The sequence below is a fragment of the Lithobates pipiens genome, unplaced genomic scaffold (assembly GCF_037356315.1).
Source record: "Lithobates pipiens isolate NorthernLeopardFrog02 unplaced genomic scaffold, aLitPip1_a1.2 Scaffold_22, whole genome shotgun sequence".
In the NCBI taxonomy this organism is placed as follows: Eukaryota; Metazoa; Chordata; class Amphibia; order Anura; family Ranidae; genus Lithobates; species Lithobates pipiens.
The window spans coordinates 120268004-120412182 of record NW_027507784.1 but is presented as its reverse complement, the minus strand read 5'-3'; the positions used below and the strand labels follow the sequence as shown (position 1 = coordinate 120412182).

At 42.3% G+C, this 144179-nt stretch overlaps 1 protein-coding gene and 1 pseudogene across 1 annotated transcript; both read right to left on the bottom strand.

The window, feature by feature from the left end:
* Window positions 1-66845: 66845 nt before the first annotated feature.
* On the bottom strand, window positions 66846-143545 carry COL6A1 (collagen type VI alpha 1 chain). Its single transcript, XM_077448158.1, has 35 exons — window positions 143265-143545; window positions 132278-132407; window positions 120132-120332; window positions 119834-119993; window positions 119626-119748; window positions 118873-118893; window positions 118755-118775; window positions 118624-118668; window positions 118488-118541; window positions 117887-117931; window positions 117772-117798; window positions 117549-117575; window positions 115209-115253; window positions 114663-114716; window positions 112815-112877; window positions 112105-112167; window positions 108107-108160; window positions 107984-108019; window positions 103410-103472; window positions 102980-103042; window positions 96500-96562; window positions 91392-91454; window positions 89402-89452; window positions 89089-89124; window positions 88933-88995; window positions 88407-88472; window positions 87088-87123; window positions 86688-86724; window positions 75598-75606; window positions 74613-74746; window positions 74236-74345; window positions 71329-71512; window positions 71075-71249; window positions 70916-70945; window positions 66846-69938 (listed from the first exon to the last, which is right to left on the bottom strand). Exons 1-35 carry the CDS (start codon window positions 143437-143439, stop codon window positions 69331-69333), a joined length of 3135 nt encoding a protein of 1044 aa, XP_077304284.1. The 5' UTR covers window positions 143440-143545; the 3' UTR covers window positions 66846-69330.
* LOC143925437 (protein cornichon homolog 1-like) lies at window positions 124064-124485 on the bottom strand (annotated as a pseudogene).
* Window positions 143546-144179: the final 634 nt, after the last annotated feature.

Sequence of the window (144179 nt, the reverse complement as noted above, 5' to 3'; positions counted from 1 at the left end):
GGACCTATGCCACTGACTTTATTAAGATTCGTGCTTCCATCAACCTGCTCACTGGACAATGCAAAACATGGGCTCATCGGCTTTTACAGGAAAGGAGTCCAGTCTTGGATAGCTGGGAGGCATTCATGTTTGCTCTGGATTCTTACATTCGTGTTTCTAAGACCAGAGTTCCCAAGTCTACTCTTTGCTCACGTGGCCTGCGGGAATCCAAGGACAGAAGTACCCGGTACAGATACGACTCCATGCCATCACAGTATGTTCCAAGTCATGAAGCTGAAGTCCTTACCCCACAAAGCCTAGACGCTCCTAAGGTCACACGCACACCTTCCCTGGGAGACGTAGAACCCATGGAGATAGGGGCCATCCAGCTCAAGCTATCCCAAGGTGAAAGAGAGCGGAGGAGAGACTGTGGTCTTTGTTTTTACTGTGGGGGAAGAGGGCATCTTATATCTCTCTGTCCAATTCGCCCACCTCGGTCTAAGGTTCTCCAAGTGGGTACTTCTAGGATCCTTCCTGCTGTCCCTGAATCTCTGCCTGCTATCCACCTCGAAGTGTCGGTGCCTGTTTCCCCAGTTGAAGTGCCGGTGTCCCCGCTTGAAGTTCCTGTGCCGGTGTCCCCGCTTGAAGTTCCTGTGCCGGTGTCCCCGCTTGAAGTTCCTGTGTCGGTGTCCCCGCTTGAAGTTCCTGTGTCGGTGTCCCCGCTTGAAGTTCCTGTGTCGGTGTCCCCGCTTGAAGTTCCTGTGTCGGTGTCCCCGCTTGAAGTTCCTGTGTCGGTGTCCCCGCTTGAAGTTCCTGTGCCGGTGTCCCCGCTTGAAGTTCCTGTGCCGGTGTCCCCGCTTGAAGTTCCTGTGCCGGTGTCCCCGCTTGAAGTTCCTGTGCCGGTGTCCCCGCTTGAAGTTCCTGTGCCGGTGTCCCCGCTTGAAGTTCCTGTGCCGGTGATCCCGCTATCTCCTGACTGTACGTATGCCTCAAATGGCACCATAGTCCGTAAGCAGGACCTGAAGACTTTCGAAAGAGCCTTGCGAGCGACGAAAGCCTACCCAACTGTAACTTCTAAAACTAAAAAAGCCCAAAAGAAATAGGATGTTCCATGCTCTGAGGGCATTCCTAAGGGGAGGGAACTGTCACGGTCCCTACCGTGTATTTTGGACAGCCAGGTGTAGTCACGCCTCAAGTGGCTCTGGGTGGTATTGAACTCATGACTGCCAGTAGTTGTTCCCGTTACCTTACCTCTGAGCCACACCTCAGTTCTATTCTGCCTGCTTTCCAGCCATGTCTAGTTTTGCATAAGTACTGTGGGCAATTCTGTTTGTACCTGTCACTCTTGGATCAGCTGTGGCAGGTTACCTAATCAGCTGGGTATAAAACACTGCCTCACTCTGAGGGCTTTGTCAGTTCATTGTCTCTTGTTGCCAAAGGTTCCTGAGTTCCTGAGTTCCAAGACTGACCCCGGCTACCGACCCTGGCTTGTATATCGTTTATTCTGTCTTCTGGAATCCCTGACTACGGCTTTACCTGGACAATCCTTTGGCAAATTCCTGTCAAGCCCCCGTGCACAGATTCACAGCCCAGGTAGCTTATCTGTTTGTTACTGTGGGCTGTGTTTATTTGCAAGGGTGAGCCTACATCTCTGCAACATGGACTCCAATCTAGGTAAGCCCTTACACTAAGTTTCCCCTTAGTGCCAGTCATATATCTCTACATTTGTGTTTTTTTGGCATAGGATGGCAGATAGGCACAGTTGCTGGGACAGCAGTGGCTGGATAATGCATATGCTGACTCTTTGACTTGATGTGTTATACCAATGTGGCCTGACATTGATTTGGAGTGCATTTGCAAACTCCTCTAGGCCATTGCAACAGATCACATCATTGTTAATGAGCCCCCAATGGGGTACCCTAGCCACACCATATTCAAAGGCAGTAAAAGTTTTAATGGCTTTTTTTGTGCTATCCAACAGCTAGGGTAAGCTGGTGACTTGAACCAGATAGTTTGAACTACATTAGATAAATGGTAAATTGTAAGGCCTATCTAAAATAATGATACACTTGTAAAGACTCCCCTTTTGAATTGCCAGATGGAAAATGCTCTAGTTATTGCCTTTTTGTGAATCAGGACATGATTAAAGCTTCATAGTTTGATTATATATGGACCCTTATAAAATATATTTACAATTACACATCTGCGACCAGTAAGGAAAAAAAGAGAAAATTGTATGGAATTAAAAATGTGTGGGCTACAGGATTAAAGGCAGCTCTAACCCTGTACTTTTGTTTCACACATTTTTCATCACATTGGAGTTTTTTTATTTTTATTTTTATATAATCAGTGTGTTTTTTCCATAGCGCGACTTTACTCACTTATTTACAGGATTAATATTGACATTACCTTTGAATTAACATTGTAGTTGAATCTGGAAAGCTTTCTGTGCAAACACTAAATAATAAACAGATTTCAACAGCTAAAATATCCTGTTTAACAAGAATTTTAAAAGAATAAGACATTTTTCCAGATGTTCCCCCAAAAGAATTCAATCCCTCTGGCAAGACAATAGACTTTACCATATCCCCATATGTAAGCCCTGAATCGTTAATATCGCAATTCAGCCTTATATGTTTTTCAAACCATTGGACAAACTGTCATTGCTCTTATTCACAACATTTTGGATGTTAGTTTGTAGTACTGATGATCATTTCATTAGAAATGTAATATGGAGGGCCTTGAAGATCCAACAGGAAACTTGTATTTCTTGCTGTCTGACAATATAGGTTTTCACATAGAGCCTTGATTGGTAATTTTCTATGCACTGATGCCCCATAACTAGTGATGAGCCGGAGGTAAAAGAACTGGGTTTAAACAGGGTTTGGCAAACATGACTAAAGTTCAGGTGACGAATCTGAACCCCAGCTGAATGCTGAAAAACAATTCTGCCAATTTTCTGGGCTAATAGCCAAGGGATTGTCAAAAATGACATGGGGGGGCTAGGCACTGCCCTGTGGGACATGTACCAAGGCAATACATTTTTTTTTTTTAAATAATGTTGGAAAAAGAGCAATGATTTTTGTAATGCTTAAAATGAAACAGTAAAAATTCAAAATGCTGGTGCAGTGCCTTGCAAAAATATGGCTTATTGTCATTCTATGTACAGATACTCCAGTCTCTGCTGTGGAACTCTGCAGCTCCTCCAGCGTACCTTAGGTTTACGTGCTGCCTCTCTGATTAATGCCCTCCTTGCCCAGTCTGTGAGTTTTGGTGTGCGGCCGTCTCGTGGCAGGTTTGCTGTTGTGCCATGTTCTTTTCATTTGGTTATGATAGATTTGATGGTGCTCCTAGGGATCATCAAAGATTTGGATATTTTTTTACAGCCTAACCCTGACTTGTACTTCTCAAAAAAATTGTCCCTTACTTGTTTGGAGAGTTCCTTGGTCTTCATGGCAGTGTTTGGTTAATGCCTCTTGCTAGGTGTTGCAGCCTCTGGGGCCTTTCAAAAAGGTGTGTAATGACAGATCATGTGACACTTATGCCGCGTACACACGGGCAGACTGTATGGCCTACTTAGTCCGTCGAAACACATTTCAGCAGACAGTCCGCTCGTGTGTGGGCTTTAGCGGACTTTTTCAGCGTGCAGTCTGGCGTACTAAGTATTTCGGAATTTTCGAAATTCTGTCCGTCATACTTTGGTTTCAGCGGACAATCCGCTCGTCAGTAGGCTAGTTCGACGGACTAAGAATGGCGCATGCTCAGAAAGGATTTACACGGCGAAAGGTTGCATTGCTGTGTATTCGACTTCCTATTTCTAGTCCCGTCGTACGTGCTGTACACGTCATCGCGCAAGCTTTCGACGGACTGTTTGGCTATCCGTGTGTGGTCAAGTCCGTTAATTCGAAAGTAGGACGGACTGTCCGTCGGATTGTATGACGGACTAAGTAGGCCATACAGTCCGCCCGTGTGTACGCGGCTTTAGATTGCACACAGGTGGACATCATTTTACTAATTATGTGACTTCTGAAGGTAATTTGTTGTACTAGAGCTTTTTATGGGCTTCATAAAAAGGGATGAATACATACGCACATGCCAATTATCAGTTTTTTATTTCTGAAAAAATTGTTTTATATATATATTTTTCTAATTTTACTTCACCAACTTAGACTATTGTGTTCTGATTTGTCACATATAATTCAGATTAAAAAAACATTGAACTAAAGGCTGTCATGTAACAAAATAGGTAAAAAGCCAAGGGGGTGAATACTTTTGCAAGGCACTGTAAATAACATGCCTGGGAAATGCCCTGATCCAGCCTGTGAAGTGGCACATCTTTGTGATGTATACAACTTACTTACACTGACATTTAAGAATGAAAAATTGTGTTTAACCACTTAACAACCGGCCCATAGCCGAATGACGGCTACAGGGCGGTTGTTTAACTCTGGGAGGCCGTCATATGACGTCCTCCCAGAATTCCGCTCTCGCACGCCCCCTGGGGCGCGCACTCGAGAGCATCCGTGACTGCCGGGTCATCGCGGCCGTTTACCACGTGATCGCTCCGATCGGCACAGCGGAGGGGGAAGAGATCGGTGTCAGCAGCGCTGTGGGCTGCATCTGCAGTGCCCACATCGCTGCTCACCGAAATTTAACCCCTCAATTCCCTGCCATTACTCTGCAATACCCTGCCATTACTCTGCAGTACCATGCCATTACTCTGCAGTACCAGCAAATACTCTGCAACACCCCCCAATACTCTGCAGTACCAGCAAATACTCTGCAATACCCGCAAATACTCTGCAACGCCCACAAATACTCTGCAACACCAGCCAATACTCTGCAAAACCCACAAATACACTGCAACAACCGCCAATACTCTGCAGTACCTGCCAATACTCTGCAATACCCTGCCATAAATTGCCATACCCAGCCATACTCGGAGATACCCTGCATTACCCAGCCATAGTCGGTGATACCCTGCAATGCCCAGCCATAGACATCCCCCCCCTCCCGCCACCCTCCGGTGCTTCTACTGACTCGCCAATACGATCAAAGCCAGAATCTTTATTTTTTATTTTTTATTTCAGGCTTCCCAGCTTAGAGTCTTATTGACCCCATATCTCACTGTAAAGAGGACCTGTCATAGTTTCATAGTTAGTAAGGTTGAATAAAGACACCAGTCCATCCAGTTCAACCTGAGCGACTACAATTGTCCCTATCCCTGTACATTACACACTCACATTGGTCCCTACCCTCAAGGAGCCCACAATCCAAGGTCCCCATTCATATACTAGGGCCAATTTTGGACAGAAGCCAATTAACCTACCTGCATGTCTTTGGTTTGTGGGAGGAAACCGGAGTACCCGGCGGAAACCCACGCAGGCACAGGGAGAATATGCAAACTCCAGGCAGGTAGAGTCGTGGTTGGGATTTGAACCAATGACCCTTCTTACTGCTAGGCGAGAGTGCTAACCACTACACCACTGTGCCGCCCACTGTCATGCCATATTCCTATTACAAGGGATGTTTACATTCCTTGTAATAGAAATAAAAGTGATTAAAAAAATTATTTTTGGGGAAAAAAATGTCAAACTAAAATAAATAAAGTAAAATGAACAATATATATATATATATTTAAAGCGCCCCTGTCCCCATGTGCTCGCATGCAGAAGCGAACACATACGTAAGTCCCGCCCACATATGAAAACAGTGTTCAAACCACACATGTGAGGTATCGCTGCGAACATTAGAGCGAGAGCAATAATTCTAGCCCTAGACCTCCTCTGTTACTCAAAACATATAACCAGTAAAAAAAATTAAAGCATCGCCTATGGGGATTTTTAAGTAGCGACGTTTGCCGCCATTCCACGAGCGTGTGCAATTTTGAAGAGTGACATTTTAGGTATCTATTTACTCAGTGTAACTTCATCTTTCACATTATGCAAAAATTGGGCTAACTTTACTGTTTTTTTTTTTAAGCACAAAACTGTTTTTTTTCCAAAAAAAAAGCATTCGAAAAATTGCTGCGCAAAGATAAAAAGTTGCAATGACCACCATTGTATTCTCCAGGGTGTTTGCTAAAAAAACATATACAATGTTTTGGAATTATATGTAATTTTATAGCAAATAAATGATGATTTTTACATGTAGGAGAGAAATGTCAGAATTGTCCTGGGTGCTCCAGAACGCCTGATGGTGCTCCCTGCATTTTGGGCCTCTGTATGTGGCCACACTGTGTAAAAGTCTCACACATGTGGGATCGCCGTACTCGGGAGTAATAGCAGAATGTGTTTTGGGGTGTAATTTGTGGTATGCATATGCTGTGTGTGAGAAATAAACTGATAATATGACAATTTTGTGAAAAAAAAAAAAAGTTAAAAAATCTTGATTTTGCAAAGAATTGTGGGAAAAAATGACAACTTCAAAAAACTCATCATGCCTCTTACTAAATACCTTGGAATGTCTTCTTTCCAAAAAGGGGTCATTTGGGGGGTATTTGTACTTTTCTGGCATGTTAGGGTCTCAAGAATTGAAATAGGCCGTCAGTCCTTCAGGTGTGATCAATTTTCAGATATTGGCACCATAGCTTGTGGACTCTATAACTTTCACAAAGACCAAATAATATCCACCAATTTGTACTTATTTTTACCAAAGATATGTAGTAGTATAAATTTTGGGCAAAAAATTACTAATCTGCTAAATTTTATAACAGAAACAAAGAAAAAATTATTTTTTTACAGAATTTTTGGTATTTTTTCTTTTATAGCACGAAAAATAAAAAACCGAGTGGTGATTAACCCTTTCCCGCCGAGCGTACGCAGATCTGCGTACTCGGCTTCCGGGGGGTATACCGGGATGATGCCCGCACCTGCAGGCATCATTCCGGTACCGTTTTCTTCAGCAGGCGATTGGCTTTCCAGCCATAACAACCGATGCGGCTAAAAGCCGCTCGGCTGTTATGCTGGAGGAGCGGGAGTGGACGTCCCCCCTCCCGCCGCCTCCCGCCGCTGTTACCGGTGCTCCCGTTCGATCGGGAGCACCGATTCAAGTTGCGCTGCCTCCGGCCTCTGGGGAGGAACTGGAACAAAGCCGTAATCGGCTTCGTTCCAGTCTCCTCATAGTAAACACGGAAGCGACGTCATGACGTCACTTCTTGTTTACTCGGCTGCCAATGGCGCCGGTTTAAAAAAAAATATCCGGTATTCAGAATCGCCGTTTTCGGCGATCTGAATACATTGAAGTGTAAAGGAGGGGTGGGGGGTCTTTTAGACCCCCGATCCCTCCATAAAGAGTACCTGTCACCACCTATTACTGTCACAAGGGATGTTTACATTCCTTGTGACAGCAATAAAAGTGATCAAATTTTTTTTTTTTTTTTTAAACTATTTAGTCATTTAAAAAAAAAAAAATAAAAAAAATGTTTTAAAGCGCCCGCCGTCCCCGCGAGCTCGCGAAGCAAAGAAAACGCATACGGAGGTCACTCCCGCGTATGTAAACGGTGTTCAAATCACACATGGGAGGTATCACCGCGATCGTCAGAGCGAGAGCGATAATTCTAGCACTAGACCTCCTCTGTAACGCTAACCTGGTAACCGTAAACATTTTTTAAAGTATCGCCTATTGAGATTTTTAGGTACCGTACTTTGTCGTCAATCCACAAGTGCGTGCGATTATAAAGTGTGACATGTTTGGTATCTATTTACTCGGCGTAACATTATCTTTCACATTATGCAAAAAAATTGGGCTAATTTTACTGTTTTTTTTTTTTTAATTCATGAAAGTGTCCCTTTTCCCAAAAAGTTGCGTTTAAAACACTGCTGCGCAAATACCGTGTGACATAAAATATTGCAACAATCGCCGTTTTATTCTCTAGAGTCTCTGCTAAAAAAATATATATAATGTTTGGGGGTTCCAAGTAATTTTCTAGCAAAAAATATGGATTTTAACTTAAACACCAAATGCCGAAAATAGGCTTAGTCATGAAAGGGTTAAATACCACCAAAGGAAAGCTCCATTTGTGTGAAAAAAAGGACAAAAATTTCATATAGGTCCAGTGTTGCATGACTGAGTAATTGTCATTCAAAATGTGAGCGCACCGAAAGCTGAAAATTGGTCTGGTTATTAAGGGTGTTTAAGTGCCCAGTGGTCAAGTGGTTAAAATGGCTGGCAAAATTTACAGCTCCTGGCTACTTTGTTCATTCTGTAAACAAAGCAGGCATTCATCTATATCAAAGCCTTATCCTAGATGAGGGTCTCATATAGATGTTAGTGGGTGGGGGGGGGGGGTGAAGTGCCCCCATGGTGAGCAGCTTGCTATGGGGCACTCGGCACTCGGCAAGAGGGAGGCTCCCAGAGGGCAAGCGGGGGACCTGAGAAGAGGAGGATTGGACTGCTCTGTGCAAAACCATTGCAAAGAGCAAGTAAGTATGACATGTTTTCTATTTTGTTTAAATAAAAAAAATGTTTACAATCATTTTAAAGTACAAAAGAATCCTTCACCTAGAGGAATATGTAGAATATTAGAAACTGGTAATTGTCTGGCTGCCTCTGGTTTCAGCATTTTCTCTCTTTTGCAGGTAAGACAGCTCCCAACATATCAATTTGAATCCTGTATTTTTTTTAAATCAATAAAATTTTTATTGAAAATCCCAAAAAAATAAGATCACAACAAAATGTGCTTATATGTACAGTCATTAACAAAAAGTGTAAGTACCATTTACACACTGGGGTTTATATTCTAAAGCTGGAGAGTGCAAAAACAGGCTTCTGCATAGAAACAAATCTGCGTTTCCCTACAGTTTTCCCCCACAGCATTTCCCCACATCCAATTTGCATAGCAGGAGAATATGACTGGCTCTCTATGGAGGAGTAAGGGGGGGCTGCGGAGCGCACTGCACAGAAACGCTCTACGTCTTTGCCTCTGTTTCAGGGCTCAATTCAGGCAAAGATTCTGCCCTGATTTGTCCCTGAAACAGAGAACAGGGACAGACAATGTTGCTGTGCGATCTGTGGCCGATTTAGGTGTGAGCCTAAGTGAACAAGCTGAGATTAGAATCTGGCTACCATGCGCAGCAGCACCAGATTCTGAATGCAACAGTAATCCAATAAACAGAGATCAACATCATTACAGACTGAAAAGCACTCAGATAGCATTAAGTAGTTACAATGAGCATTTTGTGAACAACATAAAAGAAAACTAAACAAACTAAAGACACATGCCAGTGGAAGAAATTACATTTTAACCTTAAAAGGTTGATCTTGGCACCAATAACTAAGCAAGACACCATCAGTTACCACATAAGTGTCAGTATAACATTACACCTGTAGCAGTTTATCCAATATCAACTGAGGCAGGGCCACGCCATGTGGTGTCCAACCAATTTTTCCATATGGAATAGAATTTCCATGAGGCATTCCTATTCTATGTTAATTTTTAATGTATAAGGATACAATTCACTTGATCAACCCATTGTTTTTTAGTAGCAAAGAGACATCCAATATCCAGCAATTAGTTTACGAGCAGTATAGAGCAGTCAAAGAATTGCTACATGCGCTTGGGCGGTGAGTGTTTCCTCATCAAGAGCCCCCTATAGACAAATAATCAAATAATGGGATCCCATGGAAGTTTAAATAAATATACAAGGGAGATTGTCTCTATGATATCGGTCCAATAGTGGAACAATGTGGGGCATCTCCAAAACATGTCACCAACACCCCTTTTCACATTTAGGACATAAAGGAGAGCCCCTCCTCCCCCCCCAATCAATGTATTAGTGCCAGAGTTCAATAAGCTCTATGTAGTAGAAATAAATTGGAGAGCTTCTGAGAGGCAGCTACTGAAACAAGAGAATTGGGGGTCAAACAAAATTCCCAACTATCTCCCCCAGAGGCCCCCAGATCCCTCTTCCATCCTTTCCTGCAAGGCAATTTAGAGTGGTTGTGGGAAGCATTCAAAAGAATAGAGTAAATGCATGAGGTCATGCCCTCCCTGTCCTTCCATAAGGACATCTTCAACTCATTGATGGTCTACGAACCTATGGCTAGAATGACATGTTTGAGTCTGGACAGCGTGATTCAGTTGCAAGTATATGAAAAACTGTCTCAGAGGGAGTACAAATTCCTCCTGTGGCTCAATAAATAATTTAAACACCAAGCCAGCATAAAGATGAGTTAAATATCTGATGCCCGCCCTCTCCCATTCCTGAAAACCAGATAGTTTATGTAATTCCATGTAAGTGGGATTAGGCCTAACAGGGGTAAATTTTAAAAAGACCTCCATCCCCAGAGGGGACTCAGCCTGGATTCACACAAATGAGTGCCAAAATCGCAATGTGAATTAGACATACATTTCTTTGTGAATACAATTACAGTTTTGAGCTTACCATTGACTTCAAAAGCTGGATAAAACTTCTCTGACTGCAAAAAAAAGGCCACAAATAGGGTCGGATTGGTCCAAGTTGTCCCAAACCCCCCATATGCTGTAATTGGGAATATCGTTTGTTGCACTGTTAGCACCTATAACCAATGAGTGTATATCTGGAAGTTTTTATGGTAATAAATAATTTAAAAAGATAAAGCACTATGTTTGCCTTTCCTTAAAGTGGTAGTAAAGGCAGAAGGTTTTTTTATCTTTATGCATTCTATGCATTAAGATAAAAAGCTTTCTGTGTTCAGCAGCCCCCCTAACAATTACCTGAGGTTCCTCTCTGTCCAATGATGTCCACGAGTGCCTCTGCCATCTGGCGGGGCTGGGTCTGGGCTCCATGTTTGAATGGACACAGGGAGCTGTAGCTCGGCTCGGGTGCCCCCATAGAAAACTGCTTGCTGTGTGGGCACTGAACAAGAGGGAGGGGCCAGGATCACAGAAGGGGGACCCGAGAAGAGGAGGATCTGGGCTGCTCTGTGCAAAACTACTGCACAGAGCAGGTAAGTATGACATGTTTGTTATTTTTATAGGAAAAAGAACAAGACTTTACGATCACTTAAAGTGCAGCTAATTGGAAACACCCAGAGATTATGCAGTAGCATATGAAGCATATGTGGAATCCAACAATCTGGAGCTCTTTTAGTCCACTGAGAGGGACGCTAGCCTAAATAGACCATATTTAATTGTACTGTCATATATCCCAGGTGAGAGTACATCTGGTGGAGGAAGCACAAGTCACCAATTTGTTTTTGGGCACTATTTTGTGGAATTATTAAGCAATCACTTAAAGAGATATACTTTATTTGAACAATTTTTCATGTACTATGGCTCTCAATTTTATGTGATATAATGGCATCTTGATATAATATGAGCATGACATAGAACATTTTTAAAACATTTATTTGGTGAATTTGGCTTTATATACACTGGCTTAATGTGTTAATATTCATGGTATTAGTGAAGCGTGACACAGATCATTATTTATTTTTGAGTATAGCACATGCATATGAGAGTGTGTAGTGTGTGAGTGATTCACGTTATTATTGTTTTGATTTATATTTTAATCATGACAGCTCACAAGGGTTTATTTACTATTTTATAGGTAAAAAGACCTAGCATGAGGAACCGCCAGACCACCCTGTTCCTTCCCAAGTAGTAAAGAGGATAATTTAATTTTAGCCAATTTCATACGCCAAAATAAGTCTTGAAACAGAAAATTGTTGTGGCAAACCACTTACAAGGAATCCAAATAGGGGAATTATGAAAAATATGCAAGAGTTGGGGGAACCACACCATTTTAATTAGAATACTTTACCAATAACCGACAGAGGAAGTTTACACCAGGCCGAGCATTTATCTAGAAATCTATGCAGCAGAGGCACCAAAAATAAAGTCTATATATTGTTTAGGGTCCACAGTAACATGTATTCTCAAATATTTGATGGAGTAGACTACCTGAACAGAGCAGGCGCAGTCAGGCAGTGGAGCAGACAATGCATCTAAAGACATAAGGGCTGAGATATTCAGATTAATAGAAAACCTGGACAGGGCACTAAAGGTCTCGATGAGAATCATGGCATTTTGAAGGGACTTCTGAGTATCACCCAGATACAGTAGTATGTCATCAGCCTATAAAAATGCAATGGGGTTGATTTACTAAAGGCAAATAAACTGTGCACTATAAGTGCACTTGGAAGTACAGTCACTGTAGATCTAAAGAGAAGATCTGAAATGAGGGGAAGCTCTGTTGATTTCTATCATCATGAACAAGCAATCATGTGCAAGCAAAAATTGTGTTTTTTATTGTCCTTACATGTCCCCCTCAGATCTACAGCGACTGCACTTCTAAGTACACTTGCAGTGCAAAGTGGATTTGCCTTTAGCAAATAACCCCCAATGTCGTTTTGCGTACCCCTCCAAAACCCAGTGATGTCCCAGGACGCCCTGATATGGGTAGCCAGAGGCATCAGGGCGAGGAAAAACTGCAGGGGAGACAATGGACACCCCTGCCAGGTACCCCTGTACAGTGCACAGGAGTCCGAAAGGTCCCCGTTAATCCTAAATCCAGCAGAGGGAGTCGACGATAAGTTGATAAAGTTACCTCCCAGTCCAAATCTCTCCAAAACCTCCCATAGATAACTCCACTCATTGCTGTCAAACCTTTGGATTGTCAACCATTATTATATTTTTTATAAAAAGTTATCTAAGATTTAAAGCTGTAGACCTAGAGGGTATAAACCCAGATTAGTCTCTGTGGACAAACTTATCACTTTTGCCAGTCTTCTCACCAATAACCTGGCTAGAAGCTTAACATCAGATGTTAAATGGGAAATGGGCCTATATGAATCAGGCAGGTATTGTAAGTATCTATGAGAGTGGGCAATAAAGTTTCCGCACATAGTTTGTACACCTCAGATGGAAGCCCATCTGCCACAGTCAACTTCCCAGTAGGAGACTGTGCCAGAGCTTTAAGGAATTCATCCACCATCAATAGGGTGCTGAATGGTGTATTTAGCATTTTGACTTTGCACGTTAAGTCAAAGCTGAACTAGCACTTTTGATCTACATACATATAATGCCCCGTACAGACGATCAGAATTTCCGACAACAAAATGTTCGATGTGAGCTTGTTGTCAGAAATTCCGACCGTGTTTAGGCTCCATCGGACATTTGCTGTTGGAATTTCTGACAGCAGATGTTTGAAAGCTGGATTTCAAATTTTCCGATAAGAAAATTTGTTGTCGGAAATTCCGAGCGTGTGTAGACAATTCCGACACACAAAATTCCACGCATGCTCTGAATCAAGTATGAGATAGAAGCGCTCTGTCTGGTAAAACTAGCGTTCATAATGGAGATAGCACATTTGTCACGTTGCAAATTTTTAAATTTTTTAATGCAATGTATTCTCTTCTTCTTTATAATGCTAGAATAATTAAGTTGTTTTGCTGCTAATATTCACACAGAGTTCTGACAAACTGATTTCTTTATTATTTCTCGTGATCGCCTGAATAATCTTTATTTTTTTTTCACCAGATCTCCAGAATAATTTTTTTTCGATTTTTTTTTTTTTCTTATAGTGATCTCCTTTATTTTTTTTATCAAGATCTCCTGATTTTTTTTGTTCTAGTGATCTCCATAATATTTTTTGTCATTTTTGTGTGTCAAGTTACCACAACACCATTATTATCTTATATTTTTTAACCTCAAGGAGATTGGTTGGTGTTGGTGTCTCTTGTTAATTTGACATTGTATTTTTGAAATGTACCTGTTTACTCACAAACAAACTGTCCTTTTTGAAGTAAAGCACATAGCCAAGTATATGTGAAAAAAATATACATTTATTTAGGGGTCATAACAAAATAAAGAGGAAGGCAACGCTGGATAAACTGTTAAAATTGGTGAAGCTTTTGTACCCCAGGGCAGACATCAATTATTTGATAGGCAAAACTGGTAGCATGAGGTGTCCATTTAATAGGGAGCACAATCTGGTCCAGGACTCCAAGAGGTCGGGAGCAGCAGCAGATGACATGTATGTCCCGAGGCTGTGGTCTTACAGCAGACTACGTCTTTTGCCAGACCAGACCAAAACCAGGCCATCACTCTCAAGATTTCCTTGCACGCTTCCTTCCATACTGTGGCTGTGGTGTTGGAGTTGTGGCAGGAGGTGGAGTAGGACTATGGTCCAACTCACATACGTGACTTTTTTTGTGAGTTTGCCCATCACCCCCTTATTTAAGACCTGATAGATGACTTCCTCACAAATGAGACATTGGCCCACCTCCATTTCCTGCATTTTGCTGGCTGCTATGCAGGCATGGGCCTCTTGAAGATTTGGGGTGGTTCTGAGGGCCGCAGTAGCCTGCCAAATCAAAGAAAGTGCTGACTCCCCCCCAGTTTCCTCCCCTTCCTGGGCCTTTTTGTTGGAAGGTGGAGGGAAGGAACCTGGGATTCAGTCAGGCTACTGGGCCGGCCACCTCCTGGCTGCCACTTACCCCGTCACCTTCTGGCTGCCACTTTTCCCCGCCACCTTCTGGCTGCCACTTTCCACAGCCTCCTCCTGTCTGAGACTTTCCTGTGCAGGAAAATGGGACATAGTTTTAGTTTTTTGGTCATCAATCACACACAATTTTGAGCTTGTGACTGTTGCAAATTGAATGCTACCAAAGGCTATCATTCTGACCCCAGCATTTTTCATTCTTGTCCCAAACATTTTTGGCTACTACTGTCTATTGATATGTAAACCACTTTGTTAAATCAGAAATTGGCGATCAATAATAACATCTAGTTAACATCTTTCATTTTTTGACAGGAAATATGTTGAACAATGCTATACCTGGCTCAAGCTGGGCTCCTCCACATCTTCCTGGGTGCAAGGCCCAGGTTGGATGTCAGAAGCCTCTGCTGAGGTGGAAGGAAGAGTGAAAGGAAGGGTTGAGAGTGATGGCTTAATTTCAGTCTGGTCTGACAAAAACTGCAGTCTGTTGTAGTACCCCAGCCTGGGTACATAAACGTCACCTGCTGCTGCTCCCGATCTCTGGGAATCCTGGACCTTCTTGCTCTCCCTATTATATGTGCCCCTAAGGCCACCAATATTGCACTTCAAATAGGGGATGGTTGCCGTGGGAATAACCGGCTTCACCAGTTGATCCAGCAATGCCTTCCTCACCTGCCACAAACAGGGCAGCTCTCTGTATTTATCAATGAAGCTAGGGAGGAAGTCGTAATCGTGGAATCTATCTATTTTATCTGCAAGACATAGCACAAGACAAACCCTAATGTCAGGCTAAACTCTCATAATCTTGTCTCAATATAGACCTCAATCTCTGAGCAGTATAGGCCACTGATGCCCCAAGTTAAAATTGTACCTTCATTAGCACGATCAGTGCTTTCGCTACTCCTTCCTCCGCTCACAGATAGTACGTACGACGCACACGTGTTAAGCTTTATATACACTGCGCATGCGTGAAACTCTGCCTGCCCCTGACCTTCTTTATAGTATATTCCCTGCCCCTTCTCTTTCAACGCAGTGGGAGAGCACATGGCGGAGACAGCGCAGGTGTATGATACCAGCAGCAATGACAAAAGCCCAGAGCCAGAAACATCCCGACCAGGAGAAGATTTAAGGCATCAAATATGGCCTTTGTAGAAATGGTGGAGATTGTGGACATCTTGAGGGCTGTCTATGATGGGAAGTATGGACCGTACCCAAACACAAATGTGAGAAAGGCCAAGATCATGACTAAAGTTGTGAGAAGTCTGCACAGGAATTTTGGGGTACGACGATCTAAGGATCAATTGAGGAAACGCTGGTCAGACCTAAAATTTAGGGAGCATGATCAGTACAGAAGGATCAGGAAAGTGCCGCAAAAAAGTAAGTATTTGTCGTGTGTTCCTATTATTATTATTACTTTCCTGCTGCTCCATGTGCTTTTCTTTACTGTTGGACAATTTAAAAGGGCAAGTTTCAAGTTTCCTGGGCACAGTAATCATTCATGGTAAACATTGTTTGTTCGCTCACTAATATGATGTTTTTTTGGCAGATACAGGTTAACTACATTTGTTCTGGCCGATTTGTATTAAAATAAGTTTATTACATTGTTGTCTAGATGTGTTTGTAACTAGAATGAAATGCAAACTTGATTCAGTGTAAGGAGAGGACACTCAGCAGCTGTTTACACATCTGGAGCACTAGTGTGGAACACCAGAACACCCTTTTTAGGGTGTCCCACACAGGTGCTCCAGTGGATACTAGGGGTGTCTCCATGTGGGAAACTTTACCAAAAAAGGTAACTATGCCAGCTTGAATAAAGGGGAAAACATCATGTCTTCAGCTTGGAACTCTGGCAAAACAGACAATTGTATGACACTTCAAGCAATGTTTCATTATACTATTTCTTGCCTCAAATATCTGTGTGCTAAGTATACCTTTTTTTTATTCAGATAGGGGAGAAAAGACTCAGGACCTCTGAGGACACCAGGAACACCACACCTCCTAAAGAAGGGGTAATCCCCACACGACAGCCTAAGGATGTGGATTCTAATGGTGTGCAATCGGGATTTAGAGATGATAAAGGAAAACATCAACATCAAAACACAAAATGAAGAACATCATTGATGTTTTAGGCAGAATCTAAAACACACAAAAATTGTACCTTTTATCAAGTTTTAAAGTATTATAAAAGCCAAATTTTGAACATGCACACAGTGGGGGTTATTTACGAAAGGCAAATCCACTTTGCACTGCAAGTGCAAAGTGCACTTGGAATTGCACTGAAAGTGCACTTGGAAGTGCAGTCGCTGTAAATCTGAGAGGTAGATCTGAAAGTAGGGGAAGCTCTGCTGATTATATTATCCAATCATGTGCAAGCTAAAATGCTGTTTTTTTATTATCCTTGCATGCCCCCCTCGGATCTACAGCGACTGCACTTGCAAGTGCACTTTCACTTGTAGTTTGCACTTGTAGTGCAAAGTGGATTTGTCTTTGGTAAATAACCCCCAGTGTGTCAACATGTGCTATCTGCTATCACAGGATAAAGATGTACACGTTTTGTGGGTACAACCCCTTCCTTGCAACTCAAGTAAGTGAGAGGAAGGGGTTGCACCCCCGAAACACGTCCATTGTACCCCCATGATGGGAGATAGCACATGTTGACATTAGGCATGGGATAAGGAGGGAAATCCACATTTTGACTCCTAATTTGTGTGCATCTTCAAAATGTGGCTTTTACAGGGGTGACATCACCCCATCTGATGAAGTCAAGATCAACACAGTTTTTACATATTAATGTCTGATATGGCCTTTACTTTATCAAAGTGGAACTTTGTAAGTTCCTGACTTGTGTATGTTATGGTTTGAAACATGCCTGTTTAACCCCCAAAATTATATTTCTAATGTCAAACATAAAAATGTTATACACCAACGATGTTGGTTTGTTCAAAAACCCTTCTCTAACACACATGTGAATGTGCAAGGAGTAAAATGTTTTATACTCAACAATGTGTGGTTTCTTCTTTCAATGCTCAATACCAGTTTTTGGAGTAAGTTGGTGTTTACTGTGACAATGGGGGTATTTACTAAAGGCAACTCCACTTTGCACTACAAGTGCATTGTCAGTGTAGTTTCAGTGCACTTTCAAGTGTACCTGCAGTGCACTTGTAGTGCAAAATGTATTTTCCTTTAGTAAATAACCCACACAGTGCTCTGAAATTGGCCCCAATCAGGCCATTTCAGGGACTCAAAACAATTAATTCATGGTGCTGAAAAGGATGATTATTTTTATCATTAATGCATTACATACATTAACAACAAAAGCAATGTGTGTGTGTGTAGCAGACCCACAACACAATAGTTAGCTGAAGAAGAGATTGTCACCTCCTATATCAAATAAATTACGTTTGCACTATTGAAGAAAATAGCCAAAAAGAAAAGCTCATTGGAGAACCTAGGAGACAGCTAAAAGAAACACAAGCAGTAAATCAAATTAAATATTAGTTCATTTAAAAAAAAAAAAAACATTTAAAAAATGTTTCACACATTTGCTGGCATATCAATGGTCCCCCTACCAGCAAAGTATTCCAGATATTTTTATTTGACTTCATCGGCACTTTGGGGGCCAAGCCAGGATGGCCAGCTTCAAGTGCCATCAAAGTTGATTAATCAGGAAATCCGGCCTCAGGCCCAGCTGAGGCCACATAGTTTATAGCATTTTTACGTATTGTGCATAATGCAGCAGGCAAGCACAATATGGTTGAGTTTATATTCCGCCATGTCAGGAATAGGTGGAATCGGCTGGCCATTATGCCAAAAGCATTCTCCAGCACTCTTCTGGCTCTGGCCAGCTGGTAGTTAAAAACCCTCTGGTCCGGGGTGAGGGTCCTAATGGAAATGGCCTTATCAGATATTCTCCTAGCCCAAACACTTCATCAGTGACGAAAACAAATGGAAGACCAGCCACGTTGTCTTCCGCAGATGGCAAGCCCAAGCTGCCATTCAGGATCCATCTGTAAAACTCTGTCTGAGCGATGACTCCACTATCTGACATCCAGCCATTCTTCCCCACGTCCACGTACAAAAACTTGTATGTCGCCGACACCACCGCCAACATCACAATACTATTAAACCCCTTGTGATTCTAATAGTATGACCCCGAGTTGGGGGGTGGGATGATGTGGACGTGTTTCCCATCGTTTGCCCCTCCGCAGTTAGGAAAGTCTCACAGCTGGGAAAACTGGGAGGCCACAGTCTGCCATTCCTGTGGGGTTGAAGGAAACTGTGGAGTCAAACAAGAAAATAAATTTAGTACTTTTGCACATAAACATTGCAAGCAGATTAGACACAAACATTCTTGGCCAACATCAGTATAACATTTATTTTAAGGAGTATTTAAAGACAAAAGTATAAGGTCCACTTATCAGATTCCTCACACCCTCTGATGCCCCACTTTAAACATTTTGGGGGGGGGGATGTTTTGGAAAGGTAACCCTCTCCGCTTCATTGAGAGCTGAATGCATACATAATGTGTATTACTTTGGCCAGCCCCTCCTTACTTACACTATTGGCAGCCTACCGTACAGGTAAGAAGTGTCATAATACAATAATATGAATACACGCTGTCCAAATTGAAGCACATTTTTACATTCTGAAATTACCTATCAAGATAATAGGAGAACAAAACTTTAAACAGTACCATTTTAGGCAGGCCCTTGCACTACATGCTTTTGTGAATTCATCCAGAAATATGACCACAAAAGAGGTAGGTATAGTGTGTATGGGTTTGGCAAAGTCAGCAGATAGAGGATTGGTATTGTTTGACTTGGCGGTTGGGGGGAGGGAGGGTTCCAAATGAGTTTGGGACACAACAAAAAAAAGCTTCTTGCAGACTGCATGAATTTAAGGACAAAAATAATATTTGTACACATTTTATGGGGTGTTTAGTGTAAAACACTACTATGGAGCTGACAAAATACATTGTTATGTTACTTAGCTAAGTGTGTATGGGCCCAGGATAGCATGCTGGGGAGGTTAGGGCAAATATGCATGAAGGACAAAAAAGGAACTTTAATAACTTCCAGCATGCATGAGGACATTCACAGCATATTACAATCATGGTAATTAGGGAATGGTGACAGAAATACAATACATTAGCAAACATTAAATACATAGAATGTGATGTCAAAGGAGAAAACGTACCTTAATATTGTCCTTCTGCAGGACCTGAATGATAGCAGAACAGGTCTCTGGAATAATGATCCCCAGAGCATGGGGGGAGATTCCTGTGGAGAACTTGGTGTCCTGCAGACTTCTCCCTGATCGCCAAGTACCGCAAGGTGGTGACTAGCCTTTGTTCTGGAGTGATGGCTTACCGCATTCTTCATCCATGAACTCCTCCCGCTCTGTTCATGGACTGGGCTTGGGCCAGAGTAAGAACCCCAACACCAAGCCCCTGCACAGCACAAACTTTACGATGAGTATATTATATACCCACAACATGGCTAGAAAACGGTCGGCTGGTCATAACGAACTATCAGAATGTACTAAAAATCAGAAAGGCGAAGAGCGAGCTGAAACTCAGAAACAAATGGAGAAGAACGCACTGAAAAACAGATACGAACTGACTACATGTACTGAAAAACCGATACGAATCCACAAGCACAAACTGGAGAGCAGTAACGAACTGAAAAGCACAAGGCTGAAAAGCACGAGGCTGAAAAGAGCAAATTGTCTCTCGCCAAACTTCTACTAACATGAGATAAACACGAGATTAGCAGAAGGAGCCCAAAGGGTGGCGCACTTGGTATTGGACTTCCCTTTTATAGTGCCGTCGTACGTGTTGTACATCAGCGTGTTCTTGGCGATCGGAATTTCTGACAATATTTGTGTGACTGCGTGTATGCAAGACAAGTTTGAGCCAACATCCGTCGGAAATAAATCCACGGTTTTGTTGTCAGAATGTCCGATCGTGTGTATGCGGCATAATGCCCTGTACACACGGTCAGAAATTCAGACGGAAAAGGTCTGATCGGATTATGTTGTCGGAAAATCAGACGGAAAAAGTTTGAGAGTTGGATCTCAAATTTCCCGACAACAAAATCCGATTGGACATTTTACGATCGTTTGTAGAGAATTCCGATGGACAAAGTGCCACCCATGCTCAGATTAAATTAGGAGACCAAAGCTATTGGCTACTAGCTTCTGCATAGTCCCGTCGTACGCAACGAATGTTACCTCGTTCCGAACTATCGGATTTTCTGACAACTTTGTCCGACCGTGTGTATGCAACACAATTTTCGGCCAAAATCCGTTGTAAAAAATCAGATGGATTTTGTAGTCGGAATGTCCGACCGTGCGTACAGGGCATAAGAGTACAACAAAAACTTCTGAATAGCAGCCTATACAAGTCCCAAATCCAGTTACAATGGGATGCTCAAGTCTCATAAAGTAAACAAAAAACATCCTTTACCTTCTCTGAATGAGCCAGATCCTATTTTATTTGTGCTTTACATGCTTTCCTTCTCAGACACTGCTAAAGTGGAAGGATTTCAACAACAGAGACAGTGCTGTCAATCCAAAAAGCAGCGGACAGAATTTGGTGTGGCCAAGTGCTGATTGACATGCTACCGGAAATCAGCAGCGACAATGCTTATAGCCACAGACTCTGAAGTACTTCTTATCCCATTTAAGTGCAAGTGGGCACACCCTACACAAAAGTGACAACTCTTCTCTGAATTCAGGAGCAGTGTAGCATTGTTGCCACACAGTCACAGGAAGCTGCATTTAGATGGGCTCAATGAGTATTTTGGGACCCTGTAGTTTATGATGAATCGTGTAATTTACAACCACACTAAATACGCAGGTACACAGTGTACAGCCCTGTGATTTGTCTTTTACTGATTTATCATTTATTTTCTCAGCTGAGGTCATCTGCAGCTGTTTCTTCTGAAATTAATTAGGGAGTAGTTTCTTAGGGATTTGCATTGGAAATATAGGATATTGAAAAAAATGCCAGGAAATCAACAAACCATTAAAGAATGCCTAAAAAGGAAAGGAGAGTTCTGTTATTTTTTTTCAGTTTTCCAAGTAATACATACTGTAGTTACATCAGGTGTCCAACTTCTGTGCTGAGACTAACAGAACTGAAATGTTCAGTGCTAAATTAAAAGCATATTGATCAGCTGAAATGCTGAAGACAGGGGCGGACTGACAACTCATGGGGCCCCCAGGCAATAGGAGATTATGGGGCCCCCAGGCAATCAGAGATTTTGGGGCCACACAGTAGACACAAACAGACATGTTTCTATTGGCTGAGAAGGTACTGGAGAGGTGGGGCAGCTATAATCTCAGGATTTTTAGACCAAAAGGATGTCGGTAAGGGACATTTCAGGGACAGGTGTAAAAAAAAACACACATTTTTACATATTGTCCCTGATTTTACTGAGGCTGGCAACCCTGATGGGGCCCCCTAGTGGCATGGGGCCTTCGGGGAGTGCCCGAGTGGCCCAATGGTCAGGAGGATTTCTCCTCCTGAAAAATAAGCCCCTAAACACAAATATACAAGTATTGTACCTGACAAAAGATAAGTTTATTCAGCTACACTTCTTATTTGAAAACCTCTGTAATACTGCAAAGACCAGAAGATCCCCTGCTAATTATAAAGAGTTGATTAGGATCATTCATTGTCTAATGAATATGCTGAGGGCAAGGAGATGTCATAGGTAGCTGTGAAACCTGGAAGTGTGCCACCTACCCTGGTTGTGCAGTGAGGCATTTGTGGTTAAATCACAAGAATGGCTGTCCAAAATGAAAATGTAAAAAAAAAATGTAAGAGAAAACAAACATTCTTGGAGTTTGTGCTAAAGATTAAAACAAATCTTAAAGCAGAGTTCTGCCAATTTTTTTACAATTTTTTTTAAAGTCACGAGCTACAAATACTGCATCTGCTGACTTTTAAAATATGCACATTTACCTGTCCAGGGCACCCACGATGTTGCCACCCGAAGCCGATCTGTCCCTCAGCTCTCGGGTGTTGCCGTCGCCATCTTTAGTAAGGGAATCAGGAAGTGAAGCCTTGCGTCTTCACTTCCTGGTTCCCTACTGCACATGCGTGACTCGTGCTACGCATTCCCACTGGTCCCTGCTGTCTCCTAGGATCTGTGTGTCTCTCAGAAGACATCGGGGGGAAGTGGCGTAGATACCTGCGGGTGGCTTGGGTATCTATGCCCGGAAGTGGGAGCAAAATATCCATATTATACAGGTATCTGCTCTCCCCTGAAAGGTACCAAATGTGACACCAGAGGTGGGGAGGATTCTGAAAAGCGGAAGTTCCATTTTTGGGTGGAACTCTGCTTTAATGTCTTAGCACAATTTTGCAACTTTAACGTGTTAGTAAAACCGTACAAATTATCACAACTACTTTGTGCATTCAGGTGAATTATACCTAGTTTTTTTCAGGACAAATTGGGCTTTCAGTTGGTGGTAAATTGTAATAGATATCTCCTCATTTTCTTTTATTATAAAAGGAAAACTGGCCTAAAATAATTAAAAAAATATATATTTTTAAAATGTAGCTGTATAATTCTGGCTACTACTATAACCTGCCACCACCTTACGTTTGCAGCGATACCACATATGTGTATGTTATTTGTTGCTTGCACCCGTAGTATGGCCCAGAAACAATAGTGTGGAGTAGAGTGGCCTTGATCATTGTCTTCTGGGGTCCCCCAATGGTGCTCGCAGCTCCTCCCTGCATCGGTAAACCCCCTAGGAGAAGCACTCTCCCCGTGGGTTACCGTGCGGGAGCGCTCCCAAGTCCAGCATTTGCTCCCATAGACATAGAATGCCAGACTTGGCCCAGCCCCCTGGCACCCACGTCATTGGATTTGACTGACAACAGGGGAAGCCAATGGCTGCACTGCTATCAATCTATCAAATCAAGAGCCGAGAACCCCCGGTCAGAGAGGTAGATCGCATCTCCGGCAGGGGAAAGAAGGGGCTTACGTGAGTAAAACGGGGGGGGGGGGCTACTCAGTGACAGAAGTTTTTTCACCTTAATGCATAGGATGCATGGTAACGCATAGGATGCAAGGTGAAAAAACACAAGGGTTTACAACCCCTTTAAGAAAAAAAGGACTTAGTTAGTCAGATAAAATTGAAACATACTGCAGAATTACAGAGGCATCACAAGACCTTCACAGATGGCAGAAGATGACTCCTTGAACGGGACATTAAATATTCCATGCTCTACCCAATTCATCTGCAGGCTCAACATGGCGGATTAGTGAAGTTTTTTGAATCCCCTGACAAGGCTGACACCTGGCTACTAACCGTGGGGTAATTCTCGTGCCTAATCTCCAGTTTGTGCTCATGGCTGCTGTTATTGTTCCATGGTACTTTCTTTTCATGTTTCAAGGCTGCTGAACTATTCATCCTGTTACAAGGTGTGTAGTACCATTCTTCTGTAATGGTGGCATACAGATTTCTTCAACCTGATGCCTGACATCGTTCTTCATCCTAGTGGCCACCTTGTGGGACTGCTCGAATGTCCTCTATACATGCCTGTGAGACATGTAGACTTCCCTCCATATGCTGGATTTGAGCAAGGTTAGGCATCCTGTTTCAGCGCATTCTTCCTTATATCTGGGAGGTCCTCAGCACTGGTAGGTGAAATCTACAACTAGAACTTGCCACCCGTTCTGTACGGAATTGTTGAGAGTTGTACTCCCCCTCCCCTCCTTTTGTCTGCTGTCCCAGTTTGGATATAACCTGGGCCATGGACCCCAGAACTCTGTAACTCAGTAGATAATTCTGTTGACTTTTTGGTTAGGGATTGAAAATGCCTTGTCTAGTTGTTGGGGAATGCCAAGCAGTAGGGAGTTATTTTTTCAGTTTTTGTTGACCTTACACCAGTTCAGCATCTACAATCTGCTTATCCTCCTGATCTGCTCATTTCCTCCTAGTTACTGGTTCATTTTCAGGTGGCCACATGTTGGTCCTATGTCACTCTTTACCTCTATATTACTGGAGTTTACCCTATGTGGCTTCCTCCTGGAGCTTCTTGTTCTGTTACAATGACTATGGACATAAAGCTGCTTTCCTGGAACATACTCGGCCTAAATGACAAGGTAAAGTGGGCCCTGCTTTTTAAACACCTGCCGTTCCATAAACCACATGTTTTATTCTTGCAAGAGACTCATTTAAACGGGCAGTGGAGCAAGTCATTACGGGTAGATAGCTAATTTTTACATTTGCAATTGTATGCACAGAGATGGCCATTGGTTAATGTGTATGTCCCCCCCCCCCCCCCATTTTATTTCACCATCCCCTACACGCTTTATACCAAGCTAGCTCCTTTCCAACATCTAATCCTGGGTAGGGATTTTAATGCTATCTTGGATAATACTTTGGACACATCCAACCCATTCAGAGCTGTCCCTCTGGATCTGGCTGTCTGGGCGGATGTTCTCAACCTGCAAGAAATTTGGTGGTGGAAACATCCAGGGGTCAAGTTTTACTCTCATGTTTCGAGTGCCAATAAATCAGATTCTCACATAGACTTAAAGTTTGGATCTGCCTCGGCTCTCTCCAGTGTTCGGGTAGCCTCCTATATTCCGGCAGGTCTTTCAGACCATTCTCCTCTCATAATCTTGCCACCCACCCTGGGTGGGAGCCCAGGATGTTTGAGACCAGTGCCACATTGAATCGGTGTCCCCCAAGGTTCAGGAAAATTGTCTGAATTTTGGCAGATTAATGAAGATTTCACCTACCTTGTTGTGGTGTGGGAGGCGTGCATAGAGGTGAATATATTTCCTCCAACAAGGCCTTGCTCTCTGACTTTGCCTCGCAGGCCGCACAACTGGAGCAGCGTGAGTCAGAGGCTTCTGTAGCTTTTGCAAAGGATCCAACTCCTGAATAATAATCTAGCCTGTTGCAAATTAGGATAGAGCTAAAGCTCCAATACTCCTCATTGGTATAGTCTGATGCACAATGTCGGGCTGCCAAATTGTTTGAATCAGGTGACAAAAATGGAAAATTGTTAGCCAATCTAGTGACAGAACCTTCCTCTCAAATTGTAATTCCTGGAATATAGTCTCCCGTTGGGAGCTATGTTACAGACCCAGAGGGCATCCTAAGGGAGTTTTATCAATTCTATAATATGCTGTATCAGGATTCCCCTCTGGACCCGAGTAGGTTGCTGCTGGGTTTCCTGGGAGACGTGAAATTGCCGAGGACAGTCAGGAACTTGATAAACCCCTGTCACTTCTGGAGATAGAGGCTGCTGTCCAATCTTTCCCTAATCACAAGTCCCCAGGGCCAGATGGTTTGCTAGGAGAATGGTATAAAGAACATATGGCCTTATTGGGCCCTAGGTTACAAAAGCTTTTCACCCACTGCTTAGAGCTTGGAAAGCTACCAGATAGTATGTATAAGGCACATATTGGGCTATTTCCCAATCCTGGTAAAGATTTGACGCACTGCTCTTCCTAAAGGCCTATATTGCTACTGAACTATAAAGATCCTCACCAAAGCCCTGGCCAATAGGATAATAAAAGTGTTACCATCAATTATCAGCATTGACTAAACTGGCTTTATGCCTGCCAAATCCACTGATTTCAATATCCATAGCATTTTCACTCATCTCCAACTTCAGCCTGACGAGATTGCCTCAAGAGTCTTGGTAGCCTTTGATATCGAAAAGGCTTTTGACACAGTCTATTGTGAGTACTTTATGCAGGTGTTAGAGCTCTTTGGTTTTGGTCTGGCTTGGTCTGCCCAGACTTTTATACTTACTATTTGGCAGCCATGCTCACCCATGCTCACAATTGCCTTATCTCTTCTGACACAAATGCCTCCATAGCATTGGAAGCTGCGCACACACAGGATCTTATGAGACCATCCGTAATCTCCTTTACAGGGGTCAAAGAGTCTCTCACACACTCTTGCTGCTATGAGATTAGTTATTAAGGCCTGGCATGTTGTCATTATTAAACCCAATGCAGTACGGGGTAAACGGTCCCCATCAACGTCGCTTTGGTTTAATCCCATGTTACCAGAATTCTATTCCCTACCGAACCCTTCACTATGGGCTGCTAAAGGAGTTAAATACCTTTCAGATATTTGTGATGGGAGTGCACTATACACATGTGACAGGTTGAGAAACAAATTTACACTACCTAATGCGTTCTTTTTCCGATTCCTGCAACTCCGACAGGCCTATGCGACCCAATTTGAATGCTCTCCATTTAGATTGGAGCAGGATGATTTGGAATTTCCAAATCACATCTGTGATCTACAAGTCACAACTACCTTCCGTTCATGAGGGCCTGGATGCCCTGCTTACTCTGTGGCTTTCGGAGGAACAGGACTTGGACAATAGCCCATTTCAAGCATTAATATTGACTAAAGACCGGTTGATCTATTTTAAAATAGTGCACAGAATTTATTTTACACCCAAAGACTACATTGTATCTATCCTAGTTCCTCCTCTTCTTGTTGGAGGTGCCCTAGAGACCCTGCAGGATTTGCCCATATCTTTTAGGAGTGCCCCCCAGATTCGTAGATATTGGCAGGACGTGACCCAGTTTATTTCTACTCTGACTACTATTCATGTCCCTGTAAAGGTTGGCGTTTGCCTTCTGGGATCACTTGACCCTTTGGCTGTTAATACGGCGATGTGCACTCTACCGGGTCTCCTATTATTTAATGCCAGGAAGGTAATAGTGCTCAAGTGGAAGTCAGCTACAGCCCCTAATTTGCCCTTTTGGAAGCGTCTAATCCATAGGGTTGTACCTCCTATACAAAGCTATGTATTTGTCTCGAGGTTGCCCTAAAACATTTGAGAATGTCTGGCACTTGTGGACAGACTCTGAACATACAGCTGATGATCAAGAGCCCGTAGAATGAATCCATTCGCTCGTGATAACGCTTAGCCTAAGATATATGTGGATTCACTTCTCTACAGTAACTCATGTTACATTTGTTCAGATGTGAATCCAACTATGAGTTCCTGTTCCCCTGCCATATCATCCTGAATGTTGAGAGGGAACAGGAATCTCCTTATATTCCATTAATCCTTGCATTGAATTTATATGAGAACAACTGAGCCAAGTGTATGGAATGTTGTGGTTTTGTTATTAGATAAGATGGCAGTTAGTACTGTTATGTTCTATGTGCTTGCTAGCTGGGGAATTCCCAAAGGCTATGTTTTGCATCTATACACTTTAAACCTTTAATGAAAAGAAATAAAAAATAAAATAAAAAAACAAACATTTATTTTGAACATAGTGTAGCGAAATTCTGTGACAAACTTTTGTAATGTGAGCTGTGCAATATATATATGTAGGTGGGGCTTGAGTGTGGGCAGGGACAAAGGGGGCTCCATGATCTCCTCTTGCCCAGGGGCCCCATGAGTTGTCAGTCCACCCCTGGCTCATAAATGCGATTTCAGAAACTGGGTCTTGCCAGAGGGTGTATCAAGGCTCTAGACCTGGAAAGCGCTCTGCAGCTGACACAGTACACAAAGATCTGAAAAATGCCCCAAGCAGAGGGCAGTGCCCAAAGGCAGTGGTATAGCGTGGGTTGTCAGCACAAGGCAACAATTTGCGCCTCCTAACCAGTGGACTTTTAGCATTCCCCAAGTCCTTTCCCTTCCTAAAACAGTACTGACCAGCCTGATTCCTACACTGACCACTACACTAACCTACATGATTCCTACACTGACCACTACACTAACCTACATGATTCCTACACTGACCACTACACTAACCTACATGATTCCTACACTGACCACTACACTGACCTACCTGATTCCTACACTGACCACTACACTAACCTACCTGATTCCTACACTGACCACTACACTAACCTACATGATTCCTACACTGACCACTACACTAACCTACATGATTCCTACACTGACCACTACACTAACCTACATGATTCCTACACTGACCACTACACTAACCTACCTGATTCCTACACTGACCACTACACTAACCTACCTGATTCCTACACTGACCACTACACTAACCTACATGATTCCTACACTGACCACTACACTAACCTACCTGATTCCTACACTGACCACTACACTAACCTACCTGATTCCTACACTGACCACTACACTAACCTACATGATTCCTACACTGACCACTACACTAACCTACCTGATTCCTACACTGACCACTGCATTACCCTACCTGATTCCTACAATGACCACTACACTAACCTACCTGATTCATACACTGGCCACTGCATTATCCTACCTGATTCCTACACTGACCACTACACTAACCTACCTGATTCCTACACTGACCACTACACTGACCTACCTGATTCCTACACTGGCCACTGCATTAACCTACCTGATTCCTACACTGACCATTACACTACACCGACCAACCTGATTCCTATACTAATCACTACGCTACACTGTCCATTGACCACTACACTGACCACTATACTGACCACTACACTGACCACTATACTGTTCACTACACTACACTGACCACTATACTGACCACTACACTGACCACTATACTGCCACTACACTACACTGACCACTATACTGACCACTACACTACACTGACCACTATACTGACTACTACACTACACTGACCACTATACTGACCACTACACTGCACTGACCACTATACTACACTGACCACTACACTACACTGACCACTATACTGTCCACTACACTAACCACTATACTGTTCACTACACTACACTGACCACTACAGTACACTGTTCACTATACTGACCACTACACTACACTGACCACTATACTGTCCACTACACTGACCACTATACTGACCACTCCACCGACCACTATACTGTCTCCTAACCAGTGGACTTTTAGCATTCCCCAAGTCCTTTCCCTTCCTAAAACAGTACTGACCAGCCTGATTCCTACACTGACCACTACACTAACCTACATGATTCCTACACTGACCACTACACTAACCTACATGATTCCTACACTGACCACTACACTAACCTACATGATTCCTACACTGACCACTACACTGACCTACCTGATTCCTACACTGACCACTACACTAACCTACCTGATTCCTACACTGACCACTACACTAACCTACATGATTCCTACACTGACCACTACACTAACCTACCTGATTCCTACACTGACCACTGCATTACCCTACCTGATTCCTACAATGACCACTACACTAACCTACCTGATTCATACACTGGCCACTGCATTATCCTACCTGATTCCTACACTGACCACTACACTAACCTACCTGATTCCTACACTGACCACTACACTGACCTACCTGATTCCTACACTGGCCACTGCATTAACCTACCTGATTCCTACACTGACCATTACACTACACCGACCAACCTGATTCCTATACTGATCACTACGCTACACTGTCCATTGACCACTACACTGACCACTATACTGACCACTACACTGACCACTATACTGTTCACTACACTACACTGACCACTATACTGACCACTATACTGACCACTACACTGACCACTATACTGCCACTACACTACACTGACCACTATACTGACCACTACACTACACTGACCACTATACTGACTACTACACTACACTGACCACTATACTGACCACTACACTGCACTGACCACTATACTACACTGACCACTACACTACACTGACCACTATACTGTCCACTACACTAACCACTATACTGTTCACTACACTACACTGACCACTACAGTACACTGTTCACTATACTGACCACTACACTACACTGACCACTATACTGTCCACTACACTGACCACTATACTGACCACTCCACCGACCACTATACTGTCCACTACACTACACTGACCACTATACTATCCACTACACCAAACTACACTGACCCCTATACTGTTCACTACACTACACTGACCACTATACTGACCACTACACTACACTGACCACTATACTGTCCACTACACTACACTGACCACTCTACTGACCACTACACTATACTGTCCACTATACTGACCACTACACTGACTACTATACTTTCCACTACACTACACTGACCACTACACTACACTGACCACTATACCTTCCACTGCACTACACTGACCACTACACTACACTGACCACTATACTGACCACTACACTGACTACTATACTTTCCACTATACTACACGGACCACTACACTACACTGACCACTATACTGTCCACTACACTGACCACTATACCTTCCACTACACTACACTGACCACTATACCTTCTACTACATTAAACTGACCACTACACTACACTGACCACTATACAGGGAAGCCCGAAAACGCAGGCTGGACGGAGGTGCAGGGCTGGCATGACTGATGCTAGGTAGCCCCTATAGGGTTAATCCTAGTGAGAAGACAGAGGGAGGGGTGGAGCTGCAGGAAGGGAAGAGGAGAGGGCGGAGTGATATAAATGTAAGGGGAGGAGCCACGGCAGGAAGCGTGGGGTCACAAGGAAGAAGTTGCTCAGGCGTGTGGACACACAGGACAAGCTCCGGCGGCACGGCGACTCCGCGGGCGGGACGGGTGGGTTTTTAGCACACGGGGAGGCTTTTACTGGACTGTCCTAACATGGGGGACGTAGCGGAGCTTTTGGAGCGGCTCCGGGCGGCAGCGGGAACACGTGGGGCGGACTGGTTACAGGAGCAGGTGGCGGCCATAACACGTGCGGCGGCGGGGGGGCCAGTAGAGGGGGGGATGGCACACCACGCGCTCGGCGGTCCAGGCCACCGGAGCGCTTCTCACCTGGCCCCTCCACCAGAGTCCAGCGCCCTACCAGGAGCCTGATAGCGGACCCGCCGCCCCCCCCCCGCGAAACGGTCTTCAGCGGGGGCTCGGGGGGGGGTCCGGGCGGAATCCTATTCGTGGGCGGGACTCGGGGAGCGGGGGCTTGGAGTCAGCAGTCACCCCCTCCCCACCGGCACGGTCAGGGGACGGACGGAGCACGGTCCCCCTTGCGGCCGCGGTGCTGCCGCCGCGGGGGGAGACCCGGCGGAGGAGATCCAGCGACACACCTGCGCGTCCGCTACCAGACGCTGCGGGCAGGTCGGAGCGGAGCGGAAGTGGAGCCCGGAGGGTGGACGGGGACAGGCCTACGGGGCCCGCACGGGGACGCAGTGCGGGCGCCTTGCTCGGCAGGAGGGTCGGTCGGGCCTGCTGCGACGACAGAGCATCTACTAGCACAGCTGCTGCACCCCCGGGCTGCTCCACGGCCGGAGGGTCTGCTACGCCTTTTGCCGTCCGAGGCAGATGCGCGTTCCGAAGGGGAGCTGTCGGGTTCCGAAGAGGACGTCCTGGGTCGAGTGGCGGCGGCTGGAGTTTCCGGAGGGACGGCTGACGGGAGGGGACCCACGCAGCCAGGTAAGGGGCTTCATTTTCCTTCTCACATTTTGCCTGATGCTTTGGGGTGTCTGTCGGGGGGAGTAGGTGGGGGCGCGGCATGGGGCCGCGCGGGGGGGGGGTGCCGCGGGAGGCGGGCGGTTTGCCTGCCTCAGGCGGGACCCAGGGATCGTTGCAGGCGCTGTTGGGGGGTTTACAGGATCTGCTGCAGAGGTTTGCTGCCGGGGCGTCCGCGGGCCCCCCGCAGGTTGCACCTTGGGTGGGTGGTCTGGGGGCTGGGTTGGGCTCGAGTTCCCTTCCGGGGGATGGGGCGTCCCGTGGGGGTGAGGTATTACAGGGGCCCGGGGCTGGGGTGTCAGCGTCGCTGGAGACGGGCTCCCCCTCGGGGGTGCAGGCGCCGGTGTCCGGGAGTGTGGAGGTAAGTTCGCGGCAGGAGGCGACGGCGGCTGGAGCATCCTCGGTAAGTACGGGGGACGACCTGACGGCAAAGGAGGCCGCGGCTCGGGTGGATTTGGTGCGGCTGGCGGACGCGGCTAGGTGTGAGGTTTATGTCTGTTACGAAGGGCCGTTGAGGGCGCATCTCAAGCAGGAGGTGCGGGAGAAGATCAAGAAGGGTGAGTATGTGGAGATCTTTTCGTTGCTTCCCTTGGAAAAATTCAATCTGGATAGGGTAAAGCCAGCTCCAAAAAAGATGATGAGGAGAAGAGGCGGTATCGGCTGATACCGCGGACTTTCCCCAATTGGCTGCAGGCGTTTGCCATTCTGGCCAGCGTGATTGGCGAAACGGCGCCGGAGCATTGCTCGGCCCTGTTTTGTTACATGGACGCTATCGGGGAGGCGCATAGGGTGTATGGGGGTACGGCTTGGCTGCGTTACGACGAGCAGTTTAGGCAACGGCGGGCGGTGCGGCCTGATATTCGGTGGGACCACAAGGATATCAGCCTTTGGATGCGGTTGATGGCGTCGGCGCGGACGCCGTCGCAGTTTTTTCAGGGGGGGCCGGGGGAACCCCCGCCTCGGGACTTCCGGCCGGGAAAAAAATGGGCGTCTGCTGGCAGTTTAACGAGGGGGCCTGCAAGTTCGGGGGGTCCTGTCGATTTAAACATGAGTGTTCCGGTTGCGGTGGCTCTCACTCCCTCTCCCGTTGTTTTAAAAAGGGCAAGCGCGCCGGGGAACCTGCGTTCAAGGGGAGCAACCCCGGTGAGGGTGGAAAGGATGCGTCCTTTTCTAAATAGGTACCCGGACAAAAGGGCTGCGCGGGTGCTGGGGGAGGGGTTTGCGGTGGGGTTTCGGATTCCGTGTTCGTTAGAAGTGGTTCCGCCGTTGGCTAGGAACTTGAGGTCCGCCTTGCAGCATCCGGGGGTGGTTAGCGAAAAATTGGCTAAGAAGGTTGCCTTGGGTAGGATGAGTGGCCCGTTCGTGGAACAGCCGTTGCCGGTTTTGGTGGTGTCGCCGTTGGGGGTGGTGCCTAAGAAGGAGCCTAACAAGTTCCGGCTTATCCATCATCTGTCCTTCCCAAAGGGGGGTTCCGTGAACGATGCCATCGATCCCGAGGCCTGCACGGTGTCTTACACGTCGTTTGACGCGGCGGTGGGCTGGGTGCGGCGTTACGGTAAGGGGGCCCTTATGGCGAAGTCTGACATTGAAGCGGCTTTTCGGCTGTTGCCGGTGCACCCGGAGAGCTTTTGGCTCTTGGGGTGTTCTTGGCAGGACCGGTTTTACGTGGACCAGTGCTTGCCCATGGGCTGTTCCGTCTCCTGTGCCTTGTTTGAACTGTTTAGTTCATTCTTGGAATGGGTGGTGCGCGACGTGTCGGGCTGGGCGTCGGTGATTCACTACCTGGACGACTTTCTCGTCGTGGGCCCCCCGTCCTCCAATGTGTGTGCGATCCTGTTGGCCACGTTGCAGCACATTGCGGATCGTTTTGGGGTGCCATTAGCGGCCGACAAAACAGAGGGGCCGGCCACGGTCTTGAGTTTTTTGGGCATTGAAATAGACACTGAGGTGATGGAGTGCCGCTTACCGGAGGACAAAGTCGAGGGACTGAAGCAGGAGCTGAGGGAGTTGGTCGGCGTGCGGAAAGTGCAGCTGCGGAAGTTGCAGTCGGTCCTGGGTAAGTTGAATTTTGCCTGCCGGATCATTCTGATGGGGCGGATATTTTGCCGACGGCTGTCGGGGGCTACGGCGGGTGTTCTGGTTCCGACCCACTTCATTCGTTTGACAAGGGAACTTAGGGAGGACTTGAGGATTTGGCAGACCTTTTTGGAAGGCTTCAACGGACGGTCGGTGTGGATGAAGGGGCCGGTGAGTAATTTTGACGTGGAGTTGGTGACGGATGCGGCAGGGTCAGCGGGCTATGGGGCCTTTTTTCAGGGGCAATGGAGCGCGGAGGCGTGGCCCCGGTCGTGGGTGAAGGCGGGGTATGCGAAGAATCTGGTGCTGCTGGAATTGTTTCCGGTGGTGCTGGCTATGGAACTGTGGGGGGAGTCGTGCCGGGATCTGAAGATCAGGTTGCACTGTGACAACATGGGCGTGGTGCAGGTGATCAATCGGATGTCGGCGTCTTCGCAGCCGGTGATCCGGCTGCTGCGCCACCTGGTGCTGAGGTGTTTGCAAGCGAACATATTTTTGTATGCAGTTCACGTACCGGGGGTGGACAATAACGTGGCTGATGCCTTGTCTCGATTCCAGTGGGAGCGGTTTCGGGCGTTGGCTCCGGATGCGGCGAGCGAGGGGATCCCCTGCCCGGGGTGGCTCTGGGAGGTTGCGTTGGAATCGCCATGGACTGGATCAGGAGGTCGGTGAGCGGTGCGACCTGGGCGGCATACAGTAAGGTGTGGAAGGAATGGATGGACTTTACACGGCTAGCGGACGCTGAGCTGGGTGGGGGTGGCGATCAGGGGCTGTTGGTGTTGTGCTTTGTAGCTAAGATCATGGAACGCTTGGGGTCGGTGTCATTGCTTGAGCGTAAGCTTGCGGCGCTGGCCTTTTGGTTTAAGTTGCGGGGGGAGGTTGATCACACAAAAAGTTTTTGGGTCAAGCAGGCGGTTAAGGGGTACAAGAAGGGCAATCCACGAAGGGATATGAGGAGGCCGGTGACCTTCCAGGTCTTGCAGGTTATCTGCGAGCGGTTGGGGGAACAGTGCACTTCTGATTATGAGGTGCGGTTGTTCCGAGCGGCTTTTTTGTTGGCGTTTTTTGGGGCTTTTGGGGTGGGGGAGTTGGTCAGTCCGGCAAAGACTGTTGGGGGGGGGTCTGTTGGGTCAAGATGTGACCTTGGGAGCTGATAGGGTGCGTTTGCGGCTGCGTAGGTCTAAGACGGATCAGACTGGGACTGGGGTGGACGTATGGTTGTTTGCGCTGCCGGGGTCGGGAGTATGCCCGGTGAGGGTGGTTTCGGAATTCCTGGGGGTTTGGCCGCAAGGGGTGGGCCCGTTGCTGGTGCATCAAGACGGCACCTTTTTATCTCGTTTTCAGTTTGTGGCTGTGTTTAGGAGGTGTCTGCGGGCCGGGGGTTTGGATTGCTCTCAATTTGCCTCCCACTCCTTCCGCATTGGGGCAGCCACTGAGGCGGCCAGGTGCGGGTTGGACGAGGCTGTGGTCAAGAGGATTGGGCGCTGGGAATCACGGAGGTTTAGGTCGTACGTGCGGCCACACCTGATGTAGGCGGAGCTCGGGGTTTGGTTCATGTTTTACAGGTGGTGGGGGGGGGTGTATGTGTTAAGTGGTCGTGGTCGGGTTTTGCATAGTTGCTTTAGTATTTTGTTTTTTCCTTTCAGATGGAGGTCGCGAACGCCTCGTCTGGATTTTGGGGCACTCCTATGTTTTTTGGGGTGCCAGGAGAGCAGATGTCAGGCCAGAAGGAAGGCAGCTGGGGATTTCCCGGGGGGAGGCAAGCATACGGTGGTTGGGGATCCCCGGGCTTAAATGGGAAAGGGTGGTGCCGGAGTTTCATAGGTATGCCAGACTGGATAGGCCCCCGGATGTGTTGGTGTTGCATGTGGGGGGGAACGACTTGGGGGTCCGGTCCACCAGGGACATCGTTTCGGATGTAAAGAGGGATTTTCTCATGCTCCGGAGGGATTTTCCGAGTATGGTGGTGATTTGGTCGGACATTGTTGCGCGGACCGCATGGCGTATGGCTCGCTCGGTGGTTCGACTCAACAAGGCTAGGATTAAGGTTAATAAGGCCCTGGGGAGGTTTGTGTCCCGGAATGGGGGATTGGTGATACGGCACACGGAGTTGGAGGTGAACGTGGGCATGTACCTTAGGGGGGATGGAGTACATCTCACGGCAGTAGGAACTGACCTTTGGACCCTGGGGGTGCAGGGGGGATTGAGAGGGCTCTGCGGGTGTGGAGGGGCCCTTAAGGCTAAGGTGGTTAGCCTTGCGGGCGGTGGCGGTGTCTTTGGTCTTTGACGGGGTAAAGGAAATTAGGTGATGGAACGGTGTGGGGGGCTCATAGGTGGTATGTCCCCCTTTTTGGTGTATCCCAGTGGAAGGGTAGGCTGGGATACGGGTTTGGTGACACTGCGGGAAGGTGGGGGTTGTCTCCGGGCTGTTAAACGGCCGGAGGCCTTGTATGGTACAAAATTTGGTCCCGCAGTGGGTTTGGAAAAGGGTAACGTTAAATGGAACCGAGGTACCGTCAAAGACCAAACGACTGGGAGTTGTAATTGCTGCTGCAAGATATATATATAAGTATGTTTCTATTTAACATTAAAGTTATTTATTTTATTTTGGTTAAAGGTTTTTTGGTTAAAATAAAAGGCTGCTATGGCCAATTTATACTCCAAACTCCGGTGTGGTCTATTTATTGGGAATGGGGGAGGGAAAATGGAACGGTACAGGTATGGGTAGTAAAAGGGAATATTTACGGAAGGGGTAATTACCGAATGCATAGGTCAAGGGAAGCCCGAAAACGCAGGCTGGACGGAGGTGCAGGGCTGGCATGACTGATGCTAGGTAGCCCCTATAGGGTTAATCCTAGTGAGAAGACAGAGGGAGGGGTGGAGCTGCAGGAAGGGAAGAGGAGAGGGCGGAGTGATATAAATGTAAGGGGAGGAGCCACGGCAGGAAGCGTGGGGTCACAAGGAAGAAGTTGCCCGCCCACCCGCCCCTTTAGGTTAAGATGCTATGTTTGTTTTCAGGTTGTTGTCGGTTGTCTCATTTTTCTTGCAGGTTCGGTTGAGGAGGTCGTCATAGCAGTGGAAGGCGGTGTCTTTGGTCTTTGACGGGGTAAAGGAAATTAGGTGATGGAACGGTGTGGGGGGCTCATAGGTGGTATGTCCCCCTTTTTGGTGTATCCCAGTGGAAGGGTAGGCTGGGATACAGGTTTGGTGACACTGCGGGAAGGTGGGGGTTGTCTCCGGGCTGTTAAACGGCCGGAGGCCTTGTATGGTACAAAATTTGGTCCCGCAGTGGGTTTGGAAAAGGGTAACGTTAAATGGAACCGAGGTACCGTCAAAGACCAAACGACTGGGAGTTGTAATTGCTGCTGCAAGATATATATATAAGTATGTTTCTATTTAACATTAAAGTTATTTATTTTATTTTGGTTAAAGGTTTTTTGGTTAAAATAAAAGGCTGCTATGGCCAATTTATACTCCAAACTCCGGTGTGGTCTATTTATTGGGAATGGGGGAGGGAAAATGGAACGGTACAGGTATGGGTAGTAAAAGGGAATATTTACGGAAGGGGTAATTACCGAATGCATAGGTCATGTCCACTACACTACACTGACCACTATACTTTCCACTACACTAACCACTATACTGTTCACTACATTACACTGTCCACTACACTGTCCACTACGCTACACTATTCACTACATTATACTGTCCACTACACTACACTGACCACTATACTGTCCACTATACTCCACTACACTACATTACACTGTCCTACCTACAGCATTCCTATACTGACACTACACGGCACTGCTCTTCTACTCTCTCTCTGGCCACTCCCTCTCCCCAGACCTTGTCCATCCCTCGGAGCCAGCAACATGACTCTCCTCCCATGAGAGCGTCTACTCTCACCTTCTTTTTTTTGTCCTGCATTGGTTTGGAGCAGGAGGAGAAGAAGACAGTGGCGGCTCACAATTTTCATTTCTAGTGTCCCCCGCACCCTAGACACAATGTTCAATGTCCGGCGCCCTGTGATTGGGCGTATGGGGTCATGTGCGGAGGCAGGACTCCAGGAGCAACTGTGATCATAGATAGGCTAGCCCTGCCCCCGCATATGACCCCATACTCCCAATCACAGGGTGCCGGACACTGAACATTGCGGCCAGAGCGCGGGGGACACAGGAAATTGAAATTAGGAGAAGACAACCAGTAGTGACACACACTGGTGTGGAATTTCGCCCCCCTAAATGTTGCGCCCGGGGGGCCATGGCTCCCTCCGCACCCACCACGCTACACCACTGCCCAAAGGTTATGTTCTAGACAGGGACCATGATCTTCAGTCTAACGGGTCGGGATAGCCTCCCAAAAATTTACTGAGGATATGCTGATCCAGATAGCTACAAAAAAGTCCAGAAAAAGAAAATAATGAGAAAAAAATATATATTTTTCTGAGTAGAGAGATGTCCATTCTTTCCATAGAGACATCCATCCTCTTAGGATCCCAACTCGCCAACTGGACACATTCTGCAAACAAATATATCAGCAAAGGTTTTATCCATTCCCTACTCTGAAACCAAACAAACATTTTGGCTCTACATACACTTCAATTTTTGGTTGGTTGTTTTTCAATGGCACATACCACCCACGTGGCAGAGATATGGTAGTACTCACCTTGTCATGTTAAATAAAGCCTTATTTGCTCAGTCGGGTAAAACCCAACTTCTGTTCCAATGTTGTTTTAGCTTTGGATAGAGTAGTGAGTGGTCAGAAGGTGCTGTCTGTTCCCCAATTGGGCAAACTTCACCCACACTTCCCGTTCTGTCTTATAGCCATCTTCTGGACAGGACATAAGAAAAAAATCATAATTGAGATTTGACAGACTTGAAATGGAAGTGCAGAGCAGATCAGGAACATAAATCTGATCAGTGTATGGCTATACATGAGAGCGGGTACTGGGTGAAGGGAGACCTGATGGAAAACGGCTCTTACCATTACCAAGGTTCAGGGACTACAGCATATGTTCCTCACCTGAGCCTTTGTACGTACAGATGGGCTATCATGGCAGAACATATACTGGTATACAACCCATGGGATTGCCTGGCTGGACAATTGTAAGCACACGGGCAGGAACTGTATTTTACTATCTGGTAGACAGACTGGAACCGAGTCATAATCAGGAGAATTAAGAAACAAATATGACCAGACAAGAAAAGAAAAGAAGCCAACGCCAATACAGACAGACAAACAGAATTGGAAGCCAAAGCCAATACAGATAAACAGGATCAGAAGCTGAAGCCAATACAACTCAGACCAGGATATACGAGACACAAGGACCTAGCCTAAACAAAGGAATGGTCAGAGGCCGAAGTGCATGAGTCACAAAATAGACTGACTCAAACTGTGCACCAGCATTGGCCCCTAAATTGTCATATACTGACAAACTGAAAAATAGACTGACAGAATAGCCCAGACAGGGAAAAAACTAGATAGGAAGTGAGTTACCTATCTGAACACAAATAACTATCAAAATATAACAAAAGTTTGGGTTATAGTTAAACATGAAGTGTACTGACCTTTCTTTTTTACTCTAACTGACCACACAAAGCGCAGAAGCTCATCTGTGCTAGGTGGTTTATTTTCATCCTTTAGCTGGCCATTCAGGAGGTACAGGACACTGTGCAGACACACAGCATGCCTGTGTATTTTAGTTTGTTCAACCACCACAACCCCCTCCCCATCCACAGCCTGACTCAGGCATATAACCCCTCCCAATCACAGCCTGACACTGGCATATAACCACTCCAAATCACAGCATGACTCTGGCATATAACATCCCCCCCCCCATCACAGCCTGAATCTGGCATACAACTCCTCCAAATCACAGCATGACTCTGGCATATAACACCCCCAATCACAGCCCAACTCTGGCATACAACTCCTCCCAATCACAGCCTGACTCTGGCATATAACCCCTCCCAATCACAGCCTGACTCTGGCATATAACCCCTCCCATTCACAGCCTGACTATGGCATACAACTCCTCCCAATCACAGCCTGATTATGGCATATAACCCCTCCCATTCACAGCCTGACTCTGGCATATAACCCCTCCCAAAAACAGCTTGCCTCCTGAACTAAACTAAACTAAGCAAAAGCAGTTATGGTACTTGCATAGTTATACCTGGATTAGGAAGTGTATCTTTTAGACTCCATGCACACTGGAGCACATAAACGGCTGTTTTCTGGAGTTTAGGCGTTTTTTTTTTTAACAGCCCATAAACTGTACTCTGTTATCCTATGTGTACATGCACACATGGACATTTTTTAGCTTTTATCAGCAGTGGCGTTTATGGGCTATTTTCTGAATGCCATAAAATCGCATTCAAAGGGACGTTTTTCTGACCACAAAAAAGGTTAAAAAACGCGCATTAATTAGCATTCTATTTTTTCAATGCATTGTGTGAGTTTGGGAATGCATTGTGGGATTTTTGGAATGTCCTCTGTGTATTTTTATTAAAAATGCCCATAAACGCTAACTCTAAAAAACGCTCATAAACGCGCATAAATGCTAGTACAAAGCTCTGTTGAAAGCACGTTTTTCTACCAACATTTACTGCCAGCAATCTGGCATCCAGAAAAAGCTTCTTTGAGTTCCAGTGTGCATGGAGCCAAGCTCCAACAAGCAGGGCCCTCTGATTACTCTTGTACCAAAATGTATTATAACTGTAATGTCTGCCTCCATTTTGTAAATAGCTGCGCAAACTGTTGGCGCTATATAAATCCTGTATAATAATAGTAACAATAATAATGTTCACAACTATTTTAACCACTTAAGGACTGCCGCATGGTAATGTACGTCGGCAGAATGGCACCGACAGGCACAAGCACGTACATGCGCGTGCTTTCCTTCCAGCGGATGGGGAGTCTGATCGGACCCTCCACCCGCTGGCTGCGGCCCGCTGGCTGTGGCGGTCCGTTTCGCTTCAGGAGCAATCCGGGATGAGGGGATGGCAGTTGGCCTTGATTGCTCCTGGCGAATGAGAAGCTTCCCCTGCCTGTGTAGTGTAAACACAGGCAGGGAGGAAGTGATGTCATTCTCCTCGGGGTGGTCTTTTTGACCGGACTGCGAGGAGAACACATAGTAAGTGTGCACCAACACTACACTGACATGTAGGTACACATAGGCACACAAATCCCCCCCCCCCAAAATTTGCACCCTTAGAAATCCTGAAGGCAGTGATTGGTTTTCGGGGTGCCGTACGTGGCTAGACTCCCAAAAAGTCCCCCACATGTGGTATCCCTGTACTCAGGAGAAGTAGCAGAATATATTTTGGGGTGCAATTCCACATATAACTATGGCATGTGTGAGCAATATATCATTTAGTGACAACTTTTTGTAAACTTTTTTTTTTTTTGTGTCATTATTCAATCACTTGGGACAAAAAAAAATATTCAATGGGCTCAACATGCCCCTCAGCAATTTCCTTGGGGTGTCTACTTTCCAAAATGGGGTCATTTGGGGGGGGGGGGGGGTTTGTACTGCCCTGCCATTTTAGCACCTCAAGAAATGAGATAGGCAGTCATAAATTAAAAGCTGTGTCAATTCCAGAAAATGTACTCTAGTTTGTAGACACTATAACTTTTGCGCAAACCAATAAATATACGCTTATTGACATTTTTTTTACTAAAGACATGTGGCTGAATACATTTTGCCCTAAATGTATGACTAAAATTTTAGTTTATTCGATTTTTCTTATAACAAAAAGTAGAAAATATATTTTTTTCTCAAAATTTTCGGTCTTTTTCCATTTATATCGTAAAAAATAAATATCGCAGAGGCAATCAAATACCATCAAAAGAAAGCTCTATTTGTGGGAAGAAAAGGACGCAAATTTCGTTTGGGTACAACATTGCATGACCGCGCAATTACCAGTTAAAACAGTGCAGTGCGAAATTGTAAAAAGACCTCTGGTCCTTAGGCTGACAATTGGTTCGGGGCTGAAGTGGTTAACAGTGAAGAGGTCTGCATTTTTCTGCATCAGAAAAATGCAGTGTTCCACAAAGACACACAGAAAACAATGTTTTTGTGTATAAAAATCAGGCAGCACTTGCTTGTGCATAAACCTATTATTTATACAAGAAAAAAAATAGTGAATACTATGAATACTACTATAATAGTGATTCAAACAATAATCCAATATCCCAATACATTTTTCATAAATAACGAAGTGACTTGTGCAAACAAAAAGTCTTATTGTGCAATATAAAGTGCTTCCCTTGTTCCTTGTTCCCAGGGTATCCCCTGTGGTTCTACCATGTGCAATGGTATTCACTCCGCACTCACTAGATGTTGGTGACTGACTTGCTATATAGTAAGAAAAGTCACCAGGGCTTGTAGGTCTTATTTAGAGGGACCTGTCCCACTCTCCATGATGTCCTCTGGTGACTCCCACAGGTCCGGACTCCTATCTGTTGCGATCCCAGAGACTCTTCCAAAACATTAATATGCGGGTGAACAGTAAATGGACTCTCTCATAGTATAAAACCCTTTGGGTTTATTCATAAATAATTTACAGCAGTTACAGTGTGAAAAACATTAAAAAATGTCACTATACAGTTGAAAAACGGCCCTCTATGTGTATAGAAAGATGGACGCTACCTACTTCCTTGTGTGCGTTCCACTCTCTGGGATGTAAGTGAAGCATCAGCTTCACACAATTCGTCATCAATGGGCGACGTTATCAAAAGCCTAAGAGAAGCCTAAGTTTTCTCTCTGGTTAGTGTGAACCTACCCTAAAGTTGGCTACACATTATACATTTTTTTTTGTTCAATTTCCTTTAGATTTACTTTCAATTATGTAGTGCAAGGTCCTGACTGCATACAATTTGAAAGTGTTTAGGCTTGACCTCATATTATATGGTTTTGGTAAACCTAAAGGAAAATTGCACAAGAAAATTGTGTAATGTATAGCCAGCTTTAGTGTCACTAAAATCAAAGACTGTATGCTGAACAGAAGGAGACCTGAAATAACTGTGATCCAAAAGGACCTCATATTGTACCAGAGCAGATCTCACAGCTCTTCATTTCAATTTGCTTTTGCTGATCATTGGAAAGCTTTAAGTGTCTTTGGGAATAAGCAAAGCTTTTCATTTGATCACCTGGTATACTATTTAGGCATGGATTTCATTTTGATTGTCCAGCCACACTTAGGCCGGGTTCACACTATTGCAAATTGGATGTGGTGATCCCCCATCCAATTCGCAATAGCAGGAGAATGTGACCAGCTCTCTATGGAACCGTTTCACATATCTCCGATGCGGCTCTGGTATGAATTTATGGAGGAGTCCTGTGTGTCTTTTGGTTATTTCAGGTCTGAATTCAGCCAAAAATTTGGGCTGAAATCGGACCTAAAATGGTGAACCAGGACACACAGGACCCCTGCTAGGAGCTGCATTGTCATGCAATGTGAACCAAGCCTTAACTGCTTCCCAACCACCTCACACCGATATACGTCGGCAGAAGGGAACATACAGGCAGAATCACATACCTGTACGTTGCCCTTTAAGAGGCGGCGGGGCGTGTGCACACGCTGCCGGCGGCGCGCTCGCACACCTGGGGGAAGCTGTGTAAGTCGGGTCACGGGTTCCCCGGGGATACCCGCGTTCATCTCACGGAGAGGAAGAACGGGGAGATGCTAAAATAAACAAGCATCTCCCTGTTCTGCCTAGCAACAGTGACAATGATCTCTGCTCCCTGTGATTGGAGCAGAGATCATTGATGTGTAAAACACATCCACGCCCCCCACAGTTAGCAACACGCCCCTAGGTCACACTTAACCCCTACACTGCCACCTAGGGGTTAACCCCTTCACTGCCAGTGTCATTTACACAGGAATCAGTGCATTTGTATAGCACTGATTGCTGTATAAATGACAGCGGTCCCAAAAATGTGTCAAAAATGTCCGATGTGCCTGCCATAATGTCACAGTCATGATACAAATTGCTGATCGCTGCCATTTAAAAAAATATATATATTAATAAAAATGTCATAAAACTATCCCCTTTTTTTTTGTAAACGCTATAACTTTTGCACAAACCAATCAATAATCGCTTATTGCGATTTTTTTTACCAAAAATATGTGGAAGAATACGTATCGGCCTAAACTGAGGAAAAAAAATGTTTTTTTTATATATTTTTGTGGGGGATATTTATTATAGCAAAATGTAAAAAATAATGCTTTTTTTCAAAATTGTCGCTCTTTTTTGGTTTATAGCGCAAAAAATAAAAACCACAGACGTGATCAAATACCACCAAAATAAAGCTCTATTTGTGGGGGAAAAAAAGGTTTGTGAACCACATCGCACGACCGCGCAGTTGTCAGTTAAAGCGACGCAGTGCTGAATTGCAAAAAGTGCTCTGGTCAGGAAGGGGGTAAATTCTTCCAGGGCTGAAGTGGTTAAAGGGTAGTTTTTTTTTTTATAAAGCAATAAATCTGAAATTCACCAAATATTTACTGCGGGTCAATCTTTCAGGTGCATGTGTTTAAAATGATAGTGATAAATTACCCACAGGTGATTGTTTGATGGAAGTCCCCCATACGTGTTGGGGCAAAAGAATGTCATATCAATACATCTGTGCAATACATGCATATTTCCCCATGTTTCGTCACTTTAACCACTTCAGCCCCGGAGGATTTGGCCAAAGACCATAGCACTTTTTGCGATTCAGCACTGTGTCGCTTTAACTGACAATTGCATAGTCGTGCGACGTGGCTCCCAGACAAAATTGGCATCCTTTTTTTTCCCCACAAATAGAACTTTCTTTTGGTGGTATTTGATCACCGGTTTTTATTTTGTGTGCTATAAACAAAAAAATAGAGTCAATTTTGAAAAAAAAAACATCCTTTTTTTACTTTTTGCTATAATAAATATTCCCAAAAAATATATAAAAAAAACTTTTTTTTTCCCTCAGATTAGGCCGATATGTATTCTTCTACATATTTTTGGTAAACAAAAATCGCAATAAGCTTTTATTTATTGGTTTTCACCAAAGTTATAGGATCTACAAAATAGGGGATAGTTTTATGGCGTTTTTATTAATACATGTTTTTGTTACTAGTAATAGCAGCAATCATCATTCTTTATCGTGACTGCAACATTATGGCGGACAGATCGGACACTTTTGGCTCTATTTTGGGACCATTCACATTTATACAGCGATCAGAGCAATTAAAAATGCATTGATTACTGTGTAAATGTGACTAGCAGTGAACGGGTTAACCACTAGGCGGTGCTGTAGGTGTTAAGTGTGTCCTAGGGAGTGATTCTAACTGTGAAGGGGAGGGGCTTTGTGTGACATGACACTGATCACCGCTCACGATTACAGGGAGTGGTAATCAGTGCCAGTGTCACTAGGTAGATTGGGGACATGCTTGTTTACATCACCATTTCCCCGTTCTTCCTCTTTGTAAGACGATCATGGGTATCCCCATGGACATCAAGTCCACAGGACCCGCGATCAAACTCACGGAGCTCGCGGGGGGGCACGTGTGCCCGCAAACTGCTTCTTGAAGGGCAAGAAGCTTACCTTAATATGCCTGTATGTGCCCTTCTGCCGACGTATATTGGCGTTAGCCGGTCGGCAAGCGGTTAAACTCCAAGGGACATGGCAACTAAAGGCTACACCCAAAGTATTGTTTGTGTATAAGGTATTCTTGGTTCTAATATAAATAGGTGCAAACAAAAATAATAGTAAATTTCCAAAAAACTAATTAGTTGCACGTGGCGCTATAACCTGTGTACCTTTCAGTGCACAAATCCTCACCTCCTCAGTGATCTTATCTCAAATCATAAATTGTCTAATCAATAACAAAATATATAACTATTAATCACTCAGTGAATACCCAAATATACATTTAGATTACACATATAGTGAAAACTACATATAAATGAATGTGAATATAGTCCATCCACCACACAATATTCAAGAAAGCATCCAGATTACAGAAAGTCTTTCTATAAATGCATAAGACGAATATCCGGTGTTCAGATTCCTTTCTACAAGTGACTCCTTCACCACACCATCCGTGATTTCTACTCCCCCCTTCGTGAAAACACTCACCGACTGCTAAGCCTTACACTCTCGTGTGAGGCTCAAGGGCTTTCAAATGATCTCTCAAGATGGAATTCAGACCCCAGCACATCCGATTGGAACTTCTCCACTTATACACTTCATTGTATAAATATATACCTCAAAGAGAAATCACAGAGGGAGACCCCAATAGTGTAATACTGCAAACACTCTTTAATGTATAAAAAATCTCACTCCTTATGCACTCACATGAACTTAAAAACGCAAAATCACTTCAAGAGAGTAAAAAGACTCGCTTCACAACTTCACTCCACAATACTATTCTGAATACGTCGGGGCATTGGTGGTCACGGCGGACTCATAAGATACGATACTGTATCGTTTGATCTCACCCCTCCTCGTGCGTCCCGCCTGGTCCCACACAGCAGGTTTATTCGAAAAAGGGCGCCTTCAAGTCAGATGAAACAGTCCTCTCAGTCCTGTGCCTCCTTCCCAGCTCCGTGTATGTCAGCTCAAAAGTCTCCAGATAGCCACGCCCCCGACATGTTTCGTCACATCAGACTTAATCATGGGATTGGCTATCTGGTCCATCATCCCTCCTTATATTCCCCCATCGTCGAATCAGCGTCCTTAATTTTTCCTCTGTCACTCCCATATTAATGGAGTGTATACTCACGTCCAAAACACGCGCCGACGCCAAATGCCCGATTTGCGCATGCCCAAATCACAACATTCGACCCCTCCATCTCGAAAATCGGCGCTTCACCCCAGACATTCGATTTAAGAGTTCGCTACAGTTTCCTGCCCGTGCGTCGATATTTGTCACGTGTATCGAAACGTTCGACCTTAGATATTGCATTCGATGCTTTATAGGTTCCGCTCCGGTCTCAATGTTTAACAAACTCTTCATGCTAGTAGATCTCGCATGCGCCGGGATCGAGACTAAGTGTCCCCATCTCCACAATAATCTAGTATTGAGTTCCATGTCCCCGCATTCCATCATTGAGAAAATGTGGAACCCTTAAAGTACTGCCTCCAGTGATGTTAATAACCATCAGTAGTATCTCTCCATATACGTAAACGGTGTCCCTCTGTATGACGCATTGTATTAAGTCAACTAATCCTGAGTAGCCCTACCCCCACACAGGGTGCAAACCAGTGTATATAAAACTATAGACTGGTGCCATACTCTGTCGCCGTGTCATCAATGCGCCAACGTTTACAATAATGGTTACAATAATGGATATCATACATCTTCAACTGGCTGATAGGAACATAAATTGCGATATTACAAATGCAAATCTAATTCAATTCAAGCGAAAATGAATATATCTCAAAGATACCATCTATATTGCGGGTGCACTTAACATATAAATACAACTCCAAATGCAAAATATTCTAAAAAATCTAAAATCGCATAGAAGGAGATCCCAATGCTAATACCCTAAACAGAGATGAAATTGGCACTATCATAATAATTTCAGGGCTTCCCCATCAGAAACTTATGTGAAGACTTATTTTAGAGATCAATGGTTGGTAACCTCCTATACATTTCCCTCTCGGGATTGCAACCTCAGATAGTAGACATCATGTGCATTTCCATATCGGAATTGCTATCAACTATCTGTAAAACTTGAGAAATCACTGAACCCCAACATCTCATACAGGATGTTTCTACTAAAGGGACTAATTCCCCCTATTAGGACCACACTGTTACTGTCCATACTTACTTGCCTATAAATCACTAATGTAGCAATTAAGGTCCAGCTCTATGTTCATCCCTCTCGGATAGAGGCTCCTCAGCAAGAAGATCCACTTGGTCTCCCTCTGCGACAGATCCCTTACCCGATTTGAACCTCTCCAGGAGGGATGGACATGATCTATTCCACAAAACTGTAGTAAATCGGGATTTTGTTGATGGTGTTCCTTGAAATGTAGTGACACACTATGGTACTGGTAGCCTTTTCGGATGTTGGTCAAATGTTCTGAGATACGTACTCTCAATAATCTCTTTGTACGTCCTACATATAGTAATTTACAAGGACACCATAGCAGATATACAATATAAGACATATTGCATGTCATGAATTCCTTGATTTCAAATGATTCACCCTCGCTGTTGGTTATTGAGGTGATCCCCCTGTTTATCTGATGAACAGTTCTACAACATATACACCTCCTGCAAGCATAGAAACCTTTCAGGTCACCCGAGATGGTGATTCGTTTAGGGGGGTCCAGAACCTTTTTTACAACCCTATCCCCTATATTGGGTGCCCGTCTGTAGATAAATCCCGGGGTTTTGGGTATCACCCCTCCCAAATATTTATCCCTACCCAGAATATGCCAGTGTGTTCTAAAAATGTGTGTCACTACATTTCAAGGAACACCATCAACAAAATCCCGATTTACTACAGTTTTGTGGAATAGATCATGTCCATCCCTCCTGGAGAGGTTCAAATCGGGTAAGGGATCTGTCGCAGAGGGAGACCAAGTGGATCTTCTTGCTGAGGAGCCTCTATCCGAGAGGGATGAACATAGAGCTGGACCTTAATTGCTACATTAGTGATTTATAGGCAAGTAAGTATGGACAGTAACAGTGTGGTCCTAATAGGGGGAATTAGTCCCTTTAGTAGAAACATCCTGTATGAGATGTTGGGGTTCAGTGATTTCTCAAGTTTTACAGATAGTTGATAGCAATTCCGATATGGAAATGCACATGATGTCTACTATCTGAGGTTGCAATCCCGAGAGGGAAATGTATAGGAGGTTACCAACCATTGATCTCTAAAATAAGTCTTCACATAAGTTTCTGATGGGGAAGCCCTGAAATTATTATGATAGTGCCAATTTCATCTCTGTTTAGGGTATTAGCATTGGGATCTCCTTCTATGCGATTTTAGATTTTTTAGAATATTTTGCATTTGGAGTTGTATTTATATGTTAAGTGCACCCGCAATATAGATGGTATCTTTGAGATATATTCATTTTCGCTTGAATTGAATTAGATTTGCATTTGTAATATCGCAATTTATGTTCCTATCAGCCAGTTGAAGATGTATGATATCCATTATTGTAACCATTATTGTAAACGTTGGCGCATTGATGACACGGCGACAGAGTATGGCACCAGTCTATAGTTTTATATACACTGGTTTGCACCCTGTGTGGGGGTAGGGCTACTCAGGATTAGTTGACTTAATACAATGCGTCATACAGAGGGACACCGTTTACGTATATGGAGAGATACTACTGATGGTTATTAACATCACTGGAGGCAGTACTTTAAGGGTTCCACATTTTCTCAATGATGGAATGCGGGGACATGGAACTCAATACTAGATTATTGTGGAGATGGGGACACTTAGTCTCGATCCCGGCGCATGCGAGATCTACTAGCATGAAGAGTTTGTTAAACATTGAGACCGGAGCGGAACCTATAAAGCATCGAATGCAATATCTAAGGTCGAACGTTTCGATACACGTGACAAATATCGACGCACGGGCAGGAAACTGTAGCGAACTCTTAAATCGAATGTCTGGGGTGAAGCGCCGATTTTCGAGATGGAGGGGTCGAATGTTGTGATTTGGGCATGCGCAAATCGGGCATTTGGCGTCGGCGCGTGTTTTGGACGTGAGTATACACTCCATTAATATGGGAGTGACAGAGGAAAAATTAAGGACGCTGATTCGACGATGGGGGAATATAAGGAGGGATGATGGACCAGATAGCCAATCCCATGATTAAGTCTGATGTGACGAAACATGTCGGGGGCGTGGCTATCTGGAGACTTTTGAGCTGACATACACGGAGCTGGGAAGGAGGCACAGGACTGAGAGGACTGTTTCATCTGACTTGAAGGCGCCCTTTTTCGAATAAACCTGCTGTGTGGGACCAGGCGGGACGCACGAGGAGGGGTGAGATCAAACGATACAGTATCGTATCTTATGAGTCCGCCGTGACCACCAATGCCCCGACGTATTCAGAATAGTATTGTGGAGTGAAGTTGTGAAGCGAGTCTTTTTACTCTCTTGAAGTGATTTTGCGTTTTTAAGTTCATGTGAGTGCATAAGGAGTGAGATTTTTTATACATTAAAGAGTGTTTGCAGTATTACACTATTGGGGTCTCCCTCTGTGATTTCTCTTTGAGGTATATATTTATACAATGAAGTGTATAAGTGGAGAAGTTCCAATCGGATGTGCTGGGGTCTGAATTCCATCTTGAGAGATCATTTGAAAGCCCTTGAGCCTCACACGAGAGTGTAAGGCTTAGCAGTCGGTGAGTGTTTTCACGAAGGGGGGAGTAGAAATCACGGATGGTGTGGTGAAGGAGTCACTTGTAGAAAGGAATCTGAACACCGGATATTCGTCTTATGCATTTATAGAAAGACTTTCTGTAATCTGGATGCTTTCTTGAATATTGTGTGGTGGATGGACTATATTCACATTCATTTATATGTAGTTTTCACTATATGTGTAATCTAAATGTATATTTGGGTATTCACTGAGTGATTAATAGTTATATATTTTGTTATTGATTAGACAATTTATGATTTGAGATAAGATCACTGAGGAGGTGAGGATTTGTGCACTGAAAGGTACACAGGTTATAGCGCCACGTGCAACTAATTAGTTTTTTGGAAATTTACTATTATTTTTGTTTGCACCTATTTATATGTGACATTGTATGGTAAGTGGCAGCTAAGATATAAAATATTGAGTTATTCACAGCGCTGTGATGATACACTAGGGAAAGGGTTTGTGGAGTGTGTATCTTTAAATTAACATTCTTGGTTCTAAACCTTCTCCAGATAACCTGCCTAGTCCTATATTCATTCCTGATCCTATTATTAAGATACATTGTTTTTCTTTATAAAGTACTGACACCATTCTGCAGAACTCTCCGAGTCCCATTTGGCTTGCACTCGTTAAATCACACTTCTTCTGCAGACATTATCCAGGCACTATACCAGCAGGATGTTTAAAAGCCTTTGGGGACATCTTGCACAACTGTAATACAGTGAAGAATCTGAAATGTTATTTTTTTTACCGTTTTCGCATTATTATAACTAATACTATTATTAGTATAAATCGCTACTAAAAGTGCGGTTTGGGATATGCGATAATATTCAACATTAATGACAAAACTGTGAATGGGAAAAGGTGTAAAGAACATGAGGAGTGGGGAGGAGAAATATATTTGATAGAATCCTTGAACAGCATTATTGCAAGTGCAAGTAAGAAGTTTCTCTTTTAGGGCCCATTCACACATAGTGCAGTGACTGGTGTTTTTCAGCACTGGAATAACCCCCCGTCACTATTAAGGCATTGTAGTGTTGAAAGGATTATGCTCATTTGACAGAGTCATTTTCCAATCATGCCAGTCCAACCTGTATTTTAGGGCATGGCAGCCCACATTTATTAACCACTTCAATACCAGGCACTTTTGCCCCTTCCTGCCCAGGACAATTTTGAGCTTTCAGCGCTGTCACACTTTAAATGACAATTGCGCGGCCATACAACACTGTACCCAAACTAAATTTTTATCATTTTCTTCCCACAAATAGAGCTTTCTTTTGATGGTATTTGATCACCTCTGCGGTTTTAATTTTTTGCTAAACAAACTAAAAAAGACCACTATTTTTGAAAAAAAATAGTTTTTCTTTGTTTCTTTTATAAAATTTTGTTTTCTACTTCACTGATGGGCACTGATGAGGCAGCACCAATGGACACGGATGAATTGGCACTAATAAAGGGGCACTGATGGGCACTGATGAGGAGGCACTGATATGTAGAATTGATGGGCACTGGCAGGCGGCACTGATGAACACTGACAGGTGGCATTGATGGGCACTGACAGGCGGCACTGATGTGCACTGACAGGCGGCATTGATGGGCGCTGACTGGTGGCACTGATTGGCACTGATAGGCAGCACTGATTGGTACTGACAGGTGGCATTGATGGACACTAATAGATGGCACTAATGGGTAGCACTGATTGGGCAGGTACTGACAGGTATTAATGCTGGGCACTGATTGGCACTGTGATGAACACTGATTGGCATTGTGGTGAGCTCTGATTGGCACTGTGATGGGCACTGATTGGCACTGTAGTTGGCACTGGCAGACTTTATTATTGGGGCACTGCTGGGCACTGATTGGCAGCTAATTGGCACAGTTGATGGGGCTGTGCTGACAGGGAGAGCCGCCAAGCCGTCAGCGCGAACCGAGGAATGCCGTTTACCGGCACTTCCTTGTTCTCGCAATGATCAGCTGTGATTGGTCACAGCTGATCAAGTGGTAAGAAGCCTCTGTCAGAGGCTTCTTATCATGATCGGAGACATCAGACTGACATGCTGCACTTGCGATCGCCGTACTGCGGGCCCCCACGGGCGCACGCCGGCATGCTATCCACTTAAGCCCCGGATCATTTGGCTGGCCAAAGACCAGAGCTCTTTTTGCAAATCGGCACTGCATCGCTTTAACTGACAATTGCGCGGTCGTGCGACTTGGCTCTCAAACAAAATTGCCGTCCTTTTTTTTTCCTCACAAATAGAGCTTTCTTTTGGTGGTATTTGATCACCTCTGCGGTTTTTATTTTTTGTACTATAAACAAAAAAATTGAATTTTGAAAAAAACGCATTATGTTTTACTTTTTGCTGTAATAAATATCCCCCAAAAATTTTTTTACTCAGTTTAAGCCGTATTCTTCTAAATATTTTTGGTAAAATCACAATAAGCATTTACTGATTGGTTTGCGCAAAAGTTATAGTGTTTACAAAATAGGGGATAGTTTTATGGCATTTTTATTAATAATTTTTTTATTAGTAATGGTGGCGATCAGCATTTTTTATCATGACTGCGACACTATGGTGGACAGATCGGACACTTTTGGCGTGATTTTGGGACTATTCACATTTATACAGCGATCAGAGCAATTAAAAATGCATTGATTACTGTGTAAATGTGACTGGCAGTGAAGGGGTTAACCACTAGGTGGCGCTGTAGGGGTTAAGTGTGTCCTAGGGAGTGATTCTAATGCCGCGTACACACGATCAGAATTCTCGTCGGAAAAAGCTCTGATGCTTTTCCCGACGGAATCCCACTCAAGTTGTCTTGCCTACATACGGTCACACCAAACTCCGATCGTTTAGAACGTGGTGACATACAACACATACGACGGGACTAGAAAAAGGAAGTTCAATAGCCAGTAGCCAATAGCTTCCGTCTCATTGTTGAATCTGAGCATGCGTGATTTTTGGTGTGTCGGAATTGCATACACACGATCGGAATTTCCAATAGAAAGTTTTTCCATCGGGAAAATTGAGAACATGCTATCAATTTTTGGCTAGTGGAAATTCGGACAGCTAAATTCCGATGGAGCATACACACGGTCCCATTTTCCGATGAAAAGCTCTCATTGGTCTTTTTCTGGCCAGAATTTCGATCGTGTGTACGTGGCATAGCTGTGGGGGGAGGGGCTGTGTGTGACACAACACTGATCACCGCTCCTGATTACAGGGAGCTGTGGTCAGTGTCACTGTCACTAGGCAGAGCGGATAAATGCTTGTTTACATCAGCATTTTCCTGTTCTTCCTCTCCGTGAGACGATTGCGGATTTCAAGTACACTTGCAGTGCAAAGTGGATTTGCCTTTAGTAAATAACCCCCTACAAGTCTTTACTAAATAACATAAAGGCAATGTATTTATGTGAATTCTGCAGGTTGGTAATACAATTTATAGGAACATTTTGCTGACATGAGGGGTCTGCTTCATAGAGTGCACACAGATAACTCTGATAATATTGTCAATATAAATACAATGTAAATTAAGCAGAATGGTCAGAATATAATTGGTAAAACGTTTTCTCAGGGCCAGCTCTAATTGTGCTCACATTCAGACTAAGCAGATCACCAAGACCATCAATGTCCACTTGAACTAAGATCAAAAGAAAAGAAAGGATAAATCCATGCTGGAAAGTACTGAAGTTGTGGCAATATTCCTTAAAGCCCAAACTCCTGGCAAATACATGGTTGAAGTGTATATGGGAGCTGTTTCATGTGTCAAAGGATATGTATTTTTATACAACCAGCCCTGAGATTTACACAACAGCCAGGAGGATCACCACCCTGCCCTATGCTTGTGACTGGACAATGTTGAGAAGCTACAGACTGATTGTCCAGTCATAAGCATACTCATTCTTATTGTGCGTGTATATATATATATATATATATATATATATATATATATAATATACATATATACACAGTATATATAATTGTGTGTGTCACTTACTATTAACTCCTCAGATCTGCATCATCTACTATTAACAACCTACACATCACCTACTCTAAAAATCTGAACTCTGCATCACCTACTCTCAACCTCTGAACTCTGCATCACCTACTCTCAACCTCTGAACTTTGCGTCACTTACTACTGAACCCCTGCACTCTCTGTGCCTTTAAGCCACAGCCAGTATTCAGCACAATGAAAATCACACCCAACTTTTTGCTGCAGCGATCTGCGCTGTACTTTTTCTCAGCTGTGTGGGCCCAACTTATGATCTTGCTCACAGGCCTACTGCTTTCAGAAAATGCCCCTGACCTGAGCTCATCAGGACAGGTAGATGTGTCTCATCTCTGCTTACTCCTAACCTCTTATCATGAATTTCCTTTTACAGTTTTACTACAAAGTTAGTTTCTGGGTCCCGTAAACCTGATTAATAATGACCGGGTAGCAGATATTTAAAAAAAATACTTAAATTTTTGCCGACAGCACATGCTTTTTAAAATGTTAAATTGCATTTCAGGGTCTATTTATATAACAAATTAACTTTGGGAATATCTTAGCAGTCACACAAATGTCACCAATAATACCTGTAATGTTTGTAATATGTACTTAATGTCAGTTTCTATCTGTTGCTTTTCACCAAGCAAAAGTAACATGACTATGGTATTAACTATGGCTGCACATGTTACCAATAGCCCATCCCACCCTCCAATAATCACACAACACGGGGTGGATTGAATTGGCCACAACAGCCAATCTTATTTTTATTAACCAAAATATAACTTTTATAATTAACATAAATAACGTAATAACCTTTTTACCTATATATCTATATATCTCTTTTGCGTTTTATCACCACCATGGGGCACAAGGTTCAATAGGCATAACACATGACTGTACCTGCTAGCCACTTCTCAGGCCTCAAGTCGCTAAAGCCTCCGACTCAGAGACAACTAGCAGGTACCCATATACCAACTGGGAGCCGCCCTCAGATGGGTCCCTAAACCATGCCCTTTAGGTGCCCATATGACCATCACAAGTACCTTGCACCCTGCCAAACAACCACCAACCAGTATTCCGACCCCCTCTCCCCACCGTCACCACCATCTCTCCCAATCGTAGGGCGGGTGGGTGGGAAGCTCCTTACCCTCACAGCTCCTCGTGCAGATTGGCCCCTCCCCTTCCGCTTCCTGCCTCACAGAGTATGGAGCCCGCCCATACTCTGATCTGTCCAGTCCCCCGGAATACACCCCTTGCCTGGCTCCGCCCCCGTTAACCCCTGTCATGCCGGCCCTCCGCCGAATACCTTCGGCATTGCTCCGTGCCTCTCTTTCCCTAAGATTTAAAAATAGCCTAAAACCCTGTACACATGATTGGACTTTCCGTCGGGGAAATGTTCAATGCCAGGCTGTTGTCGGTAAATCCGAGCGTGTGTATGCTTCATTGGACAATTGTCGGACTTTCCACCAACAAATGTTGGCTAGCAGGTTTTCAAATTTTCCGCAGACAAATGTCTGTTGTCGGATTTTCCAAGCGTGTGTACACAAGTCCGTCAGACAAAAGTCCAAAGTACAAAAACACATGCTCGGAAGCAAGGATGAGCCAGAAGCGATTGATCTTGTAAACTATCATTCGTAATGGAGAATTAACATTTGTGACGCAGCAAATTATGAAATCTCCAAATGCAGCACACAATTTTCTTCTTCTTTAATGGGATAATAATGAAGCTGCTTTGCTGGTGATACTGATGGAGTTACTACAAACTAATTTTCAAAGACTTTTTTTTCTAGTGATATCAAGAATAATATTACCACAACACCATTATCTCGCAGTCTTTAAAATTAAAGTTACAACTATGTTGGTGCCCCTTGTCAATTTTACATTGTATCTTTTTAAATGTAACTGCCTACTCCCAAACTGTCATTTGAAGTAAAACAATAGCCAATTATTATTCTCCACAAGTTTTTTATTGTGCATTAAAAAAGAAAACAAATAAAATTAGACATGCCATCTGCCAATAGAACTTAACCAAAATGTGGATTCTATGCATCCAAAAATATAGAAAATATAACAAATCAAATCATTATTCAACCAAAAATATAATGTTAAAGCAATAACTCCAAGGCCAATAATAAATAACACGTTATCTTCTCCAATTCCGTAACATGTCTGGTTGACTAACGGCAGTTCAGAAACGAACTGAAAAGCGCAAAATGAAAAGTGCGAAATGAAAAGTGCGAATCAACACTCACCAAACTTCTACTAATACACAATTAGCAGAAGGAGTCCAAAGGGTGGCGCTAAAGAGCTGAAAAAACACATAGTACATCTAGTACGTCACTACGTTCGTAATTGTTGGCCAACAATTGTGTGACCGTTTGTATGCAATACAAGTTTGGGCCGACACCCTTCAGACAAAATTTACGCAGTTTTGTTGGCCAACAATCCGACTGTCTGTATGAGGCTTTAGAGCTAATGATCATTTTAGCATGTTGGACATGACCATAGGTGAGTATTGACATGACGGGAATCCCCATGATGTCACTGAAAAATATGGTCAGATTCCTGATACTAGTAAGCCCCCACCCACAGATCCCCACAACCATCCTCCACAACCACCAGCAAGGGTTGTGGGGAGGAGACCCCTTTTCTTGTTCCCATAGGGGCAAGGTACCCCCCCAATATTGAGGGCACATAGACTTATATGCTTCAGGATGGGGGAGCTCACCCTGTATTTTTACGCTATCCCCACTCCTTTGTTTGCCTTAACCTGGCATCCCCAGCTGACAGCTGAATGTTTCAGGTGAGGATAAGTCATTAAGGCCCCGTTCAGACCTATGCGAATTGGATGCTGCTTACACCGCATCCAATTTGCAGGACATTTCAAAATACATTCATTTTAATGAGGCTGGTTCACATATCTGCGGTACATTCGCACTCCACATTGCACAAAAAACGTGTGCGTTTTCTAGGCAGTGCGGTCTGGCTCAGGTGCGAATTCAAGCCCATTATCTTCTATGGGCACGCATCTGATTCGCAGATGTGTTCCATTGTGAACAGGATAAAATACTGATGCAATCCTGAGTTGATACTGAAGCATTCCTGCGCTGATACTGATAAAAAACTGACATGAAACGCTGAACAACTGAGTTTTCTCTTCGCAGGCAAACCTGAGCTTCAATTTGCACCGCACATGTTTGAACCCAGCCTGAATCTTAGAACACCAGCGGCTTGCTCCCTAACAATCAGCAAGCCCTGAGCATTAAAGTGTTTCTAAACCCTTACATATACCCAGTAAAGTGACTGGCCTGAGGTGACGCACAGAGATTAAACAAATCTCTTACATAAGTTGAAGCTGTCTATATAAAGCTATCTGACCCCTACATTCATTCAAAGTGCATAATTTACACAGGATCATATTTATATTTATTTATAAAGTCTGCTGCCACAGTTTTTATGATGGCAATTTGCATATACTCCAGAATGTTATGAAGAGTGATCAGATGAATTGCAATTAGTCCTCCTTTGCCATGAAAATGAACTAAATCCCATAAAATACATTTCCACTGCACTTGTGAAGAAGACTTCAGAGCTCCCAAGAAAGTCCAGCAAGTGCCAGGGCTGTCTCCTAAAGTTGATTCAGCTGCGGGATCAGGGCACCACCAGTGCAGAGCTCAGGAATGGTAGCAGGCAGGTGTAAGTGCATCTGCATGCACAGTGATACCAAGACTTTTGGAGGATGGCCTGTTGCCAAGAAGGGCAGCAAAAAAGCCAGGGACAGGACAGACTGATATTCTGCAAAAGGTACAGGGATTGGACTGCTGAAGACTGGGCTAAAGACATTTTCTCTGATGAATCCTCTTTCCCGTTGTTTTGGGCAAGCGGGAAAAAACCTTGTGAAAAAAGGTGAGAGCTGCCATCGGTCCTGTGTCATGCCAACAGTAAAGCATCCTGAGACCATTCATGTGTGGGGTTGCTTCTCAGCCAAGGGAGTGGGCTCACTCACAATTAGGGATGAGCTGAACACCCCCCTGTTCGGTTCGCACCAGAACATGTGAACAGACCTAAACTTCGTGTGAACTTTAGAACCCTATTAAAGTCTATGGGACTCGAACGTTCACAATCTAAAGTGCTCATTTTAAAGGGTAATATGCAGGTTACTGTCCTAAAAAGTGTTTGGGGACCTGGGTCCTGCCCCAGGGGACATGGATCAATGCAAAAAAAAAGTTTTAAAAACGGCCGTTTTTTCAGGAGCAGTGATTTTAATAATGATTAAAGTGAAACAATAAAAGTGTAATATTCCTTTAAATTTCATAGCTGGGGGGTATCTATAGTATGCCTGTGAAGGGGCGCATGTTTCTGGTGCTTAGAACTGTCCCTGCACAAAGTGTAATTTGTGCAGGAAAAAAAGTCTTTTAAAATCACTTGCGGCTAAATTGTCGGCTCCCGTAATACAGAGAACACTCAATGAGTGTTCTCTGTATTAGCCGACAATTCATTCATTCATTGATAAAAAAAAAAAAAAAAAAAGCATGGGAGTTCCCCTAAATTCAATTACCAGGCCCTTCAGGTCTGATATGGGTATTAAGGGGAACCCCGCATCAAATTTTTTTAAAAAATTGACGTGGGGGTCCCCCTAAAAATCCATATCAGACCCTTTATCCGAGCACGCAACCTGGCAGGCCGCAGGAAAAGAGGGGGGGACGAGAGAGCGGCCCCCCCTCCCTCCTGAACCGTACCAGGCTACATACCCTCAACATTAGGAGGATGCTTTGGGGGTCTGTGACCCCTCAAAGCACCTTGTCCCCATGTTGATGAGAACAAGGGCCTCATCCTCACAACCCTGGCCGTTGGTTGTGAGGGTCTGCGGGCGGGGGGCTTATCAGAATCTGGAAGCAGGAATTATTTGTGACCTTTGAGTGAATGCTGAGACATTCACACACCATTTTTTTATACCTATACCCTAGCGTGTGTTGTACAATGGTATAGGAGATTAGTGAGATATTTTTAAAGTGCTTCCAGGGACAGTTACATGATATTGTCCATTGCTGAAACCATCCACTTTTATATTGTTTTTGCACACTTTTTTGTTTGTAGCACAACTTCAGTTGCTGTGTAGCTGCTGTACTCTCTTGTTTATTTTTATTTTTTGTATGTGCTTTTTTATTTCATGTTTGCATGTGCTTTTCTCAGTAAAATAAATACACTACAATGTTGATTTTTTTTAAATTAAGAGTTGGTTAGGGTGGGTAATGTTAACAGTGACTTTATAGTTTTTATAGACTGTGCAAGTACTCACTACAATATTTTGAGGGTCTGAGTGAAATAAATACATCATAATGCTATTTTTTTTTAAATTAAAATCTGACAGCTGTGGTTTCTGTTTTGCAAAAGGGACCTAGTATAAGTGTTTAAAGACCGTGTATGTACTGATTACAATATTTTGGTGATTTTTTGTTCTGTAATTAAATGACACTTTAAATTTAGAAATTTTTACCAATGTTTGTTTATTTCATTTATTGGTGATAAATAAAAACTTACCTGTTAAAAAATTTTTTAGAAATTTTAAAATAGGTGTTGGTGTTCCTGTTAAAATTAGGACCCAGTGCAAATATCTTAATACTGCACACTTAGGCACTAAAAACTCTTTTGACGTGTTTTTTTCTGCAAATAAATGACACTCCAATGTCAATTTTTAAAAATGATTGTCGAGGGACCTGTTTAAATTGGGGCCTAGTGCAAATAATTTTATTTTGTGCAAAATATTTTGGGGGCTTGTTGTTGTTAATAAATGTTGATTTCTAGATTTTAATATGGCTGTGTCAAACCCTGTTCAACATGGGGCCTAGTAAAAGTGATTGAACACTGTGTATGTACTATGCATGAGGCAGAGGTTATGCATACACAGCTCTTGGGGGCCAAGCAGGCTCTGCATGAGCAAATAAAAAAGTGCCTAAACCATCTAATTCACTCTTTTAAGTGAAAAATGGATCCCTAGAGCTACCAGGTGTCCAGTATGGACTGCAATATGTTGTACCTTGTACAAATAAACCTGCCTGGTCTCTACCTCTGAAAATACGGCATACAAAAAATGCTTATAAAGTGTGCAATGCAATGTTGATGTGTAGATTTTAAGGCCTGATTCAAACAGGCATACTATAGCATACACCCTTGTGAGGGCTATATTTGCCCACACAGGAATAAACAGATGTTCTGTGTACCCACACTCACACAGCTTTCAAACTAGGAGCAGTAGTTGTGTCTGTGCAGCTGCTGGGTCCCAATCTAAATGAATCGGACTGCCTGCATTGGGATGCAGAGAATATTTTTTACCTCTCCTTGCGGGCATACGCTATATTGGGCCTCTGTGAACAAGGCTTTACATGGCTAGTGAGAATACTGGTGCTAACAACACTGGCTGGGCTGGCTGGGAGGGACACTTACTGACTAAATAACATTGACGTCGTTAGAGACACTAATACAATGATCAGTGATAATGCTGTACACTGTACTAATGGCACTGGCTGGGAAGAGGAACATCAATGGGCAACCAAAGGGTTAACTGTGTGCCTAACAAGTGTAATGTGTGCTGCTTTTACTGATATGATTTTTTTCTCCCTGCTTTTCAGGGAGAAGAAACAGCCAGATTGCTGTTCTATGTACGCAGAGTTCTGTGTGTTTGTAAACATAGAACTCTGTGTGAGATTGGACACAGCCGATCGGCAGGTTTCAGCCAAAATCATTGGCTAAAATCTGCTGCCAAACTCCTGCTAAACTCCTGCTGTGTCTAAAGCAAGCCGGCAACATACATGCAACATACATGTACATTGCAGAGCCCGCACCTGCTGCCCACTCGACTTGAAATATGAATAAAACGATCCCTCTATAGTGTGTACTTGTCTCAATCCAGATCACTAAGCCCTTGTACACACGGTCAGAGATTCCGACAACCAAATCCATTGGATTTTGTCCGACGGATCTTGTCCGAAACTGTTGCATACACATGGTCGGACAAAGTTGTCGGAAAATCCGATCTTTCAGAACGTGATGATGTAATTTCATTACGATGGGACTACGTTCAGGCTAGTAGCCAATAGCTTTGATGTAGGAATTTGATCTGAGCATGCGTGGCACTTTGTCCGATCGGAATTCTCTACACATGATCGGAGTATGTCCGATCGGACCAGTTTGTCGGAAAATATTTCCGGCAAGTTGGAAAATTTGGTCCGACGGATATTCCGACGGAAACAGTCCGTTGCATACCACACACAGTTGGATTATCCGACAAAACGGTCCAATAGGACACATTCCGACGGATTCTCCGACCATGTGTACAAGGGCTAAGTGTAATTTCTCTCTGCTGCCTTGTTCCTCTGCTATCTGTATGAGTCACTTCTGACAAGTTTTCCTGACACCAAAAGAAAAAAAAATTAATGATGTAGCCAACCAATCTACACCAGGTCCCTTGGGTCTGGTATAGATTTTGGGGAGGCCCCAAGTTTCATGTCAGAAGTACTTTACATTTTAATGGCAGCTCTTTTGTTTACATTCTGTTGTCAGTGAGGATCCTTCACTGACAGCAGGAATTATTATTATTATATTAGGATTTATATAGCGTCAACAGTTTGCGCAGCGTTTTACAACATGAGGGCAGACAGTACAATTACAAGGAGACGGAGGGAGTGAGCTGAGGGGTAGAGAAATAGATTTGGGTGTCGTCATTGTAGAGAAGTTATTGGAAGCCTTGGAAAGGTAACCCAGAGAGAACAGAAGCTTGGGGAACCCCAACAGAGAAAGGAAGAGGAGAGGAGAAAGTAGAATTGTAAGCAATTCTAAAGCTGCAGTTGGGTAAGTAGGAAGAGTACAGTCACAAGGAGACCAAAGGCGTGGAGTTTTTTTAAGGAGGAGTCAGCAGAAAGGTCCAGGGGTAGAAGTACAGAATAGTGTCTGTAGGTTTCGGGAGATCGTTTGTTAGTTTTTGGAGAGCAGTTTCTGTGGAGTGTTGAAGACAAAATCCAGACTGAAGGGGATCAAGAAATCTATTCTCAACAAGGTGGACACTCAATCATTTGTAGACCAGACATTCAAAGAGTTTGGATAAAAAGAGGAGCAAGGGGGTGGGGCGTAGGTTGTTAAGATTGGATGGATCCAGTGAGGGCTTTTTAAGTATGGGGCTGACTAGTGCATGTTTTAGAGAGTTGGGGAAGATGCCAGAAGAGAGGGAGAGATTGAAGATGTGGGTAAGAGAGTGTAGAATAGAACCAGAAGGTGAACGTAGCATTTGCGAGGGAACAGGATCCAGAGGGCAAGTGGTTAGCTGGACGTTAGCAAGTAGTTTAGCAACCTCATCTATAGTAGGGGGGATGAAAGAGGGAAGTAATGATAGTACCTATGGGCATGAAGTGTAAAGCGTGGAGGGTATCTGAACAGCAGAGATCTCCTTGCGAATTGTATAAATCTTCTATTTTAAGGGATTGGCTAACTCCTGGACAGTGAGTGAGTTAGTGGGTGGATGCAGTGGAGGATGAAGTAGAGAGTTGAAGGTAGAGAAGAGTTGAAGGGGACGGGATGATAAGTTGTTAATGAGGGTGATAAAATAGGTCTGCTTGGCAGTGAGGAGGCTGGAATTGTAATTTTGGAGGGCAGATTTATATTGGTTGAAATCTATCTGAGACTTAGTCTTACGCCACAGACACTCATGAGCACAGCTATGTTTTTTCAGACTTCTAGTGTCATCTGTTTGCCAAGGTTGAAGGGCTCAGGGCCTGGTTTTCTGTGTAGGGAAGGGGGCCAGTGTGTCCTGTAAGGCTAGAAGTGAATAATTGTAGACAGAATTGGCTAGGTCGGTGCACGAAAGGGGTGAGATTTTGTAATAGAGGTGGTCGGTAGCAGAGTAGAGAAGAGAAGGGTTGAGATGGCGTAGGTTTCTACGCATAACTGTTAGGTGGTTGGAGGGAGAGGAGATGGAGGAGAGGGAGAGAGTGAAACGAATAAGTTAGTGATCAGAAAGAGGGAATGGATATTTGGAAAGGTTGCGCAGAATACATCGGTGGGAGAAAACAAGGTCAGGGGTATGGCCTTCCGGATGAGTAGAAGTATGTAGCCATTGCTGCAGGTCAAAGGAGGAGGTTAGACTGAGAAGTTCTGAAGTGGCAGGCATGTTAGTATTAATAGGGATGTTGAAGTCACTGAGAATGACTGTGGGGATTTCAGAAGAGAGAAAGTAGGGTAGCACGAGTCTTGGTTGCTAGGGTGTCGGCAGGTGCTGGCTCCTAACAACCAATGCAAAACTGGATACATTTTCTGTTCACATCCATTTAGGTCTGCTATTTTTTTTTTCTTCATTGTCTTTCCTCTCTTTCCTTCTTTTCCTTTTCTTTCTTTTGTAACATTATAATTTATATTTCTAGAGATGCAACTGGTACAAAATATACAAGTATTGTTTAAATGTGATGCAACCCAATGAGTAATTCTGTGATGCTTTGTTTTTGTGTTATTTTTTTCTTTTGAAATAAGAAATAAAATTTTAATAAACCAGGTCTGCTTCTGTTTTTTAATGGAGTAAAAAAGAGACTTGTTCAACAAAAACAACCTGAACAGACTTGGATGATTATCGGTTCACATCTGTGTGCCCAATGGAATGTCTCGCTGGTCGTTTTTCATCTGTCAACGAATGGATGAAAGCGGACAGATGGAATGTCCATGTAAAAAGGACCTTAGCAGTACAGGAGAAGAGCCTATATAATTGTACAAGATTGGATTTCAACTTTTAGGTAACCATAAATGAAAAGTCCTTTTTTTACCAGGACAGTGTAAAAAGTTTTCACTGGAATTAAAAGAAATTGTGACACACAAGCACAGGAGTAGCAAGACTCAATAGTGAAAATTTTTAGCTTTGAGTAAGCCTGCGCACCGAACATCTTAGTGGATTAGGGACAGGTAAGTGTGTAGCTCGTCAGGGATCCCAGGGAGGACATCGGAACCCACTAAAGTTAAGAACACCTTCCCTTTACTCTACAAGACTTATGTCAAAATGTATCAGCAATGTTGAAAAAAAGGCATTCATGTATTTTAATAGAGTTTGGACAATGGATATATTAGGCTTACTGGGGAGGCAAAAGGAGGCAATATCTCCTCTAAATGAACTATGCCTCCCCATCCTATATTCTCAGTTATTTTTAGTGTAGCATTTCTTCCATAGTAAGGTTGCCCATTAAAGATACAATTTCCCTACTACCAGTCAATGGCTCATGACAATGACAATGTCAAGAGTTAAGCCTACTGAATGAGGCTAAAATTCATAACAATTACAGTATACCAACATATTCCACAATTCAAGTTCAACATTATAATAATAGTAGGCAAAGCTTAAAAGGATATTAAATCCATTTTTTTTCATGATACGGAGGGCTTCACTTTTATTGCCTTCTGCTATTTCAGAAATGTATGGCTTTCTATCCTCTCTTTTCATGCTCTCTAATGTTCTGAATTCTAAGGAGAGAATATAAATGAGTAAAAGAAGAAAAACATATATGTGTATAAAATACTAGAAAGAAAAAAAAAAACATACATCTTTTATAGATGTATGTTTTTTTTTTTTTTTTTTTTTTTTTTTCTTTCTAGTATTTTATACACATATATGTTTTTCTTCTTTTACTCATTTAAATTCTCTCCTTAGAATTCAGAACATTATTATCAGCTCCTGAAGAAGTGTCATCGTAGACACGAAACATGTAGAGCACCAAAAATATATGTAACCGTTGACTGTATGATTGATATCCTTGATCCCTCATTTGTATAGATATATATTTTGTTTTTGTTTTTCTTTCCCTTTTGGAAATTTGAAATGGTTGTTATTATGTTTGATAGGATGTCAATTAGGTCTTAAATGTGTAGTTTTAAGGAGGAAACATTTCCCCCTTTTTTTTTGTGTAAAAAGGAAATTGAACTTTTCCCTGTTCTTTTTAAATTGTCTTTCTTTTTTATAAAAATAAATAGAAATAATTCTTTTTGAATATACCGGTTGTGTTTACAACTTTCTTTATGCCTAAAAAGTCCAATTGAACCCACATTTTTTCTGAGGTCTTTTTATGTGAAGGTTCTTTTATTCCCCTTTTTTTATTTTTCTTCCTCATTTCCCCTTCTCCCTGTCAATATTTATATTCACAAAGTGATAATTAGGACGCGGCATTTTTTCTATCAGTGTATCCACAGACACCACCCTGTGATAGATACACACTTGTTCAATTTTTTTAAAAATTATTCAATAATGTAATCAAATCCAAAAAAAAACTGAAAAAGTGACATGTTTTGGTTGCTATGGACAATCTCCAAATTCCAGGCAGAAAAAACAGTATTTATAATATAAAAGTGCATGCAGGGCATTGCACAGACCACTAGGGACAAAGGGGGTGTGTATTTTTTAATACAGCATTGTAATCTGTAAGATTACAGTGCTGTGTGTGTTTTGACTTTTTTGAATTTGCCGCCGTTCTCGGCGGCATTCGGCACTGTGAATCGAGCGGAGGACAGCTCGATCACACAGCGCGGCGGACATCGCTGGATCCAGGGGACAAGGTGAGTAACTCTCCCTGTGTCCTCCCCTGCATCGAGCGATGCGATCCCGAGTCTGGCTCGGGGTTACCGCTCCTGTAATTAAAATCCCAACCCGAGCCAGACTCGGGATTACCGCTAGGAAGGTTAAGTACACAATGGGGTTTATTTACTAAAGTTGGAAAGCGCAAAATCAGGTTCACTTCTGCATAGAAACCAATGAGCTTCTAACCTCAGCTTAATCAATTAAGCTTTTGGTAATAAAACCTGGAAACTCATTGGTTTGTGATCCTGATATTGCACTTACCAGCTTTAGTAAATAAACCCCATTGTGTACTTAAAAGTGGGAAAGTGGGGTATGCCTGTAGATTTTTTTTAGTAGGAATCCTGTATTGTACTGTTAGGATGTGCGACAAAAAAAAAAAAAAAAGGCCTTAGTACTGCTTTAACAATATACATGGGGGTATTAATAGATAAAGAAAGAGGGGTTAAAGTTATCTTTTCAAAATACCCTACAACCTCCATATAGGTTGGGATTGTCTGCTCTTATCCATTGCTTTCCAGAATATCATTTGTCTGCAAAACTACAGTTGCTCTCTAAAAAAAGAATTCTAAAATGGCATTCATAATTATCGATTCTGGTGAAACATAAATAAATCTAATGACCATAATATGGAGTAAGCTTTGCTAGTTAGTTTCACAAAACTTGAAGAATAAAATACTCAAGCCTCACAATTGTTTGTTATAGGACACATGATCCATGATCTGAGTAAAAGCTTTCTGCATTTTGCCTGAAAGTTTATATAGCCAGAGAATTAATTTGTTTAATGACAATTTTTTTTTTTTAGCAGGATCTACATTATTCACATTCAGTACTCTATATTGCTAACATACGAGTGTCTAGAGAATCAAAATGAAGATAAAAGGGAATAAGAGGGACGGGAGTAATAAAATCAAGATGGTGTTCACGCTGCTATTTTAATTAAATCCATTCATATCTGAAATACACACATAAAGAACACAGACTCGTAGGTGGTAAAACCCTTTATTCAGAGACCAGAGTGAGCATAGATTGAAAAAGAGAGCGGCCTTACAACCGTATTGCACAGGAGGTATTGCTGTCACTCCTGTACCAGCTCTGACAGCATTACCGGGTTTCCTGTAGACAAACCAGGTCATAGGACTCCACACGTGCTTCCTTTCCCTGAATATAGCACCAATAAGAAAACACTAATTAACCCTTGCACTTCCAGCATGCTGTATCAGGCTTGACAGTCTTTGTGCACACATTTTCAATGGAAGTGCAGAAAAGTGTTTTTTAAGACTGCATCATCTAAATTGTAAATTACACAATTCTCTCAAAGTAAAAAGTAAAAAAAAAACACAATGGTCCCTTTCAGCGGGCTCTTCTTGTTTCCCTGGAGTCTGATGGAAACTAAGGGGGCGATTTACTAAAACTGGTGCACACAGAAGCTGGTACAGCTATGCATAGCAAGCAATCAGCTTCTACTTTCAGCTTCTTCAGTTAAGCATTAACAATAAAACCTAGAAGCTGATTAGTTACCATGCTCTGTTGCACCAGATTCTGTGTGCACCACTTTTAGTAAATCCCCACCTAAAAGATGAAACGTGTGGCTTATATCTGCATTAGCATTACTTTTATTCTTGCAGATTCACTTTTTTTTAGGGTTTTAGTTTCTCATAATTCTTGTATTAACTTTAGGTCTTCATGAAATAGCTAAACAACTTCTATATTTGGGCAACCTATATTTGGCAAGTGGTTTACCAAGAAACTCTAGATAAAATGTTAAAGACATTTCATTGTAAAGAGATTTGTAGAAAGATTTTATTTCTGTAATGCCTGAAACTTGAGGAAAATTCAACCTGCACAAACTCTTCTTTTATGGAACTATTCCAAATCTGAATATAAACAGAATATTTACATTTTATTTATTTTCTCAATTTCATTTCTGTTTGATGTTGACCACTATATCTTAATATTTTGTATATAAAATGCTTCCTAATCTGCCAACTATTTTCTTCTTATGTGTACCTTCTTAGCACCCTATTGAATTTACTAAAAAATCCCTTCACCTACCTAGTCAAACTACAGTGCAGGTTGTCCTTTTGTGGACTGAACCAAAATTTGAGCTGTGATATGACTGACAAAAAAAAAACAAAGGGATTCACACTAAAGGCAAATAGACTGTGCACTTTGAAAGTGCTGTTTCTCCAGAGCTTAGTAAATGAGGGGAAGCTCTGCTGACTTCCATCATCCTATAATGTGCAAGCAAAAATGCAGTTTTTTAACATTTTCCTTGCATTTCCATGATTGGGTAATCTTTGCAAAGTGAAGCTTTCGGGGTTATTTACGAAAGGCAAATCCACTTTGCACTGCAAGTGCACTTGCTCTAAATCTAAGGGGTAGATCTGAAATGATTGGAAGCTCTGCTGGTTTTATCATCCAATAATGTGCAATCTAAAATGCTGTTTTTTTATTTTCCTTGCATGCCCCCCTCGGATCTACAGCAACTTTACTTCCAAGTGCACTTTCAGTGCAAAGTGGATTTTCCTTTAGTAAATAACCCCCTTTATCTCATTTACTGAGCTTTGAAGCCTCTGCACTTGAAAAGTGCATGGTATATTTGCCATTGGTAAATCAACCCCATAGTGTGCAATACCTAGAAATGTTCAAATTTATTGTACATCAATGCACATGATGAGTGCACTTTAGTCATACACAACTGTACATACAGCTGCAGATCATAAAATATAAGGTTGCAGTGGTTCTATCTATGTAAGTAGTATATAAACTAGTAATGTTCAAATGTGCTAACGTATTCTTAGGGACTGGTCCTAAATGTTTTTTTGCAGGATCTAATGAGAGCAAATGTTTCAGCTTTCCTATATTTTGTTTGGTAGACAATGACCCCAGAGTGCCTTTTTAATGAGTATGTTTCCATCATTTTGGTCTAAAGCATATAGGCATATAGAATGTGCACTCTATCCCTGGATGATTCTGCTTAGAATAACATTTGTGGGGAAATTGACTAGGGCAAAACTCAAGTGCTGGTAGACTTTTTAATAAACTTGATGCTGTGTGTATATCTGAATTTACAGTATACATACATGTAACATCATTTATACACACAATTTATTGACACCTCTCATACCCTTTAAAAGCTGAGTTTGCCAATGGGCAGAATAAACCTCCAGGAACCAATATTAAAATGACACTGTTCTTCAAACATCTAGGGACCCTGAGATATTCAAGATCAGAAGGATAAAAGGTATTAAAAAAAATATAGACATTTCTTATGCAAGGCTGAGTTGAATGTACAAGTTAGGTCATTTTAAAATCCAGTAAAAGGTATGAGAGGGGCTTTGATGGACTAGACAAAATAACAATCTGCAGGGTAAGTCATACCCCTTCATTATATTCTGAGACCACAGTGCATGTGGCTGAGATACAACTCTTGCTTGTTTTGTTAACTGTAGGGGCGCTGTTAGTTTACTAGGGTTTGAGAGACACTCGACGGCTCACGGTCTTGTACAAAACACCTTTGAGTAGAGAAGGATAATCAGGAACACGGAATAGGCTCCTCTCATTTATGGCAATCTTGGAATCAGCAGGAGCACCCGTTAGCAGTATTCTTAGATTGTCCTCGTGAGGTCGGTTTCCTATTGCCAGAACCGAAATCTCAAGGCCAGCTGCCCGGGCATCTCTTACAGCCTGTAGAAGTGTTCCCTCTGCTTGTGTGTTTCCATCGGAGAAGAGCAACACCTTCTTAGTTGACCCTGGTTCACCAACTTCACGATATAGTTCTGTGACTGAACGCAATGCTGCTGCCACATCTGTGCCTCCATTTATAAACTTCATACTGTCTATTCCAATCACTGCTTCTGTATAGTTGGAAACAAATTGCAGCTCAACACTCTGATCAGTACGGCCACTATACTGTACCACAGATAGTCTCACAGAGTCAAATGCGGGACTTTTAGCCTCTAGGAAACGCTGTGCCAGGCGCTTAACAAAGCTTTTGCTTATTTCAAAGTTTCGGCTGCCAACACTTGCAGAGCTGTCCACAAGTAGAGTGATGTCAGCAGGAACATCAAATGATACTGAAGAAAAAAAATTACAGCATGTCATTCATGTGTATAATTTCATCTATTAGAAAATTTACAAATATAAGAATAGGTTAACTTCTTTTTGGTAGCTGACAATAAAACATATTAGCTAGTAAACATTACCAGTATTTGAAGGACCAGTTTTCCTGTTTCTTTACTCAGCTGAAGCAAAATTTTTGCCTAACTTCCATCAATTAATCTTAAGAATTAAATTTTTTTATTTGTTCATATTTCTCCAGTTTCAACATTATACAAACTCTGATAACAGAGGTCCCACAAATAGCAGAAATGCACAGGCTGTAAATGGATACTAAAATCAATATTTCTGGACCATTTATTAGTCTGGCGGGCCTCTGAATACGTTTCCTACAAAAGCCAAAACATGGTCTGCACACATGGAAGAGCTGCCTACTGAATAACTTCTAAAATTAGCCCATACACCAATTTGGGATATGTGATCCACTTAGGGTAATGTAGCGCTTCACTGATCAACTTACTTACCTAAGCTTCCATATGTCCTTAATGGTTTTACTCACCGTTATAATAGATATCCCAAGTTTGTTTGGGCAATAGGGGTGGAGAAGTATACATATTCAATTAATCCTAATATTTTTTTTGGGCACCCAGTTAGTTACCAGTTATACCCGTTTATGGGCATTTTCCTGCTGCTAGATATTTCATCTATTTTTATATTATGAAGTCTTTTCTTTTTTTTTTGTGAAAAGCCCTTTCTAGCACATGCATGTCTCTTATTTTTATGCTGCTGCAAAAAATAGTTTCCAAAAACTATCTGATGTCCCGTCTCTGAGACAGGAAGTGATATATTGATTTAACATAGGTATGATAAAGAGGTCCATAAAAGAAGATGAAACAAAAAGCGGCTTAATTATTTGCAATCATCTGTAAATGAACAGTATGTATCTACAAGCTAAAACTTAATGCATAGTAGATGGAACAAGCACTATACTTACTGGCACAAGTGTAATCAGGGCACTTCTTATCTGCAAGGAAAAAAAAAAACTTACATCAGAAGAAGTAAATTTAAAGGGCAAAACAATATATGTATAACTAAAAATATACTTAGCGACACAAATCTTACTAAAATATATTTCTTAGAAAAAGAGTGCTACCTTTACAAATATGAGCAGTCAAGTTCTGCAGGAAGCCATCATCAAGCAGTTCCGTATAGCTGGCCTTCTGTAGAGACAGCCCTTGGCTGTATGATGCTCCTCCGCATGCAATCTCACCCAGCTGATCAGGGTTTGCAGCAGACTGGAAGATATCCCCAACTCCCAAAGACACAACCTATCCAAGAGACAAGAAATGTGAGCTTTAATGTATCATTGCATGGTCAGAAGTGTAATGACCACAGATATCTACTCACCGGAGCAACCTCACACAATGTGTTCAGTGGTGTCTTGTCCCTCAGGATATCAGAGTGGCCATCTGTCAAAACAAGTGCTACTCTCTTGTCTGATGAAAACTTCTTTAGTAGGTTATCTTTAGTGAAAGCAAGTGCCTCTCCAGTCCAGGTGCCACCAGCTATCCAGCCCAAATTCTTAATAGCCCTGCAAATAGAAATGATGCAAAATGTTTGCAATATGAAATATCATTCATGCTTCCTATGATAGCTGAATAAATGCATGGAAATATTTGGCTTAAATTAGAACTGGAATAAAAAAACTGCATTAAAGTGTTTGTTACCACAAAATGTCATATTTATTATATGTGTCTGAAGTACCACATATGTATGTAAAAAGTATCCTGCTCTCTTTGCATTCCTTAATTTATGTGAAATAACTGGTGATCCTGCCAGTACCCCTGATTTACTATTTAAAACTGACAACACTGGGCATGAAAGCACATCCATTCCAGTGTGGTTAATTTACTCCATTGGTCAGACTTGTGCTGACACCCCCCCCCCCCCCCCCCCCACACCATACATTCTTTCACTGGCAGGATTAGTATGCTGCTGTTTCTTTGCCTCTTGTTGACACACACCCATGCAGCATTCACCCCCGCCTTTTTATTTGCAGCTACATACAGAGGTTATATGATAAATTATAAAAAAGAAAAGGGTACTTAGGCTCCATGCACACTGGAGCTTATAAACGGCAGTTTTTTGGAGTTTGGGCATTTTTTTTAACAGCCCATAAACTCCAATCTATGTTATCCTATGTGCACACATGGACGTTTTTTAGCTTTTATCAGGAGTGGAGTTCATGGGCTGTTCTCTGAATGCCATAAAATCATGTTCAAAGTGCAGTTTTTCTGACCACAAAAAATGCAAAAAAATGCCAAACACTGATAAACACGCATAAACACGCGTTAATTAGCATTCAACGTTCTGTTTTTTCAATGCATTTTGGAGCTTTGGGACTACATTGTGGGATTTTTGGAGTGTCCTCTGTGTATGTTTATTAAAAACGCCCATAAACAATAATGTTAAAAAAAAGTGCATAAATGCTAGTACAAAACACTGTTAAAAACGTGTTTTTCAACCAGCATTTTCTGCCAGCAATCTGGCGTCCAGAAAAAGCTTTTTTGAGCTCTAGTGTGCATGGAGCCTTGTAATTCTTTTTAAATATCAACACAAATGTCTTGTCTTTCATTTCTATTTTGAACTGAATGAGTTGTTTTACAAGGTAAGGGTTCACATATACTGTATTTAGGTAGAAATGTTCACAAGGATATGCCTGTCATTGTCCAGTTTGTAGCCCTGCTACCCTAATGTGTTGTTCTCTCCACATTAATAGCATCTTTGCTGTTGCTCACTTTGTCAAGGTAATGTTTTTTACACACATGCTATGTTCTCTGCATTTCTGCATGTGGCATTAGAAACCAGCGGTGGCTGGTGTTTTTTTTGGGGGGCAAACAATCCACCTGCCGCCACTCAATCGGTAGGGTCACAGACGGCTGGTTCACGGGCCCCTCCCCCTGGTTGGTGAATCAATTACCCCATCTCGCGGGCAGTATGGCGTCAGGGGTGGCGGCTTCTCTCCGGGCTGCAGTCTGCTTGCTTGCTGCTCGGTTCCTCTATGTGCGTCTTTTCCCTCCTCTCCTCCGTGCCCCGTGCATCTCCTGCTGGTCAATCCGATTGTCTCTCTTTTTGGCCAATCAGGTGATGGGTCTCATGACCCACATCCCGATTGGCAAGGAGGAGATTCAGTGTTACAATAGCGATTATTCATTAGCTATTGTAACACAACTGGGTGGGCTCAGAGTGCAGTGCCCCAAGACGACCCTTTTTTGAAGCCTATTAGAGCTTTTGTCTCTAATCACGTGCTTCAAAAAAAAAAAAACACCCCCCACTGAAATCCATGGTCCGGCGTCCCTGTATGTAGATCAGGGGGCAGAATGCATGGATAGGGGGTGGGGCCCTTGCACCTCTAGTGGAAGGGCCGCCACTTATAGAAAAGTGACAGCAGAAAAAAGGCTGAGTAGTCCATCGAGTGTGCCCATTTTTTTTTTTTTTATGATATCTATGTTTGCATTGCCAACATAGAGATTTCACTAAAGGTCAGCTCTGTGCCCCTAGTCATCTGACTCTGTTATGTTCTCAGGTGAGGACCCTGGGCAAGACTGCACATCTGGCATCTGTCTTCAACTATAGACCTACTCTATGAAGGTTCATTGATTAAAAACTTAAAATAAAAACACATGCAAACATAGATAGTATCAGCTCAAAATGCAATTTTGCAATTTCAATTTCTTTTTCACTCTTGCTGACTTAATGGAATGGTGAGGGGTCAAGGTATGTGCAGCTGGTAGAGATGGTATTAAAGTCATCTTGTTGCTTTATTCTGAATGAGGAAAGCACAAGTTCATTTTAGGTAATATAATTATGATTATATTTGTGATATAAATTATTTTTATTATAGGGACTAGTACAACTTTGAATGTGGAGTTTTATCTAGCTCCACAGCTAGCAGATGGACTTGTCATTTTTGAGCTTTGAATTTGTTTTTTATTTTGATGTGGATATTTTTTCTTTAGTGTAAGAAAACATCCCTAATCATTTTCAGCCAAGGAAGCTACCATCTTTGCCTGTTTAATCTACAACTGCCATGATGCTGCACATGTGATCAGCTATGACACCAGCCATTGGATGATTTGACAGTTTGGTGGAGAGCCCAACCAATGGGAGTGTTACATTTCCGGCATGTGCCATAAATTAAACTGTTTTATGGATGGGTTTACTTCCGCTTTAAATACTCTTTTGAATATATTGTATGTATGTATGTATGTATATTTGTTCCAAGTTGAATGAATGTGAAAAAATGTCACTTACTCTTTCAGCTGCCCAATAGTCTGGATATTGGCATCTCCCATGGCTACAGATTCCTGGGTGTCTCCATGGCTGTACTGCACCACTCCAACTCGGGATTCTCCAGAGTCAAACTGCAGTCAAAGTCAAACAATATGATAACTCTCTACTAAACTGTGAATATATCTATACTAAACTAAAAGCTGTTAACTATACATTTCTGCACTTTGTCATATTTAGTAAAGAGGATTATAATAAAATGCAGTTTAGTAATAGTTATTTTTATTTGGTAAAATTTGATGCATGTATATTGATGGTATATGACAAAAAAAATGAAAAGACATGTGTAACTTGATGACTTACAAAATATCATCTGAATTAATATTTGTAATTATTCTCACCTTGACATGTTCGTCCCTGCTCAAACGATCAATAACCTTTATTATAAAGTCTTTTGATAGCTGGAAATTGGTGTTACCAATACTTTCAGAACTGTCAACCACGAAAAGTACATCAATAGGACCACATACGCAGTCTATAAAAAAAATGAAACATGGCACCATGAATAGTGTTCTGTTGCAGTTGAAAGTCTGTAAAGGGTTATAGGGGGAGATTTACTAAAACTGGTATATACAAAATTTGGTACAGCTGTGTATAGTAACCAATCAGCTTCTAGGTTTTCTTGTCAAAACTTTATTGAACAAGCTGATAGTAGAAGCAAATTGGTTACTATGCACAGCTGCACCAGATTCTGTGTGCACCAGCTTTAGTAAATCTAAAGTAAAACCTTTAGTAAAACCTTAGTGTTTCATGCATCTGCTGCAAGATCAGACCGCACACGGATAAGCTTTATGTCAGTAAACTATGGTATTCTGAAGAATAAAATCCAATACAATATTATTTATTCAGGATAAATGTACAAGAAACTTTCATGGGAGAGCTAATTGCTTTGTAGTCTAAAATCTAACATGCTGAGTTGACTGGTCAGTACAGAAGGGGCGCCCTTTGTTCTTTAGTTTATTTCAGATAAGGGTTCAGATGTCATATATAGATGACAGCTACACCGCATGAGTGAAGAAGCTAAGGGCTAAAAACGTTAACAACCACCCTATTACGGAAGAAAGAATAACTTATCAAAGAAGCAGCAAAGAAGATAGGTAGTCATGGTTCTGCATACAGTCAGGACACCCATCATATGAGAGTATATATATAAGAAAAGGCAAATTGTATGGATACATAACATGGGCAGTGGTCATGTCTCAAGAATAAGGACATTTATTAGGCCCACCGGTAAGGAAAGGATAACAAGAACAGTGGAAACATGCATCAGTGCAAGCCAAAGAGGAAACATAAATGCAGGATTAGAAGAAAACAGCACATACTTACCACAGCAAGCTGAAAAATGAAAACAGACAGTTAAAAGACAATCAAAAACATCATGTCATAAACAAAGCCAACATCAAAGATACAGCTGAGAATGAACAGGCTTGACATCAGACATACAGAGTGCAAACATTACAAAAGAACTCTCTGAAGTGCTGAAGGACAGTTCTTACAGAGCATATAAAACTTCCCGAGCCAGAGCAGACAGGAGTAGAAAGGTCATCCAATTACAAATAATCCATTATCAGACCTTTCAATCAAATATGTATAAGCTCAGAATAGACTCCTCAACCAAATACTGTTAAATGTATTACTAACCTCTAATTTTTGCTAGACTAACCTTTTTAACTTTCTTCAAAAATGTAATTTACACGTATAACCACAGGAGTGGATATCATGTCAATTACCCTTCATATCAAATCTTTAATACTTTTATGAACATTTATTGTTTAACAGCTGGGAATCTGGACTTATCATCCAAGATACAAAGTGGTGTAACTAGTTATACCACGTGAATACTCTGTATTATTTTTCTTCCTGCTACCATTGGGAGTCATTTATAAAGCACATTGAGCTTTTTTTCTCTGTTTTGCAGATCTTATGAGTTCTTAGCTTATACAGACACCTACATCTGATTAAAGCTAACTTGTGCTTTGCCCACACAGGGCATTCAACAGGTTTGCTATAATATACCCCTGCCCAGCAGCACCTATATATCTTTTGGTATGGAGGAGCATTTGTCCCATTCCTTTTCCTGCAATGTGGCAATACTGGTACTTCATGATTGGCCCAATGCTATCACATGGCATGGGCATGGCGAGGCTGCTCTCCTAACTTCAAGGATTAAAAGTTTGTTTAATTCTGGGGGACATGAAAAAATGGTTTTGCTTATTCGATCCTCTTCTACGATCCTCTGCTACTGTGGCAGATAGTGCTCTCCTATGCTCCAGCAGTGGACTGTTCCTCAGTGTTCTCATATTCAGTGCAAAGGACCTACGACCACAGAAACATGGGGAGTAGAGGCTACAGGTGCTGATCTTGTAGCATGAGGGAGCTTGCAGGGGTCAAAGATTGAGTAAGTAAAAGGGCTTTTCCCAGTACCCTAGATGTAAACCACCCACAGGGCTTAGTCATGGAATACATGGATGAATGTCTAGAGCGGTAGCCCAAGCTATGCATGGTCACATTAAAGCAAATGTGTTTTTTCCTGCATGTGCATAGCACAGGTTCAAATTCCCTAAGCTCTACTCTATATTAGGCAAGACAATGATGAACTATCTATGTTCTTATGCTACTAAGCTGCCAATGTGTCTCTATGCCTGTACCTACTTTCCTCATTGTACATACTATATATATTTTGCTACACCTCACAATAATTAAATAATTCTAAACAGTACACTGGCTGTTCTTCTCAGTCTTTAACTATCTGGCATATAGTCTAGCATTTGCGTAGTTCCCATTCAATGGAATATACCCATGGAGTGGAATGACTAACACGTTGCTGGTACATGTGCTGGATCCTAGTTTTATTGCTTGGGTAGGATCATATGTTTTAGAAACATACTGCACTAATGTAGATGATTAGTGATGGCCGAACGGTTCGCCCGGCGGTCGTTTCGCGGCGAATTTCCGACTTTCGCCGTCCGCGGGTTCGAACGCCTTTTTCCGTCGTTCGCCCCGGCGGACTTACGTGTTTAATGTATACAAGAACTTTAACCTTTCGTGACACGTTTATCATGTGTTACAGGACAACCAATTGAGACATGACAGCTCATGGACACTTGGACATTCCCCCTAACCTATAAATACACCCGATCCGGTGGCCATTTTACATTCTTTCTTCTGTCACTGTAGGGAAAGGATCCTGTGTGGAGTAGGGACAGAGAAAACGCTAGCTATTTGGTACACAAAAGTTCTTTTCAGGACTGGTATAGGTGTTAGGTCAGCAGCCTGAGTTTCTTTTGTCAGTTTAGATAAAGGGACAGAGCGCTGTATGCTGCTATTTTAGGGACAGCTCAGCCAGATTAGTCTTTCTTCATCATCATCATCATCATCATCATTAGCTGTTACTATCAGGTCCACAAAAGAGCTGTTCCAGCTAATCGTTCCAGCCTACTCTTTTTTGCCAATTTGTATAGGGACAGGCAGGAAGCAGTGTGTCAGGCAGTGAGGATAATTTTAAAGACTTGCTGTTACTATTAGTTCCACAAAGGTTCTTTTCAGGACTGGTATCAGTGGTACGGTAATAGGCTTGTACACGTATAATATTCTTTCTTCCAAATATAGAAAGAATATTATACTTGACTGCTGCCCTTCTGCTGCAGTCTGCTAATCATTCACAACTCACTTGTTCCACAAAGCTCTTTATCAGGACTGGTAACTTGGTCTGTCTAGGGTGCTACGGTACATAGGCTTGGGTGCGGTACAGTCTGCTGTTCTGTAAGGACCGCTATCGGTCCACAATACATAGGGTTGCCGTGCACTACTGCTGACCGCTGCCCTATACTGCAGCAGTCCTTCAGCGGTATAGGGACTGACGCACAGTCTGCTAAACACTAATACACAACCTGCTTGGTCCACAAAAGTTCTTATAAGGACTGGTAACTTGGTATAGGGTGCTACGGTACATAGGCCTGAGTGCAGTACAGTCTGCTGTTCTGTAAGGACCGCTATCGGTCCACAATACATAGGGTTGCCGTGCACTACTGCTGACCGCTGCCCTATACTGCAGCAGTCCTTCATTGGTATAGGGACTGACGTACAGTCTGCTAATCACTAACACACAACCTGCTTGGTCCACAAAAGTTCTTATAAGGACTGGTAACTTGGTATAGGGTGCTACGGTACATAGGCCTGAGTGCAGTACAGTCTGCTGTTCTGTAAGGACCGCTATCGGTCCACAATACATAGGGTTGCCGTGCACTACTGCTGACCGCTGCCCTATACTGCAGCAGTCCTTCATTGGTATAGGGACTGACGTACAGTCTGCTAATCACTAACACACAACCTGCTTGGTCCACAAAAGTTCTTATAAGGACTGGTAACTTGGTATAGGGTGCTACGGTACATAGGCCTGAGTGCGTTACAGTCTGCTGTTCTGTAAGGACCGCTATCGGTCCACAATACATAGGGTTGCCGTGCACTACTGCTGACCGCTGCCCTATACTGCAGCAGTCCTTCAGCGGTATAGGGACTGACGCACAGTCTGCTAAACACTAACACACAACCTGCTTGGTCCACAAAAGTTTTTATAAGGACTGGTAACTTGGTATAGGGTGCTACGGTACATAGGCCTGAGTGCAGTACAGTCTGCTGTTCTGTAAGGACCGCTATCGGTCCACAATACATAGGGTTGCCGTGCACTACTGCTGACCGCTGCCCTATACTGCAGCAGTCCTTCATTGGTATAGGGACTGACGTACAGTCTGCTAATCACTAACACACAACCTGCTTGGTCCACAAAAGTTCTTATAAGGACTGGTAACTTGGTATAGGGTGCTACGGTACATAGGCCTGAGTGCGTTACAGTCTGCTGTTCTGTAAGGACCGCTATCGGTCCACAATACATAGGGTTGCCGTGCACTACTGCTGACCGCTGCCCTATACTGCAGCAGTCCTTCATTGGTATAGGGACTGACGTACAGTCTGCTAATCACTAACACACAACCTGCTTGGTCCACAAAAGTTCTTATAAGGACTGGTAACTTGGTATAGGGTGCTACGGTACATAGGCCTGAGTGCGTTACAGTCTGCTGTTCTGTAAGGACCGCTATCGGTCCACAATACATAGGGTTGCCGTGCACTACTGCTGACCGCTGCCCTATACTGCAGCAGTCCTTCATTGGTATAGGGACTGACGTACAGTCTGCTAATCACTAACACACAACCTGCTTGGTCCACAAAAGTTCTTATAAGGACTGGTAACTTGGTATAGGGTGCTACGGTACATAGGCCTGAGTGCGTTACAGTCTGCTGTTCTGTAAGGACCGCTATCGGTCCACAATACATAGGGTTGCCGTGCACTACTGCTGACCGCTGCCCTATACTGCAGCAGTCCTTCAGCGGTATAGGGACTGACGCACAGTCTGCTAAACACTAACACACAACCTGCTTGGTCCACAAAAGTTTTTATAAGGACTGGTAACTTGGTATAGGGTGCTACGGTACATAGGCCTGAGTGCGTTACAGTCTGCTGTTCTGTAAGGACCGCTATCGGTCCACAATACATAGGGTTGCCGTGCACTACTGCTGACCGCTGCCCTATACTGCAGCAGTCCTTCATTGGTATAGGGACTGACGTACAGTCTGCTAATCACTAACACACAACCTGCTTGGTCCACAAAAGTTCTTATAAGGACTGGTAACTTGGTATAGGGTGCTACGGTACATAGGCCTGAGTGCGTTACAGTCTGCTGTTCTGTAAGGACCGCTATCGGTCCACAATACATAGGGTTGCCGTGCACTACTGCTGACCGCTGCCCTATACTGCAGCAGTCCTTCAGCGGTATAGGGACTGACGCACAGTCTGCTAAACACTAACACACAACCTGCTTGGTCCACAAAAGTTTTTATAAGGACTGGTAACTTGGTATAGGGTGCTACGGTACATAGGCCTGAGTGCAGTACAGTCTGCTGTTCTGTAAGGACCGCTATCGGTCCACAATACATAGGGTTGCCGTGCACTACTGCTGACCGCTGCCCTATACTGCAGCAGTCCTTCATTGGTATAGGGACTGACGTACAGTCTGCTAATCACTAACACACAACCTGCTTGGTCCACAAAAGTTCTTATAAGGACTGGTAACTTGGTATAGGGTGCTACGGTACATAGGCCTGAGTGCGTTACAGTCTGCTGTTCTGTAAGGACCGCTATCGGTCCACAATACATAGGGTTGCCGTGCACTACTGCTGACCGCTGCCCTATACTGCAGCAGTCCTTCATTGGTATAGGGACTGACGTACAGTCTGCTAATCACTAACACACAACCTGCTTGGTCCACAAAAGTTCTTATAAGGACTGGTAACTTGGTATAGGGTGCTACGGTACATAGGCCTGAGTGCGTTACAGTCTGCTGTTCTGTAAGGACCGCTATCGGTCCACAATACATAGGGTTGCCGTGCACTACTGCTGACCGCTGCCCTATACTGCAGCAGTCCTTCATTGGTATAGGGACTGACGTACAGTCTGCTAATCACTAACACACAACCTGCTTGTTCCACAAAAGTTCTTATAAGGACTGGTAACTTGGTATAGGGTGCTACGGTACATAGGCTTGAGTGCGGTACAGTCTGCTGTTCTGTAAGGACCGCTATCGGTCCACAATAGATAGGGTTGACGTGCACCACTGCTGACCGCTGCCCTATACTGCAGCAGTCCTTCAGCGGTATAGGGACTGACGTACAGTCTGCTAAACACTAATACACAACCTGCTTGGTCCACAAAAGTTCTTATAAGGACTGGTAACTTGGTATAGGGTGCTACGGTACATAGGCTTGAGTGCGGTACAGTCTGCTGTTCTGTAAGGACCGCTATCGGTCCACAATAGATAGGGTTGACGTGCACCACTGCTGACCGCTGCCCTATACTGCAGCAGTCCTTCAGCGGTATAGGGACTGACGTACAGTCTGCTAAACACTAATACACAACCTGCTTGGTCCACAAAAGTTCTTATAAGGACTGGTAACTTGGTATAGGGTGCTACGGTACATAGGCTTGAGTGCGGTACAGTCTGCTGTTCTGTAAGGACCGCTATCGGTCCACAATAGATAGGGTTGACGTGCACCACTGCTGACCGCTCACCTATACTGCAGCAGTCCTTCAGCGGTATAGGGACTGACGTACAGTCTGCTAATCACTAACACACAACCTGCTTGTTCCACAAAAGTTCTTATAAGGACTGGTAACTTGGTATAGGGTGCTACGGTACATAGGCTTGAGTGCGGTACAGTCTGCTGTTCTGTAAGGACCGCTATCGGTCCACAATAGATAGGGTTGACGTGCACCACTGCTGACCGCTGCCCTATACTGCAGCAGTCCTTCAGCGGTATAGGGACTGACGTACAGTCTGCTAAACACTAATACACAACCTGCTTGGTCCACAAAAGTTCTTATAAGGACTGGTAACTTGGTATAGGGTGCTACGGTACATAGGCTTGAGTGCGGTACAGTCTGCTGTTCTGTAAGGACCGCTATCGGTCCACAATAGATAGGGTTGACGTGCACCACTGCTGACCGCTGCCCTATACTGCAGCAGTCCTTCAGCGGTATAGGGACTGACGTACAGTCTGCTAAACACTAATACACAACCTGCTTGGTCCACAAAAGTTCTTATAAGGACTGGTAACTTGGTATAGGGTGCTACGGTACATAGGCTTGAGTGCGGTACAGTCTGCTGTTCTGTAAGGACCGCTATAGGTCCACAATAGATAGGGTTGACGTGCACCACTGCTGACCGCTCACCTATACTGCAGCAGTCCTTCAGCGGTATAGGGACTAAGAGTTTTGTCACAGGGTCATTTAAAAAATGACATGCAGAGGAAGAGGCAGGCCCTTCCGCAGGGGTGGTAGGGGTAGGGCAGGAGCAACAGGCTTGAGCCAAAGTGGGAAGTTGCAGAAGGTGCGTTCAATTACTTTAAAGGATGCACCAGACTTGGTTGAGTGGCTCGCTCAGCCTTACTCTTCTGCACCCTCCTCATCCTCTCGATCTGCACCCTCTTCTTCACTCTCTGCTATGTGCACCCCCAAAGACACTACCACCAACAACACGACCACCACCACCACCACCACATACCTTCCGCTTGAGTCACTGGAATTATTTTCCGATCCATATCAAGAGGACATTTCTGATGCGCAGCCACTCTTGGTATTGGATCAGGAAGAGGAGGTAGCAACAAGCGCTACTCAGCAGTCTGACGCCAGTACCCAGATCAGCCCAAGGAGGAGGTTGGTCCCCGGTGTTGCTGCCTACTCTACTTATAGCGGTGGGGAAGGTGACGTTGATGATGACGTGTCTAGTGATGTCACGTGGGTGCCCACAAGAGAGGAAGAGGAGGGGAGTTCAGAGGGAGATATGGACCAGCAGATAGGGAGGAGAAGCAGCAATGACTTACATTGCACAGCAGGGACAAAGCAGACTGCAAATGTATCAGGAGCGAGTCATCGACCATGTACGGTCACATCTGGCGCTCCCAGGACACCGGCACATGGCTCCGCAGTGTGGGCTTTTTTTAACGTGTCCGCTGCTGACAATAGCGTTGCCATCTGCAATCTTTGCAGTCAACGCGTTAGTCGCGGTAAGCCCAATACTCACCTAGGGACGACCGCCTTAAGAAGGCACATGAGCAGCCATCACCGAGCCCAGTGGGAGCAACGGAACACACAAAGCCACACTGCAGGCTCTCACCGTCCAGCCTCGTCTTCTACTTCTCCTTCTCCTCTCTCCTCACAATTGTCCTCCACTCCACCTTCCATCACGCCAAGCTCACATTTTTCTGCAAAAAGGCAGGCTTCCGTGGGCCTAATGTTTGAGCGTAAAAAAATGATGACGCCGGATAACCCTCTTGCCCAACGGTTGGCGGCTGGCTTGTCAGAACTCATAGCCCGCCAACTACTGCCATATAAACTGGTGGACTCGGAGGCCTTTCGCAAATTTGTGGCCATTGGAACACCACAATGGAAGGTCCCAGGAAGGAAGTATTTCTCAGAGAAGGGCATCCCAGAGCTATATGGCCATGTTCAGCGGCAAGTGAATGTATCTCTGGCACACAGTGTCGGTGCCAAGATACATCTGACCACAGACACGTGGTCTAGCAAACACGGGCAGGGAAGGTATATCAGTTTTACTGCCCACTGGGTGAACCTTCTGACGGCCGTCAAGCATGTAACCCGTGGCACCCGTGTAGATTTGGTTTTACCGCCACGGATTGCATGCAGGCCTGACTCTTCTTCTCCTCCTCCTACTCCATCCTCCTCCCTCTCCTCCTCAGCTGCCTCCTCCTTTTCCGCTGCTAGCGTCTCTTCCACTGCACCGCCCAAGCTCCCCAGAACCTATTCCACATGCCAGGTGAGACGTTGCCATGCCGTGCTGCGTCTGTTGTGCCTGGAAGCAAAGAGCCACACTGGCCCGGCACTCCTTTCAGCTTTGCGTTCACAGGCAGATGAGTGGCTAACACCGCTCAATTTGACAGTTGGTAAAGTGGTGTGTGACAACGGTGCCAATCTGCTTAGCGCATTGAAACAGGGCAAAATCACGCACGTGCCGTGCATGGCACACGTCTTAAACTTGGTCGTGCAGCGATTCCTTGTCAAATACCCTGGGGTCCAGGACATCTTGCGGCAGGCAAGGAAAATCTCGGCCCATTTCAGAAGATCTTACACGGCCATGGCTCGCCTTGCTGACATTCAGCGGCGACACCATCTGCCGGTCAGACGTCTTATTTGCGATTGCCCGACGCGATGGAACTCAACCTTCTATATGCTTGATAGGCTGCTCCAGCAGAAACGTGCAGTTAACGTCTACCTGTATGAACTCTGCGAAAGAAACGGTTCTGGGGAGCTGGGTTTTTTTTCACCGCGCCAGTGGCTGCTCATGCGCGACACATGCAGACTTCTGCGGCCATTTGAGGAGATCACCAAACTGGTCAGTCGCAGCCATGGCGCCATCAGTGACATGGTACCTTATGCCTTCTTTCTGGAGCGTGCATTGCGTCGTGTCATTGATCAGGCTGTGGAGGAGCAGGAGCGGGAAGATGAGGAAGTCGCAATGCTGGATGAATTCCCAGGGGGGGCTACTCTATCTGAGACAAGTCAACAACAGGAGTCTGATGAGGAGTCAGAGGAGGATGGTGCCGGGGCGGATGAGCAGGAGCAAGAAGAGCATGCTTTAAACCTTTCTGGGATCCCTGTTGTGCGAGGATGGGGAGAGGAGAATGAAGAGGACGACATTATCCTGGATGATGAGCAGGAGCCAGGCCACCACACCGCTTCCACTTTAGTGCAAATGGGGGCCTTCATGCTCCAGTGTTTTAATAGGGACCCCCGTATAAAAAGCATGAGGGTCAAGGACCAGTACTGGGTGGCAACGTACTTAGACCCCCGGTACAAACACAAAATGGCGGAAATGTTACCGCCGTCGCAGAGGGCTGTCAGAATGCAGCACTTCCAGGCCTTGCTTCGAGAAATGCTGCATTCTGCTTTTGCGTGCGCTGGCAGAGGAGCAATTCCCACTCCCAGAGAAGGATTTGCGGGTACCAATCCAACAGCGCCTGCAAGAAGAGGCCGGTTTGAAGATGTGTTGGTGACTTCGGATATGAGGTCATTCTTTCAGCCGACCCATCGACAGGTGTCATCCGGATCCAGCATCAGGGAACGCCTAGACCGTCAGGTGTCCGACTACATTGGGTTAACGGCCGATGTGGACGCTCTGAGGAGTGATGAACCCCTAGACTACTGGGTGGGCAGGCTTGACCTCTGGCCAGAGCTTGCCCAATTTGCAATCGAACTGTTGGCTTGCCCCTCATCCAGTGTCCTGTCCGAAAGGACGTTCAGCGCAGCAGGGGGGATTGTGACCGATAAGCGTACTCGCCTAGCTCACCACAGTGTTAACTACCTCACATTTCTAAAAATGAATGAGGCATGGATCTCGGAGGAATTCAACACATGTGATCAGTAGACCATGTATATGTCTATAAACAATTTTTGGAATCAAGCACACAGACCTTCTTAATTCATTTGGCTCACTTCCCTGACCCAAAAAAGCACACCGTACTATATGCCCCTACCCTCCTCTTTGAAGAGGTTGAGCGGTGTCATATTTCTACTGGGGCTGCTTATTATGAGGGGTTCCCACCATCCCTGTGCTGTGCTGACTTCCTCCTGGGTGTTCTTATTATGAGGGGCTCCCACCATCCCTGTGCTGTGCTGACTTCCTCCTGGGGGTTCTTATTATGAGGGGATCACACCATCCCTGTGCTGTGCTGACTTCCTCCTGGGGCTGCTTACGGTGCTGCTGTCAGCGCTGTATGTCACGGAGCTGCTGTCAGCGCTGTATGTCACGGAGCTGCTGTCAGCGCTGTATGTCACGGAGCTGCTGTCAGCGCTGTATGTCACGGAGCTGCTGTCAGCGCTGTATGTCACGGAGCTGCTGTCAGCGCTGTATGTCACGGAGCTGCTGTCAGCGCTGTATGTCACGGAGCTGCTGTCAGCGCTGTATGTCACGGAGCTGCTGTCAGCGCTGTATGTCACGGAGCTGCTGTCAGCGCTGTATGTCACGGAGCTGCTGTCAGCGCTGTATGTCACGGTGCTGCTGTCAGCGCTGTATGTCACGGAGCTGCTGTCAGCGCTGTATGTCACGGAGCTGCTGTCAGTGCTGTATGTCACGGAGCTGCTGTCAGCGCTGTATGTCACGGAGCTGCTGTCAGCGCTGTATGTCACGGAGCTGCTGTCAGCGCTGTATGTCACGGTGCTGCTGTCAGCGCTGTATGTCACGGAGCTGCTGTCAGCGCTGTATGTCACGGAGCTGCTGTCAGCGCTGTATGTCACGGAGCTGCTGTCAGCGCTGTATGTCACGGAGCTGCTGTCAGCGCTGTATGTCACGGAGCTGCTGTCAGCGCTGTATGTCACGGTGCTGATGTCAGTGCTCTGTATTACGGTGCTGCTGTCAGTGCTCTGTATCTCCTGCACCCTCTTGTTTGCCTACCCTGGTCCCTGACCTTCCCTCTCCTCCATTGCCTTCATTAGCTCCATAGTCCTGAATTGTCAGAACAATTTCCCAAATAAAAAAAAAATGCTTGTAGTTATCGATCCCAAATTCACCTCATACATGTATTATGCTATTGTCCAGGTGGTGGGACTACGTGCTACCCCCTAATAATTACCCCGTGGCCGCAAATTCGACCTAAAGGTTTGCGAAATTCGCCTCCCATTGAAGTCAATGGAGCCCGCGGCGAACGGTCGTTTTCGCGAACGTTTGTGTCCGTTCGCGTTTCGCGTTCGCGAAACGTCCCGTCGGAAGTTCGTCCATCACTATAGATGATTTTATTTGCTTGGAACCTCCCTAGAATGAGCTATTAAAGATAATTGGGTTAGTACTTACAGCACATCTTCATGATAATGTCCAGAATTTCACACTCCTGTAAATACACATGAAGAAGATTGGTCGACTTTCTAAGTAAATGTGTAAACCAGACCTTAAACGGTAACACTCTCTAGTAATGGACACCATCCAAGCTCCTCTTTTAGACAAAGAATGAGTCACTGGGAATAAATGTTTCATATTGCCTTGTATTTCTGTGTGGAATCTCATAGTGCCAGTGACTGGCAGACAGGACATCGATATATGACCAAAAGTTGGGTTGCTATGCCTAGTAGTTTAGGGTCTGGCAGTTTCCAATAACTTGTTATCACAACCCCATATTAATGGCTACATCACTGCAATAAAGGGGGCAGAATATGGTTACCAGGCAAAATGCCAGCAAGAATAAAACATGACTCACATCTGGGCCTGGTGGGCCTGGAGGTCCTGGAGGTCCCTAGAAGGAAAGATGTGTAAAGTGAAAATGTAGTCAACAAAATTAGAGCACAATCTATTTCAGCCACAGAGTGCTGAATGATATTACATTGTAAGAGGCAGTAAAACTGCCAGTAATCTCTCATAGGAGAACAGTGAAGGATATTAGCGCTGCTTTCTGGCATCTGTATACTGAACATTACCGTGTTTAGAAGTGCTACAGATGCTGTTTTAGAGGGTTGCAAGCAGCAGCTGAATCTGACATCAGGCAGTCTGAATCCATACTTTGTATAAGAATATTGTGCATACTTGATACATATTGACAGACTAGTTTATTTGTTTTTTATTTAAAGTCTACAATTGATTGCTTAAGATTACTATATGACAGGCTGCATGATTTACTTTAAAAATAATATCACTAGAGAACATTAATTCTACATATTCACAAAAGCATGGATACATACAAAAAAATGTAAAACATATAATGCCTTACATCAATGCCTAAATGTTCGCAGGCAAATGCAGCTTTAAAGTGCATCCAGCTTGCATTTAAAATTAGTTTGAGATGCTTCTGAGATCATTCAGAGTACAATGACAGGTGCACTTGACCTACAATTGACCTCCTTATTAGCTGCATCAACCTGCATCAAGGTGCCTTTGCATTCCAATTGACTTCTATAGGAAGAGAAGCAGTTCTGATCCAAACAAAAGGCCATTAACCCAAACCCTTAGCCCTTGTTCACACAGTCAGACATTCCGACAACAAAATCCGTCGGATTTTTTAGGATGGATTTTATCTGAAACTGGTGTTGCATACACACGGTCGGACAAAGTTGTCGGAAAATCCGATCGTTCGTGACGTGATGACGTTATTTAGTTACGACTGGACTACGTTCAGGCTAGTAGCCAATAGTTTTGGTCTAGGAATTTGATCTGAGCATGTGTGGCACTTTGTCCGATCGGAATTCTCTACAAACGATCGGACAAAGTCCGATCAGATCATGTTGTCGGAAAATTTTTATATCCAGCTCTCAAACTTTGTTGGTCGGACATTCCGACGGAAAAAGTCAGATGAAGCCCACACATGGTCGGATTATCCGACAGCACGGGCCGAACGGACATTTTTCGCCGGAATGTCCGACCGTGTGTGCAAGGGCTAACAGAGATACTAACTGTATGTGTGCTCATCTCGACAGTATTAACGGAAGCAAAAGGGTATTTTTCTCCTAAATTGAATAATATAATAATGATTGCATGCATTTTTTTTTTTACTTTTACACCTGCTATTTGTGTCATTATACTCACCGATGGTCCTTCTGGTCCTCTGTAACCCTTTGCTCCATTGGGCCCACCAGGACCTTTATCTGGACTCTAAATTATGACACACAAAACAAAAAATATGTATTGAAATGTAATACTGACTTTCAAACATTTGTAAGGAATATATAATAAACATGATCTTGTAGATGATAAATGATAAAAAAGTCAATAGCTGCAAACTCAGTTTATCAGTCTTACCTTAGGCTGGCCATATAGTATACAATTGTATTGCACACTCTCTGTACAATCACATTTAGAAACCAAAACTATGTAATATGAGGACAAACCTAAATAATTCATCCACCTAGTATCAAACAAGGCTGGTCCTTGCAAAACAGAAGACTGTACAATCAAATTGTATAGGGTATGGTCAGCTTTTTTGTTCAGACATTGCATTCTCTGGAATGACAAAGCCTATTCATAATAAAAATGTGGGATTATTGACAGAAATGGTAGAATTTGAGATTTGAAGACAACTTTAGATGTTTGCATAATAAACCATCACACTCACATCATCACCAGGATCTCCAGGCTCTCCTTCATCTCCTTTTGGTCCAGGATATCCCTTTGTTCCCTACAGAAAATGAAATAAATTGTGATTTGAGGCTGGTTCAGTATTAAATGTTTTGTGAATAGTTTGTTTCCTTGCTTAAGATGACTGACTTACATTAGTTCCTCGATCGCCTCTACCTCCGGGGTACCCCTGAAGTGGACAAAAATGTCAAATATATATCATACTGAATACATCTTAATGTTTTTTTCTTGCCCAACCCACAGCCCTGTTTTTACTACAACCTAGTCAGTAAGTCAAAATCCAAAGTGCATACCTTCTATGTCATTTTTTGGGCCTGTATCTCATCACTCTCACTCAATTAATATTTTTTGTGAAGTCAAAATTATGGATAAGACCCTTCCTTTGATGTAAATCCTTGACTATTGGTCTCTGGTAATGTTTACCTTGTCGGGTTCTAAAAACTTACTTGGAATCCTTGGAATCCATCAGTACCATTTCCTGGGGGGCCATCATCTCCCTAATAATAGAATTGTGATGTTAGACAATGATGTACATTTACAATAACATTTTCAACAAGCCTAAATTTAAACAAGCCTAAAGTTGGTACAATCATTGAATATCTACCCTAAAAAACAGGGCAAAAAATGGTTTTGTAGTGTTAAATGGTTTTCTTTTTTTTTTTGTAAATAATGCTGACTAGGGCTGGGGGGTAAGAAAAAAAAAACTGGACCAGTTCAGGTCATTGGTTCAGTCCGCATACCAATTATCCATGGGATAATAGATATCAAGCATGATATAGATGAGTTAAGGTGTGGCCATCATCTCCAACAACTATAAAGAACTTGCACTTTTCCATTAGACTTTACAAAGTGGGTTATGACAAAATGGAGCAGCAAGTCAGGAATCTTATAAAAACAAACAACAGATTTGCTTATCATAGCGATAGGGCAGTACCTGTTACAAAGTTAAAAGCCGTCCCTCTACAAGGGCATAGCTATAAATGATAGGATTCCATACAATATTTTGTTTGGACTTCTTATTCCCCTCAGTGACATTTACTTTAGTAGCCAGCGCTTTGCTTTGGTGACCAACAGGCTATGCTACGCCTACATTTCTAATACATTTACATTGGTGGTTAATGATGGCTTTTACCCTTCCCTAATAGCCTCTATCATGATGCTGGTCAGTGGTAGTCTTATTCCACTTATAAAAGACCACTTTGTACGTTGCTGGTCATTTTTATATCATGGCATTTTGATAAAAGCATCTTTAAATGACATAATTGGTAATGGATCCCCCCATGCATATAACTGGTTTGGTATGTTTCACACAAAGACACATTTTTTAATGAGCCAGGAGAACCCCCTATAGAAGATAGTCTACTGGAATCACATGTGTATCCCCATAGTCCAAAAAGAAGACAGACCAGGGTTGCAGGGTACAAGTGAGTATGCCTATAGAAAGGCCTATGGTATGGGGGAGGATAGGTTTCTTTAGACCAGGGGCTGATATAAAGACTAAGGGCCTTTTCCTATAAAGTGGAGTATATTTATTATTGCAAGAGATGCACAATTTCAACATTTAGTTTGTATTTCTATAGTGCTTTTCTCCTGGGTACTCAAAGCACTTTTAAGTAGTCTTTTTAGGCACACTGACTTTAGCCAAGTAACATACCATCATGTTTTTGGAGTATGGGAAGAAATCCACAAGCACAGGAATAATATGCATACTTCTTGTACACAGTGTCCTGGTCAAGATTGGAACCTAAGATCTGAGGTGCTAACCACACTAGCTGGCTAGCTAAAGAACATATGGGCGAGCTGGTAGTTTTTGGTGACATCTGGGAAGGTGACTGTGTCATGCAGTCAACATTCTGGGACAAATTATTTTGAGACATGGTCCTAATGAAAGTTTGTGAAAATAGTGGGAATGCTATTCTTTGTCCAGTATGGTTGATGCTGCTGTGCTTGCAGCACGAATAGCAGGCTCAATTGGTCTTAAGAAAAAAACAGCTAGTTCATATGTAATGTTTTCAAAAGACAATTAAGGGAATTCATAAAGAGTGTCTAAGACACTTTAGAATTCCGATGTGCCTCCACATGACAAAGGTTGGTGTGGGCAAGAGATTCGAGTACCTGTTGCAAATAGGTATATGAATGTGGGGCATGCACTGCATGCAAATCCATATTTGGGTCAAACAGTGCCTGTCATAAGTCTCAACTTTTTATGGATTTTAAAATGTTGGGTCTTTCCCACAAAACCTGCACTCACTTCTACTTTTTCTATTTATGTGTGCAATTGCAGCAGTATATAAGAGCACACTGAACTGTCCCTATCTGATTGTAGACAGGATTCCATGCTATATATGTACATTGTAACCATGATAACGAGCACTAAACACTGCTGCGTTCCAAGATTTTCAACATTTATCATTCTCCTCTATATAACGCACTTACCCTCTCGCCTGCTAGTCCTTGCTCTCCCGGTAGTCCTTTAGGTCCTCTTAGTCCTTTAGTTCCCTAAGCAATAAAATAATAAGGCCAAAAATAAGAAGAAATGAAAGAAACAAAAAAGGATTTATTGCTAATGGGAAACAGAGGAGACACAGGAAACAGCTGCAGATGATTCCTGTTTAATACACATGCTGGAGTCCAGCGGGAATCAAAAGCAGCTCATCAAGTTTTACTTTGGACATTTGTCCCTTGAAATATGGCATCAATCAGAGTACACTGTATTAAGGCACAACATGTGACACAGCATGGAACCCATCATGAAAGATGGCATGGAGAATTCATTTGTTGCTTCAAAATCTGGTGGTAATTTTCTAAAGTATAGTACACAAAGCACATTTTGTATAGCATTCTCTTTGTACGTTACATGTAAACTTTGTTGAGGATGCAAAATTGTCAACTATCACCTTTTTATGGCTATGTAGAGAAAACAGGGACATTCTGAATTTAGAGAGCCAGTGGAATGGTTTCAGTTAGATAAAATTGAAGTATCAACAATGTTCATCTTCCAACACTTGAAACCTATCATATCATGCTGAGATATGACAAACCCACAATCACTTCTAACCACCTCCCAACCCTCTTATAGGCTCATAAAAGGGGGAGTCTCCCTCACATTAGGAGGGCTGTCCTTCTTTAGCTTAAACTGAATTTTCTCCTGTGTCATACCTCACTCCATACCTCCAATCTTTACATGTCATGGTGTCAGTCAGCATTTATTCTGTCCCATATTATGATGTCCTGCATTGTTCACAGTGTCATTTACACTGTCCCATGTAATTGTGTCAATGTGCATTTACTCTGTACATGTCATAGAGATTGATTTACCAAATCAACTGTGCACTTTGCAAGTAGAGTTGCATGCTTCAAGGGAACTTGCTCTACAGCTTAGTAAATGATGTGAGAATCACTTTGCAAAGAATACCCAATCACATGCAAGGAAAATTAAAATGCAGCATTTCTGCTTGGATTGGATAATGAAAGTCAGCAGAGCTTCCTCTCATTTACTATGCTCTGGAGCAAATTTCCCTGCATAGTGCAACTGCACTTGCAAAGTGCACAGTCTAGTTTCCTTTAGTAAATCAACCCCACGATGTTCTTTATTTTTTTCTTTACATGCTATAGTGTCCTGCATACCATATGTCATGGTGTCCCATGTCATTTATTCATTTAGTCATCCTGCATTTATTCTGTACATATCATGGGATCAGGCATTTAGTCTTCACCATGTCATAGTGTCCTGCATTTATTCTGTACCATGTCATTGTGTCCTCCTGCATTTAGTCTGTCCCATCCAATGTCATTGTGCCCTACTATGTTTATTCTGCCCCATGTTATAGTATTCAGCATTTGTTCTGGACCATTTTCTGTCTTTTTTTCTGGTCCATATCACTGTGTCCTCCTGCATTTGCTCTGTCCCATGTCATGGTGTCCTCCTGCATTTATTCTGTCCCATCCAATGCCATGGTGTCCTACTATATTTATTCTGTCCCATGTCAAGGTGTCCTGAATTTATTCTGTACCATATCATAGTATCCTGCATTCATCCTGTACCATGTCATTGTGCCCTTCTGCATTTATTCTGTCCCATATCATTGTGTCCTCCTGCATTTATTCTACCCCATCCCATGTCATGGTGTCCTGCTATATTTATTCTGTCCCATGTCATGGTGTGCTGAATTTATTCTGAACCAAGTCATAGTATCCTGCATTTATTCTGTACCATGTCATTGTGTCCTTCTGCATTTATTCTGTCCCATATCATTGTGCCCTCCTGAATTTATTCTGCCCCATCCCATGTCATGGTGTCCTGCTATATTTATTCTGTCCCATGTCATGGTGTCCTGAATTTATTCTGTCAAATGTCATTGTGTTCTCCTGCATTTGTTCTGTTTTGTGTCATGCTGTCATCTTGAATGTATTCCCTCCAAAGTACTATAGTCCATGTTATATCATGTTGTGTCATCATTTATTCTGTATTGTGACTTACTACTACCACTATGCTAATTCTCCATCATGTTATGCTGTCCTCCAGCATCTATTCTTTCTGGTGTAATTATATCTTTATTTGTTATGATATACGTCTACATTTTTCTACACCATATAAAGCTGTGATACAGCAATTATTTTTCCAGTAATGTCTTGCTGCATTTATGCTTTCCCAGGACAACTTGTCATTCTGATTTTATCCAGCTTTTATCTTGTATGTCAATGGCTTGCTGCCTTAAATACTTTTAGTTTTCTACAATTTCAGGCTACTATCCCATTTACATCTGCCTAATGTTATGCTGTCCTCCTGCGTTCATTTATCTCCTGTAAAGCTAAATAAATTGCAAACAACTCCATGATATATAGCTTGGATGCAATGTGAGTCTCCTACTAGACTATGTCCCCCTGCAGCTCCCACGCAACTACTCTTTTGATGACAGGAGGGCAGAACTTATGTAAAGAATGTACTAACAGCACTGCGTTCAATTTAGAAGCATTTATAGATTTTGGTGCAATACTCATTCAAGCATAGAAAGAGACAAGGGGCTGAGTTTGTAAATTCTATTGCCTTTGGGGAAATATAACTATCAGAAGGACACAGTCCCTGTTTGCTAGGATGATTGCAAATTGGGAAACACCAAAGCAAGCAGTGAACTTTAAAGGGACTTTTATAATTGTGCATGTAACATTAAATTATAGATACCAATAAAATAAAGTATTTCAGATGTTAACATTTTTTGTAAAGTTAAGCTGGCCATACACAGAGTGAATTTATGCAGGGTCCTTAATGAAACAGCTGAAATTTACTCAGTGGGTAGTCCTGTTAGCTGCCTCCCAACCAACATCCCTCAAATAAAAAATCAAAGGAGACTGGCTGTAAAAATTGCAATAGCCACAGAAGGATATTCATCCATCTGTGCTGTGTAGCTTGGATGGAGGAATCTGTTTTTTTCCATTCAGTCTGCAGATTTAGCCAACTTTAGTCATAGGTAAACTAATCTAATCTGATTTCTATTCTATTTCTAACTGGCTGCCTTGTGTTACAGCATAATGCTGAAAGGAGGCTGGCTGGCTGTGAAAACAAAGGAGGCTGGCTGTAAAAATAAAATATCCGCAGAAGGCTATTCAACCATCCATGCTGCTGTGCAGTGTGGATGGAGAAATCTGTTAGATTTTTTTCGATTTAGCCTGCAGGTTTAGCCAACTTTAGTTATAGGTAAACTAATCTAATCTGACTTCTAATGGGCTGCGGTGTGTTACAGCATACTGCTCGTCAGGTGGCCCAAAATATGAAAATGTATGTTTATAGAAATGTATTTACTCCCAAAGCCTCAGAGCTATGTCAACTAAAACTTTAGATGTGGATGTGTGATTTTTTTTCTAATTTTCACTCAATATTTAACTTAAAATCTAAACATGCATAATAAAAACATCTTTCATCGCAAACTGTTAGAAGATAACATCACACACTGTACTATTATATTTTTTAAAAAGAATACACATTCTTCCACATTCAAACTTTTAGCAGTATGGCAAATGCAACATCCCACAGCTGTCCCTGTTTGTGGGAAAATCCTACTTTTGGAACCAAATGCCTTCTGTCTCTATTTTCTCTCCAGTTGTCCCTATTTTTGGTCTGATGTATAGACCTCTATAAAAAATATATATACTATTTAACTACAAAAGTTTACATTATATTAAAGGCCAACTTAATATTCTGATTGTATTACTGTGATGCAAACAGGCTGCATACGCAGTAAAAAATATGGTTATCTTTTAATTTGTTTGTTTGCTGCTGAAAACACCCTATGCTATCAGCATGTTGTCGGACAGCCAGACCTCTGAGCGACACCAGGAGAAGTAGTCCAGGTTTCCATTGGTCTGACCTGTACCCCTGCACATTGCTCCACTCAGTGGCGCTCATGCTCCTTGTGCAGCATTGTTAATTGGAGCAGTGTGTGGGGGTATGCATTGGACCACTGGAAAGCCACACCATTGTGCTCTTGGCTTTACTAAAGGGTACAGAAATAGTGAAGAACATCCATAATGTGTTCTATAGCTTTAAGTTTAACACAATAAAATAAATTTTTTAACAAAACACCCACAGTATGCAAACAAACCTTATGGGTTCTTTAACGGGTAAGGCCATAAGCTTGAAAAACAGTGTTTTTATAGTTATGTTCAGTCACTTTTTTTTTAAAAAGGGCTCAAAAACAGATATGGATGTCAATTTTTTACACCCATTTTCATGTCCGCTGACATCTGTTTTTCATCGTTAAAAGAAAAAAAAATAACTGAACTGAAAAAAAATGACTGCACTGAACTAAAAAATTGAACGCCCCTGTTTTTGGGTTAAAAACGGATGTTAAAAACTGAACTTAACGGAGGCAGATGTCAGCGGATGATCATCCGCTAATGTCTGCCCATAGACATACATGTATGTCCGTTTTCAGCTGCCAATGGATGGAGGAAAAACAGACATACGGAAAACCCGTGTGAAAGACCCTAAGCTATTTGAAACAGAATCAGCTGGTAAGACTGTATGTAGGCTGTAGGTAGCTTGCTAGCAACGTACCACCTTAGCTTAGGTAATGTTCTACAATGGCTCTCATATGCATCCCTTGCCAATACCCCATGATGTTGATACCCCATGATTGAGGATAAATACAGAGCTGCATTGATTACTTTTTGTGTGTTTATTTGGTTTTTAATTGTATGGCCATGACATTTTGATTAAAATTCTTTTCTGGAGTCCCAGTATGGTAACTTTTTTTTTTTGAGCCTTTGGGATAAAATGTTTCAGAACTCTTGGTTTGAATGAGAAATATTTGGCATTAACTCTTTGTGGTCATTGTAATTGGGGGGGGGTATGGAAGGGAAGGGGTGGCAGCTTACGTCGTTTGTGGTAAAAGATGTCTCTCTTTCTCAACTCTGAAACTTGGGTGGTATGGAATGTTGAGCAGTTCAGCATTGACGCGCCAATGTACCTATTCTATGGGTGTGTTATATATTAAAATAATTGAGTCTTGTGCATTTTTAGATTTGCAGCTCTTCTAATTACCTACCTCAGGACCACTGGGTCCTTCATCTCCTCTGTAGCCTTTGGGTCCTTCTGGCCCTGATTCCCCCTAAAAAAAGAGCAAAGCATTAGGTTACATCCAAGGCAATATTAAGCAACATAAGAAACATAAAACTAAGAGAGTTAAAAAAAAAGACTCTGAGAACTGGGTCATCCCAGGAAAACCACAAGTTTTACTGATAAGGTTAAAAAAAGAAAACATTCTACTAATTCACTTAGGTTATCTGCAGTTCAACAGAACTATAACTCAGTGCTGGCTAAGAGGAGTGTAGTGAGCAAGAGATGAGAGGAAAATGTCCACAGAAAAATTCACAGTAGGGATTTGAAGAGAGGTGTGAGAGGGAAAAAACATACCAAATAGAAATGCTTACATAACAAAACAGTATTTTTTATTTTATTTTTTGCTCTAAACATTGTGAACAAGAAAACGGTGGTGGGAAAGAATACATTCTTAATTGCACACAGATAAAAAAATTTTGGCCCAGTCCTAAAACAAATACCCATTCTTTATTTAATGAAACAATGCATAGTGGGATGACTATTCTAAAGCCCCTTTCACACTGGGGCGGTGGGTGCGTCAGCGGTAAAGCGCCTCTATTTTTAGCAACGCTTTACCATCAATTAATTTTAATGGGCAGGAGCGGTGGAGGAGCAGTATACACACCGCTCCTTCACCTCTCCAAAGATGCTGCTAGCAGGACTTTTTTTAGCGTCCTGCCAGCGCACCGCTCCAGTGTGAAAGCACTCAGGGCTTTCACATTGGAGACACGGGAGCAGCTCTTTCAGGGCGCTTTGCAGGTGCTATTTTTAGCGCTGTAGCGCCTGCAAAGCACCCCAGGGTGAAAGGGGTCTAAGTGCAGTAACGCATAGCAAATAGCAATCAGAAATCAAGCCCCACCAATACTTACTTGGAATTTCAATGGGTTTACTTACAATTTGTATGGTAATAAACCTAACTGAAATTACCTTAAATGTATCTTTTAATTTTCTGAAAGTATATATGAAACTACCTTAAAATATAAGTTAAGTTTTGGATAGCGAAGGAAACAGTTAAAATCTATGAGCAAGTGGATTAAAAGCGCTGGAATCCTTTTTGTCTTTATTTTATATTATAGCTATCCAAAAGTATGGTGGTACATTACGTACATTATGATGCTATCTATCCATCTTGTTTTCTGTCATCCTCTTCCTTTTTCCTTCCATGTTTCCTAACATTAGGGTCTTTTCCAATGAGTCCTTTCTTTGCATTAGGTGGCCAAAGTATTTGAGTTTCAGCTTCAGGATCTGTCCTTCCAGTGTATATTCAGGGTTGATTTCCTTCAGGATTGACTGGTTTGATCTTCTTGCCATCCAAAGGAATTTAAAGAGTCTTCTCCAACACCATAGTTGAAAAGCATCAATTTGTCAGCATTCAGCCTTTCCCTAAAGCAAAGCTGCACCCAAAAGTGGAACTTCCTCCCATTTTACCTCCCCCCTCCGGTGTCACATTTAGCACCTTTCAGGGGGGAAGGGGGGCAGCATACCTTCCAGGAGCCTCAGCCATGGGTATTGACGTCACGGCTGGGGACCCCTGCTCCTTCCTCCTCCTCCCCCTGTCACCAGGCCAGTAGGACAGAGGAGCGGAGCCTTGCACATGCGCAGTAGGGTTCCCAGTGTGAAGCCGAAAGGCTACACTGCCGTGTTCCCTTACTCGCAATGGAGGCAGCATGAACCCATGGAGGCATGGAAAGCCATGGTGGCATGGAAACATTAGCTGCAATCCTGACATCTCTGGACTCCAGGACAGGTAAGTGTCCAATTATTAAAAGTCAGCAGTATGTGCAGCTGCTGGCTTTTAATTTTTGCAGCGGTGGGTAGACCTCCGCTTTAAGGTTCAACTTTCACAGCCATAGGTTACTACTGGGAATACCATAGCTTTGATTATATGGCATTTTGTCGGCAGGGTGATGTCTCTACGTTTTTATAATGTTGTCTAGGTTTTTCCATTGATTTCCTCCCAAGAAACAAGGGTCTCTCAGTTTCATGGCTACAGTCACCGTCTGCCTTTATCTTGGAGCCTAGGAAGATAAAATATGTTACTGTTTGCATTTCTTCTCCTATTTGCCAAGGAGTGATGGGACCGGTTGCCATGATCTCAGTTTTCTTAATGTTCAATTTCAGGCCAGCTTTTGCTCTCTTCTCTTTCACCTTCATTAAGAGACTCTTTAGTTCTTCTTCACTTTCTGCCATTAGTGTGTTATCATCTGCATATCTCAGGTTGTTGATATTTCTCCTTGCAATCCTTTTTCCGGCTTGTGATTGGTTGATCCTGGCATTTCGCATGGTGTACGCTGCATATAAGTAAGGTGACAATATACATCCTTTTGATAGAGTAAGGAAGAGATAAAACCCATGTTTATTTTTTGTTGTATGTGTCCCATTGGGTAGATTTCCCTTCACATCCTGTCTTCAAAGTGGAGGAAATTCCCCTCTTAGACAAGTGCCACCAGAATAAGTGTTTCTTCTTGAATATTTCACCTCAACTCCTGTTCCTGTGACAGCTTAAAAAAATTGGATTTCCCATCCCTTCCTGTAATGGGGACATTGACCACAGGGGCAAAAAGAGAAGGTGGATATTCCCAGCAGACATTTGCAATTCGTTTAGTTGTTAATCGGAATTCGGACATTTGGAAATTCGGATGTTGGTGTTCACGTGAATGGAGCTCACATTTTAAAATTCCCATCCTGCTCAGATTTTCAAGAACCAAAATGTGGTGACCCTAGGACTGGTAGGCAGCATTTGCCTTTTTTTTCACCTACTGTGTGAATATTCAATAATAAGCCTTGGAGGCACATTTTGGCATCTTCACCTTAAATACCAGTGTACCTTGACCTGTCACTCCATATATTTTTTTTATTGATTAAAGATGTCTAGGTATATGTAGTCTATAACTGATGATCTCCTTTTGAAAAACCTAGTTGCCCAGCTGTATCTGACTTAAGTAATCTATAAGTCACTGACCTTTAACTGGTATACAGCAAAGATTGTCTGTGTAAAGTCAAAATGCCTAGTTTGTAGGCTTATTCTGTGTCAGTGACTCAGAAATTGAAAGTCAGTACAGCAGCTAGAAAGCTGAACATTTTAGAAGGAAAGGCAGCAATAAAGGATATATATTTCATATATTTAAAGTGGTTGTAAAGGCTCAAGGTTTTATTTACCTTCATGCATTCAATGCACAAAGGTAAAAACCCTTCTATGTGCAACAGCCCATCCCCCTCTAATAATTAGCTAAGCCCCCACTAGATCCAGTGATGTCCACGAGTGCCTTGCCTCTCCGGGGACTCGCACTCCTGATTGGCTTGTGCTCCTGTCAATCACAGCCAGTGAGTGAACCAGGAGACGGAGGGGGCTGTTTTAAGCCATGGCTCCATGTGTGAATGGTTTGGGAGCACCCCTGCTTGGGTGTCGCTACAGAAAGCTGCTTGCTGTGGGGTACCTGTCAGGAGGGAGAAGCCAGCAGCACTGGCTTTGGACCCGAGAAGAGTAGGATCTGGGCTGCTCTGTGCAAAACCACTGTAAGTATAACATGTTTGTTAGTTTAAAAAACAAAAAGCAAAGCTTTAATATCACTTTAAGTACAGGCTTTACCTTTCTGACAACCACTTTAGTCAAACTGATTGAATGTGCCTCAAAGAAAAGCAAAAACTTTTTAGCGTTAGCCGCCAGGCAAACAGAAAAGTGTAGAGCTGAAATATAGCATGTATATTGGGTCAAGAACCCATTCAGCCTACTGATTGGACAGGGGCAGAAGAACACTTATCAAGTCATCTTGGAGCTCCTTCTGCTCTTCTTCACTCTTCTTGTCAGCAAATCACATTGCACAGCAGCGGAACCTAGTTGGCTACTAGTGATGGCCCTACTTCTTCTATTATGAGCCTAATATATAGGACAAGCAACATAGGTTTGTTTTCCGTTTACTTCTACATTGCTAATTTCAGCCACCTGGAAGGAAGCAAGAGATCAGTACTTTTGGACATAAGGTATGGTGACTCTGCTCCCTTTCTTCCACAATGCAGTAATCTATGTCGAAGTGGCAATTTGCCAGGGCCCAGCATAGCCAAGTGGGGGAGTCTTAAGTCCTGTGTATGCTCTGAGCAGAACAACTTGCCAGGAATCAGTGACATGGCAATGTTTCCACACACAAGCCACCTACCTAAATATTTTTGCAGGCTGGGCATATTTGATTTTTGAACCTGTAATGACAGGCTCACTTGTTCACCTGCCCCCTAGCTTCTACATTTCTCCATAAATGAACACAAAAAAAAAATATCTTTCAAAGTCTCAATTACTTAAAATAACTCTTTGCTATATAAAAGCAACCCAACACTAAAAAAATCAAAAACACGTCAAATCGGCCTGTATGCCTCCTGACATGGTACTAATTTATTATCTGTAGCTTCAGAGCCATGTATAAACAGTATATAACTGCATTTCCAGTTGGACAGACTCTGAGATTTTCTGTTATTGCAATGATATACACAGATTCCCATTGTTATTATAATGGAGGAACGCCAATATCTGTCCCGCAGCCACGTCTGACTTATTTTCTGGTTAATTCCTCTTACATCTTTGCTACTGCATCTTCTTATTTTAAGTTCTGGGAAGACAGCTGCCAGTGTTTATATAAAATAATGTTCAGATTGAAAAGTATTCATCAGGAAGAAATAAAGTCAAAGTGAAAGAATTTCTGAAGTAGACGAAAAGGAATTACAATGAGATAAAACCTTAAAATGAAGTATGGACATTTTTTATGAGAAGGAGGAATCCAGACACACTGGCTAATAAATCACTTATGATTGTTTCTGATAAATTAGCATATTTGTAAAATCAAGGCCCAACATCTACAATCTAGTTTAAGTTGTTGCATACCATTCACCATTTGGGTCTGAGTGGGAAGGTTCAGTATTTAGTGGTTCCCTTATCATACTGAATTCTACCTTGCTGGACTACTCTGCCAAGATGCACAATTTTCCATCATCCATTTATCCTGTGCCTGGAGATTCTTATATTAAATCTAACTACAGGCAGTCCCTGAGTTACGGTATATAAGACTCATACTTACAAACAGATGGAGAAAACAATGTGAGAGGAAATCTACCCCTAGGAAGGTAAATTAACTTCTGTATGAGATATCATAGGAAAAAGGTGTCTCAACTGAAGCTTTATCACTAATTCTTGTTTCCATGACAACCCAAAAATTTTAATATCCAATTGTTACAGGGACAGAAAGTGAGGTGAAATCTTCTGAACAGGGGCACAGACAGCAAAACAAAAATGTCGCTGTTCCAACTTACATACAAATTCAACTTAAGAACAAACCTAGAGAACCAATCTTCTTTGTAACCCAGGGACTACCTGCACATGGGTCAAACTCACATGACTGCCTCTCTTGTGCCATTTTTCTATTGCAGCCTTTTATATCATGTTTCATTATGGACAGATCATACTTTAGAAGCAGTGGCAGACAACACAGGGATGGCATATGATATATACGACTTATTTTAAAATCCAAATTGTTTTCAATAGGGTGAGGGTGTTCTGTATGACACCAACTGAAAAAAAAAACAGAAAGTGAGCGTAATGTTCCAAAATAGGAGCCAGGTCAGGAAATTCCAGTGTTGGTAAAGCCCAAGAGTTTAATAGGCTCCCTTGTTATTGTTCACTAACTGAATAAGAGCTGCCTTTCATTTCTTACCATTTTGAATTTTGGGCCTTTATTTTAACTAATAGGTGACCTTTAAAATGTCCTTTAGAGCTACTGTTTTACTTAATTCTGTGATTATCGGTGGATTTTAGTGTGGTACTTGAATTGAATTTGTGACAAAATGATGACCTATACATTTTGTTTCGGGATGGCAGTATTCTAAAGGATGGATTTGTGGTTCCATTACATTGAACAGATTGGTGTATATAATTTGTTATAGATGACTAGTACTAGTGGTTTTAGATATAGCGGTAGTGATTATTGTTAAGGGATGAATGATATGTCCATTGTCCATAAAAGAGGAATAAATCATTTTTCTGGGTTATGGTGGAAGATGTTAATGCCTTCTGTTTTAGGAAGGCAATGCTATACTTTTTCACTTTTTCACTATATGTTTAGAATCCTAAGGTTCTTAAGAGTTTGAATATCCTTCTATCAACCCATTATGAATTTATCTAGGATAGGAGAGATAGTTATAAGCACATGTGCCATCACTTAGGTCCTTTTTCCTTAAAACATAATTCCCAGCACTTCTGTCAATCCATGAGCTGTAGGGTGCTCCTGATGTGCTGTATTAAATGAGGAAGTGATGGTGATACAGAAATGGAAGCACTAACATTATGCCTGGGCCCACCTAGAACACTAGACTGGGGAACATTACACAACATTAATTTAGCACAGTACTGGTTGTACAAGTATTGTCACAAAGATTTGCCTCTTACTGGATCTCCAATGGGACCAGCAGGCCCATCTCGTCCTTGATCTCCTGCCTGTCCAGGATCACCCTTTAGAAAAAGAAAAAAAAAAGTGAGAAATCAAAATATTTTCAATACACTAATAAAGACCTGCAATATTCATATTAGAAATTATTCATGAGCGTATAGAGTTTTTTAGTTTATTTTGAGAATAATGTTAGAATAAATAGCATAAATGATGTAAATAACACTTTCCAAAGGAAATAACCTCTGGTGCCACCTAGCCTTCATACATCCATTTAGAAGGGCCTCGAGTTGTGTCCCCAACCACTGACCATTACTCTACATTTACCATGAGAGATATATGTGGGCTAACATTACTGACCACTCTGAGAATGCTTGGGTTGCTTAGTACTGTTTGGAAATTACAAGTTTTAATAATTCACATGATAAATACCTTGTCTCCTCTAAGTCCTCGGACTCCAGACACCCCTGGTGGTCCCCGCTCTCCTGCACCTCCCTGTGGAAAGTTAGAGATTAAATTTAAGTAACAAATCAGATACCTTGACACTTGCACAGAAGAGATATACAGGTAGTTGTCATACTCTACAATTTCTGTTGTTATGTTCCCATATCCCAACCTATCTTGACCTGTACACTTAACAAGAAATGTATCTACCTGATACTATAGTGAAAGTGTGTTCAGGTAAAGTCCTTGGGATTATTATGTATGTATGTTATGGTAATGTGTGTAATGATTGATTTAAAGTATATGTGAACCCTTACCTTGTGAAACAACCCATTCAGTTTAAAACAGAAATGAAAGACAAGACATTTGTGTACATATATTTTTAGAAAAAACATGTAGCACCCTACTAGTTAGGCTGCTAGGTAAATTTAGTTTTTTTGCGCCTTCTCTAATTAAAGGAACAGAGATTGTTTGGCCTGGTCTGTTCAGGGTTTAACAGGCTTGGAGTTTGATTTCATCCTTTTGCCTCTAGAAGAAGTTTATAGAGCTTAGGGCGGGAGAATTCAAATAACCAACCTGAATATTTATCAGGGCCTAGCCAATCCCTGGTTAGGTGTACCCAGACAGTGGCTGAGGAAGCTGTTAAATAATCCTAAACCTTGTGGACAGCTTTCCCAGAAGAGTTGAAGCTGTTATAGCTGCAAAGGGTGGGCCAACTCAATACTGAACCCTACGGACTAAGACTGGGATGCCATTAAAGTTCATGTGTGTGTAAAGGCACTTTACTTTACTTTTGGTAATATAGGGGGTTATTTATGAAAGGCAAATCCACTTTGCACTGCAAGTGCACTTGAAAGTGCACTGAAAGTACACTTGGAAGTGAAGTCACTCTAAATCTAAGGGATAGATCTGAAATGAGTGGATGCTCTGCTGATTTTATCATCCAATCATGTGCAAGCTAAAATGCTGTTTTTTCTTTTCCTTGCATGTCCCCCTCGGATCTACAGTGACTTTACTTCCAAGTGCACTTGCAGTGCAAAGTGGATTTTCCTTTAGTAAATAACCCCTATAGTGTATATGTGAGGCAAAGAACCTTCTGTTGCAAGGAAGCTGCCCTCCTGTTTTACAGGAAATCTGAAATCTTGCTTTGTCCAAATGCAAGCAAGAAACAATCATACTCACTGCTTTACAGAAGGTTTATGGTACATAGTAGAACCACAGTGTACAGTAAACAGATATAAAGATGAAAAGCCTTGATGCATTTTTCACATAAACTGCATAATTGTAATGGATCCTTTGATTAAGCACTTTGAGTGTGAAATGTGTCTGTTTGCATTGTGCAGCTGTAAACCTTTAGCCAAGCAGTGAGCAGCATGCATCCAGTTTTTGATTTTCATTGCACATTCCATTAAGCTGAGCAAACTCTATAGAGACACTAAATCACCTTAGTAATACATTACTGGTAGGACCACCAGCAACTTGGTTAATATTTTGTCAGCAGATAAAAAGAAAACAGTGCATATTTTAGTTTCAGCCAAGATAATTCATAGTGAATTGTTGGCTTGTATGAGGGGTGTGTTCAAGTTAAACTGGGACTTTTAATTTTACATGTATAAAAAGGGATGCTAGCGTGGCAGTACTACATGCAGTAGTAAGTGAGAAGTATGTCCTATTACTGATAGGTGGCGCACATATCGTGGGCCAGTCCAGAGATCCTTAATCAAAATGGCAGACAGCAGTGTTGGTGCGTGCATGGAACAGAGTGCGATGATGACGTTTCTTGTGAATGAAGGCAAAAAAACTGCGACTATCTACAGAAGACTTCAAGCACAGTACAGTGACGAGACGCTAAGTTGCAGTAGGACACTTGAATGGTGTAAACATTTCAAAGATGGCCGTACTTCCATCAGTGACAATCCAGGCCGTGCTGGTTCCCAACCCACAGAGGTATTGCCTTATCCCCCTTATAGCCCGGACCTTGCTCCGAGTGATTGCCACCTGTTTGGACCCTTAAAAGAGTTCCCTAAAAATTTCCTTGGAGTTCAGCATTTCAGCACTGATGACGAAGTGAAGCAGGCTGTCCTAGGATGGTTCAGGCATACTGACAAATCTTTCTATGCCAAAGCTTTCCAGGCATTAGTTAAATTCAGGATAAGTGTATAAATGTAGCAAGGGACTATATCGAAAAATAAATGCAGTTTCCACTCCTTGAAATTTGTTCTTTTATATAAATTCAACAGTAGGGATGAGCCGAACACCGCCCGGTTGGGTTCGCACCAGAACCTTCGAACGGACCAAAAATTTGCACGAACTTTAGAACCCTATTAAAGTCTATGGGACTCAAACGTTCAAACTCAAAAGTGCTCATTTTAAAGGCTAATATGCAAGATATGCAACAGACAACACCAGCAATAAGGGGTATCTTCAGGTGTATACTGTGCTGGAGGCACACAACACCCACTTTAACTCCTGCAGATGCCTGTATTAGAGAACACTAGCAATAAAGGGTAGATACAGGTGTATACTGTGCTGTGCTGTAGGCGCACAAAACCCACTAACTCCTGCAGATGCCTGTATTAGAAAACACCAGAAAAAAAGGGTAGATACAGGTGTATACTGTGCTGGAGGCACACAGCACCCACTAACTCCTGCAGATGCCTGTATTAGAGAACACCAGCAAAAAAGGGTAGATATAGGTGTATACTGTGCTGGAGGCACACAACACCCACTTTAACTCCTGCAGATGCCTGAGAAAAGAACACTGTCCCTGGCTGGCGGCCTTATATAGTGTGGGCGTGTACTAAACCCCCTGAAACCCCCTGAGCTATAATTGGCCCCAGGCATCCTGCCTGTGGCCAATTATGTCTCTCCTCGCTTCCGGCTCTGTGATTGGCCAAGCATGCGGGGTCACAGTGCATGCTTGGCCAATCATGAGCCAGCAATGCACTGCGATGCCGTAGTGCATTGTGGGCCATTCGTGCCACAAGAATTTGGTGCGAACGGTCCACAAAGTTCTGAATTCGCCGAACAGACGAGTCGAACACCGAGCTCATCCCTATTCAACAGTCCCGGTTTGACTTAAATGGCCCTTGTATAAAGGAAGCAGACATATGTTCTGTCTGTTGGTGCAGATGAAACTGATAAACCTGTGCACCTTTTTTTTCACAGTTCCCATTCTCATTTACTATGGCTGCAGCTATGATAATGTTATTTGAATTTTGTCTGTGACCCGAACTGATGAGATGGATTAGGAGGAAGAGCTCAGGAACTATTGACCACTCTGGGTCTTCTACCAATGTGTGGTCTTTCATATTTCATATATCATATTTATGATAACTCAAGTGATAATGACTGGATGGATGACCATTCCTTCCCCTTTGCCTATATATATTACACACAGCTATGGATATGTTGTCTGATGATAAAGAGAAAAACTATCAGACTGGAGATCCCCACACTCTACTACTGCTCCTTGAACATGTCCTAGTCTGGCAGCCTGAGGGAAAGACACTAGAACACAATTACTGGCTCTAGAACTGCCTATTTTAGGCAGCCATGGACTCTTATGTTGATTTTATTAAATTAACTATAATGAATTATAATGTATCCTGCTAAAAAAATGCAGGGTGAACAAAAGAAATCAATGCACCAACAAACTAGCCAAATCTGCATCCCAGCTATGCTCTAATAATGAGTCTGTGTCTGATAACAGAATTCCTCCAAAATTATTTAGCAACAGGGCCTGCACGGTAAAGTGAGGGAATCCGTAGGATAACTCCCAAATGTCGCATTTGCATCGGACCAGAGGCAAAACTGCTATTCAAACTGACAAGCATTTATTATTCTGTGCCCTGGCCCTATCCAGGTTGAATAAGGTAATCAGTTAACTGATATCCAGTGTTAATTTTTCATCATTGCAATCATCCAGCATCCTGCATGGCTAGTCACAATTCAGCTCATATCAAAGGAGTACCCCTTACATAATCAACTGTATTCCTAGGAATTTTCTTGTACTAATAATAGAAAACAATGTGGAATGTCCAACTTGTCAGATGTACTGTATTTGGTTTGAATTGTGGCAAAGATATCCTGATTATGCTTATCCAACTTGCACAATAGTTGCTCAATGCGCATATTAATAACTATAATTTGAAATGTGATCTCCAAATTAAATGAACTCAAGACACTAATCTTAAGGTAACCCCCCTCTCTAGCAGACACCCTTTGCCCCTCTGTTGGAGCCCCAGAAAAATCAGTTCACCCTCCCTATTTAAACGAGGTATCGACACAAAATAGTAAACAATTGATCTGTTGCTAGAACTAGTACCAGAGATTATGGGCAGAAACACTTTATGTCGAGTTTTGCTAAACAAGACCTTTGGAGGTCAAAGCTGGCTCAACGATCACATAAAGACTGGATGTTTTAGTATAGTTACCAGATAACCACAAATGTAAACCTAGAATGGTCGCCTGCTAACATACTACTCTGGATGTGAATATATTAATTTATATAAATCAGATTTCTGAATCAGAAACCAAACAGTATATTTGATGCACCTTACCCTTTCGCCTGCAGGTCCATCTGCTCCAGCGTCACCCTTAAAAAGACCAAATACATGTTTATTGGTTTTGGAGATATGGGTAATTCTGTTTGCACCCAGTCTTATTTAGTTTCAGCCACTCACATCATCACCAGATTCTCCTTTTTCTCCTGGGGGGCCATTTGGTCCAGGATCTCCCTGTAATAAAAAAAAAAAAAGATGAATGTACGCTAAAAGGTGAAATTTTGTATCTAAGACTTTTTCGGCCATTACATTATAGAATTCTTATGACCTAATATTATTGAAGAATTCTTTCAAATTATTTTGAATTTCCAGCAGGGCCTGACTCCTATTATGATTTAATTATACTTGAATTTTTATAACTAGAAAACATTTATCATCTTGATTCTCATGGCATCTCCATTGCAAAAAAACTGGTTGCTACTGCTGCTCCCTATCTCCACCTTGTGTCCATGTCTCCAATTCAGCTAGGGATTTTGCAGCTGTGGTGGCAACTCTGCACATGCTCATTTTTCAGTGAGTTTCTATGCTGAGCATTTCCTCCTTAACATATTTGAACAGCCCATGTGACTATAGAGTCACACATGGGAGTATATTCACAGTGGTAAATGACAGCCCACTCCCTCCCTCCTCCTCCATGGCCACTAACCAGCAAACACAATAGGGTGGGATATTACATGTAGATTAATGGTGGCTTCACCTCCCTCTTACTCTAAGACACAGGCTGGAGGGGCATGACACAGCCTGTGACTGGCAGAAATCCACACACACCATGTTATTTCCACAAAATAAAAAAGATTGGATTTCAAATATATATTTTTATAACAATTTAAAACAGTTTATTGATATTATTTATTTATTTTTACTCCAAAGGTTGTTGTTTTTTTTTTTTGAACATGTGATCAGCAGCAGAGGACTAGAAACTCCCCCCGCTTACGGATCCCTGCAGACAAACTGGAAAAGAGCTGGGTCATGTGACAGCTGTACATTAATTAGGGAAAAGGTACTTAGATTTATTTTTTTCATATGAAATAATTACAGTGCCATCATCCACAAATTTAAGGGACAATGCATATTAAACTGTGTGTGTTTAGTATCACTTTAATGTTTTTTTACTAATGATTACAGCTGTATTGTTAGTATTTGATTTGTCATTGGTTATTATACCATCATGATAGTCATGAGTCTATCAGTAGGATTCACATAATTAATATTGTTAGTCATTGACTCATCATTGGTATTAAGGGTTAATACTTGAACGTGGACTTCTTATTGGGGATTACAGATTTGTCGGTGATTAGTAAATTAGTATTAGGATTAGTATGGTAAATAGGAATGTATCATTAGCAGGAAAATTTGTGTTATTTGTGGGCAGTGGGCTAAATTTGTCATGTGCTTACAGTCTAATCTTTAGCCGTCATGAGTTTCCCAAAAGTGTTGCTTGCTTTTTTCAAGCCTTTATGATTAGTAATCATGAATTTTTCATCGACGGTCACAAATTTTTTATTTTTTTTATTATAGCTTGATATACAGTATATGGAATATGCAATCCATATGATTTATCGACGGTCACACATTTTAATTTTTTTTTTAGTATAGCTTGATATACAGTATATGGAATATGCAATCCATATGATTTATTGAAGTAACTGATCAATTCAATCAATTATTATTATCATCAGTTATGTATTCCTTTGTCTAGTCCCTATAGTTCAGCTAGTCTATCAATATGCCAAGCATATGTTATCGTTAATATCACAATACTATCACCCTTGGCTATGAAATCAATACATGGTCTAAGATCAATTAAATCTCATTTATTTCCCAAGGAAATAAGAAAGCGTGCATAAGGTATCAATATGAGTTACAATAATACATAGCATACAATCGGAATACAATATAAGCCATACTTATCAGACCTTCGCAGCTAAGCCTCATGATGGAAGTGAGAGACCGAACTCATTGTTGCAACCCTTTTTGTTAAACATACCTCAGCCATACCACACCCTACTGCCAGTCCCATTTGCTTGGACCAATCAGTGTTCACATGACAGCCCTCCTAAAATTACTGACTGTCCTGCCATACTTGGCTTCTGTGGCCAGTATTGCAGTCGATGTGCCCTGGGCCGTCTTTGTCATCAATCTCTTTGAAGCTTTGTGCATACCAGGTGGGCTGAAGATAACTCCTTTGCTATGCAGATTCTGCCACATTCCTCTACACATTCTAAACATGTGGGACTGCAAACATCAATATGGCTGAGTTCAGTTGTACCAACAGATGTGTAGAACTTTAGATATATAACGTTACTTCTTGTTCACTTCCAACATTTATAATTACTATTGATAAATGAACCATTTTAATTGGATTTATTTTAAAACCAAAACTCTAGGACAGAGTCTGTTGTACTTTCCAAAATGCAATCTAAGGTTTATATTGGGGGAACAAAATTCAGCCATGTGTTTACTCTGATGTTTATCACAATACCACAGAAATATGCTCGTAATAGAGAATAATTATAAAAACTGGAGAATTGTATTCTGGAGGATTGCCATGTGGTGATCAGAGATGGGCAACCTTCAATGGAGTTTGCTGTTCAGGGAGGAACTTTTCCCCTGTTTGCGGGTTCTGCTGCGAACCGAACAAAGGGAAAAGTTCTGCCTGAACACGAGAAATTGTGCCCATTTTGAAAGCTTATATGCAAGTAATTGGCCATAAAGGGGTATGGGGTCCGGGTACTGCCCCGAGGGACATGTATCAATGCAAAAAATATTTCAAAAAACGCAAATTTTTTCAGGAGCAGTGATTTTAATGATGCTTAAGGTGCAACAATAAAAATTTAAAATGTCTTCTTTAAATATAGTCCCGGGGGGAGGGGGGGGGGGGGGTCCCTTAGTCTGCCTGTAAAGTGGCGCATCTGTAGCGTGTATATAACATGCTGCAGCAAAAATGAAATTTCTAAAGAAAAAAAAAGTCAAATCACAGGTGGCACTTTGCAATGTCACTGACCCAGCATGCACCAATTGGTGATGTTTTGGGGGAGAGGTAATTTTGCTAGGTGGCCCTGCACTTACCTATATGAGAACCATTAAATGGCAAGCCAGCCATTTGGCGGTTTACCTTCATGGCTGGAGGAGTGATATATTTTTGGGGGGGTTTCTGTCGCGGTGGCGACATGATTGAGGATGGATTTACATCGGGGGACACTGTATTTTATTTTTTTAATTAAGGAATTGTCAAAAACTATCTCTGGGATTGTATTAAAATGGGGACAAGGTGCTTTGGGGTTGGGGGGCAGAGCCCCCAACCCTAAAGCACACGCCCCCCATGTTGAGGGCATGTGGCCTGGTATGGTCCAGGAGGGTGACCACTCGCTCATCCCCCTTTTACCTGCCCTGCCGGCTGCATACTTGGATAAGGGTTTGGTATGGAATTTGGAGGAGACCACGCCTTTTTATTTTTATTTTGGAGGGGGGTTCCACTTATAATCCTTACCAAAGGGTCTGGTATCGATTGGGAGGGGACCCCACGCCATTTGTTTTTACTATTTTTTCCAGAAAATTTTTTTCTTTTTTATTCAGCTGTCAGCTAATGACTCTTCTGTTTTTAAGGACATCGTGGCCAGCTTCCTGGCCCTGGCCCCACTCCTTAACAATCAGCTTTTACTGAGCCCTGATTGGCAAAGCTTTGCCCAATCAGGGCGCAGAATGCACTGTGCAGCATGCAGTGCATTGCAGTGCATTCAATGGGATGAACACCCTGCAAATTCAGGTGTTCCCCAATGGGGCAAGCAGCCAATGTTTAGCCCAAACTCATGCTCGACCCCAACCATTCGTCAAACACTAGTGATGGTTAGTTTACTCAGTAATTTTCAGGAAAGAAGGTAAGACGGTCAAACCTGGTCCACTCTTTTTCTTACAGCTTGTTATTTTGGAAGCTAGATGATCAGAGTATCTGGTTTTCAAGGTACATGTTAGATGAAGAACACACCTCAAGTAGCTGTTTCCTCTGTTAGCACACTTTCAAAACTATGCATCACTTTGTCTAATCTCTGACTTGTTAAATTTTTAGGGATACCATGACACATGCACAAGCACCTTAAAATCATATGATAAAGTCTTACCTTTTCACCTATATTTCCCGTGCTACCAGGTTTTCCTGCACCACCAGATAATCCAGGCTCTCCCTGCAAAGTATATACATATATTAGCCAACAATGCATGAGTATTTGTTCCATGTCACCTATTGCTTTTCCATGCATCCAAGTATTACTTAATGTGAGTACTTTATATAACTACAATCTTTTTTTTTTGGCTGACTCTACATATCAGTTTCTCAGTATTTAGCTAGATTAATTTATAATATATATATAGATATAGATATATATATATATATATATATATTAAGATTGCTGATGTGTTTGAAGGAGCAAGCTTTGGGAGCTGTCATCCTTAGGCATGTTTTAATGCCAACGAGTTTCTGACCTGGCACAACCATTGGGACATGATATACTTATAAATGTGCCGCATCAATCACTCAACAAGTAGAGAAGCAAAGACAAGGATTAGAGACCTGGCATATCCACCTTCAAGACCAAGTCTGCAGTGGCAGCTCCCATTTTTGTATCTTGACAGGTTCATTTAAAGCACTTGTTTTTGACATACAGTCAGATTTTGCATCTCATTTTTGTAAGGATGTGATAAAACAATCAAAGTAAATTCTTAGTCAATTTCTACAGGCAATAATCCGTGTTTATCTGTGTATTATGTCCTGGCTTCTCCTTGTACAGTTATTGTTTTTTTTCCTCTATCCCCCTAATTGATAAATACTTACTTTTCCTCCTTTTGCACCATATGATCCAGGATCTCCTTTTGGACCAGGGGGTCCAGACTCCCCCTAAAAAATAAAACAGATACATAATTAATGATAGGAGCATTATTTCACAATGGATTCAAAATATGATTATGAATTGTTTATCAAAGCTTAGTTACACCTTGAAACTTTTTTTGTCCCAGAAATATGTTGGTATAGCAACTGATACAAATACACCAAAAGTAATCCTGGGATCTGGGAAACTTACTTCATAATATGGTTACCTGCTGCAAGGTGAAACTTGACAATTCTAAGCCCTTGTACACACGGTCGGAGATTCCGTCAGAATGTTTCCTATCAGAGCATTTTGTCAGATATTCCGACTGTGTGTGGTCTGCATCGGACTGTTTCCGTCGGAATATCCGTCGGACCAACTTTTCCAACTTGCCAGAAATATTTTCAGACAAAATGCTCCGATCGGACATACTCTGATCATGTGTAGCCTACTCCGACGGACAAAGTGCCACGCATGCTCAGATCAAATTCCTAGACCAAAGCTATTGGCTACTAGCCTGAACGTAATCCCGTTGTAACGAAATAATGTCATCACGTTATGTACAATAAGATTTTCCGACAACTTAGTCCGACCGTGTGTATGCAACATCACTTCCGGACCTCGCCCGGAATTAATCCGTCGGAATAACTCAGGTGGATTTGGTTGTCGGAGTCTCCGACCGTGTGTACAAGGTCTAAGAGCAGCAAGGTTTTCCCTGCTTTTTTACTTCTGTGTAGCCTTGTGTCTTTTTCAAGTGCTTAGGTGTTTGTTTTTTTTGTGTTTTGGAAGAGAGAGAAAGCAAACATATTTTTTTCCACCAACACACATTGTGCTGGGCTTTCATGCAGGCACATTACCATGTACACCTTAGGCTGTGCCTAGATTACTCAAGTAAGCGGGCACAGCACTAAAATACAAAATGTTCCCCTCTTCCTTGTCTGTGACTTCTGGATAATTATGGATACTATCAAAAGAAGAATGAATGAGTGTGTGTGTGTGGGGGGGGGGGGCATTGGGAAGCACTGCACTCTCTACAGATCGAGTGACTTCCAGCCACCCCTGCTTTTGTTATGGCAGTATATAAAGCCTCTGATTGCAAATAACATCTTAAGACTTTGATTTTTTAAATTAAAGGACAAGTAACATGATTGGTGAACAACCAATTGAAAACTATATAAAATGATCTATTAATAATAATGTGCCTAGAGCAGTAGGAAGACTAAAGGAAACTTGTTCTGAGACAAATGCAGAGGCTGCAATTGCTGTCCTTCTTATGAAAATGCTAGTTGCCTCGTTTTCTCTGGCCTTTGTACTTTGTGAGACACCTACCCAAAATAGGCTTGCAAATAAGAAAAGTCAAAGTGATGGTAGACCTCCTAAACTGCATACTTGCTTTAGGTTGGTGAAAGTTGGATCATCATGAAAATCGAGGAACCAGTATTTTCCAAAGCGTAGGAAAGCATTGGCAATCTACATTATTCTACACTTCAGGTTTACTTTAAATGCAGTACTTGTTCAAAAGTTGTTACCAAGAAAAAATACAAAGGTGTGCACTGGCTTCTAAGGCTGTATAATCTTGAACCTACATTCACAATCACACAAAACCTACAATCTATTTACCAACTCCAGAAGGTGGAACAAACACCTCACCATTTGCATAGTTGGTATCTTCAAGTACCTGCATTATAGTTTAATCAGTTGCCATAGCTAAATTGAATTTACAGCTGGAGACTTTCTCAGCTTCAGAAATTTTGAAGATATGCTTGCTTCAAATATATTGAATAGAAAAATCACGGCTTCATTTTAACATTTACCTCAAAACCCGGTGATCCTTTGCACCCAGGAAAACCAGATTCTCCATCTTCTCCCTATAAAAAACACATCAGATGAAATATAAGTCAGTGTACCAAAAGTAAGTTCTCAGTCTATGCTGATATGCATTTAGCCATTTACATCTCAATATCACAAGTACTAATTGTTGCTAAATTTGTAGACAGAAAGCTGCCAAATTACCATTTTTTTCTTTGCGCAGCTATTGCAGATTTTATTTTTGGAGAAGTAATTAAAACATATTGCAGTTTCAAAGTGCTAAAGAATCATCAAATTTATTTTGCTCCTAAATTGAAAAAGTCAGAGCAATCTATTATCAGTGCTAGCCGATATAGCTATGAGAACCTTTTGGATAGATAAGTAACATTTGCAATAACTAAGTACTAATAATGCTAAGGAAAAATGTGTTTATTACTAAAGGAACTGTGTTTTCTATACATGTGACTGTATGGATAGCATATCAGTTATGCAACCATCCTTCAAATGTTATAATAAAATCCTAATGGTCTAAACATATGATTGATACCAACCTTCTGTCCATCAATGCCATCAATTCCTCTTTTGCCTTTATCACCCTGTAAGATTAGAAGAAACCAATATTAGAATAATACAAATTTACAGATGGAGTGAATAAAATGACATAGAGGCGCAGACATTCAACTGTTTAGAGAATTAACAAGCAAATAAAAGTTAGATTAATTAATTAAAAAGAACATTTAGGTACAAAAATGGTAAAATGTCAGACTAAAATTCAGCATTCAAAGAGCACTCACATTGTATAAGAGGCTTACTGCATTGAAGGAAAAGATAGAAAAGGTAGACTTTGTTTTCTTTCAGTAATTTAAATTTTAGGGTGTTTTAGAAATATAACTAAGGCCTACACCAAAACCATGCTCTTCCATATTGTTTGATTGTCAACAGACCAACTCAACTAACATTGAACTTGAGAACGTCACTGTGACAACAGACTATTCTGAATGGGTCCTCAAATATGAGTCAAGTTCAACCTCTTACTAGCTATAGTAAACCTGTGTTGACAATAAAGCTTACATTTCAAGACAAAGGAAAGCATGAAACAATGTCAGGACATATGTTATATTTTACATAGGGCCCCAAAGTGCCAGTGCAAATACTGCCTTTTTGTATTTCTACAAAGACCAGCTCCACCTCTTACATGGCATGTCAATAGCTTGCCAAGTACCAATATTGCCTTGTGGAATACAAACTTAACTATGCTTTAACTTTTAGAACATTAGTATTTACATAGGTGTTTCAGGGACTCACATATATGTATTTCAAATATATTATAAATATTTAGCTATTTGTCTGGTGTTCAGCTTTAAGGTGATTAGGATTTACCAGAGAGGTTGGTGAATATTCTAAATAGTATTAGACTTCAGCCTCAAAAAGTAACTCATAGTAGTGAGTTTTAATGTTTCAGCTTGCAGTGAAAGGTTTCTTTTTTGGAAATTAAGTGTATCATGGGTCGTGTTAGGTGGCCATTGTAGTGGATTGCTGTGATTGTACATATAAGATAACATTGATATTATAAGATAAACAAAAGTGTTAACAGAATAGAAATAAATACAGGCATATAGTTATTTAAACACACAGTATATAGAATATAGTATTAAAGAAGAATTATCATCAGAGTGTAAGCATCCTTGCAGAATCCCCAGGGCACCATATGTCTGTAGCACTTACTCCTGTTAAGACCCATGTGGGAATTTAAAATACAATGATTTTTTTATTTTTGTGCTGTGCTGTAGCTCTGCCTCAGGCTAAACCTCAATGTATGGGTGTTCCTATTGGGGATCTATGGCACAGTCCCACTCTAAACTAACTGATATTTTACTATTATGAATTAACAATCAGTGCTGTGAGGCTGTTTGATAGAACTCCTGGTTGCTAGTAAACATACACAGCACCAGCAGATACATCACACAATCATTACAGCCCTTACAATAAGCTTTGTGGGGCTGCTCAATGCAACTGCTGGTGCAGTGTATGTTTACCATGATCTAGTAGATCTATCACACAGCCCCCAGTGCTGACTAATGGTTTACTATTGTGAATGGACAGTGAGAGCTGTTTGGGCTGTATGAACAATGGCCTGTACTGTGTATGCTTACTAGTAGTAGGCAGATACTATATCAAACACTGGCCACGCATTCTAAAGAAAAGGGATCAGTCATTGATGCAGGGCTGTGTGACAAATCTGCTAGGTGGCAGTTAATATCCACATCTTTGACAGATATCTCACACAGCCCTGCACCATTGATCAATCTTTTACTTTAGTAAATGAACAGTCAGTGCTTGTGTCAGAATCTGTATCTGAAACTAGGCCCTCTGCGGTGTCTGGCTGTAGCTCTTCTTTCCTTATACAGTATCTTGTTTCTGGTGAACTTTGAACTGTTTGCTTCTCTCACAAACTTCCTGATTTAAGTCATGTCCCTGCACTTCCTGTTTGCCAAATTATTGTACCCCTCCAGCTGATATTGTGCTCCTTGCATTTCTGCTGCTATCCTTCAAGTGGATGCAAAACTGATTCATGAAATTTAACCTAAGCACATATGTTCTCTTATCTCTCTCCAAAGCACTATGTCCCATGTCTTTCTGCTGTTTCATTGCTCGGTTATCAACATGATAACTTCTGACAAGTTCTCCAACAATCAAGATAAAATCAGCCTGAAATTTGTGTTGTGGGAGGTTGCTATAAATAGATTAGCAGAGAGCTTGTTTTATCACAGCACAGCTCTGCACATTCCTTCCTTTGTTTGTCTATGTGGAGTGGGGGTGGGGGTGGGGGGAGAAATTTAAGGCAGAGTTAGGCAGAGTTATTTAAATAGTGTGTTGATGAAAATGCTTACCTTTGCTCCTTTTGCTCCTCTTGCACCCTAATGAGACAGATCAAAAAGAAAAAAAAAAGCTTAATTATAAAGATATCAATACATAACTTTGTTGGACTGTTCTATTGCATGGTAAGTTTACAATAGTCTTCTATGAAAGCGTACATATACTGTGTACATATTAGCGATACTACTTCTGGATCATTATCTATTTTTTATGTTCATATGGGGGTATATACATTACCTTTTCTCCTCTGACACCTAAGTCACCCTATAGGAAAAGAAAATAAAGTTTAAAATTGTGATCAATGTGAAAAAAATGGGTAAAATATTATAGACAACTAGAATGGCACACTTACCTTCATTCCCTGATAACCTACAGGACCAATGTCTCCAGCACGACCCTATAGAATGATAATTATATATAATTAGAAAATCACAGAAATATTTAAACAAAAATTAAAAATTAAGTATGTAAAAACTGTTGACTAAGACTAATAATAATAATACTAATACTAATACTAATAATAATAATAATAATATATGTTTTGTATATCTTGTATGTTTCATGTATTTATTTCTTTTCACTTATGGTGACAGAAAAGATTCACAAAAGAAAAAAAGAGACACAGTTGGGTACTGAGTTACTGAGTTTCATCGCTACTACAGAACTAACTGCAGGAAGTATTTATGTTTTTTTCAAGCTTGCGCAAAAATATAAAAACTTAACTTTCCACTCTACTATTGTTCTAAATGTTCTGCTACGTCAATTATCTTCCAGCCAATCAGATTCCGGAATATGTGTTTAGCTGTCTGTTGGTATCAGGGATGTCAATAGCAAAACTGATGCAGCAAGGTTGTACCCTGGTGTTACCATCTTCATGCAAACTGAGGTCTTAATATGTGTGAAAATAAATACCTAACTAGTGTGCTTATGTTTCAAAGCAATATTCTACTTACAGGGTCACCAGGGGGTCCGCGATCACCAGGAAGTCCTGTTTTTCCAGTCTCTCCCTACAAGGATAAAAGAACATTAGCATTGCCGGTCTGTATTTTTCTCCAAAACTGCAAACCTTATATCATGAGGATCCCTTACCTCATAGCCTGGTGGACCAGGTGGCCCAGGTTCTCCACGACGAGGCTGTAGGAAGATAACAAAATATTAATCACTAAGAGTTAAAGTTGTATAAGGGACATACATTCTGTAAAGTTAAATAATTTTCTTACCTGACACTCATAAGAGCAGCACTGCAATGTACAAAGATGAAAGAAAAAGAAAGAATCAGTAACGGTAGAATCCAGTGTTTGGTGTATTTAAATAACTTGAAATCTTAGAAGTACTTACCCCATGTTCACCATTAGCTTTCTAAAGGAAATAAAGAAAAAAAAATTGAATTAATATGGACAATTTGATACAACACAGTTCTATTGTAATGTCATTCCACATTAATATATACAATATAAAAGCAAAAATGTTAAACCTCATTATAGAGTATATCTATAAACTAGGCTACACTACTATAAGGTGCAACTTTGGGCTCTGCTACAATCACTCTTTGATTACTAGCTGTATGTTCACTTTGCATTCTTTACATAATAATACTGTTGGTTCAGTTGATTGAAAGCATGGTTATTACCATATGCGTCAGTGCTATGCAGAAAGTACTTTATTGGACTACTGTATCTAGAACTATTTTTTACCATTCCCCATGCATTTTTTACTATTCTCTGTGCATCTTTTGCAGAGTCATCCACAAGCTTAAGTTAGGAGCTTAGAAACTCCAAAGCCAGTGCGGAGGGGGGAGGGGGCAGCTACAGTCCAGATATTTCTGCAGTAAACCAAGTGGATAGCAAACTGGTCAGAGCTGTGCAATTGCCTATAACTTCATAAGGGAGAATGCACTTGAAGGGCCATGCCAGTACAGTTAATGCAAATGAGTCACTTCTCGGTGGCTATTTTAGTCCTTATCAAATTGAAGGGATGCAGGGGGGCAAAGCTGCTACCTTGCTTAGAGTCCCATTCTGCCTCTAACTATGTCAAATTCCTGCATTTTTTTGCTGTGAAATGACTGTGGAATGTGATTAACTAGTTACTTACAATAGTGTCAATAATAGTATCAATTGTGTTATCAATCTCATCACTGGACAGACCAACGGCACTGGTGGCTGTGAAGTTTCTACGGTAATTTGGATCCGAGGCAATAACACTGAGACGTGGTTCCTAAAAAATAAAACAAAGATTATTACCCATACTTATTTTGAAGACTGATATTATGCAATCTTTAAAAATACCAATTAGATGCTACCAGGTGATTTGGTGAAATGGCAACAGAGAAGACTTTGATGCCCAAGTGTTTTGCTTCATTTGCTGCATCTTCTAGACCTCCACATGGCTCTTTATACCCTTCCAATGGATGACCATCTGTTACCACAATCAGATACTTGTTCTCTCTCTGGTGGGATCCTCTGTAAAAGGAAATGCATGTTACATGTCCATATATTAAAGCCAAACCTCTCCATGCTTATCATATTAGGTTTAGAAAAAACAAGACTAATAAGCAAAGGACACTGAGCATTTAGTCTAACAGAACTGAATATACCAACCCAATTAAGATTTCTTCAATGCCTCTTTTGATGGCGCAGTCAGTATGGGTTCCTTTACCAATGTACTCAACTTGATCCACTCTGCTTTTCAGATCATCACGGTCCTTGGGCAGACTGGTTAGACCCTTGATTAGAATGATGTCATCACTGTAGTGGAGAGCTCCAGCATTCCATACAAGGTGACGGTCACAGCGATAATACCTACAATAACAGAAATATTATGAGATCTTAAAACTTGCAAACTACCACCCTAAATAAAATGTATGAATGTGAAGTAGTATATTGGTCAAGCTCTTTACTGAAACAAGGACAATGGGATGGCTACAATGATACATTACTTTCTTAACACTGGATTTGTGTGTATATACTGTATACTTGCAATGGTGTAATTACAGAGTTATAACTTTTGATTAAACACCGCAACTTAAAAGTATGTAGTCAATCTATGACGAATAATGGTCGGTTTAACGAGGTAAGTAATTTTACATTGGTGACAACAAAGTCATGGAATTTAAATAATTTTTAATAGTATATAGAGTAGTGTTAGGGGTTTCTGACTCCATACAGCTTTCTGTACTTGTGTCAGAGATTTAAACAAAAGGTACGAAAAACACCCAAATTTTCACTGTTTTTGAACACTTTGATCTTGTTACTTATATGACAAAAACTATAATGGAACAAATTAGAAGCTCTGCAGCCCTAGAACATAGGATAAAGCATAGTCTAACTAATTCTTGGGTCTTTAAAGATACACAAGAAATGCATTTTGTGTTAAATTGTTCCCAGTAGTTAGTGATAAGACATATATTTAAAGATTCAGTTTGATGGGCATTCATTAGATATTTTCTTTTGATTTCTTTGGATAATGATATGTATTTTTGAGCAGGGTACCTTAAACTCACAGTCACACAGCAACTTTTAAATAATTTTTGTTTATAGTTATCAACGCTATCTTGCCTTGCTATACCTTAAAAATAAACTCTAGATATGGAAAGTAAAAACTCACTATAACTTGCCTGTCGACTGTCAGATATAATAACAAATATGGCAGATAGTGTAGAATTTCATCTATAAGCAATAAAAGTACATAAATATGCTTTCATCAAATCCTAAGGCCTATTTTTTTGTTGTGACAGACTCAAATAAGACAGGGGCTTTTGGAGGGAACTGCAGGGTGACCTCTTGCCTACTGACTATGGGCCCTGGCTTTTAAGGGAGCACTACTCTTGGGGAGGTGTGTGCCAGCGGGACCCTTGGAGTGGTCTTGCTTCGGATTCAAGTCCATATCTCCCCAAAATACACAGACTTTAGGAACTGGAGGACCAAGGAATATATTTGGGGCTTCTATGCCCAAACCAACAATGACTGTTTAGACAGTGATACTCAGAGCAGATGTTAATATAAACAGCTCAAACCAACCTGATACTGGGGTCTCCTGCTATACTTTGTGTTACTCTGTGTTAAGTGTCTTTCTATTAAGTACGTCTCTTCCAATATGTGCCTCCTGGGTGTGCATTCCCATTGTCAATTGAGTCACCTGATGTTTCTGTTTGTCTGATCATCTCTTGGAGATGTGATTAATATTGTAGCCACTTTACCTTGTTATCAAACCATTGTGAGATGTTATGTGTTTATCCTTATGATAATGTGTAATGTACTTTGTATCCAGGGTTGTGGCCTTGGTGTTCGAATGGTCTGGGTGGGCAAGGAGTCACCTAGGTGGCTAGTTGTTAAATTTGCTTAATGATTATATGTATGTTGGCTGTTCCTTAGCTATGTTTATCATATTGCTGTTACAGTTTGTATTGTTAGGGCAATGTGATCAAGCCCTATCTGAAGTTGTGTGGTATATAAATTCCGTGTGTTCCAGTTTGCATCTAATTTATTGTTGGCTAGTTTTGGATGCTCAGCTATAATACCTGGTTCCTGGGTACAAACTGGAAGAAGCTATATCTTGACGGAAGCACTCAAACTGGGTACTGGATGGTTCCGTCACAATTGTTAACTTTAAAAACTGGATTTCCACAAAGGAAACCTTTACTCAACTTTAGTTTCCTAAAAAAAAAAAATTATTGAGGAAGGTCACAAATAGTCAGTTTAAGCTTCTTCTTCATCCAGTTCTTCACCTGTTTCCTTCATGTACTTGTTGCAAGATAGTGGTAGTGCTGGGGGGAATTGGGTGTGCTAAAGCACTAACAAAATGTATTCGAACATGCCTAGAGCACCCCCAGCGCTCTGATCACACCTTGGTCAGTGCAAACCTTCACATAATACAGCAGCTCAACACTCACTGCTGTAACTTGTTAGCAGGGCCAGCAGAGGAAGTCTTTCACTACTCACTTCCTAGGCTTAGATTTGTATTAGATCCTGTCATCTGTCAAAACCCAGCAGAGGAAATGAGTAATTGAAGACCTTGAATTAAATAGTTTAGTCTGGTTGATTGCAGTGTCTCATCCATGCATATACCAACAAAACCATATTTTTGTTGGTTGAGATTTTTCAGGCACAGAATACAACGTCAGATCTTTTTTTTGTATTAAAACATATAAATAACATTTATTCCATCCTTATTAAAATCATGATATAAAAAAAGAACATTGACTAGTTGGTGACATTCATAGGAAGATCACCATGCTATAACATATTGCTAATTGTAGTGCCTCAAAATAGTCATGAAAATATAGGCATGATGATTTTAACAAGGATGTAATAAACATTGTTTATATTTGTTACTACAAAAAAAAAGTTCTAAAATTGTTGTACTCTGTGCCTAAAAAATCCCAACCAAGAAAAATACGGTTTTGTTATGCTGCTGTGCTGTCTGTTACTGGCAGTCTGCATCAAGTACCACACTTAATCTGTGTGACTGCTGCGGAACAGAGCTGAGCAGCGAGGGTAGGTTTGAGATGCAAAGGTGAGCAAGGTGGGGAAAGTGCAAAGGTGATCAAAAAAGGGGATGTAAGCAGGGGGTCATGGTGGAAAGGAGTCCAGAGAGAGGGGGTATGGGGTATAAAGGTGGACAGAAGGAGGGTGCACAGATAAGCTGGGGGGGTCGGAGTGCAAAGTTGAGCAGAGGGGGTGTAGAGGTAAGCAGAGACAAGGAGGTTTGAGGTGAGCAGAGTGGTGTTCGGAGTGCAAAGATTAACAGGGAGTTTGGGGCGCAAAGGAAAGGGGGGTTGGGGTGCATTGGTAAGCAGAACTGGGAAGTTTGGTGGTCACTGTAAATAACCCTGCCTGATAAAATGTTATTCAGTGTCAATGGCCTTGTGTAAACACTCCAGTTATATTAGTGCTCAATGTAAATCTTCCCATTTCTTGGTGGTCAATGTTAATTACTGTACTTTGTTATACTGGTATTGAGTGTAGAATCCCTTCATTACACTAGTGGCCAGGATAACTGTCCCTGTTACATTAGTGATCAGTGTAAATCTTCCCATTACATTTGGGGTCAGTGTAAAATCCCTTATCATATAAATATTTTTTCAACCAGAGAGGAGTTTATTCCAAAATGACAGGGTTGTGAATTGTGTGACAGTCACTCAGATGAAAACCTTTCTTGCGGCCCATGTCTGGCCTTGTTGCTCTAACAATGCTGTGAGATGACTTGCAAAAAAGAAAAAAGAAGGATATATAGATATACTGTAGGAGGGTACATAAGAAAAAACAGCAAGTAAATTTGTGGGAAAAGACAACTTTTCAAACAATGATAAATATACATACATTTCTCGATCTTCATAAAACAAAAAAAAAAAAAAAACTTCACATCTTCACAAAACTGGATCTGTTAGAACCTGGAAAGTGGTGTAGTTCCCCACTCAAGGTCTTCCAGGGACTCGTTGGTCATTGTAGTGGAATGTAGTGATTGTCAGATCAATTGCCTATAATATTTATAATTTGCATGCAAATAGCTGGAGCCAGTGTCTTCAGCGTCCTTATGAGCTCAGCAAGATGTAAATCATGCCATAAAGATAGTAGAAAAACTAGAGCAGGTAAAAAGCTAGTTTACACTGCCCTTACTTCGGACAGTATGCCAGAATATCTGCATTCATTATAGTGGAGGGATCATATAGGCCAGGTCTGCTCATCATTGGTTTGCTCATATACCTCCAGATATGGTACGTCAGTAGTGGCATGTTTAAACTGAGAGTGAGCCATTCTGTGGCACATAAACACATGACACAGAAAAACGCATGGATGAGATACTCTGGAAGCACAAGCGGATTGAGTGTGTTACACTGGTCTATAGGATTCCCAATTTATCAAATGTGATTATACAGCAGATGGCAAAGAAGATGTGGATGGCGGTGAGGAGCGGAGCCAGCATATAGTAGATAGCCACGAACATGAACACCATGTTCAGTCCGGGGAGCAAGGAGGAGGCGGCCGGCGCAGGGGCTGCTAGGAAAAATCATTTACCGCTCGACCTCAGGAGATGTCAGGAATCCCCCATTATATTGATGGGCAGTATAAATACCCTTGTTATATTGGTGGTCAAGGTAAAGGTCCCATTATATTGATGGTTAGTGTAAATGTTTCTGTAAAATTGGTGGTCAGTGTAGAGTCATCTATTACATTAGTGGTCAGTGTAGAATCCACCTTACATTTATGGTCAGGGTAGAATCGCCCTTACGTTGGTGGTCTGTGTAGAATTTCCCTTACATTTGTGGTCAATGTACAATCTCCCCTACATTGATGGTCAGTGTGGAATTGTCCTTATATTGATTTTCCTTGTAGAGTCACACTTACATTTGCGGTCAGTTTAAATTCACCCATAAATTGGTGGTCATTGGAAATCCCTGTTGGTGGTCACTGGTCAGTGATCAATTGTCCTGACATTGGTGGTCAGTGTAGAAATCCCCCTTTACATTGGTGGTCAGTGTGAAAATGAGGGGATATTTTTATCCTTCCACTGAAAAAGAAAGTGAGTACATAAACTCTGTACACTGTACACTGAACACTATGCACTGTAATATATATTGCATAGTCCTGACTGTTATGCTACATATACTCTTTGGAGCATTACATAGACCTGATCAGTATAAGTTGTGTTATGTGTTGCCTGCTGCTGTGTAATTTGTAACTATTTTATACAAGGTATTTTTCAAACTATGCTCAGTTAAAGTGTACGTTTCTTGTTTATGATCTGTTTTATTTTATTAAAACAATCCTTTAGGGTTTATGTGTATGTAGCATGGCCCCCTTGGGGACTGCTGAGAATTACCTGCTTATCTGCAGGGCCATGACCAAGTGAACCTTCCAACCCACCTGACACTCTGGGTTCAGACATCCTGTTAACACTATAAAGCCAGAATCAAACAACTCAGTAGTAAGGTTCTGAAATATTTTACTTGAACCCAAATTGGAAAAAGTTATTTCACAAAAGGGAGGAATACATCAGATGAGCTGGGATAACAGCACCAACTGAGCAAACAGATTCCTTTTGGTTAAACGATGGATAAAGTTATATACACAAGTGTACACTATATTCAGATCTAAAGTCACCTCCTAGTGAATATTTCAGTCAACTACCTATGTGGCCACATTGCGATCGATGGAATCTAGACAGCCTATGCTATTCTAATGAGAGAGAGCTAATCTCCCACTGGTGTTTTATATATATATATATATATATATATATATATATATATATATATATATATATATATATATATATATATATATATATAGCTTCCTGTGTTCCTGTGAGTAATGGCCTATAGAGTTCCACGTTGCAGATCTATTATTCTTCGCTAGCTAGTTGGAGCTTGTTAACTGTAATCCATTTGGTTGTAGATGAAACAATAGGTTCCGGATGGTGAAGGCCTAAGGCATCTGAGCACAGTGTTCCAACAATGCAGTAGTGTTTTTGGGTAGAGATGGGTGTGCGTAGTGTTCTGTACTGGTGATAGTGAATTGATAAAGATTGAGCAGCTTGCTCTCTCATCAATGGCCCAAATCGATTTGAGGTCTTCTAGACAGGAACACAGATGGCAACACTCCGACAATAGATCCTCTGTCTCAGCCTTCTGTAGTGACTTTCCCCACATGTCCGCACCAATGGGTAGGCACTGTAAGTGTTGCTAGTAACAGGATGTCCGACAGAGGGTAACAGGATTAGGCCACTTAGGCCTCATGGTGGGAGTAACGTTCCGCGTGGTAGGCCTCGACTTCTCTCTCTGTCATACCGAGAGGTCCGTCTTGCATCAGGCCCAGGAGGAAAAAGCGCACGTGGGGGCTTCTCAGCTCCTTTTATGATCCATCCCAGCAACCTTCAGGCCACAGCAAGGGTCCCTGGGATTTGTAGTATTAGTGTACATGGTTGCATAGCAGGAGATTCAAAGAGGACTATACGCCCCATAACTCATTACATTGGCACACAGGTATGAGGTCAATGGCTGTACTTGTTGTGGGTATTGTTAACATCTACATATTGTTTAGATCAGGGGTCTCCAAACTTTCTAAACAAAGGGCAAGTGTATTGTCCTTCATATTTTAGGGGGCCAGATTGTGGCCAGTAGGAATAGAAAAAAAAATTACATAGTGCCTGTGGTGAGTAGGAGTAGAGCCCCATCATTGGTTTTACTGGGAAAAATTGTGCCCCATCATTGGTGTCAGTGGAAAGGATAGTGCCCCATCATTGATGTCAATAGGAGGAATAGTGCCCCATCATTGGTGTCAATGGGAGGAATAGTGGCCCATCATAAGTGTCAGTTGGAGGACTAGTGCCCCATTATTGGTATCAAAGGGAGGAATAGTGCCCCATCATTGGAGTCATTGGGAGAAATGATACCCCATTGTTGGTGCCAGTGGAAGGAATGGTGGGAGTAGGAAGAATTATGCCCCAATGTTGGCGCCAGATAAAGGCAAGCAAAGGGTTACAGTCTGAATACCACTGGTTTGAACTGATAAAATATTGTTTTAGTATTTAATATAGGCTTCTGTCATATTTCATGCTGTCAGTAAAAAATGTGTTCTGTGCTATGTCTGTACATTTTTTCAGCAAAAAAAAAAATATGGAGGAGGTTGGCAGCCTTTACACTGAGGATCATAGAATTCAAATTTTGAGATGACATCAGGTGATTAAAATTCTGCTTTAAAGTTGTAGGGTCAAAGCTCCTTTGGCCCTACTTCTCCTGTAGATCACAGGAGTGCACTTCATTTTGCATTCTTGTGACCTGTATTTAGCTTAGTAGTCACTGAGCCAATCCAGACTCTGGAGAGATCCTGACTTTAATGATGGCATCCACCCAGTAGCGTGACCAGCAGCTGGCTCAGCTTCTCAGCACACCACTAAGGCTGCTTTCACACTAGGGCGGGGGCGGCATCAGCGATAGAGGGCTATTTTTAGCGGCCCTTTACCGTATTTGCGGAGGTATTCGGCCACTAGCGGGGCTCTTTTAACCCCTGCTAGTGGCCAAAAGAGGGTTAAAACCACCCGCTGCAGCAGTGATTTGCCGGCAGTATAGCCACGCTGCCCCATTGATTTCAATGGGCAGGAGCGGTGGCAGAGCAGTATACACACCGCTTGTTCACCGCTACAAAGATGCTGCTAGCAGGGTTTTTTTTAGCGTCCTGTCAGTGTACCGCTCTAGTGTGAAAGCCCTCGGGGCTTTCATATTGGAGACACAGGAGCGGCTCTTTCAAGGCACTTTGCAGGCACTATTTTTAGCTCTCAATCAAAGACTTCTGATGGCTCAGTTCTCAGTCTTCAGTGAGCAGAGAGCTGGTGACTGCTCATTGGAGCACTGAGCCTGCAAAGCATCCCAGTGTGAAAGGGGTCTAAGAGCCAGCCACTCCTACCCCCTCCACAGCCCAGTGCTCCAATGAGCAGTCACCAGCTCTCTGCTCACTGAAGACTGAGAACTGAGCCATCAGAGGTCTTTGATTGTTCTATTCTTAAGGTAGAGATGTCAGGGGACAGATACAGCATCAGATCAATGCTGCATCCGCCCAAGGCTGCTGTTAGACATCACAGGGCCCCATACAGCCTACCTGACAGGGTCCCCCATTCCCAGCCAAAAGTAACAGAGGACATAGATTTATCAGTCTGTTTGTTTGCAGCCTCAGCAGCACAGATTAACGAATAGGAAATGCTCTGAAGCTTCCGGCTCATTCACAAACGGAAGCATAGTAAACACAGTTTACTATGCTTCAGCAGAGAATGGACACGAGTGAGTGGAGCCGATCGCTCTGTGTTCTTTCAGGAAAGAAAGGGACCAGTAAATTACATATTTACTGGCCTCTTCCTTCGCTCTCTATCCTGAAAGATATCCCTTTGTTTCATGCAGTAACTGTTGGCAGGAGATGAGAGAAGAGAAGCTGGAAGTGCTGCTGGGGAAAGGGGTAAACAGTGGACCTAGAGATCAGATGTAAGGGGCATATGTGCTAGGACCACTCCCCCTGCAGTGTAGCCGGATAGAGAAAGAGGAAGAGAAGCTGGCAGCGATGCAGGGGGAGGCAGAAGAGGATCAGTGGCTGCAGTAAGACAGTACAGCTGGCCCTCCTGCTCAGCAGGCGCCTGGGCCCCCATTTTGAACTGATGGTGCCCAGTACAGGTGGGCTGGCTGTACTGCCTTATCAGCGGTCCTGCATCTGCCTGGCTGAGTATGTACAGTATGCTTGCATTTTCAAAACCCACTATCCTCTTTTAATCTTTAGCATAGGTACTAATCATTTTCTGACTAAGCGATTCTTTATATGGCGTGTCTGCTGTAACATAACTTGAGTTTGAGGATTGGGGACTTTGCTCCTCCACTTATACACTGAACACCAGCACAGCACCTGCAAAAAAAATGCCCAAAGCCACCCATTTTGCAAGAGCATTCAATGTCCCCATGGCAAACCACTGTTTGTCTTCCATATTCATGCAGGCTGAAGTGCTATCAAGCAATATTGTAGTCTTATGGCCTGAAGTCACACGTTGGGCAAGATACTGTCATGTATTGAGCAAACTGCACACTGAGTATCCCACTGCCTTGTGCCCTTGGTGAGTGATAAAAGCCGGAACGTGGGCAAAATCATACATTGTCCCTGCCTAGTTTGTTTTATTAACTTTTGGTGCAGAGATTCTAAAAAAATACCTATTCAAGGTCTTGTAATTGTAATAATGAGCTTGGTAACTCAAGGTATACTCTGCGTATAACTCCATGCGTATTTTTATGTAGATTACTGTTTTCGATCATAGTATTATTTGTCTTAAGGTTTTGGCCTGGAAATAATGCATTTTCAAGAGATTCTTCTTGTTTTTCAAAAACATCATATCAAAGAAAAAGGTCAAGTATCCCTTTTGCTGATAAAATATTTCTCCTTGCTTTCCAAAAACAGTCGATTTTTTAATATCCAAATGTATCTGCACCATTTTCATCTAAATGAACTTCTTCTCCCTTGAAGCGTTCAATTGTCTCTAGGACCAATTCAATATGCAACACAGCAAGGAGGAGACCTTTAACCAGTGGTAGCTGATGAAGGTTAGCTAGGCTTTTTAAATAACCGAAAAGGTTTATCAGGACAGAAACATATAACAAGAATGCCCACACATCTTTATACAGGCATACCCCACTTTTAAGTACACAATGGGGTTTCTTTACTAAAGCTGGAAAGTACAAAATCCGACTCTCTTCTGCATAGAAACCAATGAGCTTCTAACCCCAACTTGTTCAATTAAGCTTTGGTAATAAAACCTGGGAGCTCATTGGTTTCTATGCAGAAGTGAGCCTGATTTTGCACGTTTCAGCTTTAGTAAATAAACCCCATTGTGGACTTAAAAGTGGGGTATGCCTGTATTATAGAATATGCTGATATCAAAGAGAAAGTATAACACATTTTCTGCAACATTAATTTTAATCTACTGCGATTCATCAGTCCTTGCATGTGGTATGTAAATTAGTTCCCTTTGTTGAGCTTCTTTTTTTTTCTCCATTTGTTTGACAGGTAATCCTGCCAGTAAAAGACTTCTTGTCTTAGGGTGACAATGCTCACCTACTGTACTGTATCAATGAAGAGAAGTGTTGTAATCCTACTGCTGACTTCTGATCTGGATTACAGAACACCCCCACTCCATATTGCCATAACATTTTGGGCGTGATGTTCTGTACTTCAGAAGGTGAACTGGACAGGACTAAGAACATTGCCTGGGATTTCAATGCAGCAAAGGCATTGGGGTTGATTTACTAAAACTGGAGAGTGCACAACTGAACAAGCCAAAGTTAGAAGCTGATTGGCTAACATGTACCGCTTCACCAGATTTTGTACTCTGCAGCTTTAGTAAATCAACCTTATAGTGTAGGACTGTAAAGAAGGAAGCAGAGTTTGCATACCTAACATGCAAAAAATGGATTTTCCCTTGAAGCTATACAATTACACACTGTACACAAAAACAATACTTTCAAAATGCTCATGTACATTGATAACATTATATATACATCAAGCTGATCTTTTTACATGTACAGCTAAAAACAAAATATTTAAAAGACTGAACACTCCATTTATTGCTAAGAGAGGAGGAAGGCCAAGGTCAGTGTCTAAAGCCGACCAGGAATCGGCTGAGGTTCAAACCATGTATTGGCAGGCTGAATGTACCGAGTTGATTAATTGATTGACTTGGGTACAACCGACCTGCCAGATCTTACATGCAAGTATCGCTAGCGGCTGGTATAGTATAATACAATGATTCGGCAGGAGGGATTCCCTTGTCAACAAGGTCTGTGTTGATGGGGGAATCAAGCAAATTTCAAAAGAAATTTGCACCGTGTATGGGCTGATTATCTCTTTGCAGTTGGAAAACTGTATGATGGTGGGATGTAGGGATGAGCTTGGTGTTCGTCTCGAACGCATGTTTGACTCGAACATCGGCCGCTCGTCTGTTCGGCGAATTCAGAACTTTGTGGACCGTTCACACCAAATTCGTGTGGCACAAACGGCCCACAATGCACTACGCCATTGCAGTGCATTGCTGGCTCATGATTGGCCAAGCATGCACTGTGACCCGGCATGTTTGGCCAATCACAGTGCCGACAGCGAGGAGAGCCATAATTGGCCACAGGCAGGATGCCTGTGGCCAATTATAGCTCAGGGGGTTTAGTACACGCCCCACACTATATAAGGCTGCCAGCACGGAGGCCTTGTGTAGTGTGTTCTGGCGTGCAGGGAAAGTGCTAGATAAGCAGGGACAGTGTGTTCTTTTCTCAGGCATCTTAAAGTTAAACTGGTGTTGTGTGCCTCCAGCACAGTATACACCTGTGTCTACCCTTTATTGCTGTTTTTCTCTAATTAAGGCATCTGCAGGAGTTAGTGGGTGTTGTGTGCCTCCAGCACAATATACACCTGTATCTACCCTTTATTGCTGGTGTTCTTTAATCATCTGCAGGAGTTAAAGTGGGTGCTGTGTGCCTCCAGCACAGTATACACCTGTATCTACCCTTTATTGCTGGTGTTTTCTAATACAGGCATCTGCAGGAGTTAAAGTGGGTGTTGTGTGCCTCCAGCACAGTATACACCTGAAGATACCCCTTATTGCTGGTGTTGTCTGTTACATATCTTGCATATTAGCCTTTAAAATTAGCACTTTTGATTTCAAAAGTACGAGTCGCCCAGGGACCTAAAAGAGTTCTAAATTTCATACGAATTTTAGGTCCGTTCGAAGGTTCTGGTGTGAATCGAACTGGGGGGGGGGGGGGGGGGGTTCGGCTCATCCCTAATGGGATGTACCACAAAAACAAGTGAAATCAAAGAGGGTGATTTCTTTAATGTAAAGGAAAAGTAAAAGCCCCATACATTTTAAAGATAAAACCGAGCATCTTTCAAATTGAGGCAGTAGCCATGAAGATGATGATGACATTGACAATGTCTGGCCTCTTTTTAGCTTTGCTGTAAAGCCAAACCTGATTTTTAAGGGGCCTGCTGTGTTGAAGGGGACCTGTCATAACCAAACACTGAGTCAGCGGTGGAAACAGCTAATCCCTGACTTATCTACAGCATAGTATTCCCAGGCTAGTGAAGCTGCCCTAGAATAATTATATTATGTGTCTCTTGCTTCATGACTGACTCTATTAGATTTCCTTGTAAATAAAACAACTCACTAATAACATTTGGCGGTACAGGATATGTAGTCACAGAGATGTATACCAGATCAGACTTGATGTATTTACCTTGTTGTGAGTTTATCTATGAATCTTTTGGTAAAATCCTTGACTTGAGTCACAAGAGTCTTGAATGGTTTCACACGGAGAGCAACACTTTCAGATGTATCCAAAACAAAGAAGATATCCACTGGACAGTCTAAAAAAGAAAAATGTTCCCATGTTATATGCTTATGGCAATGTACGCAACTGACCATGAACCTTCAAAGAGGATACATATGGCTGTATCTACCATTAGACACTTATAGGCCATATTTACATATTTTGTTTTCTTCACATGGTCACCTCTGGACATTTCTAGCTTGAGTAAGCAAAATAACTACAGGGGGGAGTGTTTGTACATTGGGAGGACTCACTATAGTTAAAAACAATTAATTATCTCACAGTGTGCTATAGAAACTGTCTCCATATTAGGTTATACTTAGGAAGAGCAAGGGATCAGTCAAGAATACCCTTAAAAGATGCAAGAGTTTAACCACTTGCCGCCCGCCCTATAGCAAATAGGCGGCGGCAAAGTGGTTTCATAATCCTGACCGGACGTCATATGACGTGATCAGGATTATGAGCCGCTGCGCGCCTCCGGGGGCGCGCATCGCGGCGATCGTTGTTGCGGGGTGTCAGTCTGACACCCGGCAACTACGATCTCGGTAAAGAGTCTCCAACGGAGACTCTTTACCACGTGATCAGCCGTGTCCAATCACGGCTGATCACAGTGTAAATGGGAAAAGCCGGTGATCGGCTTTTCCTCACTCGCGTCTGTCAGACGCGAGTAGAGGAGAGCCGATCGGCTGCTCCTCTGACAGGGGGGGTCTGTGCTGATCGATTATCAGCACAGCCCCCCCGAGGATGCCCACACTGGACCACCAGGGACGCCACTAGACCACCAGGGATGCCAAGGACAAAGGTATGCCACCCTAGACCACCAGGGATTGCAATCAGTGCCACAATGGATGCCAATCAGTGCCCATAATGGATGCCAATCAGTGCCCACAATGGGCATCACTGATTGGCATGCATTATTGATTGGCACTGATTGGCATCCATTAGTATAATATATTATAATACAATGCCGCCTATCAGTTCCCATCTGTGCCGCCTATCAGTGCCTACCCATGCCCACCTGTGCCGCCTACCCATGCCCACCTGTGCCGCCTACCCATGCCCACCTGTGCCACCTAACCCATGCCCACCTGTGCCACCTATCCATGCCCATCCATGCCAATCCGTGCCAATTTGTGCCACCTATCAGTGCCCATCCGTGTCGCCCATCAGTGCCACCCATCAGTGCCGCCTATCAGTGCCACATATCGGTGCCCATCAATGCCACCTCATCAGTGCCACTTCATTGGTGCCACCTCATCAGTGCCCATCAGTGCCGCCTTATCATTGCCCATCAGTGTAACCCCATCAGTGCCCATCAGTGAAGGAGAAAACTTACTTATTTGCAAAGTTTTGAAACTGAAACAAAAAAAACATTTTTTTTTTCAAAATTTTCGGTATTTTTTTATTTGTCTAGCAAAAAATAAAAATCCCAGAGGTGATCAAATACCACCAAAAGAAAGCTCTATTTGTGGGAAAAAATGATAAAAATTTCATTTGGGTACAGTGTAGCATGACCGCGCAATTGTCATTCAAAGTGCGACAGCGCTGAAAGCTGAAAATTGGTCTGGGCAGGAAGGTGTTTAAGTGCCCGGTATTGAAGTGGTTAACTCCATTGGATGTTTGATGGGAACTGCTTGGTGAAGTAAAGACTGTAATGTTTCCTGTTGCACTTGAGTAAAGAAAAGCAAGAAAATGGAAGACTTGGACTTGACTGTTCTTATTCACTTTGTCTGTGGCCTATACCTGGTGGAGCTAGTATGTACTTGGGGGGGTTGGAACATTTGGGGGATAATTTCCTATACTTAAGACCCCACACTTGTGTAACATAATTGTTTGCGTCATTGCCTCTTATAGTGTGGGTCCATGCTAGCCTGGTGGAGGCCTGATGACTGCTAGCAGTGTCTGAAGCAAAGTACCATATTCTTGCATACAGTTGACATCTCCTATGGGGTTAACCTCCAAGGCGGTATGATTAGTTCTGGTTTTAGGTGCTGAAAGTGGTATAATTATTTTGCATGGAAATTTGGCGTTTTATATTGTAGTCCTGTAATTCTTAGGAATAACTCTCTTAAATCTGTTCAAACCAGGGTCTAGCAGACATCCCAGGTATGATAAAGTTTATAATATAATAAATAATAATTACAATTATTCAATAATATAATCAAATCCAAAAACACAGAAATTTGCTCATTTGCAGAATTGTCGCTGTCATTAGATTTAGTGTTTGATGACAAATTTCCCCACAAATCGCTATTGCTCAATTCTGCAAGTGATTATAATTTATTATCGCTGTTTTCTAGCTGCTCTATAACCACTTTTGACATAAAGGGACACTTTTTGGTTGCTATGGACAATCTCCAAATTCCAGGCAGAAAAAACTGTATTTATAATATAAAAGTGCATGCAGGGCACTGCACAGACCACTAGGGACAAAGGGGGTATGTATTTTTTTTTTATACAGTACTGTAATATATAAGATTACAGTACTGTGTGTGTTTTTACTTTTTTGAATTTGGCGTCGATCTCCGCTCCTGTGCGTCGTAATGTCGCAGGGAACGGAGCTCGGCGGCATTCGGGCACTGTCTGAATCGAGCGGAGGACAGCTCGATCACACAGCGCGGAGGACATCGCTGGATCCAGGGGACAAGGTAAGTAACTCTCCCTGTATCCAGCGATGCGATCCCAAGTCTGGCTCGGGGTTACCATTTATGATACTAAAATTCCAACCAGAGTCAGACTCGGGATTACCGCCAGGGAGATTAATATATATATATTACTTTCATAAAAAGCCCAGTTTCAGACAAAACATTAGTTTAGTTTTGAACAGAGTGAGCTAAGGTTAGAGACTCTTTCAGATTTTTACTGACGTTTGTTTCCCCCTTGCAAAGGTTTACCCTTGCTTTCTGTCTGGACAAGAAGTGCTAAAAATCTTTACAATGGGGACACAGACTGCAACAAATAAAATTCGGTACAAAAGGGAAGATCAAGAACTACTGTCCGATTAATACTAATTAATACAAATTCAAAGTATGACATTTTTTTTACATAGTCACTTTGGTCAAGCTTGGACCAATGTAACTATGCACATACCATACCTGTGGGATCATTCTAGAAGCTGGAAATTACTGCATTAGACACTGATACTCCAGTAATCTTCATTAGCTTCCTAGTCCCATGCTGAGCAGCTGCCCTGCTGTATTGTGAACACTGTCCCACCTCTCCACCTTATCCAAGCAGAGAAAACGTTGCATTCATTGAGAAAATGCTAAACATTCTCTGAATGGTGCCCATGTCAAATGGCTGGCCTCCTGTGTTCATAATGCATTGGTGCAGCCACTCAGCACGGAACCTGGAAGCCAGTCAAGATCACTAGATAGGAATGCCTACTTTAGTGATTTGCAGCTTTTAGAGGGACCCCACAGGTATGGTACTGTATATGCATAGTTACATTGGTCCGAGCTGGACAAGTGAAACTAAGTAAAAAATGCCATACCTGGAATTGTTTAATAAAAACACTGATTCTTTCTCCAACAGTGTTCCTCCAATTAATTTTTTCAGACTCCCTTTATCTTAATGATTTTCATATATCTACAGAATTATACTGATATTCCCTTATATTGGAGCACAGATTACAACAATATATTTTTACTGTAACAGGAAATAGATTATTATTGTTTGCCGTTACAGGAACAGGAAGTGAGGTGAAATCTCTTCAATGGGTTACAGACAACAATAAAAATGTAACAGAAATTTTGGAAGTTGGTCTTTAATGTATTTACATTACAACATTACAGTATTACAAGTTAGGTACTGTCTGGTTGGGTACCAAGCTCTACATAATGGAAACTGGTGTTTGCATATGTTGTACATTGATGGCCAGAAAGCCTGAAACAGCTGTATGCAGTTTGAATTAAATGGCTCTATAATATAAGACTATATTTGCACTATAGCGGTTCTTTGTGTACATCTGGATTATGGGGCATAAAGGAATGATTTACAGTCCAGAAGTAAGAAATATTCCTAACATGTTTAGGACATGTTTAGCAGATAAAAGCTCTAAGAAGACTTTTGTGTGCTAAACATGTATTTGCACAGGCACATACTAGGCCTACATTTATGGAATGGTCGCATAGATCCTGATTTAAAATTGCAAAAAATAAGGAAGATAATAATGGGCTTGTGTGACCATAATATATCTTGTGCAACAAAGCAACATCAAATACTATACTTCTTTATATGAGGTGTAATGGGAATGGTGTAACTAAAAACATATGTAACTATTAGGAAAGGCATTATAAACGTGTCATGTGTATTTGGGAAGTGGGGTGGGGCACAAGTGAAATCTGGCCCTGTTTTCTGTATAAGTCTTATATCTTTTATTTTAGTGACAAATATCACATGATATACCAATGCTTAATTTTCTTCATCTACATTTAGCCCATTTCCTTGCCAATATTCCATAGCGCCCAACTGTTTCTGATTTTGAGGGACTGTGCCTGATTTGGAGCAATGTCCCTCTATCCCTCATTCCTCCTAATTTGTCCCTCATTTTGGTCTGATCTATAAAGTTGTATATAAACTGCACTTTTTATCCATCAAAAAGTGTTTCCCAGTGCTAAACCTTTCCTCTGATTTCTAAATTGCTGCATTTGTAAATCCCAAAAGGCAATATAAAAGAATAGTAGTGGTAAAAAAAGCACTTGTGGATTTAACCAATCATGTTTTTCTGTACAATTCTCCTTTAAGGGGGCATGGCAAGGGGTGTGTCCTATGCTTGCATACTTTTGCTAATTAGGTGTCTCTCATTCGCATCTCAAAAGGTTGGGAGGTATGAATATTGGTGGATATGTTGTTACATATATATTTACATCTGCATTGAATTACATAAGTAGAATTATAGAAACTCTACTGAGATTTACAAATTGCAAAGAGGCTATAAAGGAAAACCAGTTTTACGAGAAATTAGAAATTTAAATCTGAAATTGCTTGTTATTTGACCAGGGTCGTGCTAAGGGAGTATGCCGCCTGAGGAGGCCTCCCCACAACGGACTATGATGGCCACTTCAGGCAGTTACACTGAGCCTGGACTGTTAATACTAGGCCCTGTGTCACTGAAGACCCTCAGCCATTGTGTCTGCCTGTGTGACAAGCGTGGTGGCTGGGCAGGGAGCTCAGTAATGCTTAGAACTGAAGATGGATTGTTCAGTATGGTGACTGCTGCTTCAGTACTGCCCCTAAATGTGCCTCTATGAGTGCCACCTAAGGCGGTTGCATCAATTGGTCTCATTGGTGGCACAGACCTGTGCAGTACCTGGCAAACATGTTGATTCTCTGGTTTCAATACTTTTTGGGACCGTGACATGGAACTTTCAGAGCTTCTCTCCTTATTTTAATGCTTGTTTCAGGTCAGTGACTCAAAAAGTATTCAAGCCAATAGATAAGCATGACTGACACAAGGAAGAAGCAGCAATGGTAGCATCTATAATTATAAGGTAATGCAAATAGTGGTGAATTAATCCAACCTCCAAAACTCAGGACAGGGCATTTGTGAGTGGAAGTTTTGGTGCCAAGGTCAAACTGGAATTTTGCAATAAGCACCAATGCCCCTGCTCTGAATAAGGGCCCGTTCACATATCTGTGGTCTTTCTAATAGCGCTTTATTTCTTACATGAGATACAACTAATTTCTTTGGGAATTGCATTTACATGGAACCGCACCAAAAATAAAGAAAGTGGGATTTTATAAAGCACTATAATAAAATGTGTAGATGTGAACTTTGCTTTTACTGTCACTCTAACTCTTAACCAGTCCCTCCCTAAACTTTAAATCAACACCCATCTCCAAAAATTACCAATTAACCTTATCCCTAACACTAAAACATAACCATCCTAACCAAACACTGAACAAACCCCTGGCAGTTAAAACCTACATTTAGTCAAAATATAAAAAACAAAAATCAGCACAAGGGATATGATTTGCTGCTATTATGCAGTACCCCTTGTGCTGCTGGCTTCTATGAATTAGGGATGCACGAATGCTTGGAAGTTCTCTCTTCTATTCATATGTAGCTCTGGCCTGCAACTGTCCCTACCCACAGGCTGTTGCTAGGAATGTGACAGCCGCTGTCACTGCAGCTTCTCCCCTGCCAGTGAATAGAGTGGCAATGCAGGGAGAGGAGGAGGAAAGAGACAGAGATGGCCAGAGGACATTTTGACATGGTTGAGGTTGCAGCTACAGTGAGCCAGAAGAGAGTGCTTCCCACCGCCCAGGACAGCAAGAGAGCACTGATTGGCCATAGGGTGGCTGGGCAAAGCCCATCCATTGAGTGGGGGAAAGACAGCTGAGAGCCACCTGGAACTATGGGGGATGTAGTCCCCAAAATACAGCCTTTATCAAGCCAAGTATTGGATGGAACAACAAGTCCAAGGATGATGGGGTGTGGCAGAATGAGGAAAAAGAAAGAGAAGCCCGGGGCTCAGGGCAGCCTCACGTGTGAAGTGAGAGGTGATGAAGGAAGAGGGCTGCTTGTTGGCAGGTGCAGTCTACGTTCTATACTGCAGAAAGTAGCAGCATTGCAGAGGGAGAGGAAATCAAGAGGAACATGGTTCTTCTATGGTTTTCTGGGTCACTGGGGGAGCTATCCGACTGGATGCTGGCACCCCATGTGACTCTGGTGGCCATCTTGGGTCAGGCAAAGTCTATTTAAGACCCTGTCTCCCAGACTTGGCATGCATTTCACATGTAGAAAGAGTAGGGACAGATCACCCGTCTGTCAGGTACGATAATTAGCAGCAGTGAGAGCTTCTAGATGAGTAAGGAATAAGCAGGGACACGTCATCTTTCCTGGAAGCCTCCCTGTTTAGGTATGGACTGGCCAGGCCACATTCCCCCCCTTGAGACAGATGCTGTCGATGCACCTGAGATCTACTGTTTTATACCTCACTGCAACATTCTGTGAGAGCGGCCGATCGGGTTGTCTTCATGCCAGGTAGTTGTGTTTTATTGAACATTAAATTCAATACAGGTCTGATACTGCAGCCGGACTCTGAGTGTTTACTACAGTTGGAGATGCTGCCTGTCATAAGAGCTTGCATAAGAAATGGAGAACAGAGAAATCCAGTAGTCCTGAAGAAAGGGACATCACAGAGATCGCCAGTACAGTGCCTGGAGTAGCCAATATTGTTCCAAATACCAGAGAGCGGAAGGAGGGTTAGTAACAGAATGCTTGGTGCATAGCGGCAGGAGACCGCTGGCCTCAACTTCTTTACGCACCTCCTGAAGGACACGGTCCCTCTAACCTGAGATATAGTTTGGGAACTTGCAATGCAGAACTCTGGGCCTTAATGCGTGATACTACACTGGCCAGATTGAGGGGTTTGGAGAGACTCAAAGACATTTTAGCTTCCAGTAATGCCTCTTTAGTTAGGATAACCTAGACTTGGGGTTCAGGAGCAGAGACACTTGGTACTCTCATTGTTTGTGGTGTTCTACAAATTTGTTAATTTTCGTTAATTTCTGTGGCTGTTCTGTTATTGTTGCATTGTTTTGAGTATTTTCCATAAAAAAACCTCCTTCTTCATCCTTGGTGTGTCAGAGGGTGTGGCATTGCCAGAAGGAACGTTTTCATTCAGGATCAGGGGACCCATATATTAGTGGCTCATTTGGGGGTAAATGCTATACAAAGATACTGTTTCATTTATAGAATCTGTAGTAAAACATTCATTAATGGAGGCGCTAAACAGAAAGGGCAGGAATAGTCAGGCACTCTTGATAGCTCTCTCTGCTCTATTAGGCCCTGCTACACCAGAAGATTAGAAAAAGAAGTATGGGTTTATAAAAACATAAATAAACATCCATGCTCACCTCAATGCTACAGCATCAGTGTGATGCTACAGCTGTCCCACGCTCTAAGAGCAAGAACTGAGCAATCAAATGACCGCTGATCTCTCAGTTCTAGGTCTGTTCTAAGTAGTGAGCATGAACTGTCAGTGTCTCTCTGGTGCTCATTTGAGCACCGAGCTGGAGAGGGGGTTAGGTACAGCTGGCTCCAGTGCAGCAACAGCCCACTATCAGCTGGCTCTGGGTCACAGGAGAACAAAAGTAAATGTACTCCTGTGACCCATATAAAAAGTATAGTCAAAAAAGCTTTGGCCAGACTTCTCTTTTAACCCTATTTTTCCTATTAACATAGACCTAAAGAAGAGAGAGCATTAAGATGACATCATCAGTATGCTGCTGCATTACTATCCAATCACAGGCTTGGGCAGGCCCATGGCCAAGCTGTGATGCATTAAAGCGTAACTTCAGTCAGTTTTTCATCTTTCTATATATTAAATCTTCTGCCCTTGTTGTTTTAACTTTGGGTAGAAAAACTTTTTTTTCTGCCAGTAAGTACTTTATACAGCCCACTTCCTGTTTCCTGTCTGTAAAAAAGCCTAGGCTTATGACATCATGCACAGATCTCGCTCTCGTGAAAGTTTGCCAGGAAGGGAGGGGGGATGAGTTCTAAGAGAGCCAATGAGAGCTGCAGAGCTGGAGGTGTGCCTCTGTGTGTCTTTGTAAATACAGGAAGTGAACAGGCAGCTGCTTCAGCTGCCCACTGGTAAAATGGATGCAGCCAGACTGAATGGAGGGAGATTTCTGCAGCATATTTGGCAAGTACAGAATCACAGTATATATAAAATAATATGCAAAGTGGTTGGAGGGAAGCTTCAGAATGGAAAATAAGTTTTTATTATAAATTATGTGAGCAGTTCCTCTTTAACTAAATTGGAGAAAAGTGAAGTTGAGGACCTGAATGTGCTCTTTGGCAGGAGTAAATGAAACCCCGGGGCTGACGAAAATGATAAGTCCACTCACAGGATGAATCCTAATATTCAGGAATGATTGTTTTGGGGTATTGGACTTTAATAAATGAATGGCTTTTGTATCAAATAAACAGTGAAGGTAAAAAGCTATTTGTCTGGAAAAAAAAACATTATGAAACTAAACACAATGATATACAATACATATTTTCTCTGTACTTCAAGTTATATACTCTCGTTATTGCTGTGTGTGTGTCATCTAGGTGAATGTCTCTTACTTCCTGTCTCAAGTGACACCCTGTGTGACAGGGTATGACAGGGTGTCACTGCAATTGGACAAGGGGAGACATCTTTCCAATGGAACAGCAATATAAACTTTCTATTCTTATCCGAAACAAGAAGTTGATCCAAGAAAACACAAAATGTGGAACTGTGACATTGCAAGACACTGGAATTGGGAGCATTGCATATAACATTTCAAAACGCATTGCCTTCTTCAATAGGATAGAGGGTAACATACAACTTTCAGCAATCCACAGCAAAACAGAAGTAAGCTATCTATTGATGAACTGTCCTTAGTTATAATAAATCGGATTGGCCTACTAATATTAACTGATAACCCGATGGGAATAGAAATGTGGCCCTGCAGATCAACGAACTGCAAATCTCAGCATACTCAGCCTGACAGAACTTCTCAGAAAGTGGAGGCTGAGATTATATGATTTTATTTTATTTTATTAGATTTCAATTTTTTCTTCTGATTACAAATCATATTATGAATATTTATTATATATTACATATATAGTATATTTAATTGTTTATTAAATATAATTGTATATTATTAATATATTATTAATATTAATTGTATATTACATATAATATTAAATGCAGATGTAACCATACATCATGCATCCAACTGATAAGACAAAACACCTATTAAACATACAAGAGAAACGTACAAAAAAAAATAGGCTGATGTCAAATGCTTCCTATTGCAACAATAAGAACATCCAGTTAAATGCTACATTATTATTGATTACAGTTTATACAGTTCATTGTCAAAACATAAACCAGTTACTGGATTGCTGATGTTAACAATAGTACATTTTGTCAAATCAATATAAACATCAGGAATAGCAGAATTTTTGACTGCTGCAAAATACCAACCTCTAATTACAAAAAATTGCCACAAAAATTACTTTTTTTTATTGATATATAAATATAACTATATAAAAATAATATAATATAATAATATATGAAATTGTATTTAATGTAATAATGTGCTTTATTGTGATAGAAATATTTATCATTGCATAAAATAATATAATATAATATAATAATAATAATAATATAATAATATAATATTATTAAATATATATATTTATATATAAATAATGAGTTATATGTAAAGCTCCACCTACTACATCATACAGAAAAAATATTTGAACACCACTTGTATGGCTCCTCCCACTGTCCCGGCAAAGCCCATTTTCCTGTTGCCCCTCCCACTACCACATTTCTAGTCTGATCGGTAATCCGTCGTATTACGGAGGTAGGTGTATTGCATGATAAACCTATCAATAAAATGTCATACTGCTCTGTGCTTGTGATTTCTGGGTAGAAAGTTACAATATTGCTCTCAACAAAGGTTTGATTGCAGTGAAATTCTTCTATTAAGTTTTTTTTTATTATTATTATTTTTTATTTAAAGCAATAAAAGTAAACCTAAAAATATTAAAGTTATTTAAACCAGATAACCAATTTTCAAATGTGAGATCAGGATAGAAGTGTAACCTTGCCTAGTGGGTACTGGTAAATAATTATATTATAATGGTTATTATACTACTAATGGTTAGTGGCTAAAGGCTGCATCTGCTGTAGAACTACAAGGTACAGCATGCACTGAAGCCTGGGACCTGTAGAAAAGCAAAGATGGAATAAAAACTCCTCGTACGCCTGTCCTGGCAGTAAGCAAGTAAGGCAGGATCATTAGGTGATCCCCAGCCTGGAGATACAATCTGTTCTATGAAAAAAGTTACTTTCAGATGAGTTCTGTTAAAGTGACAGCATTGTCCTTTCCCTGTTATTACCTTGGTAAGATGAAGTCTTCTCAGGTTCTGGGAATATGATTTCGGTATCAGATCCAGTGCCGGGTTCTGGGGGGACTTTGATGGGCCCTTGCCCCTGCTGTTGCGCTGTGCCACCCCCTAGAAGAAGAAAGAGGTGCAGCAGGGTGAGCGGGAGGTCTCCCCGCGCCATCTTCATACTTCTCCCCTGTATCCCAGGCAGGAGGGGAGGCAAGGTTTCAGTGAGTGCCTAAGAAGCGAATGCTGAGCTAGAAGGGAGAGAGAACTCACAGACAAGTTCCAGGGAGGGGGGAGTGCTGCTGATTCTGATGAAGGGGAGTGCTGGGATGAAAAGGGTGGAGTGACACAAATGGAGGGGGTGATGTTAGTGGAAAGGAGGGCTTTCCTACGAAGTTCTGTTCCTATGTCCCTGATTCTGACAAAGAAGTTTTAAGGCCAAAATTTAAGGAGAGGAAAAAGAACTCTAGAAGTTTACGATTTTACGAACGATTGAACGATTGACAATGATGATGCAGTCCTCATATATCACGTGTCCTGCAAAAAAAGGGGAATTTATCACAACTGGAGCAGCTGTGCATAGGAACCAATCAGCTTGTTCTGTCATAGCGGTATAAAATCCAAAAAAAACATAAAATGTAATCTATTGCAGCTTGTGGCCGCATTTGTTTTCTATATTTTTTTTTTCCTTTTGTATTTTCAGCTAGTGATCCAGCCAGTGCATTTGTTATTTTTCAACTTTCTTTAACAGACCAAGTTGTCCAGACCAAGTGGTGGTTTCGAAGGTTGAGACAAATTGTTCAGCCCTGACAATGGTCAGTTTTTATTCATTCATGTATTATTATTATTATTATTATAATACAGGATTCATATAGCGCCAACAGTTTGCGCAGTGCTTTACAACATGAGGCAGTACACTTA

Bases quoted from the DNA above. Each gene is read 5' to 3' on its own strand.
- COL6A1 (XM_077448158.1), bottom strand. From the start codon at position 143,439: ATGAAGATGGCGCGGGGAGACCTCCCGCTCACCCTGCTGCACCTCTTT. The intron at 118,894-119,625 runs GTAAGTAACTAG...TATTTCCTTTAG, and splicing joins ATACTATTATTGACACTATT to AAAGCTAATGGTGAACATGG. The intron at 71,250-71,328 runs GTGAGTAGATAT...TCTCTTGGATAG, and splicing joins CATTGTGTGAGGTTGCTCCG to GTTGTGTCTTTGGGAGTTGG.